The sequence below is a fragment of the Lagenorhynchus albirostris genome, chromosome 21, assembly GCF_949774975.1.
Source record: "Lagenorhynchus albirostris chromosome 21, mLagAlb1.1, whole genome shotgun sequence".
NCBI classification, from domain to species: Eukaryota; Metazoa; Chordata; class Mammalia; order Artiodactyla; family Delphinidae; genus Lagenorhynchus; species Lagenorhynchus albirostris.
Window position 1 is genome coordinate 20,817,906 of NC_083115.1, and position 144,179 is coordinate 20,962,084.

The 144,179-nt window shown below is 39.8% G+C and overlaps 1 protein-coding gene across 3 annotated transcripts; it reads left to right on the top strand.

Moving 5' to 3' along the window:
• The first annotated feature begins 7,407 nt into the window (after positions 1 to 7,407).
• Positions 7,408 to 112,074, top strand: FAT1 (FAT atypical cadherin 1). 3 transcript variants are annotated; one of them, XM_060136674.1, is made up of 28 exons: positions 7,408 to 10,676; positions 46,721 to 47,035; positions 65,694 to 65,755; positions 67,520 to 67,849; positions 68,210 to 68,420; positions 70,644 to 70,783; positions 75,278 to 75,553; positions 75,681 to 75,891; positions 81,573 to 85,640; positions 86,204 to 86,400; positions 88,892 to 89,045; positions 89,845 to 90,078; positions 91,153 to 91,542; positions 92,812 to 93,026; positions 93,286 to 93,423; positions 95,657 to 95,800; positions 96,331 to 96,528; positions 96,948 to 97,749; positions 97,892 to 98,023; positions 99,434 to 99,591; positions 100,221 to 100,683; positions 101,372 to 101,525; positions 101,658 to 101,768; positions 103,231 to 103,862; positions 104,567 to 104,704; positions 107,186 to 107,245; positions 109,598 to 109,633; positions 110,644 to 112,074. In XM_060136674.1, the coding sequence occupies exons 1-28, from the start codon at positions 7,415 to 7,417 to the stop codon at positions 111,270 to 111,272; spliced, it is 13,860 nt and encodes a 4,619-aa protein (XP_059992657.1). In that variant the 5' UTR covers positions 7,408 to 7,414; the 3' UTR covers positions 111,273 to 112,074. The 3 variants fall into 3 exon arrangements, with proteins under 3 accessions (XP_059992657.1, XP_059992659.1, XP_059992658.1); XM_060136676.1 differs by lacking the exons at positions 107,186 to 107,245; positions 109,598 to 109,633 and adding an exon at positions 76,695 to 76,703; XM_060136675.1 differs by lacking the exons at positions 107,186 to 107,245; positions 109,598 to 109,633.
• Positions 112,075 to 144,179: the final 32,105 nt, after the last annotated feature.

Here is a 144,179-nt window from a genome sequence, read left to right on the forward strand (position 1 = left end):
AGGTCACGTGGAACAGTTGAGGGTAGAAACAACAATGTCTTTAGTGGAGGGAGTTCTAAGGAAGTCAAGGTAGCACTGAGAAACTACTCTTTGCAAACATAAGAAGGTGAGAAATAGGCTGTTGGCGTAAAGGAAGTGCAGGTTTGAATGAAAGCTATTTTCAGTGGGAAAGAACCTGTGTGTATTTGTGGACTGCTGAAGGCAGCTGCAGCGGCGGCAGTGGCGGGGCACTTGAGTGTGAGGGACAATTTAGGGAAGAGCTGCAGGAGAGGCACAGTTTTATGGCATCAAGGATGTGTTTATTTGTAGCTTGGGTGGTTCGCATCTCCTCGGAGATGTGGGAGGAAGAGAGAGGAGGGGAAGAGAACATTTTAAGGAGAGGAAGTGGGGGGAGTCTCTACCACGACTTCCACGTACTTACTATACATGGAACGTTCACTTTCCTGATCCCGTATTTAGTGAAAGGCCGAGGTTTGTACCTAAATACAAAAGGGAGCATCATAATTTGATCCGTAATGAAAACTGTACTACTTTGGGAGTGGAAGAGTGGCCAGTATTAATGACTGCCAAAACATCATTTAAATGATTTCTGTTTGCAGAGAAAAATATATTAGGTGAAATGCTCTTATATCACAAGAGGGTAAACAGTCTGTTTATTGAGCTTCTCTGTGGGCAAAGTTTGCCCTGGAGTGTGGGTGAGGAGAAAGTGGTTGGCGGGATGGGTAATAACGGAGAGTGGTCATGTTTTGGAGCGCTGAAAGAGGAGAGACTAGCACAGGGATGCCTAGTCTAGCCAGAAATGTACACATAGCCCTTGTTTGTTGGTCTTGTCTTTTATGTCACAATAAAACAACAACTAGAAACAGTCCTCTTCAGACTACCCACAGGCAAGTTTTATAGGTTCATTGAGTAGGTAAATTACATACTAGAGTTTATACGGAGGCTATTTAAAAATTAGGAAGTCTGTTTAACTTAAGGGCAAGAAAACTTCCAAAAAATTATTTCGAATTGATTAAATCATGTTAATGCTGAAGCTTTTAGGTTCTGGAAAAGAATTATGTGCCGAGGAGAGGGATTTGCAGTGTGTACTGTCAGTATGAATAGCTTGAAGACTGTTCTCAGTTAAATTGGAATCAGTTGTTGATCATTTGAAGGCAGTATTTAAATTAAGTCATTGCTGGAGTAATCAGACTTACTGCAGCTCCAGTCAAAGCTAACAACATACAGAGTTAGCAGAAGCAGTTAAGTGATAGATACCAAGCCTGAGCCTGCTGTTCAATTCTGGGTTCATAGTGCCACCCACCCCCATTTTTACTGAGAAAATGTATTAAGATGGCTTAAAGAGATTTAGTATGTACCCAGAAATAAACAAGATCTACCCATTAATTTTTCAGTGTTAAGAATGAACGCTTTTAAAAGTACTGTCTATGGCTATTATAATTTATTAGAAAAATGCAGGGGTTTTTTCTGTTGTAAATGTCACCTGGAAGCTGTGAATTGGTTATAGCTGAGTAACAAGCAGGCTTTCTAAGACAGACACAGTACTCTTTTTTGACTCCTGTTAAGTGATTTTAGAGGTCATTAAACGTTTATTTAATATACAATATTTTTAAAAAGCAGGAGCCATTTACATTTCATATTGTCTTTTAACAACTTTGTGACAATTCTCTTTGGAAACATAGTCATCTCCCTCACGATTTAGACATCTCTAGAAAGTACTTTTAAAATGTGACGCTATTCAAACCGAACATTAAGCTCTAAATTTCAGTAATAAGTTCAATTCTAGTGACGCTCTCACTGATGTGGATACAAAATGGGAGTATGGTGAGGGAAAATACAAAATACTTGAATATTTTTGTGTATTTTTATTATCATATGTGGCATGGAGAGTCTGATACTGTTTCCCTCTTGGGTAGAGAGCTGGAATGACTAATGGCGTGTGTAAGAGTTGCGACTCTAAATAATAAACATACATTTTACAGAATGTATGCATTGTGTAACGCAGTGTCCCACCTAACGCCCTGTCTCAAGCATCTGAAACATCCGAACCTTCAGCTTTAGATCTAAATGTTTGAACTTATGCAGCTGTGTTCTCAGCACGGGGCTGTGTTCTGTTGTGTGAAGCCTGTGCGGTCACAGATTGGAACACTTTACATGAAAGTCTCGCAAATGAAGAAACATGAGCATATTAATATCTGACTTCTACCAGAAAAATGATCTTTCTCTCTTATTTATGGAGTTTCAGAAATCTGTACTAAAGATATTTAAGCTTTGGACCTGAGGCCCTTTTCCCTAAAGATTGAACTAAGTAAACATTCTTTGTTTTCACTTTGGAAAATGCACAGAAGAAATCGTGGATTACTGTAAGTTCAAGTAGTGTGATCACCCTCTAAATATCAAAGTGTAGCCTTTGGGTAAAATGATTTTTAGAGTTTAATTTTCATAAGCGTGAGCACTAGGTAATAATGTACTTTTTTAGATGAAATGGTATTAGTACCTTTTTAGGATTTGTGTGTGTGTGTGTGTGTTTCCCCTGCTTTACTGTTTGTTTTGCATAGAGTAACAGCCATAATTTTTCTGGCATTCTAAGGTGAAACGTGAGTTCACAGTTCTCGGGTAAATTACTGTAAAGTTAACAGGATCTCCTAGAAAGTGGAATTTTTTTCTGATCAAAAGACTTGCATTTAATAATTTAATTACAACGGCATTCTGTTAGCCAAGTTTGCAGAGTAAATTCAGGGTTTTAAGAGGTCTCAGTTATGAATGTGGTCGAAAAAGTTTATTCCAGCTGTGATGTGTCCCGTGAGAAGCACCATGCGTGGTGGGTGAGTTGTGAAGGGTGAGCCAGGTGTTTGGGAATCCAGCTGTGAGAGAGAAGTGGGTGGTGACAAAGGCTGCAGGTGCTGCTGAGGGATCCTCGAGATGCCGTGGGGAGGGAACAGCTGCAGTGGTTTGGCATGTTGAGCCTTCTCCTTGTGCCCTGGGGGTGAAGGGCATGCCCAGGGCACCAGCGGTGGTGGGAGTAGCATGGCACCAGCCAGTATTAATGGGTCATTTTCAAGGTCTCATGTTAGGCTTCAAATGTTCAGAAAGATTGGTTTGCTTACCATTGTCATTGTCACACCACTGTTACTTGCTTCTGCTCCAGTGGCTGCTTTGTCTCCCTTGCTGGTTCCTCTCGTCTTCTGTCTTCTAGATCTTGGGGAGTAGCACGTCTCTGTCCTTGGTTTTTGTTTCTTGTCTCTGTGCTCTCTCTGTGGGTGATCATTTAGTTCTGTGGTTTTAAATGTAGCGTCTTCCATATTCTCACAACTCTCAAGTTTCTCACTCCACGGTGAACCTTTCCCACACATCTAACTGCTCGCTTGAAGTCATTACTTGGCATTTCTACCTTAACATGTCTAAAGCTGAACCCTCGATCATACTCCCTAAAATCCGTTCCTCCCTCAGTGCAGGCTTCCCTCTCTTGTACCTGACCGCTCAGTTCTTGCTCAGCACGTGACCTCTGGAATCTTCTTTGATGCCTCTCTCTTTCTCTCCTTCCGCCTCTGCCCTCCAGTTCATCAGCTGGTCCTGGAGTAGATCCAAAATGTCACCCTTCTCCCCACCCCCACGAGGACCATTGAGGCTGAGCCACCGCAGTCTCCCACCTGTGCTGTTGCAGTACCTTCTAACTGGTCTCCCTCCAGCTTTTGCCCTGGCTGCCCTCCCTTCTCTTGTCCACCCAGGTACCAGAGCAGCTCTTTCACTTTAGGTTCGAGCATGTCACTCCCCTGTTCTTGTTTTATTTGTAGGAACATCCGACGTCCTGCACCCTTCATCCATGAGGCCATACTGATGAAAACAAATGATAAAGACATTAGGAGAGAATAGACAAATCTCCCTTACAGAAGAACTCTAAACGATTTATGTAACATAACTCTCCACCCCTAAGTGTGGACTGCACGTAGCGACTTCCTTCCAAAGGGCACAGTAGGGGAAGGGGGCAGCAAGTACCCCGCTGCAGAGAAACCCGGCAAGCGCTGCTTCAACCCAGTGAACAGGGTCAGCATCAGCATCGATGTGATGTGATGAAAATGGCACTTTACCCTGTTCTCTTCCTCCCCTCAACGCATAGCCCCAGTCTAATCATGCGGAAAAACATCAGACAAATTCCAGTGGAGGGACATTCTGCAAAATACCTGATCATTACTTCTCAAAACTGTCAGGGTTATTGAAAACAAGACAAATCAGAGAAACTGTTACAGTCCAGAGGAGCCTAAGAGAATATGATGACTGAATGTAATGCGGTTGTCTTGGCTGGTATCCTGGGACGGGAAAAGGGCATTGGGACTTAGTGAATTACAGTGTATCTATATTATTTCATTAGTTGTGACAAATGTACCATAGTAAGGTGAGATGTTAACAGTAGGGGAAACTGTCTTTGTAATTTTTCTGAAACTCTAGAATAATTTTAAAATGAAAAGCTTATCTAAAAAAGGATCTCCTTTATTGCTCTCCGCTCACCCACAGTGCCAGGCCACCACGGTCTTTCTCCTTGTGGCGCCTCTAACTAGTACTTCTCTGCTGGAGATGACTGAGCTTCAGGGGCCATTTGTACTGTCTGGAGACATTTTTAGTTGGGGTTGGAGGGAAGAGAGGCTGCAGGCCTTTAGTTGGGTGGAGACCAGGAATAATTCTAAATGATGCCTAGGACAGCTCTCCAGCCTACACACCCCGTCCCCCGGCCAAGAATCATCTGCCCCAAATGTCAATAGTTTTGACGTTGAGAAACTCTTGTCCTTTTTCGGGGCCTCTCTTTCCCTCCATGTTTCTGGCTGCAGTCTTCATTTCTTTCTGCTTTATTTTTCTCCTTAGCACTAATCATCAGCATCTGATAGACTCTTTGTTTCCTTGTCTCTTACCAGGAAATGTATCTTCCGTGAGGATTTGTTAGTAGTTTGGTTCACTTTCGTATTCCCAGCATGTAGAACTGTTCCTGACCTGTGGTAAGCTCTCATTAAATGGGTGATGAATGAATCAAATGACCAAAGAAGTGAATTAATGATAAAGATAACATATATATATATATATATATACTAAAAATTCAAATAGTAGAGAAAAGTGAAAATGTGAACATTCCCCCAGCTGCCTGTCCTTCAGAAGTTACCACCATTAACAGTTTACTTCTTATCTGTCCAGAATTTTTTGGTTCATTTTTAAGCACATCCATGAACTATGCATATAATTTATCTCCCCTCCCTTTTTGCAAACATAAATGGGATCAGTTTAGTTTTTCCACTTAATGTATCTGGACATCTTTACATGTCAGTGTATAGAGTGCTGTCTTATTTTTTTTAATTACTGCATAATATTTTATATGTAGAATTAAGCAAAAATATTTTAATTGCTTGCAATAGAATCCTGGTTTAATACTTTGTTGTAAACTGGATACTAGTAACATTATGTTTCCTAAAACAGAAAGTGCTTGTGCAACATCATCTTTTCAATGCTTCTTTAAGACATTTTCTTTACGTTTTATCCCTGGTTTGTAAATGCTTCAGTACCAGGATCTTTGCCTTTTAAAATAGTCTTTAACTCCATGTACCTAGCACAGTCTGTCTGCTAGCAGGTTCTTAATACCTGTAGGTTGAATTCAGTCATGAATCAGAGTTTTCACTTGTTTTGATAAAATTATCGGTTTGTTACATAATCTTCAAATTTCCCTGAGTATTAAAACTGTTGACCAAATTAAGAGATAGTTTTGGGAGAAGATTGTCTTCTTATTCTGTTTAAATCTTAATTGTTGTTCTAGAGGCCAAAAATTCTGTCTCATTTTCTGACTTTATCTGCTGAGAAATCATGGTTGCTAAAGCACAAGTTAGGGTGCCCGACTTGGACAGGATTCAGTACCAATTAAGCTTCTCATTGCCTTCAGCATATCAGGTTTTTTCTTTTTTTCCTTAATGAAATGATTAATGGGGCAAAGTTGGCAGTTGGCTGAGTTAAGATACTGTAAATTAAAGTTGCCATGCTAATTTCCCCTGGCTGTTTGGCCAGCCCTTCAGTCTGCTGTTTCTCTTACCTTGGGGAGCAGTCCCATTTCCCGAATATTCATCTGAGGGGTCCTTTGCCAGGGCTGCAGCGCTGTCCTCTTCTGACCATTCTTGGACGTTTGTGAAGCTCCGTTCATTTACGAGGTGAATTACGTTGGCATTTAGGGGAACAGCTGCTCTGAAAGCGATTGTCCTCCCCCGCCAGGCCTCAGCCCAGTGAACTGCCTGCCTTCCCACTGGTTCAGGGTACCCCTTTCTCACATGTCCTCTTTCCGCCCACCTCACCCTTGGACCTCCCTGCAGTGCCTTCCACCTTGCTGCGTTGATTGGGCCCCTCTACGCATGTTTGCTTAGATGATTTAGCTTTGTGCCGACCCTCTGTGCACTGGCTGTTGCCAAGATTTGTGTCCCTGGTTTAGGGAGGGCAAGTTCTGTTTGACATCAAGCTCTTGCCTTTTGTAAACTGACTGTTTGGGGCTCAGATTGTTGGTTCAGAAATGACTTCAGTATTAAACTTGGTGATACATTTATTTTAATACCTTTAAATAGTTAATACAGTGCTAAATGAGACAGTAAACCCTTATATTATGTAGGGAGTCAACTTAATCATTCTTATAAAGAAATAATATAATTTCAGGATAAATTTCTAGATGAGATTACAAGCTATCATTATGGGAGGTTATATAAAACCACTGTTGAGAGTTTTTTTGGTTGTTAGCTGTCCGAAGCGTCCCATGCTCAGGATACTGTAGTAGCATCAAGTCTGTGAGCTTTTGAGCACTTCATTTATTATATACAAGTAAATGGAAACAATGTTCACTCCCTTTTTTAGCAGTGGCTTATACTTGCCTTGAAGATTGAAGTGCAGGAATACAGTGTAGTTTTTGCAGCTGGAAGACCTTCATCTGATGCTCTTTAGGATTCTTTGAGTCATTAAAATTTAAAAAATTGTTCTTAAACTTAGTAATTCTAGAAATATTAGCAGTATTGATACTTATATTGGAAAACTATTGCATTTATTCATATTCTGTATAGATGGAAAATACTTTATTAAAATGTGAGGTCTGGGCTTCCCTGGTGGCACAGTGGTTGAGAGGCCGCGTGCTGATGCAGGGGACACAGGTTCGTGCCCCGGTCCGGGAAGATCCCACATGCCGTGGATCGGCTGGGCCCATGAGCCATGGCCGCTGAGCCTGTGCGTCCGGAGCCTGTGCTCCGCAATGGGAGAGGCCACAGCAGTGAGAGGCCCGCGTACCGCAAAAAAAAAAAAAAAAAAAAGGTCTAAAACCTTAAAAAAAAAAGTACACTTTTTGTTTGTTTTATTTCCCTGAAGCAATGATTCTTATTTTCTTCCGTTGCAGGTTCCTGGGAGTTAAGCGATGGGGAGGCATTTGGCCTCGCTTCTGCTTTTGCTCCTCCTCCAGCATTTTGGAGACAGTGATGGAAGCCAAGCACTTGAACAAACTCCTGTACAGTTCACACATTTCCAGTACAATGTCACAGTGCATGAAAATTCTGCAGCGAAGACCTATGTTGGGCATCCCGTAAAGATGGGTATTTACATTACAAATCCATTGTGGGAGTTAAGGTACAAAATTGTCTCAGGAGACAATGAAAACCTATTCAAAGCTGAAGAGTACATTCTTGGAGACTTTTGCTTTCTGAGAATAAGGACCAAAGGAGGAAATACAGCTATTCTTAATAGAGAAGTGAAAGACCATTACACATTGATAGTCAAAGCAGTTGAAAAAAATACTAATGTGGAAGCACGAACAAAGGTCAGGGTACAAGTGCTGGATACAAATGACTTGAGGCCATTATTCTCACCCACCTCGTACAGTGTTTCTTTACCTGAAAACACAGCCCTGAGGACCAGTATTGCAAGAGTCAGTGCCACGGATGCAGACATAGGCACCAATGGAGAATTTTACTACAGTTTTAAAGATCGAACAGACATGTTTGCTATCCACCCCACCAGTGGCACCATAGTTTTAACTGGTAGACTTGACTACACAGAGACCAAGTTCTATGAGATGGAAATTCTTGCTGTGGACCGTGGCATGAAATTGTACGGGAGCAGTGGTATCAGCAGCATGGCTAAGCTGACGGTTCACGTAGAGCAGGCCAACGAGTGTGCTCCTGTGATAACAGCAGTGACGTTATCACCATCGGAATTGGAGAAGGACCCAACGTATGCCATCATAACCGTGGATGACTGCGATCAGGGTGCCAATGGGGAAGTCGCTTCTTTAAGCATTGTGGCAGGAGACCTCCTTCAGCAGTTTAGAACAGTGAGGACCTCTCCAGGGAGCAAAGAGTATAAACTCAAAGCAGTCGGTGACATTGATTGGGACAGTCATCCTTTCGGCTACAACCTGACACTACAGGCGAAAGATAAAGGAAGTCCTCCCCAGTTCTCTTCTGTAAAAGTAATTCAGGTGACTTCACCACGGTTCAAAGCTGGGCCAGTCAAGTTTGAAAAGGAGGTTTACAGAGCAGAAATAAGTGAATTTGCTCCTTCCAGCACACCCGTGGTCATGGTGAAAGCCACACCTAGCTATTCTCATTTGAAGTATGTTTTTAAAAGTACACCTGGAAAAGCTAAATTCAGTTTAAATCACAACACTGGTCTCATTTCCATTTTAGAACCAATTAAAAGACAGCAAGCCTCCCATTTTGAACTTGAAGTAACAACAAGTGACAGAAAAGCCTCGACCAAAGTCTTGGTTAAAGTCTTGAGTGCAAATAGCCATCCCCCTGAATTTACCCAGACAGCCTACAAAGCATCTTTTGACGAGAACGTGCCCATTGGTACTACGGTGATGAGTGTGAGTGCTGTGGACCCTGATGAGGGTGAGAACGGGTATGTGACTTACAGCATTGCAAATTTGAATCACGTGCCGTTTGTGATTAACCATTTCACCGGTGCTGTGAGTACTTCAGAGAACTTGGACTACGAGCTGATGCCACGGGTTTATACTCTGAGGATTCGGGCATCAGACTGGGGCTTGCCGTACCGCCGGGAGGTTGAAATCCTTGCTACCCTCACTCTCAATAACTTGAATGACAACACACCCCTGTTTGAGAAGATAAACTGTGAAGGAACAATTCCCAGGGACCTAGGTGTAGGGGAGCAGATAACCACTGTTTCTGCCATTGACGCGGATGAACTGCAGTTGGTGCGGTATCAGACTGAAGCTGGGAATGAACTGGATTTGTTCAGCTTAAACCCCAGCTCCGGGGTATTGTCATTAAAGCAGTCGCTCATGAATGGTTTAGGGGCAAAGGTGTCATTTCACAGTCTGAGAATTACAGCTACAGATGGAGAGAATTTTGCCACACCATTATATATCAACATAACTGTGGCTGCCCTTCACAAGCCAGTAAACTTGCACTGCGAGGAGACTGGTGTGGCCAGGATGCTGGCAGAGAAACTCCTGCAGGCCAATAAGTTACACAGTCAGGGAGAGGTTGAGGATGTCTTCTTTGATTCTCACTCTGTCAATGCTCACACACCACAGTTTAGAAGTACTCTTCCAGCTGGTATTGAGGTGAAGGAAAATCATCCTGTGGGTTCCAGCATAATTTTCATGAATGCTACTGACCTGGACACTGGCTTCAACGGAAAACTGGTCTATGCTATTTCTGGAGGAAATGAGGATAGTTGCTTCATTATTGACATGGAAACAGGAATGCTCAAAATTTTATCTCCGCTTGACCGTGAAACAACAGACAGATATACCCTGAATGTTACGGTGTCTGACCTCGGTCTGCCACAGAAGGCTGCTTGGCGTCTTCTGGAGATCAGAGTTCTGGATGCCAATGATAACCCACCTGAGTTTTTACAGGAGAACTATTTCGTTGAAGTGAGTGAAGACAAAGAGATAAATAGTGAAATCATCCAGGTTGAAGCCACAGATAAAGATCTGGGGCCCAATGGACATGTGACGTACTCTATTCTTACAGACACAGATAAATTTTCAATTGACAGCATGACTGGAGTGGTTAAAATCGTGAACCCCTTGGATCGTGAAGAACAGCACGTGCATTACGTAAAGATTGAAGCCAGGGATCAAGCCAGAGAAGAACTGCAGCTGCTTTCCACGGTGCTTCTGAAGGTGTCATTAGAGGATGTTAATGACAACCCACCCAAGTTTATTCCCCCTAATTACCGTGTGAAAGTTCGAGAGGACCTTCCAGAAGGAACCATAATCATGTGGTTAGAGACCTATGATCCTGATTTAAGTCAGTCTAGTCAGGTGAGATACAGTCTTATGGACCACGGAGAAGGAAACTTTGATGTGGATAAGCTCAGTGGAGCAGTTAGAATCGTACAGCAGTTGGACTTTGAGAAGAAGCAAGTGTATAATCTCACTGTGAGGGCCAAAGACAAAGGGAAGCCCATTTCTCTGTCTTCCACTTGCTACATTGAAGTTGAAGTCATCGATGTGAATGAGAACTTACACCCACCAGTGTTTCCTAGCTTTGTGGAAAAGGGTGTAGTGAAAGAAAATGTCCCTGTTGGTTCATCAGTGATGAAGGTATCAGCTCATGATGAGGACACAGGAAGAGATGGGGAGATCCACTATTCCATTCGAGATGGTTCTGGTGTTGGTGTTTTCAAAATAGATGAAGAAACAGGTAGGTGTGTTTTTATTACTGTGGTTTGCTCTTCCCTTTCATTTTTTTCTAAAGTAAATATGCCCTGTGCTGGCTCCTTCACAATTCCCCGTTGGCTTCTGGTAGGGCACAGTGCATGTCCATACTTTTTGTCCTGTTGCACATGTCTTTGTATAGTAAGCCATGAGGATGGAACTAGAGGAACCTGAATGAGTTGGCATAAAATGAGTAGGAAAAAAATCAGAAAAATTGAAATCATTACCACTGATAATATACAGGTTTGTTCTGTATATTATCAGAAGCATGCTTATGGTTTTGCTGTAACTTTCAGAGGCCCTTCCAGAGTTTTTCCAGCTAGTAAGGTTGCAGACTTAAAAGACTACTCCACTACCTAGCATGCTATTCAGACATTCGTGCACACCTGCAAATTAGGCAGTGCACAGAGAGAAGACTCTGTTCTAAAACTTCATGCTGTGATCTGCTTGACTTAGTACCTTCTTGGGGTTTTGTTTGAAAGGCAGATGTAGGCTGTAGAATGTCAAACTGAGGGGACCTGGCTTTGAATTGTGGCTTTTTCAGTTGTTAATTTGGTGGTCTGGACAAGTTGATTACCTTTTTAAAACTGACTTTCTCCATCTTTAAGATGGGGACACTCAAAATTACTGTAAGATTTATGTGGGCATAAAGTGAAATAACATGTGTTAGAGTCTATTTAATGTCTCTTGGAAATGGTAACAATGCTCTGTTACGATATTCTTTCCCCTAGAATAAGGTCCTAAAAACCAGAACATCCAGAATAGCCAATTTATGCTAGAGTGTGTATTTTTTTTTTTACATTTTGTACGTATCTCAAAGTTAGCTGCCTTTCACAGAGTTTATAGTTATATATCAGTCTCCTTTGATGGGGCGTGAGCTGTGGTATTAGTTTGCTGGGGCAGCTGTAACAAAGGTCTGCCACAGACTGGGTGGCTTAAACAAGAGAAATTTATTTTCTCCCAATTCTGGAGGTTAGAAGTCAAAGATCAAGGCAGAGCAGGTTTCTTCTGAGTCCTCTCTCCTTGGCTTGTAGTTGGCCATCTTCCCCCTGTGACATCACATGATCTTCCCTCTGTATGTTTGTGTCCTCATCTCTTCTTATAAGGATACCAGTCATAGGGGACCACTCCCTAATGACCTCATTTTAACTGCTTTCTCTCTTTTAAGGCCCTGTCTCCAAGTACGGTCATGTTTTGAGGTACTGGGAATTTAGAACTTCAGCACATGAATCTTGGGGGGACACAGTTCAGCCCAGAACCACCTTTAAGGATGGGCTTTTAGCTCATGTATTTTCTGTTCTCAGCACCTAGCAAAAAGTGCCTGGCGTGTAGAAGCTGCTCATTAAATGGTTAAAGACTGAATGAGTAAATTAATGATTATTTTCGCTTTGAATGTTCTGCTTTCTGAGAATGCTAGTGGAAATAGAAGGAAACTGGGTAATCGCAGCAGTAATCAGCCATAGGTGGGGTTCCGTTTGTTTATTAATCTCATTGATGTTTCCTTTATGAATATGTGCATTCTAAAAGGGGTATTTTTCTAATTACATTAAACCTTTAAGTTTTTATTCAGTAATAACCACAAATAAGTTCTTCAGTCAATACTCCCATATCTAATAGGTGTATAGCACATGAAAAATAATTATTGTCCTAGAAATAAGTGATTTTAGAGACTATACAATTTTTAATGTGTTTTTGTTTATTCAGGGGGTTCTTTTTCTAGCGAATTATATACCACTAGCATGTGGTACAGATCTGCAGGTTACATGCTACTAATCTGAAATACCTGTAATGGTTCAGTTCAAGAGAAAATAGCATCACCAGCAGCAGTTAGTAATCACCCATCTGAAGAGTAGAATGGATCTTTTTTCTTTTCATACTCTCTGATATGAATTAGTTTTCAGGTACAATGGCAACATAGAAAAATACCCAGGATTTAGTAACTGAAGCTGAAACTATGAAGTGTTTTTGTGAATTTCATAAGGACAATTTTTCCTATTTTTTTCTTTTCCAAGGTGGGTTTGAAAGCCTGTGAAGAGAACTGTTGGAAGTTAAAGTTCAGACAGAAAATAGAAACAAAATTTTAATTTACATTTCCTTGATGTCTTAAATTATATGAGCACAGCCTTTTGGATTTTTTTCTTTCAAGTGAGAAGAGTATTTTTTATTGTTGCTTTTTAAAGACCTATTTAGAAACTAATACTTTTCGTCTATAAATTTAAGAGACTGGGATATTCTTACTATCAAGGGAGGTGGGGTAACCAACCAACTGAACAAGGCAGTATTTATTCTGAAATATATAATTTATAGTAGTTTTCAAGCTGAACGGCAGTGCCAGACTTTTCCAGTGGTAACTTAGAGGCCAGGGGATGAGTTGGGATTATGGGCAGTGGGGTAGGAACTGTTACGCATTGGTATAAAGATTGAGATTTAGAGGTGAGAGAAAAATTGGCAATTTCTAGGTATCATCTATTGCGCAGTCCTTGCTTTACAGAGGAAAATACATAGCACGCGGCAGATTTATGTTTGTGTGCTTTTTGAAATTGAATGAAGGTGATGTAATAATATTTATACATTGCAAGATATTTTCTTTTTGGCAGCAGAATTATCAGCCCAAGTTATTTTCCAGAGACCCCCGGCAAGGCACTTGGTATCATAGTATAGAATTCTTTCATGAGAAGTCGGTATGTTTGTGCAGCAGAAATACTAAAATTAGATGTGCTAATTTTTCATGTGGGGTTTGTCTCACTGATTTTGAAGGCAGGTGGGAAGTGTGGAGAGGTTCCTGTCAGATGAAGAAACGTAGGGGCAGTTCAGGGACACCATTGGGCACCCCGTAGGACACAGCAGTAAAACTCCGGTGTGATTTGGAGTTGGCCTGGCCCAGTTTGGGTTCATTAGCACCTTTCAAGAACTTCAGTCTCTGCTCCTTGCCCGTTTCTGCTGAGCCTCCTTTCTCCTCTAGGGATACGTTTTGTATGGGGTTGATGTCTGTGGGCCTGTACAGAGCTGCTGTGGGTGTGGAGCCCACGAACCTGCCCATCTCATGGTCTGTTTGCTTCCTGCCTTTGACTTAACTTTAAACTCTGTAGTGTTGGTTGAATAATATAACCGAGTTTTTGTGGTGTTTTACCTATTTCAACATTGTCACATACGCATATCATTTGTATGCTTCTCATAGAACAGAGGATATATTCAGCTATCTGAATTTAGTTCTTATTATTTTTAAGATCCTCCTTTTTCTTTAAAAAAAAAAAAAGCCTACTTAAATTTGAAACATCCCCTGACAAGTTGTTTTCTTTGGAAATGGAAATTCTATGGACTACCTAAAATATGTAGTTGGATGAACAGCCCTGTCAACTGAATTTTGTGCATCTTTTGCTAATTGGCTTTGCAGGGAGGCCACACGTACTTGCAGTATGGGGGTGACAGTCATTTGACTCATCAGATAATCTCTCACTGGGTCATATGCTTTTCCTGGAGAGGCTGCTGGCTGTTAGTTAACTGTTCTGATAAATCCAAGCCCACACGATTGCTTGTCCATTTGAGGTTTGGAAAGGTTGAGTGTTAGGTGAAACACTATTTGGAAAGTCAGTCTTGTTAGAGAGTCAATCTCCAGTGCTCTAATTAAGATTCTTCCCTTTTTGTCTCCTTAAAATCTACAGTGAGGGTTGTAAAGCAGGTTTAACAGAAATGTTAGTGGAGTACGTATCTTGGAAGCATGTGTAATTTCACATTTAGGTTTTTATTTTCCTGACTTTATACTGCTCAGCGTTCACCCCATTCTCACTTCCAGTACATTCCTGGTTGCCTTGTTGTAAGCTTCAGAGTTGAGCACAGTGGAATCTTGGGGCTTCCTCCTGGAGATCTGTGGAATAATGATGAGGACCCATCCAAGTTAATTACTACTTGAGCACCAAGTAAAACGTTGCGGGTTTTTGCTAATTTTTAAAACTAAGGATAATTTTTAAAACTAGCAAAATGCTGGGCTTCCCTGGTGGCGCAGTGGTTGAGAGTCCGCCTGCCGATGCAGGGGACACGGGTTCGTGCCCCGGTCCGGGAAGATCCCACATGCCGCGGAGCGGCGGCGCCCGTGAGCCATGGCCGCTGAGCCTGCGCTCCACAACGGGAGAGGCCACAGCAGTGAGAGGCCCGTGTACCGCAAAAAAAAAAAAAAAAAAAAAAAACCCAGCAAAATGCTTGGCCAAAAGTTTCTTTTCATTTGTTAATAGGACCTTGTATTGAAGCAGTGTTTATTAGTTCAGCTCTGTTGCACCTGTGTCTGTATTGTAATGGGATGTCTTTTAGGTATGTTTTCCCTTCTGCGTGGAGTACTTTGGTTCAGTTTGGCTGTTGTAGTGTAGTGCAGCCAAGCTGGAGTGTTTTCCCGTTGTGACTACATATTCGGGGAGACCAAGTATTTCACTAAGATAAAAGCTAATTTCTGAACTTATTAGTGGTGTGTTACTCTTAGACTCCCAATCCTGCTTTCAGGATTGAAATTTACATTTTGATGAAAAGACTTGGAATGAATTAATATGGAAGTACAGCTGTTGCAACAAGATAAATCACTGTTCATGAAATATGGGAGGGAGAATAAGGACTACATTTTTCTTGAGAGAACCTGGCTACATTCTCATTACAGGGGAGTGTTATTGCACCATTCCTGGATCACCCATTTGGAGACTGGCTCCTGGCCTGCCTTATGGGATGCAGGAGGAATGAGTCTGTTTAATGGGAACAGAAGGGAATTCCAGTCCAGACTAACCTTATTGTTGACTTCAGTGAGAGGGAAAATGTTTCTGGGGATTCTGTCTGGTTTGGCAGAACTCTGAGTATTTAATTATTATTTTAGTTATTCACTCAAGTTTAAAAAACCTTTTCCCAACTTAAAGTAGGATATTCTGCATACAGTCAGGGACCTATGTTTTTTCCTAGGGCCACTTCACTCATGACAGAAAGTGGAATGTAGAGAAAGGCTCTTAATGGGCTCAAGCATCATGACCCAAAAGTCTGTAAGAGTGGCTGAGAGCTGGGTGGCCGCTAGAAGTGTGGTCTAGTGTGGTGGGACCAGGAACTGGGTCTAGAATTCCGGGCAGCAGGAACTTAACTAGATACTGGTGGGAGGCCCGTTAGGGAGTGAAGAAATTTGCTGATGAAAGAGCTTTTGTGTTGCCATCCCCTCCCTTAAGCGGCCACAGCTGCTGTCCTGTCGTTCTTTTTGTTCTCCTCCTCAGAAAGTTGAAGAGAAAAGAAACTGATTTCCTAGCCAACAGTGAGATTGAAAAATCAGGCTTTGGCAGAAATTATGTGATGACAGTGTGCTGTTGCTGTGTCTGAAAGTACAGAATCTGTGAATCTGAGTCAGGGCAGGGAGGGCGTGGTAATAATCCCACTGGGGAAGGGACCCTCCTTTGAAGCAGGAGGATTTTAAGGTGAAAATAGGATCTTATTAGAAATCCTAAGGAAATTTCATTTTGTTTTAAGAGGAAACAGAGGATCAGCTTCTCTTTAGTTATTTGTATGATATTTAATGAGTTGATGCTTAAAGTACCGAGTGAGTGTGGCTGGAAGAGGGGTGGGGATATAAAGCCCTGTGATTCCAGGTGGTGTTACGTTGTTTAGCAGCATGTGGTGAAGGCATGCAGTGCCCCGATACAATCCTAAATGATGTGTGAGGGCCAGAACCTGGGGGGGGATGCGGTGGAAACAACTTGAAGTATGCTCTCTGGCTGCATGCTTTCGGCGATAATGACAGTAACGATGAGGGGCGTCACTGTAATAACAAACCACAGAGACTTATTGAGTGTCACAACCAGTGCTGGTCTAAGCACTCTATATGTATTAGTTTATTTAATCCTCACAAGTACCAGATAGTTACTGTTGTCCCTATGTTACCGATGAGGAAACGTTCACAGGTTAAATAAGTTGCCTAAAACCACTTGAGTACTAAGTGGCAGAACTAGGGAGCGTGTGCATGCAAACACTGCATGGGACTGCCTCTTACTCAAGAGTGAGTGGTCTTGAGATGCCCCAAGGGAGCCCATTTAAAGTTGAGTGGGATTCTGGGCTGAATGGGGGTGGACTGGGCTGGGCTGGGCTGGACCCTTCAATCCTAAATTTGAGGCTTGGTCTTGAAGGAGTATTGACTCTAAGAATCTTCCTCCTTCATTTTTTCCTCAGAACGATGGATTGCTCTTTGGCACATTTAGTAGAACAGGATTTTAGCGTTACAGAGTGGTAGCACTTAAACAATTTAAGATTATTGCACTGAACTGATTAGTAGCGGGTGAATCATGTTGAGTAATATGGTGAGCTTCCATGTCTAGTGGAGATGGACAGGTGTCTCACCTGTGTTTTCAGTTGTGAAAGTATGACCTTCTCATGAATAAAAATACTGCCTGTGTGAACTGTACTGGATGTTAGTTGAAGCCTCTTTTCATGGAAACCTTGTTTTAGGTGGTTGTTAGGGTCCTGGCTAACCTTTGAAACCAATTTAATGCACACAGTAGCTGAAGCCGGCTTAACCCGCACTTCTTTGCATGGAGTTCCTCGTAGCTGTTGTCTTGCATTGTCGTCCTCGATGCCTTGGCCTCAGCCATTGTCCTCGCCACCATGTGGTGTGTGGCATGAAAGCCTTAGTGAACCTGTTCTCCTTCTCAACCCTCTTGGCAGGGAACCATCTTTATGTTCTAAGAGTGTCGAAGAGTTGAGTGTTCATACCTTGATGAGAGGCGTATGTGTATAGAGATTTAATACCCCATTAACCTCTAGTCTGTTCTTTCTGTATTGCCTGCCTTGCCCAATTATGAAAATTGAGTAGATCTTAAACTTTAGTTGTTTGTCCATGTTGGATTTTTTTCTTAACCATTTAGTTCCTGTTGTTTTGACTCTGGATTGTTTTAGTTCATAAGTCTGGGTTTGTCAAGTATTTATTATCTGTTAGTTTGTATTTTGTGTACTCCTTTATTTGCAGCTACCTTCATGGTACGTAGTTTTTAAAAAACCAAACCATGTTGCTGTAAATAGTGCATTCTCACCGTACAGGACACAGTGCCACAAAGCACGGTCTTTCATGTCTTCGTTCGTTACTGGGAATAAATGGACTTGGGAAGATTGCTGTTCAAGGGCACATGGCTGAACGTGTTGAATTGGCAGTCATCCAGTTTAACGGCAGTGATAAAAGTCAAAACTATTCACATATATACTTCAAGGGCCAGTCTTATCAACTAACTTGCCTTGGCAATTGAAGTACTCTTTTCTCCCCTCAGAATATCTGCTATCATATTGAACCTGTTTCATTGCTAGTCCTCCAAGTAGCTGAGTAAACTGACCTGTTGAAAGAGAACCTTTAGACGTGTCTATTTATTTTATGCTGGAGAAAGTCTACCAAATATGGTCTTTTTAATTTAGTCCAGTTGATTTTTCCTTTTTTTTGTTAAAAGTTACCCAGCTATTTCTGTAGTTTCTTAAGACTTCTTTCTAATTTGTGCTGGTTTAGCCATATTGTGCGCTTATCTTACTTTCTTCATATTTATCACCATCAGTATATAATTATAGTTAACATTTATTGAATGCTTACTGTGTACTAACCCTATTTTAAGCTCTTTTGTTGTCTCATTAGATCATCACAGTAATTCTTGAGTAGAATTAGATGGTAATATACTCTGTTCATTGAATTTTGAAATACTTGTATGCGTATATATTTTAATATTTATTTACTTGGCTGCATGGGCTCTTCATTGCAGCGCGTGGGCTTAGTTGCCCCGCAGCATGTGGGATCTTAGTTCCCCTGGTCGGGGAACCTGCGTCCCCTGGAGCTAAGGCGGAGTCTTAACCAGTGCACCACCAGGGAAGTCCCCATACATACATATTTTTAAATTAAGTAGTGTCATAGGAATTGATGTGGTTTAAGGTGTGACACACTGAGGGTGTTCTGGTAATACAGAGATGGTTCTTAAGCAGGGGTGTTCCATCTCCACGGACTCCTCCTTAAAGCTTTTTAGTGTCCCTATTACATGAAGTCCCAGCTCTTCAGCATAGCCTGTGATGCCCTAGTAAACTTGCCTCCCTTTTCCCATGTCCTTTGCCTGTGCTGCCCTCATCAGCTCCTGTTCATCCAGGTGCTTTAGCCAGTTGGGGCCAGTCCCTTCCCTGTCACCCTCTCACGCCTCTGGGCCCCATTGTTTCCTATCTCCCTGCCTTTGGGTAACACACTGACCACTTGATCGGCTCTTATTTTCTCTAACTCTGCTTTAATAAATCTTTCTTGACAAGCTTTCTCCTTCATATGGAGCTAATTCTTTTCTTGTATGTATTTTTTTTTCACTTCAAGTATCACTCTAGTGTAATTGTTTATTTACAGTCCTTTTCTCAACTGTCAGCTCCTTGTGTGGGTAGATTCTAAATCTTTTACTACTGGGTTCATGTAATAGGCACTCTGTAAATATTTGTTAGGTTGGCCTAATGAGCCAGTGTTGCCTCTTCTGAGAAGCCTTTCCTGAGACCAGGTCGTTAGCCTGCTTCTCTTTGTTCCCCTTTCTGTATATGTCTGACTCAGAGTCTTTTGGTTTATTGGTCTTTTTCATGTGTGTCACCCAGAACTCAAAGACAGAGCACAGTCTTGCTTATTTTTCTGCCCGCTCCTAAGCACGGTGGCTGACATAGCGCTGCATAGCCTTTGTTCCACAAACAGATTGCAACGTATAATAATGGTAGTCATGAAAGGGGTGTCAGGCCTTTCTTCTACTGCCCTCCCAGATACCTGTATCCAGATCTTCAAAACAGTGGTTCTTCATGTTTTCAGAACCACAGAAACTTTTGAGAATCTGTTGAAAGCTGTATATTCTCTCTTCAGAGATTCAGCAGTTTGGTTACAATACCAGGGGCTCATGAAATGCTAACTCTGTTCATGGACCCTCAGTGTCCTTGGACCTCTGGTTTTAAGTCCCTCTGTTCTAGAGGTTTCAGGGTGGCCAATCCTCAGAAGCTCTCATAAGGGAGGACCAGAGGGCAAGGAGAACAGTGATAACGATGGTGACAGTGGTTGATGACAGGCATTTTTATAATGCTCCACAGCCTGCAAGTATTTCTACATACATTACATGGCACTTAGTCTAATATGTGCTTATACAGTGGGTTTTATTTCTACTTTATAAATGAAGAAGGTAAACCTTTACAATGGACAAATAGAAGTCACTTTTCTATATATTTGTACATGTGGGTAAAATGTACAGATTCAAGAGAATCTGTCATCCAAGGCTATTTCCAAGTGAAGTAATAACCTATAGTTCTTTGCAAACCTGTATCTTCAGATAAACCTGTCTCCCCATTAAGGTGTAAAAGACAAACAATTATAATAAAATAATAAAAAATATATCCGTTTTTAAGGTAGGCAGCTGTCTGGGCCAGGATTTGATCTTTAGTATTGCCAGCTTACCGTGGAAATCCTCCATAGCTCAAACTACTAGTATGCCTTTATTAAGGTAAAATAATGTGAGATAACGCAGACTTCTAATACTGAACTTAACTTTCTTGACAGACTGGATTTTTATTTAAATGGTCTTAAAAATCAGAGCATTTGGGATTTAATGTACTGTTTTAGTTCTGTAAATAGTCCCTTATTCAGTACAAAAGAAAAAATTTGATGAGTAATGCTTATTTTTAAGGCTACTGTTTATTATAAAAGGAGCATTAAATAATTTTACAGTGAAAGATGAAATTAATCTGTGTGTGGCAACATTTTCTGATTTGTGATTTACAGGTATTGATATTCATATCAGTTGCAGTCAGTGTGTTATGTCAGTTTTTGTAAACAGTGATTTTGGACTCTTTCGTGAAGTAATATGTTTTCTTTATCACAAGTTGAAGACATTTTGTTAGTTTAAAACAGCTTTTTGGAAAAGGACTTTACATTTGAATTAACTTTTAAAGTGTTTTAAAACAGTTCAACCATAAATTCTTAGTTAAAAGATTCTCTAAGATCCATTTATTTTTAGTTTTTGTTTGTTTGTTTGTTTGTTTTTTAAATCTTGGCCACACCTCTCATGGCTAGTTTCCCTGAGCAGCGATTGAACCTGGCACTGAGCCTGGCACTGGCAGCGCAGTGAAAGCACCGAATCCTAATCACTAGGCCACCAGGGAGCTCCCTGCTTTTAGCTTGTCATCGTTAACTGTTTTACTTGCCTGTTTAGTCTTAAAACTGGTTGACATCAAGCTGTCTCAAAAATCTTTATCTTGTTGCAGTTCTTGGCACACAGCTGGTAGTCAGTAAATACTTGTTCAGTGATGGTCATCTTTTGATAAAGCCAATAAATGTTTGTCACATGACGCTATTCTTCTTTTGATTTTTTCCTCAGCTGAAGGTGTGTACATTTTTAAATGAAAAAAGACGAGTTTGCCATGTAAAAACCAAGTTAGTTCGCTGGTTGAGGCATCAGAGTGGAAACCCGTTACTTTTAAAGGATAGATCTAAAACAATTTTTTAAAGTATTTTTTTCTTAACAGCGTGATGACTTCATGTAGAAGATGAAAGCTGATTAGGAAAGCATGAACATGAATAATATCCATGTTTGTTTTTAATTAGCTCAGTGTTGTTGGTTTTAGAAAGAAGTCAAACTAAGTATCACATCTACAGAATATAAAGCTTTATAATTTAAGGCCCATGATTTTTCAAATACTGTGTTTTGCATAGTGTATATTAAGAACTATTCTAACATTTAAAAAAATCTGCTTTTGTCATTTTATGTCTCACAATAGGAGCTGTATGAGGGCAGGGACCTTTGTGTTGTTCCTGCCTGTATTGCTGGTGCCTAGAACTATGCCTGGAACGTAGTAGGCACACAGCAAACACTTGGTGGATCGGTACAGTTTGAACTTGAAATAGATTGTTACCAAATAATAAAGGGAAACACATATCTAAGTAACCATCATTGGGAAAGACCTTTTAAATTTATTCTACTGGGAATATATAGAGAAAATGATAAAGGGGTAGAAAGGTGTCATATGTGCTATAGGTCCACCTATTCTTTTAATGCAGTTAAAACTGATCTTCCATTTAAAATGCCCTTTTTCCCATACTTCTGAAATAGCTCAAAACAAAAGAATTAGAGTAATAGCCACAACAAAACTTCAGTGGCACTGCCGATTCCTTTTGTTTATACTTTGCCGGCTCGAGAAGCAACTTCAGTTGTCAGATTGGGTTTACCAACACCTAGAATGAGAAATCCTAAATTCTGTGGCTTTCTAGGTGAGTATACCTGCCTTAGGGATTGTTGTTTTCTTGGGCTGTAGAATAGCCTGTGTCATTCTCTGGGAAACATATTTCTTCTGTTTTAAGTACTAAAAGATGAACATCCATTTATATTGTATGTTATTTTGCAAACATTTAACTCTTGAAAGACTTTCAGATTAGTAGAGCCTGTTTTTACTTGCTAGTATCATTATTGATGAATTTCCTAAAGCTTAAAAGAAGTAATTATTTCTAGAGTCCTAGAGTATTTTTGAAACTGTCAGTTTTCTGCGATAAATTGAGCACATATAGATGTACTCTTCTAAAAAGCCATTTGTTGTTTATTGTAAATCTCTTGGTTATTTCTGTTAATGGGGTGCTATTTACTTATAGCAAACCCTTCTTTTAAAGCCTAGTAGAATTAAGGAGAAATTCAATGAGCAGACTGACTATGTTAAGGAGAGTAATATATGTAAAAACTAAAAATATTTTCCTCATCTAAGTTACTGCATCTAAATTTTAAAAACAATTCTTATTTGCTCTTTGTCTACTTTTCTTGCTTAGGGCATCTAATTCTAAACCTTTCATACATATGAATAGACGGTTAGCAGTAGCTAATTCAGTTCACTTCGTTTTTCTAATTTATACCTAACGCTTTAGGATGATTAAAGGAAGGGCAGGAAACCTTTGTGGAAGTTATTCTCTGTGTATTTGGGTAGAGATCTGTTCGGAGAGGCACATTTTGGTGCCTGAGAACCAGTTGAGAGTTACGAGAAATGGAGAGATGATGTCTAGCTTAAGTTAGGTTTAATGAGAACGATTAGAAGATTTAGTGGAGTAAATGCAGAGAAATCCAAAGCCAAATTGAAACTTTCATTATATCTTTGGCCGACGTGAAATACCGTGAAGCAAGTCACAGAGAACCATGTTATTTAGCCTTTTGTTGGGAAATAAACCACCTTAAACTTAGTGGCTTCAAACAACCACCTAAGTTTATTTAGGTTACAATCCTGTGGGTTGGTAGTTGTGGCTGGATTCAGCTGGGTTTTTCCTTTGCTAGTTTCAGCTGGGCTCGCTCATGTGTTGGGTCATTTGCTGTCAGCATGATGGCTCAGCCTCTGGGAGTTGGCTAGATTTTGGTTGCGGGCCGGGAGTACAGCCCCTACATGTGTCATCATCCAGCAGACCAGCTTGAATTTGTTCACATAATAGTCTCAGGGTTCTAAGAGCTAGAGAACAGAAGCAGCAAGACTTCTTGAGGCCTGTACTCAGAACTCTTATGTTGTCACTTCTCCCACATTCCTGGCTGAGCAGGGTGACTCAGTGGGTAGAAAAATAGACTCCACCTCTCGGGAGGCGTTGCAAAGTATTGTGTTCATTTTTCAGTCTATCACAGCCACTTTAGCTGGTTTTTTCCCTTCGAGGAAATTCCGTTTGAATAGTAAATGTACATAAGAATTTAAAGGCATTTGAAAATTGTCTGTAAAAAATATCTATAGTTTCTTGAAAAATTTCTACCTTACATATTCAGCTATACATAAGGTTTTTAATGCTGTTAAAACATTTCATGGTTTTAAAATACTTCTTCAAGTTATTTAAAATATATTTCCGTGTAAGCTAGAACTTGATCAAAGATACCAGGAGTATGCATGAAGAGTAAAGACACCAAAATCATAGTCTTTACTCCTTCTCAGTTTTTATCACAAAGATTTCTGAAGTGGCTTGTCCCCAGGGAACTTGAGGATCCCAATTTTTGAACAGCATTTTAATGCCAAAGGCAGAGATACTGAGTGTCTGGTAAAGGTAGCCAGGAGGTCTTCACAACAGCCTTTGGTTTCTGGATGGTGTTTTTTACACCACTTTTCTTGCTAATTAATTTGTCACAAAGTATTTCATTTATTGCTTTTTCTTAGAGGAAGACTTGGGGGAAATGGAATGGGAAGTACAGGGACAATTTAGGGGACATCGAAAGAGGGAGGGAACATAGGAGGGTGCTTTGCTATCTCTTGGCTTCGTACACGTTCCTTATACCTCTGCTCACGTTTCAGCTTAAATGGAAACATATTAAAAATAGTTTAAAGATGTATTTTAATGCCACTTAGTATTGTATTAAAGTTAGCTTGTATTAGAGTTACGTGACAAATATGCAACAGAATACATAGGAAAATGCCCTATGACATTTCAAATCTCAGAATTTGAAACAAACTCATAAATGTACTGACTGACTAAGCCTTGTGATGTTTCTGTAATTTGGGGGAGTTAATGGAAATTTGGGGAGTTAATGTCTTTGAACACATTGACTTATCTGTGGAAAAGGAAACTTGTGGCTATCTTTTTTTTTTTTTAAAGAAAATATAATTAAACCCTGGTAAGTATTATTTTCCTCAAAGAGATTAGAAAAACAAGCAATGAAAAATAATCCTCCTTAGAGAAGAAAAGAATAAGTGACCTTAGTAAAGAATAAATGTTTGTTCATTGTTTATTGCTGTACAGTGATCATTAAATATCAAAATGAATGTTCTTGTTTCTAATAAAATTCTTTCATAGGATGAAATTAAGATTCTATAACAGAAGTTTAATTTAGGTTTCATTAGAAACCTAGTCTAGAGATGCTGACCTAAAATTTGATATTTTAATAGATAATGAATCTTGAATAGAGTATATGGACGATCATTTTATCTAAGAGAATAGCAGTCTTAAATTCTCTATTTTGGGATTAGAGGTGAATCTGCATTATGATAGACACCTAATCAGTACAATCTGTGTAACCAAAACAAAGCACAACAAAACAATTTGTGCCCCAGAGTAAACTATAAAACCATTTATTAGAAGTACCCTATTGTTTAAGCATTTTATTCTGATGCAATTGCCCATATGAAAAAAGTGAGCCTATATTCACAACTTATATTTGCAGAATTGTATAAATTCTGCCAGTGTTTACTTTTATTTTTTATTCTTCAAATCTTCAAAGAAGAGTTTGTTTACAGATTAAGGCAGCATTACTCAGTAGGACCGTCCATGTATATAATTTTAAATATTCTAAATGCCACACACACACACACACACACACACACACACACATTAAATAAGTGAAATTAGTTTTGACAATATATTTAACATACATTTCAGCATGTAATCAACATAAAAGAGTGTTAATGAGACCTTTTATGTTTTTGGGTTCACATGAAGTCTTGAATTGATGTGTATTTTGCACTTACAGCACATCTCTGTGTGGACTAGCCCCACTTCCAGCGCAGCACAGGTTGAGAGAATTGTGTGGAGCTCAACGACTCTGAGGAATATTTGTCAATTCAAAGCAAGGCTCAGTCACCCAGTGAGGTGATGGCCCCATGTCTGTTCTTCCATGATTGGTTGGTGCACCCTTGCTGGGAAGGGGTGGTGGGAAGAGTTAAGTAGTTCTGCGTGACGAGTTTAGTATTGTTAGGAGCAGATACCTTCTTGGGATGGTATTCGGTGAGGATGTTAAAAACTCACTATGCTGGTGTTGCAGAAAATTTCTTTGTCAAAGGTGCTGCTGGCTTAGATCCTGGTGTGTAAAAATATTACAGTGAAGCAATTCTTGTGATGTTAAGCTAGTGTTAAAGCTGGATGGAGACTCATTTTGCAGTCATTTGACCTGGGCTGTCTCTTGCTTTGTGTTAGTGGATGTAGGAAAGCAACCTAATAGTTAATTTCAAATTAGAGCTTTGTTTTCAATTAAAAATTGTCTAGTGATAGCTTTTGTAAAATTCTGAGTGAATCAAGTGTCTTTTTTTTCAGGATAAACATCTCTTTTTAAACTAGTCCCATTCACATTGCCTTTTGGGTATGTATTTGGGGTTGGTAGCATAATTCTAATTTGATTTGACCTTCGAGGGCTAAATCTTCTTTATGTAAATGTATCTGTTGTCTTAAGACAGTTTTTACCAAGTGATTTTTCCAAAAGATGTGATTAGACCAGGTCTTCCATTTCCAAATGAAGCAAAATCTGTAGTAATTAAAAGACAAGTTCCTATGGGCTTGGGAAATTGTTAACCTTTGTAACCCAAAACCTATATTTTTCATACTTCTCTTTGGGATTAAGGGCAATGATGAAAAGTAGTCCTTCTGTAAACTTGCCGTTGTGTTGCTTCAGTTTTAATTCTTTTCAGAGTTAAAAAGTTCATATTTTGGGACTCTTCTGTGTAAATTTTGGGATGTGCATACTGGGATGATTTTTTTCCTGTCATGTTCTAGTAATGACACTCTTCATGGCATTTGAATGGACAGGCGGTTAAAACTTGCTATACCATGCAAGCTGCCACTGCTGCCCTGGTATCTCACAGATCTACCTGCTTTGGGGCTTTAACAGTTTTACATCAGAACTTGTGAATGAAGCTTAAGTAAATATGTTTATTTTGTGCTGGCTGCTGGCCGGGAGTCTGCTAAAGCAGCTGGAGATTTTTTTTTTTAACCCCTGCCGGGTGAACCATCACGGTGACAGGTAAATAGCATTCCTCAATAAAGCTTGAACTCTCCTCCCGCCCCCCCTCCCCCCTTCAGGACTGCAGAATGTAGGGATTGTCTTGCTCTGAGCCCTATTGATTAGGTCACAGCCTGGTCTTCGGAAAACAGAGTTGCCTTGGGGCCACCTCACTGCAGGGAATTTGCTAAAGCCGGTGTGAAAGGGCCACATGGGGTCTCCAGATTACCTTATGAACAGGAATCAGTTCTGGGAGCAGAGTCCTTATTAAGGACCTATTAACTTTTTCAGGCTTCTTGGATTGAAAAGCACTTGGAATCGAAGGAATAATAAAAGGAAATTGTTGCCAAAGCCACCGAAGGTGCATCGCACCCCTCTCTGGGAGTGCATCTGTTCAGTTGCAAATTTATTTCCTGCTTGGGGCTTCTGTTAGCTTTAGAAGTCCCCTTTTAAGGTCTTAAAAGGGGAGTTTGAAAATGATTACATAATATTGATTCTTTTCTTTGAAGAGTTGACTCTCCATAGCATTTGGGCAAAGTTGGCAGGGAACCACTTGCATTTGTAAAATGAACTTTATTTTCCAATTAAAAAAAACACTATATAACCATTGTAGAGCTCTGGGAAAATGTAGACTATTATGAAGAAGGAAAAAAAAAACTTCTTAAAGTTCTACTGCCTAGAGCACCACTGAAATTTTTTCCTAACTTGTGTACACACAACACACACACCCACACCCACCCACCCACCCACCCACACACACACACACACACACACACACACACACCCATACAGCTCCAAGTGCTGGATTTTTTAAAAAGTAAACTTAACACTGTGCGTATTGCTTTGTTGACTTCCTTTCAATATACACATCCAGGACCTTTTGTGATTTTTAAAATATTCTTAGAGAACGTGATTCTTGGTAATATAGTATGCCATCACAGAGATTAATTGTAATATGTATAACAATACCAAGTTTTTGAACACTTAAATTATTTCCTTGTACGTGTACTGCTTCTCTGTTGCCCTAGCATAAATTCCAGGAAGTGGAATTACTAGGTCAGAGGAAATAAAAATTTTTAAAGTTTTTGCTACAAAACAAATTGCCGCATTTTTACCCATAAATAAAAGCCTCATCAGCAGTTTAAGAAAGTTCATCTCTCTGCATTCTTGCTGCCACTGACTATCTGGATTTAAAAACAAAACCCAAAAAGGTACCAATATTGTTAGTGAAAAAACTTCAATCAGGGAACTATCATAATTGAAATGGTGATTGTTAATTTTGTGGCTGTACTTCTGGTTATGTGTTTGAAAATTCTAATTTTTGTAAACAAACTTTTTGAGACTGTACTCTTTGATTTAATTTAGCTTTTTTAATCTTTGTCCCCAGTGGCATCTTAATGCTTCTTTGTTTTTTTTTTAATGTATGATATCTCTTATGTGCTAAAGGTCCTGTGGAAAAAAATAACTCTAAAATGGGAGTTTACTTTTTATTTCACTTGGTTAAATACTGTTTACTCTATAAAAGCATATGTTTAGTATGAATTTCTAAGGTTAGCTGCTGTGAGGCTTTTCAAATAGTGTGATATTACTGTTAAAACCAAGAATACAAATTCTTCTCTCTTCCTTCCCTAAGTGGTCCTTGTAAATTAATTCACTATCCCACATCCATAGTCCCACGTCCATAGTTTATATATACTGAGGGGCATAGTGATTGAATTAAAACAAATTATCTTATTCATGGGATGATTTGAGAACAGATTATGCAAGATCTGTTATCAGGCAATAAGCAATTCCTTCACAGCTATTAACTCAAATTAAGTACCTGGGAGAGACTGTGAAGCTGATAAAAGACATAGGTTTCTATTCAAAGAGAATTGCGTGAAGAACAGTTTTTTAAAAATCCGAAGTTTTAAGATAATGACTTAGGCAGTAGATCTAGGAATTAAATATTAAAATTAGATTTGCAATTGAGACAGAGTGCTGTGCTGCATTTAAACAGATTAGACCCAGATGTTAGGAGATTAATATTGATTTAAATGTGCTGAGGTGATTTTATTGAGCCCTTGGAAAAAAGAACACTCATTTGGAAATCCACAAGTATTTTATTTTTTGTTAGCTTCCTATTGCATACTTATAATTGCATTAACTGAAAAAGTGCATTTTAAAGTCTAATTTACCAATAAAATGATAAAGATGGGAGGAGGCATGCAAGAAAGAAAATCTCTACATGGCTTCTTTAGAATTCGGGTGGAGAAGAAAATTCACAAATAATTATAGTACACAAACTTTCTGCCATATGCACCGTGGGGGACTCATTCTAAAGGCGACAGTACTGAATGGATGCATCTTTGATCACCTGGAAGTAAAAATTCCATTATTTTTCTAAACCAGACAGTAGTCTGTTTTAGTGGAATAGTTGGTTGATTACAGCTCTTTGGGGCTTTATTTCCCAACGCTAACTTCCCGTACACATTTGAATTCTAGCTTCAGGGATTGTCATAAGTGAGTCAGAAAGTCAAAGAATTTAGAATAGTGGGTTTTTTTTAACATTAAAATTTGGCTGTTTCACTAGGGGAAGTAGATTTCCTTATAGCAGATTCCCACAATCTGGGTGCTTCGAAATGGACCCTTATTTACAAATACAGAAGCAAAACTTGGATGTTACCAAGAAACCTACCAAATGGACCAGAGAATTCAGGGTCTGCCAGTGTTTTCTTTTTTTTATTAGAGAGAATGTTTCTTACCTAATTTAAAGGAAATAAAATAGTCTGTGGTAAAAGTTAACAAAGAAGTCTTCACTGCTTTTTAAGTAACCAAATATGTGTTGGCTTTATGAAAAGCAGACTTCTGTTACAATCGCAGAATCCAGTGTTATACAGGCTAACGTTACTGGCTTGAAAGTTGAAAGTTGCTAGCTAAATGCTAGCTAAACGCCTCAAAAAGTTAAAGAAAGGAACACCTGAGTTGTGTTCAAATGAAAAGTTAACTGGAGTGAAAAAAAAATGTTGACTGCGTAATCCTTACCTAAGGAATAGCTGAAGGCACTAAAGCAATCCCAGGCCACTATTTGCTGGTTGCAAAATCTGCTGTGATTTTAAGAAAATCTTTGAATGAAGATTTTTCCTTTGAAATAGGAAATTGTAGGCCTTCATGCATCTCATGTTCTTACTAAAAAATATGGATGTTTGGCTTCGCGGTTGATTCCCTCTCTTGCAGTGGTTAACGCTCTCTATTGCAGTCCCATATTCTAGCAGCTTTTTGAAATTTTATTTAAGGACACAGAATGAAATGCTTCATTACAGCTTATTCATTCATGAAATGTCAGGCTTGTTCATCTTTTCCCTGTGAGAAGAGTTCATGTGTCTGCCTCTGCCTGTTTGGATTGCTTTGTTTGATCTGAGAGTAATGCCCTTGGACTGTCCTTCCTGTGATGAAAGTAAGGTGAGGTGAATCAAAGTCAAGCCAGATAAGACAGGAATGTGCTTCTTGGTGATTTCTCCATCATTTCTGGCTTTGAGACTCCGGGTCTATACTTACCTTTCTTGCCCAAGGGATTAGGGCACTGGTTGACTTTCATCCTCTTAGATACAGTGTTTCACGCACAAATGGGGCTCGCCTGCTGATTTCCCAAAATTCATGACTTGACTTTGGACATAAAAGAAGTTGCCAAAAATACTAAGAGATTGACGTTTTCAGTTTAGTCAAAACTGAACTCAGAATAGTAAATGAAAACCACGCCTCTTTTATTAAATATGGTACTCTATCCAAAGGTTACCCTTTTTAATTTGTTAAGTTTTTGTTTAGCTTTATTACCGTGTACACATTATTTGTCTGAAAGTGTTTCACTCTGCTGCCATTAATACTAGTGGGGTGAAGGGACCTGTGATTTTTTTTTTTTCTTTTCCAGTTTCACCCCCCCACACACCCAAGTTAATGATTAACATATGGTCATTCACTTGTGAAAGAATGTTGATTGCTTTGGAAAATGCTTGGTAATTATTTAAAGTTTCCTACAGAAGTTTCTTAGTGATTTCATTCTATTGAAAGTGGGCCAAGCGTCAGTTCCACTTTCTGTGCCTCAGAATGTTCAGGTGTGGAAGGCAGGCACATTCTTCTAGGTGGGAAGCACAGTTTGCAGTAGCTCCTGAGTCCTGTATGGGAGCCAACGGGAGATTTACAAAAGCACTTTTTCTCCCTCTCACAGCCACAGGCCTGGCCTTCCTAAAGCACTCATTTCACGGTGTTAAGCACAGAAGCACTAACTGCGCTGTGCAGTGGATCCTCGGTCTGGGATTGGATATAGTACGTCTGCAAGGAAGGTTCAGTCTAGCTCTTTAAAAAAAATGTATAATCTTAAAACTCTTTGAAAAGTTTATTATCGCCAGATACACATAATTCATAATGACCTAATTGGGTAGATGAGGCTCCTGTGGAATAAAGAATTTCTTACAGATTAATACATTCTTAAATATGGTAAACATTAGAAGTTCTAGCTTATTTTCTTAAGTAGGTAAGCATCTATTAAAGTTCCATGTAAACTGTTAATTTGCATATTCAGTTAGTTGCATAAGTCACATAAGTATATGATATGTGTTGGCTCAGTGGAGTTAATCAAGTAGTAATCTTACTGTGCTGTAACCCTTGAAAACAACTGGAAAACTCAGTTTTATTAAATTTTATATGCAATATCTTGTGATTTTATTTTTTAAATTTTCTGTGAAGGCTTTGGAAGTCCCTGTGGGAATTGCACCATTTTCATATTTTCAGAGGGATCTCTGATCCCTAGAAGGTTAAGTCCAGAAGATGAGTGAAGGGAATAAAAATCGAACAGTAAGCCCTGCTGACCCTTGAAGGATCTTTGACCTTAAGGAGAAGAACCAGTTGATTGGACCATCCTAGAAAGAACCCTTCAAGGAGGTTGTGGAGAAATGAGAATGTGGGGAGGGGGAAGGAGGTGGAAAGCACTTCAGCGCTCTCAAATCCTGCGTGGGTCCCTGAAGGATGAGGACTTTGGAGAAATCATCCGTGTCCTTTGAAGGTGAATCCTTGGGAGAATTTCTCTGAGGCACGATTCAGAAGATGAAAAAAGGCCTCCATGGAGAGTTCCTTCCTTCCTTCCTTCCTTCCTTCCTTCTTTGATTCGCTAATTACTATTTATTGACAGCCCCCTACCTACCGGAACCCATTCCTGGTGCTCTGGATTCTGCATTGTATGAGATACACAGTGCTGTGGTCTTCCCGGAGCTCTCTTTCTGAAGAGAGAAGACCGTTGACAAATCGAGAAGAAGATAAACACATACTTTCTGCTTAGCAGTGCTGTAGAGAAAATAAACAGTGCAGTGCGTCGGTGGTTTTCTGCAGGGTGTAGATGGTCTTCTTTAGATGGAGTGGGCAGGGGAGGACTTCTGAGGAGATGTGAGCGGGGACTTGAATGACAGGAAAGCAGAGCCAGCCATTTGAAGGCAACTTTTGGTCAGAGGGAATAGCAGCTCCGAAATACAAACAGGCTTTGTGGCTGGACGTCTGCGATGAAGGGGGTAGAGAGCAGGGGCCAGGTCACCTGGAGGCTTGTGGTCGGTGACCAGAAGCGACTGGTGGGGATGCAGGACAGTCAGACCCAGGGAAGGGTGTAGCCCTGTCTTACCCAAGGAGAGGTCTAGCTTGCCTGCCCTCCCAGTTCCGTGCAGGTGCTCCTTTTTCCCTGCTGCTGACTGCCCTACTCTCCCGAAAGTCCCACTGTGAATTTTTATCCCAGTCCAGGCTTTATGCCCAGCTCCTTGGGGACCTCTGTGATAGCAGGTCATCACTGGTGACAAGGAGAAAAAGAAGGAAAATGCTCTTTCTGTTTTGATGGTTTGCCACCCCAATTTTCCTCTTTGGTAATAGACTTTCTTTTAGATATAAACCCTTGAAATAAGGTTGCTGTTTTAACTGCTTTTAAAAAATCATTAAAAGTAAGTTGTTTTCTCTGAGAAGCAAGTTTTTTATTTCAAAAAAGTTTTTCTTTGTACTTGCACATCATAAAAAGTCTTGAATTAGAGACAGTTACAATTTTTAGCAGTTTAGAAGGTAAATTAATGATATTTTGAAAAGAATCTTGGGAGGTATATGCTTCATTTTCCTGTACCCAGGTCTAAGATAAGGAAATCTCTAATGTTCCTTATTTCCATATGATACTGATAATTTTGTACCTTTGGAGACAAAGGGATTAACTGTAATATAGGTATACAGTTTAGTCTTTAAATTTTTTTTAGTAAGTATGGTATATTCTAGGAATGACTTTGATTGAACTTGGTTAGCTTTAACTTGTAAATCTGTAATGACTCTTGGAAATTTGATGAAACTTGATCAAAATTTGATGCACATAAATGGGGAAGGAGATAATATCAGGGGCAGCGATGGACATAATGTTTTCTGTCTTTGCTCCAGACATTTCTAATTTGATTTTTTCCTAGTTTTGATTATCATGTCATATTTGAAATGAGACTTTATAGCTTAGACCTCAGTGACCACTTCAGCAGTCTGGATGCATGCTGTGCACATTTTAACATATTTTTTATACTGTTAGTCGAAACAGCTTATTTATGTGCCCCTTTGGAAAGTGTGGCCACAGTGGAAAATGTCTACGTTTCTTTTGCTCTGCAGCATTCCATTCAGAGCACTTAGGTTAGTTTAGTCAGTCACCTGGTCTTTAAGTGATTCTAATAATTCTGCTTCAAACACTACTTCATCATAATGTGGTTTCTGTTAGCTAGTTTTCTCTTTGGAGTAGTAGTAACTTCCTTGTAAAGTACAAGGTTAAGGATTAAGGTGTCATACCTCTTTTTTTTTTTTTTTTCCTTTTTTGCGGTTCGCGGGCCTCTCACTGTTGTGGCCTCTCCCGTTGCGGAGCACAGGCTCCGGACACGCAGGCCCAGCGGCCATGGCTCACGGGCCCAGCCGCTCCGCGGCATGTGGGATCTTCTCGGACCGGGGCAGGAACCCACATCCCCTGCATCAGCAGGCGGACTCTCAACCACTGCACCACCAGGGAAGCCCAGGTGTCATACCTCTTTAAGAATCTTTCTAAATCTTGGCTTTGCTTTAGCTTCTCAAGCATCAAAATAGACTTAGTAGTAGTAATTACCTTTATTTTTAATACTAATCACTTAATCCTTACGACACATCTATCCTCCCCATTTTATACAGAAGGAAACTGAGGCATTGACAATAATAAATCACCAGCAGTTACACATTTATTAAAATGCAGACTTGGGACAGTTAACAAAAACACTGTAAGAATGATGGATTATATTGCTTGAAGACTAGTACTTATAAGTGACAGATTTGGAGAATAGAACCTACATTGTCTGGAAATCCTGTTTCCCTCTCTAATTCTGAAATGAGTAGTATTCTTCATCAGTGATTGGGATGTGTGATTAAGTCAGAGTCATGGAGAGCAAGGTAAGGTAGGGCCAGGAGTACTTTTTAAGCTTTCTTAGAATTTATGGCAAATGGTTAACTCTGAGGTTGTATCACTGACTCTTGCTATTCCTGGTATCAGTCATCTCTCCCACAAATCAGAAACCATATTTCACTCCTACTGGAATTTGGTTTAAGGCAGCCTCTTCACTTTCCTTCCAGGTACTGCACTTGAAGGTAGGTTGGGGTTTCAGGGGATGCGTGGGGTTCCTTTTATGACTTTGACTCCAGCTCTGTGGCCTAATGACAAGTCTTTACTGTCTAGACCTTGGCTTCCTCATCTGTAAAGTTAGAGGCTGGACTAGATGATTTTTATCACTCTTTTCATTCTTAATTTTATCTATTTCTTTGGTTTGATCATTTAAAATAACTAAGTCTCATGCTTTACTTCTCTTGAGTTTGGAACCTCATAAAATGCTGTTTGCGGAGGAGGTCAGCTGCCTCCCTGTGTCTTGGTAAAGGTATTTGGGAGAGTGGATCCCCATTATGTTTTCTTCCAGAGGGTTGGGGGTTGAGGGGCGGGTGGGGGGAAAGTGGTGGATAAGGAGAGAAACATTGCAGAAATGACAGTGCATTATAGAAGCATGTTAAGTGTTTTATGGTGGTATCAATAATCACAAATACAAGTCCAGTCATTTTCAGATTTCATGTATTCCAGATTTTATGTATTCTCGTCTTTGAATTTTTGAATTAGTTAGTTTTCCCTATTAGAAAACATCAGTTCTGCTAAAGGTATCTCAGTCTTTTCCTCTTATTACTTCTGACCCCTTGCAAATTTCTTTTGAATAGATTGGGTTAGTCTGTTGGGTTAAATTTCTCTTTTAAAGACAATAATTAAAGCCATGGCTGTGCCAGCATTATTTCAAAATATGCTAGTAAAGGGAACATTTTTAAAATTCATTCAATATTTGGTTAAATTGAGACTAAATTTACAAACATAATTGTTTCGTTTTCCTGATTTGGTACTGAGATCGTTTGGGAAATATGTATGTATTATTTCCATCAATGGGTAGATTTAGCAGTAAATGGATTAGCTTACTGGATCTGTAAGTTACGGTTGAGAAGTTACCAGATTATAAAGTGATCATTTAGATGACTTTTTTCAGATTTTAACAAATAGCCTGTTACAGCAAACCAACCAAAGTAAAATAACTAGAAAAAATATGATTGCTTCACCATCTCTTTCATAAATGGTTGGATGAAGAGGCAGATCTATCCAGGAGTTTAGGATTGAATCGTTTCTTAAAAATCATTTTTAAAAAGACAGTAAGAGTTGATAAGAGAACATCTGGCCTCTTTCCTTTGACCTTATCTATCTAATAGCCTGTCATGAGCTAGAAATATTTGAGCTTCTTTAGAAATGCCAGTAATGTTTAAGTCTCATGCTTTTTTTTTTCTTTGTATTTAGCTTTATGAAAAAAAAGTATTTTGGAAAGTACAGATAATTTCCAAAACTTCCGTTTTATTAAATTGCCATTTACTTAACTATTAAGGAAGATACATTTTTAGTGTTTTGTACTTTTGGTCAGTTATACCTTTAATTAAGAAGGTTTTATTTTTATTTATATTTTTATATCATCTCTGAGACATTTCAGTAACTGTTTTACTAGTTAATTACAACTAGTATCCTGTAATTAACTGTTATGCACTTTTGAATATATTTCTTCTAATGATCAATTTTGATTATATACACTTTTCTAATATCTGTGGCTTCATGATGTCTCTATTTTCATAGTCTGTGTCTTCTGTTATCACTTCATCTTATTAATGGTTAGGAGAATTAGAGAAGAAAATATTTCACTTTTTAATGAAGTGTTTATTACTTTTTTAAAGAACAACTTTGACCTCAGAGGGAATTAAGAATCAGGATGATATAAGAACTACTGTGGTTATTTATTCTGTACAGTTAATTTTTCTCAAATTCAGTTCTCTGCTTTAGTTTTTTAAATGTAGACACATGACAGCTATTTGAGACCCACCAATCTACTCTTATATAGTCTCTTATTGTCTCAATTAAGAATTATGTCTCCACCATCTCTGAGATGATGAATTAACGTTCACTCGGTATTTTGGAGTACTTCATGAAGTTTGCTTCCTGTTTGCTTAGCATAGGGCAGATTGTATAATTCCTCTATGCCTCACGGTTACCACTGAGAGATCTTGGTCACAGTTGTTCCCTTTGTGAGTGTGTACTACGTATTCTAGATTTGTTGAGTCTTGGTTGTTCCCCTCCAGTTTTAGAAACCACTGGTAAAGACAGGTGTGCCCTGTCTTGGTGATTTTTAAAAATATATCAAATTAGGAATCTTCTGGTACATTCAAGTCTGTCCCTCATACCTTTCTTCATAAAAAAAAAAAAATCTGAATTTAGAAAACAGGTGAAGCTAGGGGATTATATGTATTTACAAGTTGATGTTTTGTCCTAATAAAGATTTTAGTAAGGTTTAATTAAGTCTTGCAATACATTTAGATCACTATTTATAGGTGTTTGATTTAATTTGAAGTATTTGTTAGCATAAAACATGGTTTACCCAAAGTTTATCCTAAGTTATCAGTGTCAGTGGGTCAGGTCATAACTAGGTTAGCTTCACCTGAGTTACTGAGTTCTTTTAGAGACTGGGCTTTGGCAGCAAATTGGATATTAAAAGTAGCTGAATATTGCCTCTAAATTATACCAATTTGTAAACTAATATGAATTTTTTTAAGTTAAAAACTGCTTTATGGTTAAAATAGAATTTAATAGAGAAACAGGTTTGCTTCATTCATTTGATCAAAAGTAAAGAAAAATGCTGCTTGGGAGTAGATAGGAAAGGGGGGAATTTATACAGGGATTTTTATTTGCTTCAACTGGTGTTCAGTTCATGTAAACCAAACCTTCCTTCTGCATAGCTGAATTGCATGTGGGTCTTAGGTTTTAAGAAAAATAAATAGTTGCACTTTTCTATGTTTAGAATCTGTTTTACAGAAGCTTGAACAGACCTTAGAAAAAGGAAAACTTGCTCTTTTCCCAGCCTGGTGCCTTCTAGGACTCTGGAGACAACTGTCTCTTTCGGAAAGAGCTGTGTTTATACAGTGACCAGTGTAATACTTGACTGTAGCAGAGGAATCTCATTCCATTCCTTCTTTAGCAAGGGAGTGCGTTAAGGAGTTTGGCTTGAGGCATAGTTGTTTCAACTGACATTTGAATCGTTGAATAGTGCCTTGTCTTCTCTGTGCTGGAGCACACTTTGCAATACAAGTGTTTCAGGCAGTTGTTACTCGGCTTATGGAAACCTAGAAGTCACTCTTAACTTTTAAAGGTTGTTTGTACATTTCTGAAATTTCTCAAGTTCTGTTGATATACTTTGGATTAATCCTTTATACATGAGGGTTTAAAGAAATATTTTTATGCAACACATATGTACTTCTTGTGGAAAAATTAGAAAATGTGAACACAAAGAAGAAAAAATTCACTTATCCCTATAATCCACCATTTTTAGTGTATATACACATCTTCCCTCTATCTTTTCTCACAAAATAGAATTAATGTTATAATAGTTTTAAAAATCTCATAATTACATGTTGCATCCTAAAATTCAGTCAGGGACTCATAACCTATAAAAGGATTTCTTTGACCTTTGTGCAAGAAATAAAATAATGGAAAATAATATTCAAGTAACTAGTCATTAAAATACTATGTTGCCCTTCTCAAAAAGCAGTTCGAGGGAATAAATTACTATTTTATTTAACTGTCTTTCCTGTAATATGTTGTTTTACTTTTCTTGGTTTCTTTAGCACTTCATACCAGGCCTGGCAAATAGTGGGAACCACGTGTTTGTTGAGTGAATGAAAGAAAGTATAAATCAATAATACCAGGTTCCAGATTAATTTCTAGCAAGATCCAGGCCACTATAAACATTAACTCCTTTTTGATGAAGCAGATACTGTAGGGTACAGTTTTTTTAAATCTGTATTTATTATCTTTATTTAAGTATTGGAGACTAGATTAAAGTTACCAAGATTTCTTTTCCAAAGGGGGGTTTTCCTTAAAACATCAGTTTTTATCTGACACAAAACTTTTACAACTGATTTTTTAAGACTGAGAACTCTGGATCCTACCACTCAATATTTTAAAGTTAGTAACGGGAAGCACATTCACAACTTGGTTATGATATTCTCACAGTGATATTCAGTATTCTATAATGCCTTATAACTGTTATGCTTCATTTAATATAAACTTAGTCTGCATTTTTACCTAACAAGATGATAGGATAAATATACTAGCTTCCTGAATATAGAACAGTGTGGCTTCTTTTTTATATCCTTTTTTCCTTTTTTTTATCCTAAACTTAGTCACATGGGATTCTTGAACTTTATATAGAGATCTGTTTGGCCCACATTTAGTTGGGCTTATACTTGAATTTATGTCATTCCTCCCACCAGGGCAAGTGCTGGTAAACTTGTTAATGTGTTGATTTCCCCCCCCCCATCAATAGTGATAGATTTATGAAGATCGCCTACCCAGGCTTATAAGGAAAGAGCCAGGGCTTGAGTTAGATGTGTCTTTTGAATCACAACTCTGCCACCCCATAAGAACAGGAAAAGCAGAAGAGAACACCCTGGTGGTTATGAGTTTTGCCTGTGGACTAGTCAGCCAGGTTTGGATTCTTGCTTCTCTGCAACTAGTTGGGTAACTTAAGGCAACTTACTTAACTTTTGAGGCTTACACAAGTTAGTAAATGTAAGTGCTTAGATGGCTAACTGGTAAGGGAATTCATTAATTAATTCATTGATTAATTTGTTCCTATGATGATGATGAATAAATGACCTTAGACCAGTGACTTTTCAACTCTAAACCTCTACATCCGCATATGGAAATTGAGGAGAGACCATCGAGCTTACAGAATAATTGTGAGGATTCAAAAAAATGGCATATATAAAGCATATGCTGAGTTGCATCCAGTAAACGTAAGGTGGGAAAAGTAATCTACATTGAATTTGAATAGCTTTTAAAATATGAAACAAACTGCTAGAAGCATTGCCATTGTATGTGAAATGTATCCTTTGGATTTTAATGCCTCCACAGGCTGTCTGGTGTACATAGTTTTATCCAATTAATATGTGTTCAGATGATATTTTTGATACCCAAGGATGATCCTTTTTAAGAGAGCTTATCCATGAAAGCCCTCATTAACAGTATTAATGATTCTGACATGGAAATCTGAACTTGGAATCGTTCTCCACAAAGCGTAAAAACATGGTTTAGCAGAGCTTGACGTGGGAATGGCTCTTTGCAAAGCTAAAGAAATCCCTGGACTTGAAACATGATGCTTAAAATCTGATTATGAACTTAATTAATATGTTTTGGTAAGTTTGCAAGTCAGAAAGCTTCCTCAGCTGATTTTAAAGTCATTGCAGCAATTTTAATTGAAAGAGTTGATAGATATACATTTTAATTAAAGTGATTTAAATAGACAGTCTAAATAATGAAAAAACAGATTGACAGTTACTACATAAGAAGCTTTCCCTTTAATTATTAACTTATGACCTAACTCTATACAATATAATTATAGAATTTCCTAGACCTAAAACTTTGTAAGTAGTTTCTTTATTCTTTTTTTTAAGCTCTCATTGTAATTTATTTCATAAAGGTGAACTTTGGTCTGGCACTATAAGTAGTTTCATATATAAATAATTTTGAATATTAAATTGTTGAAGCTGTCAGGCTATCCATTGTTATCCATTGACTCAGATTAAATGAAACAGATGAAAGTGTTATCTAAGATATAACGGGAAAATGAGGCAAGGAGGTTATACTAGCAAAACTTTTAAAAGACTGTTGGTACTTAAATTTCATTTGGCTTTTTACTTATGCATTTTAAATATGACTTAAAATTCATGGTTATAGAAATTTACAGTTAAAAAATATTTTAGGGCTTCCCTGGTGGCGCAGTGGTTGAGAGTCCGCCTGCCGATGCAGGGGACACGGGTTCGTGCCCCGGTCCGGGAAGATCCCACATGCCGCGGAGCGGCTGGGCCCGTGAGCCATGGCTGCTGAGCCTGCGCGTCCGGAGCCTGTGTTCCTCAACGGGAGAGGCCACGACAGTGAGAGGCCCGCGTACCGCAAAAAAAAAAAAAAAATTTAGTTCACTAGGTTGGTTGATTTTCTTTATTGTCCCTCCATCACTTTGTTTATTCTAGACCTTTCTTTTTCCCCCCTGGGCATGTAATTGTGTGTTTGTGTGGTTTTTAATTTTGAAACAGAACTAAACAAAACCAAGGCTGTACTCTGTACAGTTTTATAAAGATTTATATTTTTGATCAATTTGTATATTGTTGACATTGTTCCTTGTAATTAATAAACATATCATTTTTTTTTAATCCCCTGCATCGGCAGGCGGACTCTCAACCACTGCGCCACCAGGGAAGCCCTAAACATATCATTTTTTTAAAGCTGTGTCATATGTACCATTATAAATTAACCAAGTCCCCCTTTTATCCTGACGCTGTGGAATGTGCTTAATGTTTTAATGGCACAGAACAGCAAGGTTTTTGCATCATCAGATTCTTTACCCAGATCCCCAAATGTTGGGAAAACAACAAAACCAATTTTTCCCATCTGGTCACTCCATTTTTACATTCTTTTGAAGCCAGGACTTTCTCTGGAAACTGCAGGCTGTGTTCAGTTGCTCTCATGCTTCTCTCCAATCAGAGGACACAGCCAGAGACTCAGAAGTGTTACAGCATGACTGTCTGGAGCCAGTCTCTTTGGGATTGAATCCAAGTTCCACCAGTAATGAACTAACTGTGTGACTTTGGGCAGGTTGTTGCCATCGTTTCCTCATCTGAAATAGGGATGATCATATTACCCATTTCTTAGGATTTCTGTAAAGATTAAAAGATTTGAGACATATTTAAAATAGCAGCTGGTGTATCATGAGCTCTATATATGTATCTCTTGTTTTATATTATCACCATCATCATTACCATTTCACTTGAGTTTGCCGTGTTCCCAACCACAAATGGCTTCTCACAAAATAACACTCATGGCAAGTTATTGCTTTTGAAAGATTGGATGTTGGTGACATCAGTACCATGTCTTTAACCTGGAGGGATAGTTTTACAATATGACTTACTCTGTGTTTAGCTGTGAGAGGGCAGAGAGGTACGTGTTGAACTGTGCAATATGCTAGTTTTTCTTATGATTGACTAAGAAGCTTTTCATACAGTTGCTGCCTTAAGCTTGGTTCCAGAAAAGTAAAAAGTGTATGTGACATGGTATATCAGAAAGGAGGGTAGGGTTTGCAAATTTATGGTGCCAGATTGTTGCTGATTATAAGTATTTTTGAGTTGGAGTAGCTGAAGAATCTGAAAGAGCAAGGTTTTGTTGAAAGCTTTGGTACCAGGACTTGATAGAGGGCCAAGACCTGTTAAACAAAGAAAACAGGAAAATTCCAGGAAGAAAGGTGTTCTGTGACCATGGAAATTTGAGTCAGTTAAATTATTTTTGGCAGTATAGTGACTACACTGGCAGTATAGTGGCTACATAAAACTTTTATTTCTGCCTTAAAGATTACTCTGTTGAAAGCATCTTGCCCCGCCAGTGGCCGTTGGAGGGACTGCTGGCTGTTCCTGTCCAAGGCCAGTGTTCAAGTTAACAGGCCATTAGTGAGCAGGGATACATAGTAGAAATTAGTTATTCTTGGAAACCTTTATTTACTTTTGGACGGTCTACTTGAGCAACTAATACTGTATCCTACAACCTTTGAATAATCAGCGTGTACAGGAAGACACCATCAGTACCTGTTTAATTATACGGACAGTAATGAATCCTTCTAGAAAGAAATTTTGCTGTGAGCTGTATTTTCAGCCACATTGGTCAAGCTCTTTTAACAATTACATTGCATTATTTTTTTCAGTCCAGTTTTTCCACAGTATGCACATTTAAAATCAGTTTCCATAGTGACATCTGGTGGTAGTTTTGAAATCCTAGAGAGTATGTTTGGAATGATAAATATTTTTATTTAATAGCTCCAGATTTCTAGCTTCTTTCAAATTTTTCAGCTCTATTAACAACTTTTCCTGAAAATGTCTTCATTGTATGCCTGAGATTGGAAAGCTAGGCATTTTTCGCTTCCGTCATGTTTCATTAAAGCCAAGAAATGATCTCTTATAACATTGCTGTGTGGTACATATATAACAGACTTGTCTAAACTTGTCTTCTGTGTTCAAAATATACAGCGTAGAATCACACAGCAGCATTCTTACCTTGTCTGCTGCTTGTGCGCTAAAACCTCTTGACAAGAAAGGTGTTATTTCTGCTTTAGCCATCTCACTGGCTTTTTCTTGTACAGCATTGATTGAGACTCTTTTCATCTGGCTGGAGGGAACCGTGGTAGCCCTGGGCTATCACTTGTTTCTCCCTCACAGCCTGGGCTTACGGATCATCTAGTTGCTTGCATGCTATTGTTGCTCTCCCAGAAAGTGGAAGAGGAAATAAAAAATGGGAGCAGAGATGGCAGAGAAAGAAAGGGAGCTGAGAGAGGGGGAGCTATTTGAAGACAGGAGGAGAACCACAGGAAGTTAGCGTATGGATGTGTATATGTGCCGAATAAGATGCAGTATTATTGTGGGTATGTATTAAAGAGAAATAGCTTTAAAACTGGAGTTTAAGTATTTATAGTTTTGTTTGGTTCCTTAGAGAATTGTTTCAGGAAAAGTGAATTTATAACAAGTGTGCAAAAAAGTCGGAGTTACTGAAAGTTGGTTGGTAGAAGATCATGGATTGAGAGAAATGGGAGTGGGATGCAGTTTTGCGAGTGAACACAGTAGGTCGATTCACTTCCAGTGATGCCTAGGGGTCCTTAGTTGTTGTTTTCCTGTGTTAAAGGTACTAGTTAGAAGTCTTCATAATGGAATTTTGAAAATTTGTTTCTTTTTAATGAATTAAGGTAACGGAACGTACAGAAGAAATCCATCTGTACATGCTAGTTGTGGCTCTAGGAAGGACTGGGAAAAGAAGAGTGACAGGTGTAGGAATAAGGACTGAAAGAATAGACACTGCTTTGGCCAGGCTTCTAGGTAGTTGGTATGTTGGCCATCTCAGAAACTGGGACCCCCCGTAAGGAACGATCGGGATTCTGATGAGCCCTTGGTTAAGGAGGTGCCTTGCTCTAGATTCTCAACGTTCTGCCTGTTTAGCTTCTTAAAGTTGAGCAAATCATTTCAGCTCTTCTTAAAAACAAGTGAGTTGTACTTGAGGATTTCTAAAGGGTTGTCAGTCTCCAATTCTTGGTTTTGAAATGGCTAAGGCTTAGATCTACTAGTCTGTCTTCCCAGATTATCTAGACTGTTTCTAGCTGTTCCTGGACCTGTGGTCAGTTCTTCCTAGATTCAAAATGGGAGCTCAGTTCTGCCTGTTGCAAAAGTTTCTGCCTGGGGGTCTCGCAGGGATGTATCTTGTGACTGAGCAGACAGATTAAAAAGCAGAACACAAAATCCCTTTGCATAAGTATGGTCTTTTCCCACCTACTTTATGCTTTTAGAATAGTGCTTAGAATTAGAATCCGCAATTAAAATAGTGCTTAGGCACTAGCCCCTGAACCACTATGAAGTAGAGCCCTGGAATCGTTTCTTCTTTATTGTCCTTTAAATGTGGGGAAGACCCTTATCTCAGTAGTGGAAAACTGCTTGTAGCCTCTCATCATGGCAGCCCCCCACCCCGCTCCTTGGTCTCCAGCATCCTTGCTGCTGTGGAGTGTGTGACGATGATTCTGTGGCTAATGATGACAGTGTAGCCTGATGGTGAAGAGCCTAAGTTCTGGAGTCAGACTGTCTGATTCAAATCTCGATTCTACCACTTTATTGTTGACTGACCATGGCTGTGCTTCCTCATCACTGTAAGGCTTGGGCCGTTCGCTGACTTTATCTAAGCTTCTGTCTCCTCATTTGTGAAGCCACGATGAAAATCATGTGATTCCAGTGTTCTTTAAACGATTTAATGCATGTAAAGCACCTAGTGAAGTCCTTGACATACAGTAAGTCCTTGTATTATTAAATTATTATATATAAATACAGTAAATTTATTTGTATTATTATTTGAGCATTTTGATTAGAAGAAGTTATTCAGTATGTCCTCCTTTCCCTTTGGCAGTTAAAAATTCACTTTATTTCTTAGTTATCTATAAGCTGTAGTAATTTTGTTCTTTTTATAAGAACGTAATAATTAAAGTACATCAAAACAAGAACATCTTAGCAATCACTATATGAAATATATATAAAAATATACAGTTTAAGAATTCATGAAATATGAACATCACTTATGTATATTTAATTACTAATTAATACAATTCTAGTTTCTTCCATATTTGAGTAGAGCTACTTTGGAGTCTCACTTTGAACTGTTGGTAGTATCTGGAGATTACCTGGGACTTGGAAACTTTCCCTCCTGACTGTGGCTCAGAGGTCATGCACAGAAGGGTGTGGCTACCCCCTCAGTTGCTAGGTTGATTGGGGGAGAGGGGCTCTTCCCAGCAGAAACATCCAGCCCATAACTGTACACTAGTCAGGACACAGACCAGACTCCAAGTGGAACTTGATGTAAAATAAATAACTGTTTTTGTCTGTGATTTAATTCTTATTATGTATTTGCATTTTCTACCTCTTTCTTTCCTTCCATCCTGACACTAAAAGAAGCTATTGTATGTGAATGTTCACTTAATAAACTCCTTCTGAATACTGACATGCAAAAAAATGGACAAAGTATGAGCTTTGACTTGTCTTTTCAGAGTTTTCATGTTAAATTTTGTTGACTGAACTTTTGTCATACTAACAGTAAGACAGATGGAATTTTGGTGGCCCTGCAGTCAGAGATTCCTAGTGTTTGAGCTCCAGCTCTGCCATTTACTATGACCCTGGGAAAGTTCTTCATGACTCTTAATCTGAGTTTTTCATTCATGAAATGGGGATAATAACACCACATATATGGGCAGGTTGGATATAAGGAATGAATAAAATAATGCATGTAAGACAGTTATAGTACCTGATGTATCATAAAGACTGACAAAATTTTTCCTAATTATTGTTATTAAATGCCCACAAGTGATGTTGAGAGGGACACAGTTTTTAAAAGTGGATAGCAGCATGAACTGTTGGAGGATTAGAACTCAAAAGAGGTGAATACAAGTACCACGTACCTGTCTTTAAATTTTCTAATAATACTTCACCTGCCAGATGAATTATGTTACATTTTAATGACATGGCAGAAACAAGAGAAGCATATGTACATTCATTTATTAATATATAATCCTCTTAGAACTGTTCCCTGGCGTCCTTTGTATCGGTTGATGGGAGTGAGACAAAGAAAAACTGGAAAAGATTATTTTCACTTGGTTACTAAGGGCACACTCTTCTTTCAGGCTAAAACAAATATAATTTGGTGGACAGATTGAGTATGCATAGACTTATGTTCGGACCAGAGAAAAAGGAAAACGTGTTTGAGTTGTCTGCTGCATAGAGAGACCAGCTAGCTCCTTTTTTATTTAAGAGTTCTGAGGCTTTGTTCCATATTTCTAGGAGGAGATCCATTTTGAGGGTTTGCAAAGAAATAGTGAAGCAGTAGTTATAATGCTTCTGAATAGCAATACACATTCATTTTATGATAATCTATTTCACATTATAATATTTAGGTTTGCTGTTTGTAAGTTGTAAACCTTTTGGGGAGTGTTAGATATAATTATCTAACATTCAAAATAAATGAGGTTTTTCTGTGATATTAACCTCAAATAAGCAAATATTTAAATTTACATGATCAAGAAATATAGATGTATATATTTAGTTGAGATAAATACTGTTTCATTTTTGAGCACAGGTTAAATTGATATTTGTTATTTTTCCCATAGTATTTTGCGTTAAATGGGAAGCTTCAGTGATTTTAAAGTTGTAGGATTTCCATAGTTCAACCTGGATCATGTTGAACCCTAAAAATAGCGTTAATTCAGAATGATTATTGCACAAGAAAAAAATCCAGTGATGTATTTTGGGAAAGCCAAAGGACAGGTTTACACCATTGAATAAAAAGGTGGGATTTGCCCAAGAGAAATGGATATTTCCACTGTTAATCATCCTGAGAATACGTTAATCTTGAGATTAAATAAGATTTCGCGTGGTTTCAGTGGCTGGGCCAAAACATTACAGACATTCTAACTTTTTTTGTAATTTTATAATTCCATCTCTTAGTAGTTGACTTAATGAGAAAGGTGTCCTAGTTTGGATCCCATTTGAGGACTTTTCTGTATCAACTCCAGTTAATATATCCATTCATTTTGGTTCATTTAATAAATAATTATTGGGCTTTGGGTAATGTGCTGGGTAAACGGGCATTTAGAAGGATGTGGTCTCTGCTCCTGTGGAGCTTATAATGTGGTAGGAAAATTTATATTTTTTGCATCCTGGTTGTCTTGCCATTAGCTTAAGGTGATTAAAAGAAACTGACGGGTTTCAGGACACAAGAGACCATATTTGCCCATTCATTTCTTTGGGTTGTTTTGAAACTTAAATAAGATAATAGTTGTAAAGTGCCCCACATAGTGCCTGGCACCTAATACTAATAATGACAAATATTTTATAACCAATATTACGTGCCAAGTGCTATATTCTAATCATTATATGTGTTCATTTCATCAACCTAGGAACACACTACTCTTATTATTCCATTTTATAGGAAAGGAAACTGAGGCACAGAGAGATTAGACAATTGGCTTAAGATCGCACCGCTGTGACACAGAAGCCTTCCATAAGGCTTAAGGCATAAGAGTTGTCATTTAGGCTGATGCTTTCTCAGAGTGACTGTTGGCGGTGATGGTTGACAGTCTACTTCATGCTTCTCTTCTTCCTCCTCTAGGTGTTATAGAGACTTCAGGTCGACTGGACCGCGAATCCACCTCCCATTACTGGCTGACGGTCTACGCATCTGATCAGGGCGTCGTGCCCCTTTCCTCCTTTGTAGAGGTCTATATAGAGCTGGAGGATGTGAACGACAATGCGCCGCAGACTTCAGAGCCTGTTTATTATCCGGAAATAATGGAAAACTCTCCCAAGGATATGTCTGTGGTCCAGATTGAGGCATTTGATCCAGATTCTAGCTCTGATGACAAGCTGACATACAAAATTACAAGCGGAAATCCACAAGGATTTTTTTCAATAAATCCTAAGACAGGTATGTGTTAATATTATGTATGAAATATTCATGCTTATATGCTCTTGATATGGGGAAATTTAAGAATTGTTTCTTTATTTGCCACTTTTACTTAGTTTTTGATAAATCGTTTCCCTTTTGAGTTACTCAAGACAAGCCTTTATTCCCTTATGAAAATTTTATCCCCAGTTTTTTTTTCCTTTGAATTTGCTTTTATAAAACTATTTTTCTCATTAGTAGAGTTTCACTTGCAGGTTAAAAAGCAAATATTGTAGTTTCATTAATAGTTCCTAAATTAGTGATACATTTTAAACTTAACCGCAAATTCTACTGCTGCTAAATTTTCCAAACTCTACTTTTTATGAAAAACATCAAGAGTTTATTTCACAATTCACAGTAGTTTTTTTTTTTTTTTTTTAATGTTGTTTTGGAATTTTTCCTTAGAGCAGTGCTATGTCTCTTTAGGCAGTAGAGGATCCGGATTAAATAATTTTCAGTTTGGGAGCAGTTACTTTCTTGAACTCATACCTCAAGTTTTCCTTCTAACTGTTTTCTCCTCTCAGTGTCTGAACCCTTTTTCTAAGTAGGTAGCTCCTTGACTCCAAAATCCTCTTCCAAAATCCTTATAAACTTCAAATATTTATTTTTTTACATTTGATAATGCATCAACTTTTTTCTGAAGTCTTGGTTCTCTTTTTTACTATTTCACACACACACACACACACACACACACACACACACACACAAAGGTTCAACATAGCTATCATTTGTGTAGTGAAAAGTTAGCTATCATTTATACATGAAAACTTTACAAGTGGAGGGTTGCACTCTGATTTCTTGATCAGAGTTAAACCAAGAACCACCGCATGACACTGAGAGGACAATTTATTTGTAGGAACATAAAACTTCTCATGAAGTAGATCACTGGCCTTTGAACCCAGATTTTCGGTGATTCAGTACTTTTTCATAGGATCCAGTTACAGATTCTAAAGTGGTAGATTTATAATTTGCATGCCTCTATCATGTCTTTGCTCATTATGTCTTATTCTGAGGGAGCTGGCCTGTTCAGTTACTGGGTTGTCTTTTTGATATGTCAAAGAAATAATATACAAAAACCAAAGTTAAGGAGGCATTCTCAGTTTCCTTGCCAGTTTTTTTTTTTTTTGGTGCAATTCTTATTTCATAATTTCCTTTGTTGAACTTAAGAGGAAGCAGTTCTTGAGGTGGAAGGAAGCTTGAGTTCAATATCTGTACCAAAATGCCTGTAGAAAGATAACCTGATAAGGGAACATGTGTGTATGTAATATTTTGTGTCTTAAAAAGTACATTAAAATGTTAGTTTTTAAACCTCTTGTCACCATATTCCAACCTATCATATAGACTGTCTTTCTTGATTGCTACAAGTCAACAAGATTTATTTTGACTGTATTAGGATTTACTTTTTCCTTGAGATAATTATGCCATTATAATTATATAAGTTAGAGCTACTGTGGGGAGCCTTGATACCCTGGTCATCTCAGGCCTCTGAAATGATGATGACACTGCTGTTGTGTTATGTCTTGTAGAAATGGGATTAATGTGTCATTGCTACTCTCTTTATGTCTATTCTGACAACTCTTTTTTTTTTTTTTTTTTTTTTTTGCGGTACGTGGGCCTCTCACTGTTGTGGCCTCTCCCATTGCGGAGCACAGGCTCCGGACGCGCAGGCTCAGCGGCCATAGCTCACGGGCCCAGCTGTTCCGCAGCATGTGGGATCTTCCCGGACCGGGGCACGAACCTGTGTCCCCTGCATCGGCAGGTGGACTCTCAACCACTGCGCCACCAGGGAAGCCCTATTCTGACAACTCTTTAAAAGAGATGTCTGCCGAGACTTCTAAGCTCTTCCTTATCTTCAGGGAGTAGAAATCCCTTTCAGGAGTCCATAGCTAGCTCCCAGACCCCTGGGTGGGTAGCATATGCATCCTGCTGATAGGATAGCAGGGGAAAAGCCATGAGACTACAGAGAGGTTTTATTTTTATATGAGTTGAAGGCAGATAGTAGTGGAAAATAACCATAGTTAGCACTCAGGAATATTTGTTATGAAGTATGTAATAAACTGTGTGTTTAATAGAGAAATTTGATCATTCCACAAGTCACCTGAAGTCTCTAAAGACTGAGAAATAACCATATTTTAGCATGGGCATTATAAAAGAATATAGTAAATACAGCCTCAGTGTTATTGGGGGCCAGACTGTGAAAGCTGGTGAAAGACAGCCTGGTGGAAGAAAGTTCCTGTGATGCGCTGACCCATCAGACCACCTGCGGACCCTAAATCATGTTACTTGATTATTAATGGCGGAGCGAGAAAATCACTGGGCTGGAAATCAGGAGATGTGGACAGTAGTGAGGCTTTACCTCTGGGATCTTGGAGAAAACTGGCTTCCAGGTCCTCACATCTTGTGACTAGCGCTGAGCATTTCTGCAGGCCTGTTAAGGCGAGTGCGTGCATGCGTGCTCAGCGTCACTTCCAGGAAGGATGCCACGGCCTCTCCCACTTGCAGGTGTTAGTTACCTTTGCTCTGTTAACTCTACATGAGATAACCAAGGTCTTAGTAGATTGACAAATCTGTGCCTCTCCTCTGGATAAACAAATTTGACAAGGTAAAATGCGTCTGCTTGCCCCTTAGTGGTAAAGAGAAATTTAGGACCCTGGTGATGATCACAACATCCAGCAGACTGGAGAAAGCCGGAATTCATTGCCATTCAAATTGTTTGTTTACACTCGAGTGTTTATTGAGCTTCTCCTGTGTATCCAGCATGTTAAGAGATGCTTTGAGAGTATGTAGTCTACGTAAGTGAAATAGCAAAGAGAGACAGGTGGGTGTGAGATGTGTGCCCAGGTGCTAGTCAGTGCCTCTGGAGGAACTGTGGAACTGATGATGACTCATGTGGTGGTGTAGTTAGGAGGATGAGGCCCCCTGGAAAAGTTAGTGTGCTGATTGTGAAAGTAGTAAAGTGGATGGGTGGACAAGAGGGTAGGGGATGTTCTTCAAGTTGGGGCAGTTTGAAGGAGTGGTGAGGCCAAGAGATCGAGTTAGATGAGTGTGTGAGAGAAGGGCTATGCTTGGTGGAAAAGCATAAATACCAGAAGAAGGGTTAAAGGATAATATTTACGCTATTTTTATAAATAATGACCTAATTTGGAGAGTCTGCATACAGTCCCTTGGCATGTTTTGTATAAACTTAAATCAGATGACCTCACTAAGTCCTTTTGGAGAGGAGGAAACATCCCTCCTGACCTTTCTCTCCTTTTGTCATAGTATGACGCGTAATTTAAAAAACAGAACAGAAAACCTTGCTAGGACTGGGTTTGATAATCTGAATGGGGGATTCTCAACGACAAGTTTGGATGAACATTTTTAAATGTATTTTGTGTTCTGATCAAAGTTTTTGTGCCTGGAACTGCCTTTCTGTCTGCATCTCAGATGGTTCCTCCGGTGTTGTTTCTAAGGGGTGGTGGGTGGCAGGGTGTTTCCTTTTACAGAGGGTACAAGCAAAAGAGACTTGATTCATTTTCCTTTCCTGACACACACACTTTTGTTGACATCAGAAATTCTTATAACATCGTTTGTTTGATTATGTTCAGTATCAGGGTAAATTTGCTTCTTTTAACAAAAATTGTGCGGTTGCTCGAGGTGGGAGAGAGACAAGAGCCTAGAGTGTTGGGCTGTCCGAGCCCTGACTGCCCAGCTCCTGCAGACACATACGTCGCAGCTTCCTTTGCAGAGTGTCAAGGACAGAGAAGAAGGAGGGCCCCAAACAATGGGGACCAGTGTGCACTCACAGGCTTCATTCTCCACGAGTAACCTCAGCAAAGTGGAGCAACCTCAGCAAAGTGTCTTTTTAGTCATTGTTATCAATTTGAACTTTTGAGGCCTGATATGTAACTTAAAACTGGCATATAATTTTCAAGTGTTCACTTGGGGCTTGTATGTGCTTTAGAAAAGACCACACTTTTATTCCCTTACCTCTGTGTTGGTATTTTCCAGGTTTTGGACACGAAGCAAGTATTGCTCTTTATTTTAAAAGTTTTATTGAAGTGTAATTGACATATAATAAATTGCACATAGTTAAAGGCTGCAATTTAATGAGTTTTCACATAGCTATCCAACACTGAAACCATCACCACAGTCAAGCAGTGAACCTACCTGTTGCTCCCCAAAGTTTTGCCATGCCTCTCTGTATCCCCTCCCCGATACTGCTCTCTGCTCCCACCCCCAGGCAACCACTCATCTGCTTTCGGTCACTGTGTATTAGTTTGTGCTCCCTAAAATTTTCTACAATTAGACTCACAGAGTGTATACTATTTTTTTTTTTTTGGTAAAGATTCTTACACTCAGCATATTTACTCTGAGATTCATGTACGAAGTGAGTACCAGAGCCCATTGAAATAATTCATACCAGCCAATTCTAAACCTGCTCGTGCTGAGTCACCTTGTCCTTTCTGTGGAAACCACAGGAAAGGCTCTGGTGCATGCTTTCTCCTTGCTCCTTCAGCCTCCTGACCGACCCCAGTGCAGGCTCGTGTGGCCCTGTGCGGTGCGCGTGGCATGCCCTCTTATCTCGGGTGTTGTGAATAAGAAACTGTCTTTTCAGTGACAGTGGTCTCCTGATCTGGTGGCCTCACCATTCTTTAATAATAAAACCTACATTTTAAAACACTTTGGGGAAACTACTATTTGTCATTTCTTTTACTCATATCCAAACAAGAATACATTATTTTTTCTTTTTACATGGGTAGTAGCATACTGTATACAGTGATAAACATCTTGGGTTTTTCCCTTAACAGTATTATTAGTATTAGAGGCTGTGCCTTAGAAAAATTACCACATTATTATAAGAATATAGGTACATATCCATGTACCTGTCACCACCCATTTCACCGATACACTGATTTTATATTGTCTAGTAAATTTTTTTTTTTATCTTCTCATTCATTGAGGTAGATCTTCCTGTGTGGGAACAAATACTCTGAGAAATTTTTATGGGTAAAAATAAATTCATCAGAAATGTGTTTTAAGTAGAGGCATGCTTTTTGAATATATGAGTATGTTTGTGGATGTGATTTCCGTGTGTCTGCGTGAGCATCTTCAAAGGGTTTAGCTTCTTTCGACAACTGTTGAATCTGTTTCCATCTACTTGAAATTTTAAATGGTTTAAAAACTTTATTGAGGCTGTTTCAGCTTACTGTTTTCTTAGCTTTTCCTTTATCAATTCTGTAGAGTTAAAATTTCATATATTTTGGAGGCTGATCTTTACTCTAAATCTCTTCTCATTATCGGATCTGGAGCATGTTGCACTGTTGGAATCTTGTAAGCCACACTGGTTCTCTCTCTTTGGGCTGATTTCCAAAGGCTGTCTCATGCCTGTCACCTTTGAGAGTTGAGTTTGAAGGAGACAGCCAAAGAGGGAACCAGCAAACCTTGGCTTTCCCTCTTCTGCTACTCTTCTGTGCTATTTCTGGTCTTTCTTTTACCACTCTTCCAGTCTTGACCTCACTTTTAGATCAGGTTGGAATAAAACTTTCTCTCAGAGCCAGAAGGGCAGTGACACATGTAGCTTATTATGCACATTGCACTTTATGTATTAAAGCAACCTCACATACTTAATCTTTACAAGAAACCCTGTGAGACGAGTAGAGATTACAAATGCCAAGAGTCTGCTGTCTTCCCCATTTTTCAAGTAATTATATGACTTCAGAGAGAGGTGAAGGCCACCCGAGGTCAGAGCCAGAAGGACGCGGGTTTCATAACTGCTACTTCTGGGTGCAGGATCCCACATTCACTTGATTTGCTTTCGGGTTTGTGATGTAAATGTGGTTTGGGATCTGGTTTTTCTTACCTTCTCTGTTTTTTGTGTTAAGGAATTTCTGAATTATATGATGGTTGCTTTTTAGGCTAATCTTATTTCTAGTGATATTTTCAGACCAAAAAGCACGAAGCTTGTAAGTAACACTAAGTGTTTAAACTTAGTCTTATTAACCGTGTACTGCAAGGATCATTAAACGTTTTCTGTGAAGGGCCAGGTATGAAATATTTTAGCCTTTGCAGGTCATACAGCCTCTGTCACAGCCACTCAGCTCTGTCACTGTAGAGCGAAAGCAGCCCTAGACAACATGGAAATGAATGAGTATGGCTGTGTGCCAATAAAACTTTATTTATGGACGTTGTAATTTGAATTTCATACACTTTTCATGTGTCACAATATATTCTTTTGTTTTTTTTCTGGTCATTTAAGAATATAAAAGCTGTTCTTAGCTTGTAAGCCATACAAAATCAGGTTGGCAGTAGTTTTCTCACCCCTGATATAGTGATGTATTTACTAGTTGGGCTGGTTAAATTGTTGATTTATTTCTGAGGTGGTAGACTATTTAATATTCCTGAAGTAAAAATTAAATTTATTTCCCATTGCTCTAAGCAGTGAATACTTAAAAAAGATGAGAGCTGTGTTTTGCTTCTCCAGGTTATTAAAATTATTCTTTAAAGAATAGTAGTAGAACATTAGTTACCAAGGTTGAAATATGAGAAAAGATTTATTTTCTTTCATTTGTTTACATGTAGGATTATTTTATGTTAAGCATAAGAAATGTTTTTTAATTGCAGATAGAGTGATATATATGTATATATATATAAAATATATACATACATACATACATATACATATATATGTAGTAATCCCTAAAGCATGGGAAAGTCATAAAATGCTGTAGTAGCTAATAGGTATACTGGGTAACCATCCATCTTCTAGTCCACTATCACATTACAACTACTTTTTTCTCAATCAAAGTAAATGGCATTTTATTGTGGCTGGAACGGAGGCTGAACAAAGTGCAATAGGAAATAGCTATAGCTGCAAACAACTTCCAAGGGTTTCCGGTAACATTTGATAGCTGCACAGGAAGGAAATGAAGGGCCAGTCGCTTTACAATGGCAGGAATTCATTTTAAAAAAAAAAAGTTTACTCATTTGTAGTCTTTTCCCAAATATATGCAAATATTAAGGAATACTCTATAGATCTTTCTACCTGTTCCTCCTGCTTATTTTTTATTTTACCGTGAAGTATGTTATCCTTAAAGTCTAAAAGAAGTCAAGTTTTATGCACTGCTTTTTCTGCACAGGTTAAAATAGATGATATGCTTTTTCTCCGAAAATCTGTTAACCTTGAATCCTTAGGTTAAATTCTTTCAAGGGGTATTCTGTTTTTTTTAATGTCGCTGAATATCATTTGCTAAAATTATTTTAAGTACCAGTATTTTAAGATTTTGCATTTAAGTGCCGAAGTGAGATTAGCCTTTTTTGTCAACATGATGTTACCTTTATAAAATGGGTTGGGTTTCTTCCCCTCCCTATCTCTGCTATATCTGACATTTATAGGAATGTTGAAGGCAATTCCTGGTAAATTGCATTTGGCTTTTGATCTTATGTTCATCTTATGTTTCAGTGCCATCCATTTTCAATGAGAAACAGCTAGTTAAGATAGAATTAAAACCAGAAGAGAAGTCTGAAGATTTCAGGGTGCAGATTCTTTCTCAGCCACTGCTTGTGTGACTTTAGACTGGTCGTTTGATTCATTCTTTTAGGATTTTCCGTGGGACTCTGAAAGTTTGAACTAAATGAGTTCTGAGCGCCCTTCCAGCCTTGACAGTGTATGAATAGAATTCCATTTTTGGCTCCAAGCCTAATCCTGCCGGCACCAGGACTGCAGTGACAAACAATAGCTGTTCAAATGGCGGCAGCTGCCCAGAGAACTCCAGACAGGCTGTAGTTAAATGCAGTCTTGGAACACCACCTAAATAAAGACAGCGCAGTACTGCAGAGGATCACTGAGCTCATGGTCTAAAGCTCCAAGGGGATGGCCGTTGAGTGATAACTACAGGAAAAATTGGAAGTTTGCTCTTGGCCTACAAGGCAATCTGTATTTTTAGATGCGAGCCGGTGGGTAGCAGGGCCCACCTCCCTGCCTGTCTTTCCAGGTCTGCTCTGCCTTTTCACTGCGGCGCTCGTCTTGCCTGTTCTGTGGACATTCAGTCCTGGCTCAATCCTGGCTCAGGTCCTGGAGGGTCAGGACAGAACCAAGCATGATACAGAGTATGTGATTACTGCTTAATATGTATTCTCCAGTTGACTGATTTTAAAAATCAGCGAAATTCATATGATTTCCGTTTCACCTGTTGGAAGAGGAGTCTTAGAAGTTTGAACAGGAAAACAATGTCCTTGGTTTAGTTTCTGTCCCTCCTCCTCCTGTGGTATCCTCTATCTAGCCACTGTCCAGCCCTCAGGACTTCAGCTGTGCTCTTTGTAAATTACAGTAAACAGGCTTGTTCTGAGAACATTTTCACTTTATTAAAGCTGGTTAGGTACAGATCTGTAGAATAGAATGTCCCATGAAAAAGTATTTGTCATGTGCTACATGGAATTCAACAGTTAATGTCTCCTGCTTTCCTGTCTCACTGTCTTTTGCTTGCTTTAATACTTTATTTTAAAAATTAGAATAATTAACAGTTACTACTAATAATTACTAATATATTGCCTCCTTTATTTTCCATACATTTGATGAGTCTCTGTAGTTCTGTGATAGCTTCACCAACTCAAAGCAGGCTGTATTTCAATAGTGCATCATGGAAATTTTTAAAAAAATTACTCAGGAGTCTGAAGTTTAGAATACATATCCCATAAATTTCTAAAACTTTTTTTTTTTTTTGCGGTACGCGGGCCTCTCTCTGTTGTGGCCTCTCCCGTTGTGGAGCACAGGCTCCGGACACGCAGGCTCAGCGGCCATGGCTCACGGGCCCAGCCGCTCCGCGGCATGTGGGATCTTCCCGGACCCGGGGCACGAACCCGTGTCCCCTGCATCGGTAGGCAGACTCTCAACCACTGCGCCATCAGGGAAGCCCTCTAAAACATTTTTAACTTCTGACCTCTTACAGCTTTTATATTTATTTTATATAGTTTATGTTAATTTTTGATAGTAGGCATTTTGCTTTTTTTTGGTTTATTTTTTGTTTTAAGCTTGTATGTAAGAGGAATGAGAGGTTATCATGGCTAAAATAGAAAGGATTGTTTTGGCCAGTGTAGGGTGAACACAGGTAAATTATTCTGACTAAAGAGAATATTTTATTGAGTAAATTATTTCTTGAAAACTATTTTTTTAATTATTGTTATTGTACCCTGAGGCCCATGTTGCTTGTTGAATAAACTCTTAAAAGAACAGAGAGAAATTGTTTAGGTTTGTTGAGAATAGAAGGGTCTTTTCTATCTTGGTCATTAGTTGAAACAACTTGTGACTAATTGTGACTTTGTATTTTATAGGTATTAAACTAGTATTTATACTTATTGTTCATCAGATTACTAAAAAATATTTTTTTCTTACTTCATTCTGTTATGGAAACAACTTGTGACTAATTGTGACTTTGTATTTTATAGGCATTAAACTAGTATTTATACTTATTCATCAGATTACTAAAAATATTTTTTTTTCATTCTATTATGGAAGAGGAAAGAGTATGAGAGATAATATATTTAAAAATACAACTGAGGTACAATTTGGGGCATATTTTATGTATTATATAAAAATAAGATTTAGTTCATTTGTGGTTCTCAGCCAGAGATGTTCAAGAGGTCCTCCCAGAGGTGAGACAGCCTGTTTCTCCTTCCTTTTGAGGAAAAGCATTTAATGAACTTGGATAATCTGGAGCATTTGGCACTTTCCTACCCCAAATTATCTTTGGGCAGACATTTTTTTAATCCTCTGCCTTTTAATTTGTCTTGTATATAGAATGATACCCTATATAAAGTCATAAGACATTTCAAATGAAGACAGTAATAAAACATAGAAAATAAGATGAGTGGTTATCTTTAGATTATGCAATTATTTGCCATTCTTACCTAATTCTTCTTTTTTTGGTATTTTTTCAGTACTTTTGTTTGCTATTCAAATAAAAAGGTGTATTAATTTTCTAAGGCTATTGTAACAAATTTCCACACATTGGGTGGCTTAAAAAAAAAAGAAAAGAAATTTATTCTCTCACTGTTCTAGAAGCCGTACGATCAAAATCAAAGTGTCGGCAGGGCCACAATCCCTTTAGAGTCTCTAATGAAGAATTCTTCTGGTGCCTCCTGGCATTTCTTGGCTTGTGGCAGCATTGCTCCAGTCTCTGCCTCCACCTTCCCTACTTCTGGGTATTTCAAACCTCTCTCTGTGTTTTTCTCTTAAAAGGATACTTACTGATTTTAGGGCCCATCATAAATTTAGGGTGATCTCATCTTGAGATCTTGAGAGGCTGTTTTTCCAAATAAGATCCTAGTCACAGGTTTCAGGTTGGACGTATCTTTTGGAGAGAGGCCACCATTCAACATACTACAAAAGGCATTTCCAAAAAGAAGGGAAATATGCTGTTAAATGGAAACTGCCGTTTAGATCATTTTGTTTTACGTTGGAAAGGCTACATTTCACTTCCGGTCTAGGGGGATTTAATGATTTGGGTCAGTAGTTGCAGATTTGTCAGGAAAATTCTGGGAGATGTTTTAGGCTTAAGTAACTTCAGAGCAGTTGGAATCTTCACGTGGACTCTCATGGCCATTTCTTTGAAGTAGCATTTCTGCAACGTTAATTATGGTTCTTAAGTACTGTTTCTCTCTCCTAAATCCCTAGTCTTGTTAACGTTTTTCTGTATCTCAAGTGGTGTTTTTGAGAAATGAATAATATACTTTGTTCCAGAATATGGCCAGTGGTGATAATTACAGTGACTAAAAGCAATTCTGTGTTTAGGAAATTATTAAAATATTTAGTAATTTAAATTAAATTAAAATTTAATTAATTAATTGGGCATGGATTTTTTTTTTTTCTATTTTTGTGAGCTCTTGGCCCAAGGTGGTTGGCGTGGGATGGATTGCCACATCACCTGGAAACCTCTGAAATTGTGTGAGCTGGGTCCTCACGGATGGAGGTCCTGATGCAGTGGCTCTGATGTGGGGGTGGGAACGTGGGTTTAGCTGTCATTCCTCGTGATTCTGGTGCTCACTTCTGGTTGTAAATGGCTGCAGCCACAGAGACTTCTGAACACTTTCTTTGGTAAGAATTCAACTCTAGTTCCAATTGTGCGGCTGACTCTGACCTTCAGGAATTAATTTAACATTCCTGGACCATATTTCCTTGTTTTTAAAAAAATATTTATGTATGTATGTATGTATGGCTGCGCTGGGTCTTCGTTGCTGCATGCAGGCTTTCTCTAGTTGTGGCAAGAGGGACTACTCTTCGTTGTGGTGCGTGGGCTTCTCTTGTTGCGGAGCATGGGCTCTAGGCATGTGGGCTTCAGTAGTTGTGGCATGTGGGCTCAGTAGTTGTGGCTCATGGGCTCTAGAGCACAGGCTCAGTAGTTGTGGTGCACGGGCTTAGTTGCTTCGTGGCATATGGGATCTTCCCAGACCAATTGACCCCGTGTCCCCTGCACTGGCAGGTGGATTCTTAACCACTGCACCACCAAGGAAACCCCCCTTGTTTTTTAAAGTTCAGGTTTTGGGCTAGAAGATTTTAAAAGACCTTCTGGCTCTAGCAAACTTAGTTTTTACAGTGAGAGGACACTTCAGAATGTATGGTACATTTCATTAAAATTTAGTTTCAAAAACATTTTAGAAAAAATTATAAGAGATATGCCACTGTAATGTTTCTAAGAAGTTTTATTTTTTACATACACGGCCGGATGCTTCAGAGTTTTTAGAAAATCATTTGAGACTTTCCAGCTTGAGATTAGTATTCAACCAGTAAATGTTTCTGTATCCTTTCACGCTGACCTTTAAAATATTTTAATGTTTAAATTTTTTTAAATAATATACTTGTTAATATAGAAGTGTATGACATAAGAAGTGAAGGTGCCCTCCTCTTTACCTTTCTTCTTTGGCCCACCTGTTTCCAGGAGTAACTACAGGTAATAATTTGGGGTTTAACCTTTTATGAAGGTGTGTACGCATATTACACATCATATATATGTATGTATGTATAGTCTTTGGGGGTTTTATAGTACTTGTCTAAAAGTTGCTTGAGCAATATGTTTCACAGTGTCCTCACTGGGATGTTAACAGGTGTTTTGTAATGGTCTTTGGTGTTGCTGATTACTAAAGCACACTCAATGTCCTGGGGACAAGCCCTGCTAAAGTAAGGCTTGAACGTAGAAAGATGGAAATGGAATTTCCAGATCACGGTAGTAACAACTATTGAAGAAATTACGCTGTCCACACTGAAGACACCTAAGACTTTAAATACTCCCTTTACCACCAACTGTGCCACCATGAAAGTTCTTAAACTTAGTGAAGAACAGAATAGATTCAAGTGTTTCAGAAAAATCAGTGGGGAAAACAGTTGAAAATAATACACCCAAAGTGCATGCTTACAGTCAAGGCTTAGTCAGAATAGGGCTGTGATTAATAAAACATTGTGAAAAAGATACAGAGGTACAAGGGCTGTTTCCTTAAGGAAATTGTATGCTTTTGAGGACAAGGGCCTTGTCTTGGCTTTTATATGTGTGTCTCAGAAGGACATATTTGGGGAAGACATTCTATAAAATAAGTTGAATAGCATAGTACAGACTGAACAAGTGGGTGATTTTGAGCTAGCGAACTTTATGACATCATTATTGCTTATAAACATACATTTCATTAATTTTTGGTTTTAGCGAGAGTTCACCAAAAGCAAAAATGTACATTGGTAAAATCATGATTCTTGAAAAGTCATTGTTAAACACAGAGACTCTTGATTTTTAGGTGTTCACATGCATCTGTAAACTGATAAAAGCAAACCAGGCTTCCTCGTCACCAGCTGAGCCCAGTGAGGAGACTAGTAAGAGGGAGGGGGCAGGAGGAAGGGGGCTTTGTTGGAGCAGTATCAGTGTGTCAAAATCTTGGAAATTTTTGCTTTTTTCATTGTTAGATGCTTACAAAATTTGGATTTTGGTAACAAATACATTTGCTGTTGAAATACTGCTTCAAATTTTAACCACAGGAAAAGATTCTGACTATTGTAGATGTTAAAGTTTGGGGTTTTGACATATATAATTTGAAATTGGAGACTCTCCAAAGGAGTAGAGATGATTTGTGACAATTTGAATTATTTAAATTAATTTTAAAATTCAGCCTTTCGGACACACTAGCTACATTTCCAGTGCTCGGTGGCCACGTATGCTGGGGGCTACCATATCAGACAGTGCCAATTGTAGAACTTGTCCATCATTGCGGAAAGTTCTGTGGGATGGTGCTTCTCTGGCACATATGATGCTGTAGTTCATGCATTACTATAAAATAAGCAAAAGGATAAGAAGGCCAAACGTGTTGCAGGGGTTAGACAAAAATAATCAGAGTAATGGGAAATGTTAATTAGGTGAGCAAACTTTTGTTTTCTTCCTTGATCTTTCCCCTTCCTCTGCTTATTTTCAAGTAGAATAGTTGGAAAATGATTCAAAGTAAATTTCCTGCCAAGCAAGGTGAACACATGACCACGCAACTTTTTTTTTTTTAGAGCCAGGACCTTTTCTTTCACAGTTTTGGTTCTTCAAAAACTGCAGATTGCAAGTTATTTTCTCTCTCAGTGCAGTTGGACCTTAATCCTACTCAGAAATCCTTTTTTTTTTTTCTTCTCCAGCTGCCATCTAGTTTCATTCATAGTGCTGACGTTTCAAACCCTTTCTTCCAGAACCAAAGCCTTCCGTCCCTCCTTGGCTTCTCTCATTCTTCATGTGGCTTTCAGGCTCCGGTGCTCTGTGTTTACTGAACTCCCGTCTCACCCCTTTGCTCGATGACGTTGAGTAAGCAACTTAATCTCTGAGCCTGTAAAAATATTAATTCATTTATTATGGTACAGATATTGCCATATATATATACATGTGGATTGAATGAGATAATACATTTAAATCTCATAGCACAATACCTGAGCATTTAGTAAGCCAAATAACAATTAGAGATGAGCTCATTTGAGGTATTAGTTGACTTTTGCTTTAGAGCAAACCATCCTAATACTCAGCGGCTTAAAGCAACCACCATGATTTAGTTGAAGGTTCTGCTGGGCAGTTCTGATCTTGGCCAGCCTTGGCTGCTCTTTCATGTAGTGCTGGTCTCACTTGGCTGGTTGGCTTGAGGTTGGCTGGTCCCGGGTGGCCCCACTCACATATTGGCTGGTGGGTTGGTTGTCTCTTGGAACAACAGAGATGACCAGACATCATCCAAGCAAGTTCAAACTTCCTTGGAATCCAGAGCCCTCAGCAAGGACCTGTGCTCTTTTCTATATGTGCCCTACATTCTCATCTACCTCACTGTTTCTTGAATGTAGTCTTTGCCTTCTGGACCTTGTTTCTTGAAAACAAGAGTCTGTCTTAATCATCTCTGCGTTCTGAGTGGACAGCACAAAATAGTTGAATGAATGCATAAATACAGTTTTGCCGATGTGGACTATTTCGTTATCTTCACCTACTAATCCTGTAAGTTCACCTTTACGTGCCGCCTGCCTCGTGAAGTCCATTTGATCTCTTGAACTTTGGGAAGTTTGGAGGTGGTTTTTGGTATTGATTTATAAGAAATGTCGAATATTAAAATCTTACATTAAAGCATTATAGTTAATCTAACATTCTGTCTTAAATGGAGTCTTCTCTAAGCGCGATAGTGGCATTGAAAAGCTGTAAATAGTTTTTTAATGATGTTCATAAAAACAGGAAAGTTTGGTTTCTTAGTTCTACATACATTTATGGGGCAAACTTGTCATTGTGAATTGGTGAGAAGATGCCGTATTTGCTCACTCAGTCCACTTACATTTATAATGGTATTGGTCTACAGAAAGGATTGTTTTTTTAGGGCAAGGAAGTTTTTTGTCTTCATTTCTGTTTTTAATTTAACAGAGCTCAGGAGAAAAGAAAGATAAAGTTGTTACAAGAGGCAGCACTTGCATATGCTCTTTTCTGCCTTCGCCCACTCTATTTTACTCTCTAACTTGCTTTTTTGGACCTATTAAATGACTGATGATGAACATTGCCAGCTTTCTTTTTTCTTAAACTTCGTGTAAGTCACAGTTGAGAGTTTTTGGAGAGTTGAAATACCATGATGCAGTAAATTATGCAGTGTGGTGTGATGGGGAGTGGGGAAGAATTCCCCAGTCCTCTCATCTGGGCCTCAGGAAAGCTAAATTCGAATCCTGGCTCGGACAGTGACTTACTGGTGAATTGGAACAAGTTAATTTATCTTTGGCTCAGGTAGCTGAGTTTGGTAATCTTAAAGGTTTCTCTCCATTTCTGAAATACTGTGCTGTTTCAGTTAAGTATAGCTCCTTCTGGAACTTAGTAATAAACATTACAGGTGAGCACCAGCGTTTAAAATGAAAGAAGTGGATACACTAATTAGATATTCAGTACCTACAGGGTCAAAAACATGTATATAGAAAAGGTACCCTTTGGATTCATTTTTGAAAATAGGTGTTTGTGAGGCAGGCACGGTGGAAGGATTAGCAGGATGGGGATGTGCAGAAATTACAGAGGTGAAAGTGGCTGTGAAATGCATCATGAATTCTAGAGCTAAGTTGGTGTGGCTGGAGCGTGCGGTACTTGGGTAGCATTTCCACTGTGTTCCCCTCCCGGTGCAGTTGACTGTACCTCCAGAGCACATCCACGGTTTTCCTGGTATGTGCCTGCTTCATTAGGACATGTTGTTTTCTCTTTGGGGTTCATTTTGTATGGAAATTCCACAGGAAGCACTTGTTTTCCCCTTCTCTTAGGAGCTGTACCACCTCACGCCATCCCCATAGGACATACATGCACTGCCCCTCCCTGGTGATGGTGTTCAGGACCAGAAAACTGTGACACTTGTGACAGGATTCCTTTTGGTACAAGTGTGCGAATCTAGGAAGAAAGGTCTTTTTCCCAGTCTGAAATATCGTTCGTGTCCGTGAGATCTTACCTGTAACTTAAGTTGCAGCAGCCACGCGAGGCTCGCGGCTGCTGTACTGGTTAGTTCACATCTGGATCTTTATCTTCCCTCGTGGTTACAGCCACTCATTACATACACCCTGTTAGCCTGCGGAATGGTCTCCTCCTCGTAAAAGAAATTCCTTTCCTGGTCTGCTTCCTGCCTCCCTGGCTCTCACTTGATCTTCTCTTCCAAGCTTCTCTGAAGTACTTGGAGGAGAGACTTTCTCCTTAAATTTCTCTGCCTGTGGCCTCTGGGACACCTGCTTCCCTTCCAGCCTTTGCTCCTTAGGCTTCCTCATGGCTTTCTAAACACTCATGGCCCCTACTTTGATAAGACTGGCCCACCCTTTATTTTTTGGTAGGCCCACCATTCACCATTCTTCATACTCTCTTCTGTACTTGGGGTATAACTAAGTCTGTCTCTGCCTCTGTTGACTTCCCTGCACGTCACATCTGTGCCTCTAAATGTCTGTTGGACGTCACCATCACCTGGACCATCTGTCACAGTGCTTGACACATCTTACCTGTAAATATATGTTAAATGGTTTTCTGTTAGCTCCTATATAAGCTATAAATTTGTATCATTTCCAAGTTCAGTGTAGTTTACGTGCCTCTCTTCCTCCAATGCATATTTAAAATTCTGTTCTTTTATGGTTTTAAGAAATTCATGTGTTCACACATTTAAGTGTTTCTTTAGGATAACAGAGATATAACAATATAACCAAGATATACAGGAAAGGCAGAGTCTCATGGACTTTGAAGGATACAAAAAAAGACTTTTAAAGGAGTGCTGTGGGGTGATGTTATGATAAAGCAAATGAAAGAGCTTGGGAGGCCCCGCAGCAGAACCCCAGGCTAGGCCTGTCATGGGAACCCTCAGAAGTGATGTTTAAGCTGAGAGGTGGAGGAGTGTGTAGGAGTAGCTGGGCACAAAAAAAAAATGGATAAAAAGGAACATTAGGATTCATTGCATTTGAATGGAATTAATATTCCATTTGAGTTAAGAGAGAATTAATTTTAAGTATAGAGAGCATGCAAATAACTCCAAACCTAGGAGATGGTCAGGTTTGCTTTTTGTCTTTATATTGAATTGATAATACAGATGTAAGTCCATCCTTTTTAGCAGTCTGGTGTGCTATAAGGAAACTGTAAAGTGAGGATATTGTATTTGCTAACGGGTATTTATTTATTTGCTACAGATACTTATTTGCTAACAGATATCCCTGCAATGAATGATTATGTTCTGCAGAGCAGAACCCTATCTTGCTGTGAACATGCCAAACTGTGGCCTAACAGCAAGTTTTTGATGGGTACATGAGGACAATTAGATGGGACTAATCACAGCAATTTCCTGTCATTCTTGAACTGCTTAAAACGACTATCAGAAAGGGTGGTAAACTTTTGACAGGAAAAAAAAAAAGGGATTAACTTTAAAAGGTTTTCGACTAATGAAAATCAAGCTTGTGCCACAGTAAGCCACATTTTCACACCATTAAGCATTGTGAAGCATTTTCCTTGAACCTCTTTTAATCTATAAGTACGGTTTTGGAAAAACCCCAGATTCTAGCTTACAATATAGTCTTCTGTTGTCCTTATTACAAAGAGAGTGTTGCTTCATTGAATGGTGGGGAAGATAATGTTAATGTAGATTCTTAGTGACTATTTAAGAAAAGAAAAACTTTGAATTAAATGAAAACATAAGTCTTTCATGTCCAAATTTAGGGAAACATTTTGAATAGCCTTTAATTGGTAGTTTTGTGAAATTAGTTAGGCTAATAGAAAATCAATTAGAATGATAAAATCTGTTCTTAAATATGAGTTATTTGAGGTATTTCTCTGTGGAAAACCACAGAAAGCTCGGCAGGAGAAGGATTAGTCCTAGCGGTGATTTGCCACATAAAGGCCTCAGAATCACTCAGTTTGCACCTGTCCGTTATCAACACAGGTTGCAGAGGTTATTTTAGTGGTTGGGGGAATTTTGTTTTTAATTTCTGTGAAGTACAAGAATATATTTCATCAGTTTTAATGGCCTTCTACGTTCCAACATATGTTGGCAGTTTAGCAGTTGTTGAAGCTCTAGAGAGAGATTTAAACTATAGCTATTCTAGTTTGATAGAAAAATCAAGGAAATAAAGAATATGGGGTTTCTTTGAGGATCATTTCTTCCTTTTTGGGGAAATTAAATGATTGTTATTTGAGCAGTATTACCTGGAAAATCACAATACTTTTTATAACAGTTCTTTATTTTTGAGGGTAGACGACCCAAAGATAATAAATCATAGTCAACATTATATTTTCCAGTGGTCCTTTTTAATACAGTTACAGAAGTTTTTTCTGAAAATTCTTAATCATCTCTGCAGCAGTCACAGCAGATATGGATGAGGTTGAAATCTTGGATAACTTCATCCCACTTTTTAAAAATCTTTTCTGACAAAATGTATGTTGAAACTACTAAACAAATTTTTTAAATGTAACTGATTTGAGTTTTTCCGTTTTCTTAATACTTCTGTCATTTATCTAATGTTTTTAAGCATCATTAAAATGAGAAGGTATAATTAACCCTACCTGGATTAATAATTTTTTCCTCTTCAGAATAAGTTAGGCATTTGCTCAAACTTCTACACTCAGTGTGTGGTTTCAGTTACAGTAGTTTGTAATTACCTTTATTTTTTGAGGATTCATGAACTGCTATCATTTTATAGGTCTCATCACGACTACATCCAGGAAACTAGACCGCGAGCAGCAAGGTGAACACATATTAGAAGTAAGCATTTCTTAATTTTTGATAATTTTAAAAATCTCGTAATCATAAATAATTTGGGAAAGAGCAATCTTACTCATATTATCTAGTAATTCAGAGCTGCTGCTATTTTGTTATATCACCTTTGGTCATTAATAAAAAGGAAAATAAAGAAAACGTTGTGACTGTAGTTCAGGTCTGCTTTACACCCCTGTCAACCCCCAGAAGATAAACAGATGCCAAAATATCCAAGGCAGCAGGTTACGAACAGTGGCGTCCTGCTGCGGCCCCCTCACCCTGATTAGAACTGCACTACACACCTGCTAATTGTCCGCCTCACTCCGGAGCCCTCTCTTCTCAATGAATATCAAAGGCTGGGTGGGAGCAGGTATAAGATACTTAGGACTTGGAAGATGATATTAAGATATTGATAGGAAATAAGATTCGTTTACATATCATGTATGTTTCTCTGTAGCCCTTTTGTGGTAATTTATTTGAGGGCCAGTGTTGGCATTGATTTGACTGTCTTAAAGAAGAGAGTATTTTTAGTAACATGTTAAAAGCTCTGTCGCCTGGCTGCTAGTTATGGAACCCAAACGGAGGAAACGATTTGACGAATGCTACAAAGCGTAGTACTTGGTTGTATTTCTCTTTAATTTTTCTTTTTTCCTAACGATCACATGAAAACTGATCAAAAGGAAATGTTTTGAGAGGTTAAAATTAAAATAGTAATTATAATTTTGTTTCATTTTGAGAGTTTGGGAAGGCAAATCATGTGCTTTAATTAAAGCAGCTACTTTACTTAAGTACTCTTGACAAGTACCATGAAGATACATTCATTCCCACTTTTATAAACAACAGAATTTGAACCTGCCAAGCTTCAGAAAGAACATAGTTCCACAGAAAACTTAAGTCTACTTTAATGTTTTTAGCATTTCATTAATTCACTTGGGATGACGTGGTGAGGGGAGTAACTACGGCCATCCCTTTTAATGTGCACACTGAACTGAAAATGAACATTGGATCTGAGGGTGAAATGGTTTCTCATGCATTCAGAAGCATTCACCAGCGTAACCCTCAAGAATCTCAGATCTTCATTCCTAAAATGAATACATGAATAATCTACTTAGAATAAAAGTTACTTTACGTTTCTTTTACTGAAAATCTCATTTAATAAGTTGGTCTTAAATTTAAATGCTTATGTTCACCTTACAAAACATGGAAATCTTCTGTACAAGAAAAGAGAGAGCCAGGCAAAATAAAACGATGATTGCTAGTATTAAAAGGCCTGCTACTTAGCATGTATTTTAATCGGATGATTTAACTTATTTTATTGACGAAGCTTAAAAATGACAGTTTTTAAATGCAGTATGTGAAGATTTTATTTTTAAGCATGTACAAGAGGACTCTAACTATTTAAAAGCAAAATCTTCATGTATCTCTTCCTTCGCTTAAAAATACTGAGTTTTTGAGAGCTTAACGTTTACAGTTAGGGCGTGTGAGGAAGAGGGGTGACGGGTAAGGAGAGAGCGAGGGCTCAGAGCCCGTGCTTTCCTAGCCCCTGGCCTCCCCCCGGGCTGCCCCCAGTCCCTTTGTGAAAATGGAGAGGTTGCCCTGCCCCCTCACAGGGCTGTGGTCGGAGTGAGGAATCGGTACGTGTCCATAGTGCTGTGTGAATTGCAGAGGTTTATAGAAAAGGTGATTGTCATTAAGAAGAAGACATTCACTTTTTATACAGTATATTTTAAAAACATTTCTTGATGTTATTTTTTTTTAAAAAAAAAACAGGTTACAGTGACAGACAATGGTAGTCCCCCCAAGTCAACCATTGCAAGAGTAATTGTGAAGATCCTTGATGAAAATGACAACAAGCCTCAGTTCCTGCAGAAGTTCTACAAAATCAGACTCCCAGAGCGGGAAAAACCAGAACGAGAAAGAAACACCAAGCGCGAGCCTTTATATCGTGTTATAGCTACAGACAAAGATGAAGGTCCCAATGCAGAAATCTCCTATAGCATTGAAGAGGGAAATGAACATGGCAAATTTTTTATTGAGCCAAAAACTGGAGTGGTTTTGTCCAAGAAGTTTTCTGGAGCTGGAGAATATGATATTCTTTCAGTGAGTGAAGATCTAGTCTTTGAATTTCTTCCATAATTTGACCGTTAATCTAGTCTTATGTCTCTCATAACTTTCTCTCTATTCAGTAAAATGGCCTCAGTGCTGTACCTAACAATGGGAAGTATGGGTTTGCTTTTCCCTTTTTTAGTTGTCATTCTCGTTATCTATGTTGAGTATGGCATAAAAAGGTTGCCCTTTTTATCAGGCATTAAATGGAATATGGAATTAACATGGAATATATACCGCACAGATATTAAATGTTTGAAATTGGTTCAGTTTCAGACCAAACCAATCAATGCTTCAGTTATGGGATGCAACTTTTCATTTGCTGTTTTTATCCCCTCTGCCCATATTTTATAGATTAAGGCAGTTGATAATGGTCGCCCCCAAAAGTCATCAACCACTCGACTCCATATTGAATGGATCTCCAAACCCAAACCGTCCCCGGAGCCAATTTCATTTGAAGAATCATTTTTTACCTTTACTGTAATGGAAAGCGATCCAGTTGCTCACATGATTGGAGTAATAGCTGTTGAGCCTCCAGGCATACCTCTTTGGTTTGACATCATTGGTAAGCTGCATGACGGTTTTCATCATCCTTGTATAGATCACACTGAGGGGAACCTGCCTCTGGTTTTCTGATTTGGGGGCATATCTCAGAATTTAAAATTGGGAGTAAGACCTATAAGTGGAGAATTTGTTTTAAACTGCAGTATTTTGCTTGCATAATTTTTCACTGTATCCAACATATATTAAACTTGTTTAAAATAGGTGCTCTGTATGTACCTTATTAATATAAAAATAAAGTTTTTAAAAGTGTACCAAAGAGATACAGAGAAATCTGAATGTTTGGTCTAAAAGCACAGCTTCTTAATTTTTCCTCTTGATACATAACATATAGCACATAACTATTTTTAGTGATTATGATTTGAATGTTTAAAATAACTATGCCTACGTGATTGTCGCATGTCAGTATTTTATAGGGAATATGCTTAAAATTTATAAGTTATAAAGGATAGTGTCAACTGTGGCTTTTTAAGTTTGATTTACCTCATTTTCAGTAGAAAGCAGGCTTCACTAGATTAAATCACCCTGTGATAAAAATTATATGCCTAAGCCAATTCTTTTTTTTCTGTCATTGAATTTAGCTAGATATTGAATGTAATACAACGTACTTAAAACAATTTCACATTAGACTTTGCGGTCTTAGTTTTTTAATTCTTATTTCTTCACAGTATTTTAATTACAAGTATATTTAAAGTCAAAAGTACGTGTTCGGGTTATCTTTGGTTGGAACCCAATATCCCTTTTTCCTCTTCACCCCGGAGCCCTCCTGCCCCAGTTGCTGTCTCAGCGGGTTGAAGCCGCAGGGACCACAGGGCGCAGGGGTTCGGGCTCTACCTCTTGAACTTTCTAGACAGCTGGGCTGTTTTCCTTACTTTGGTCTTTGTATGAAATTGTTTATGTTATAAACTCCTACGAAACCATTATAGTTTAGTTTTAAATGAACAAAAAAAGATTCTTTTCATAGTTAACTGCAGTCAGAATAGTTTGCTTGCTGTCCAGTAACTCCTATCGCATTTCCAGATGGGCAGACTGCGGCTGCGCAGCATCTAACCTCACGTGTAAACTGACTGCCTTTGGAACCACTTTGATTGATTGCTCTCCTTGTTCTGTGCTTGCCTTCCATGCTTGCTTCTTTTTGGCTGTGCCAGGAGACACATTTGCTAGAGAAGTGTTTTACGTCTTTCAGATGACTTGTGACCTGAACTGTACAGCAGAAGGTATCTGCTGAGATCACATAATTTGCCTCAGATTATGAGATCTAAAGAAAAGCATCCATTTTTCAAACTTTTTTCTTTCCAGTGACCATCTTTCATTGCTTTTTCTTTTCATAGTGGGCCCATGGTCGTCTGTTCCAATTGCAAACATTCTGACTTTCCATATATCCCTAGATCCTTATTTTTAGATTTAACTGAAGACTGTTTTGTGTGTGTGCTGTTTTGCTTTTTGGTTGGATTTAGTAATAGAACTTCATCATGATGTTTAGACTTTATTTTCATTCCATTCCATTTCATTGATATAAGTATCTCACGTTCAGTGGCTTTGAAGAGAGTTTATCTGGAATATGATGGGGAATGCATTTGGATAATGTTAGTAGCACAGAAACCTTTTTTCATTAAGCTTTGTGTATGACAGCAATGGGAAAAATTTTCAAATAGTGAAAATTCTCAACTAGTAAGAGTCCGGACTAACCAGTGATAACTACCACAATTTTTTTTTTCCAGAGTTAACATTTGTTTTTAATAGTTATTTCATTAGAGCAATACGCTCAAATCGTCACAAAATTTTTTTTTTAGTAAATTTTTAAATGGCCAACTTTTTGGTTACTAAATGATATGAAATGTAGCTACTGAGATATAAGTTAAAGAGGTATTCAGAACCCTTGAAAAAACAAACTGAAAGTAATTCATTGGTCGTATTAGAAACGTTTTTGTTGTTGTTTTCAGAGTTGCTCTCTTGCTTCCTCTCATTTAGTAGCTTCCTCGGCAGTTATGGCTCAGCTTTTTTTTTTTCCTAGTAAGCCAGCATTGTCTTTCCAGTTGGTCCTTCTTTTCTGGTCTTTCAAAATGAAAGCTCTTTGGAATCACTTTGACCAATATATCAGAAATTTTTCTTTCTTTCTTCGTTTATTTTTAAAACTGCCATTAAAAATTAGAAAGCCACAAAATAAATGACAAATTTTCATCCCGTGACCTGTTTTTACTTTAACGTTTGTCCTAACTTAAACTAGGTGGCAACTATGATAGTCACTTTGATGTGGACAAGGGCACTGGAACCATCATTATTGCCAAACCTCTTGATGCAGAACAAAAATCAAACTACAATCTCACAGTCGAGGCTACAGATGGAACCACCACTATACTGACTCAGGTAGGCAAATTGCTGATGATACGGTGTTCTGATCTAAGTGTCCACAGGCAATATGAGCAATTGATTCTGCCCTCTGAGGTTCTCAAATCAGAAGTTACTATTTTGATATAGTTTATGCACATGTACACAGCAAGGATTTTTATTTAGGGAATGAAATATCACTGCAAATCCTGTTTTAGGTTTTGAATGTAATTAACCAGTTTTGAAAACTTTGAAAGAAGACTTAAAAAAAAAAACATGTTATGCCATCAAAATCTTTTATTTTTACACTCATTTTGAATTGTACTAGTATAAAGTATATCACTGTCAAGGATGACTTGTTCAAGTCATTTGCATTAAAACTGGTTAAAGTGATTAATTATCTTTTAAAACACTTTTTTGGGTTTTTTCCCCCCCTTGACTACCTTAGGCTGTGTAAAATAACTGATAAAACTGTTCTATTCCTTTAAATATCTTTATTCCTATCTGATGATTAAGACATGGTCCGATTACTGGCATTTCAAATTGAAATGTCAGAACCCTATAAATTACATTTAAGTTCTGTTCTTTCTTATCAGTTTCTCTGATTCACAGTGGGGGCTGTTTGAGAACTTCTTAAATACTTGCTGTGTGCCAGGTATTGTTCTAGAAACTGAGTAGTAGGAAACAAAATCCTGCCCTCTTGGAGTTTACATTACAATGATAAAGCCAAAGCCTTGTGTTTAATGTGCTGTGTGTGAAAAGTAAAAGGAAGAAATTAAATGTTAGAGGATAAAATGCTTCTGAATTCCAATTTCCTATCTTTAGATTATACTATTTTAAATCTTAAGACAGATCATTTACTAAATCATTTAGTTGCATTGAAGAATAAAAATTAGTCTGTGATGTCTTTTCAATTAATAAATGAATAGATAATTTAAAGTCAGTTGTGAAATGACCTTATTTCTTTGTCCAAATGCTTGTGATTTTTAATGTATTTAAAATTGATAATATGAATCATGCTTTGGGGTCATTTTGAGGTTGTCATGTAAAAGTACCAGCACAGTATTAAAATTTCAGCCTTGTCAGTAACTGTTCTCTTTGTAGAAACTAGACTTTAGAGCATGAAAATGAGAAGAAAGGCATCAAGAATTGTAATAAATTGAACAGGGTAATTCTGAAAGGTTAAAGAGTATAACTGTTCAAGTTCAAGTAATTGACTAACCAGAAGTCTAGCAAAGGAAACTTAATAACGAGTAGAAATGACCCTCTGTGCCAAGCCTTCTCATTACTAAAGATGATATATCTACCTGTAGCATTTATCACTTACTACATAACTCACAGTAAGTGTAGTTTTCATTAGTATAGTTAAGAGCTTAGTATGAAATACGGTGCCTAAAATTCCCATAAAACCCAGTAAATATATTCTCTCAGGGACACAGAATTTCTTCAATTTCAATGCTTCGGGCATACTTCTGTAACTTATTTTGAGTCATTTTCAGAGGGTCTTGATAATATCCTAGTGAATTGCTGGCAGGGAGAGGTAGAGTATCAGAGAGCGGTCCAGATCCCAGGCTGACCTGTCCAGGTGTGGGTCATTAGGGAACAATGACCAGTAATTAGGTTTTGATTTCCAGTCTGGGGCTGAGAACAGGGAGATAGGAATCTGAGTGGGAGGAGAGCAGCAAATACCAGCTGAAGAGGGACACAGAGATCAGAACCCAGCTGACAAGGCACTGGAACACAGCAGGTAGATTCCTGTTTGTAGGTGAAACTCAGGAACCAACGGAACAGGTTTTGCCGCATCACGGTTGGTAGCAGCAGGTGTCAGATCTGAGGTTTGGAGAGTGTTTTCCATTAAGCCAGAGAGCATCCTCGCAGAGGGGAGTAGCGGAGGATCGTGATGTAACTGCCAGTGCTCTGTTGAAGCAGCTTTCCTTGCTTTGTTGTCCTGCTGTTTCCGCTGAGGATGTTGCCCAATATTAAATCACGTCACTTTGCTTTATCTGTTATTTCAAGGTAACTTACCAAATCCAGTTCACATTTTTTCCCTTTCTTTGAAACAGCTTTGCTTTCCTGTTTTCTTTCAGTTTCTCTGGAACATCAGCATTGCATACTCTGGAGCAGGCCACTTTGTTTGAATCGGGGCTCTGCCTCTTACTCCTATGCATGGGCAGGTGGCTATGACCCTCTGTGCTTCCATTTCTCCTCTGGAAAATGGGCACAGCGACTTTGCCCTCATAGGACAAAGTGAGACGACACTCGGGTGCTGGCCCCTCAAGCCCTCAGGCCTGTCCCCAGTGAGCACTCCCTGCGTGTTCCCTGTCGCACATCAGCACTGGTTTGGGCTCCTGTCCCCCTGCTTGGCACTGAGTCACCTTCCTGTCTCCATTCTCTGTCTCTGCGATTCATCCTGCACTGCCTGCTAACCAGCACGGTCTTCCTGACTGGGAGGAGGACGGAAGGTGATTTGCTCCCATCAGACAGTTCAGAGCACACAGGCCACACAGTTCTCAGCCTCTGCTCGGGAGCCAGGCTCTGCTCTCGGACCCCACCTTCTCCCTGTTCCTTTTCTTTGTCACCCCCGGTTCAGGGTCCTCCTGAGGTGTCTGAGAGACAGGATGTTCCCTTCCACCCTCGCCTTCACATCTCTGACTGAGCTTTTCCTCCTACCCCAGTATACGTTCATCTGCCAACCTAAAACCTGTGCAAGCAGAGCTTGTCTCCTCCTCGAAAGCTTCCTAAATGGCCTGCACCACCTCTGGACTCCTGAAAACTTCCTTGATAACATAGGAAACCTGTATGTACAAGGCATTGCCCAGTGAGGTTGAAAGCTTCAGGGGGCAGGGGTGCTCCATACTTCTTTACACCCTCCTTAAATGCAGCAGGTGCCGAGCATGGACGTGCCCGGGAAATATGTCAGTTGAACTGCTTTATCAAAGAGGGTTGTTCTTACTTCAGCTGTTCATATTTAGGTGGGGTCAGTTGATCTTGGAGCAGGATTAAACTGTGTTTGCCCAACACTCCTTCCATGAGAAAATAAATTTTAAATGTGTAGTGGAGGGACTTCCCTGGTGGCACAGTGGTTGGGAGTCCGCCTGCCAACGCAGGGGACGTGTGTTCGAGCCCTGGTCTGGGAAGATCCCACATGCTGCGGAGCAACTGAGCCTGTGCACCACAACTGCGAAGCCCACGTGCCACAACTGCTGGAGCCCGTGCTCTGCAGCAGGGGAGGCCGCTGCAATGAGAAGCCCATGCACCTCAATGGAGACCAAACGCAGACAAAAATTTAAAAAAAACAAAATTGTGTAGTGGAAATGAATATGTAGTGATTTAATTTATAGAAATTATCTTTATAGCCTTTGCTTCTGGATCATCATTGACCTTTCAAAGTGAGGCATCTGTAGTTTTAAATGTTTACATAACTTTCACATAAACCCTTTCTGTGGTTTGGTGGATACATTTAGTGTTCATATAGTTTAATGTTACAGATCCACCGCTGAGGTCTCAGTGTTCTAGGAGAACGGTGGTATTGTCTTCATGGAAAGGCCTCTAGTCCGTGTTCTTGGCCCCGTGTGGTTAACACGCCACCCTCCCCCATGCGGTACTAGGACTTTGGCCTTCTGTGCCATTCGGACTAGTGAGGTTTGTTCCGTATGAGCTAGTGAAGCTCATGTTTCTTGTTTATAACTGTGACCATCTTTTACAATTGTAGTGATTTCCATTATGCCTTATCCACATGTGTCTTTTCAATCTGAAAATTAATCTTCTTACTGTCAAGTTAAATTTTTTTTTTAATTTAACTTGGGACTGAGTTTTTAAATATCTTTTTTTTTCCTTTAAGGTTTTTATTTAATATTTATTTTATGACCTACTTAAGAGAATTCTCTCTCTTGAGTGTATTTAAATTGCTTTTAAGAAATAAATGTATTTACTATCTGTGTAGTTTTGTGATCACAAAAATATAAGGATTTTAAAGCACATTTCTCATTTTCCTTTTTATTCATAATATTGGTAGGGATTTGGAATCTCAAAGATTAGAACAAGAACTTCAGATACTGTGACCATTAAGCAGCACACTCACCTCAGTAGCTTGGTAGTTACAGGTGCAAATCTGATATAGGAAATCAGTCTTCTGTGAATCCTGGTAAAGTAAATTCTTTATCTTTACATGAGCAATCTAGAAATTTCTGTGGAGACCCAAGAGAAATTAAGCCTGCATTTCAGAAAGAAATGTGTGTTACATTTGTGTGTGTGTTACATTTTTCTCTCAAAAATTAGTCTCAGGAATTTAGAAACGTTTTTATTATCTTACTCATATTTATATAGGTAATATGTCAATGAAAAATTTGAAAGATGTTTTTTATTCTGGATTTTGGTTGCTTTTATTTCTCATGTTTGAATTTCATTTTGCTCAAAAATTAGGGTTTTTTTTTTTTTTTCAGTGTGCATTTGATTTTTTTCCCCTGATTCTTTAAATACTAAAACATCATGATTAGGAATATTATTGTTATGTGAGTAATTTTGTCATCACAGGTATTCATCAAAGTAATAGACACAAATGACCATCGTCCTCAGTTTTCTACATCAAAATATGAAGTTGTTATTCCTGAAGACACAGCACCAGAAACAGAAATTTTGCAAATCAGTGCTGTGGATAAAGATGAAAAAAACAAACTAATCTACAGTCTGCAGAGCAGTATCGATCCATTGAGTCTCAAGAAATTTCGCCTTGATCCTGCAACTGGCTCTCTCTATACGGCAGAAAAACTTGATCATGAAGCCATTCAGCAGCATGTTCTCACAGTCATGGTAGGGCTTTCTGCTCATACTTCTGACACACTGTTTGGTTCCTGCAGGGTTCCATGTGATTGAGAGTGATCTTTAATCAGTTTTAAGGAAAGCTTTAACAGGATCAATAATATGCTGATTCTTTTAGGTACGAGATCAAGATGTCCCTGTAAAGCGCAACTTTGCACGGATTGTTGTCAATGTCAGCGACACCAATGACCACGCCCCCTGGTTCACGAGCTCCTCCTACAAAGGGCGGGTTTATGAATCAGCAGCTGTCGGCTCAGTTGTGTTGCAGGTTACAGCTCTGGACAAGGACAAAGGGAAAAATGCTGAAGTGCTGTACTCTATCGAATCAGGTATTTTTGGAGCACTGCTTTTATAACTGCTTTTTTTTATAACTGCACTTTTTTTTATAGGTTTATAACTTTGCACTTGTTAGAAAGTATGTTTTTTCTAAAATTAGTTCTAGATGTTGAAACATTTCTGTGTATCAAAACTGCTTAAATTGATAGCTACCATTTTACATGTTAGGAGAAAGAAAAAAAAATTAACTTCTAATTCATTGGAAAGCAAAGCTAGAGAGTCCTAACTATATTTGGGTAATGTTCTTGGAGATTCATAATATTAGCATAATTCAAGGCTCTGAGAAGTCCTGCAGTAAAGAAAACTTTATTTGACCAATTCAGGATTTCCAAAATGGTTTTAACCACACGATCGTTTTCCTCCATAAACTATGAAGTACTCTTAGGGTAAGGCTGGCCTAGTGATTTAACATTTTTCTTTTAGTCAGAGCATATCTTCTCTTGGGCAGAGCAGGAAACTCTGTGACAGAGTGCCAACTCATCCAGTTCTAATTGGGTCACATCTCATAAAGGGTGTCCATGCCTCTCCTACCCCTTCCAGGCTTTGCTTTTCTGCTTTTCACCCCCATGCATCTTTCACAGTTGCATTTCGTTCATGGAATTGGGTTGGTACAGTAGGTCCCAGGGTTGGGACGAGGGCTTGAAGAAATGTTGAAAAGGCTAAGGGGCTTGCTGGAGTTGGGCGGGAGACAGCAAAGCAGGGAGACCAGCTGGAACTGTGGGCCTGGACAGCTCTGGGTGTGATAGGGCAAGAGGTCCAGAGCCTTGCTGGTGATTCCAAGAAGGAGGATCACCAGGAAATGGTGGTGACAAAGTGAAATGTTGTTCTGTTTTCTGTTTGATGCTGCTATTCACTCATTCATTTCTTTATTCCGTGGACTCTCATTTTATATGCCCGGTGCCCTGCTAGGAGCATTTGTACTTGTGCTTGATAGGTAGGGGTTACCATCGGTCCACAAATGTATGTGCTTGCAAAAGAATTCTGTCCCTGATTGAAACAGGGATCTGCTTTAGAGCATGTGATTTATTCAGTCAGAAATCATCTAGCTTTGGGACTTGCCCGACTCGTGCCAAATACTATGAGTAAGTGATTAAATATCAAGAAGGCAGCTTCCAGTTTTCCATCTTTCTCAGTGCCATTGTCAGTACAAAGGTTAGACTCTTTCATTCTTTCTCTATAGTGATTTTAGAATATTGAGATCATCCACTTAACTTTTTTTCTGTAAGTCCATACCTCTGCATATTTAGAAATTATGTATCTTTTCTAGGCATTAGAATTGATAGAGGTACAATTAACTGAAGATCATATAATCCAAAGCTGAGCAAATGGAGAGTACTTCTTTGCTTTATCAATGTGTTTTATGTGGTTAAACTATTTTCATCTTAATATATTTGAAGTTTCATTTATTTCCCTGAAAATGACCAAGCTTAAGCCATCCCTCACAAATAAGACCTCATATACTGCCCGAGGTTGCAGTGTTAAAATGTGTTATAGTGTAGTTAGTGCCCTGAATAAAACTGATTTTTCCACTGGTTCAGAAATTTAACCATTAAAAAAGCGCATTCCATTTGTACGTGCCTGAGCACTTCAGTAAAATAGTTTTCCCCCCTGAGACAAACTTACTGGATTTGTGTAGGAGAAAATGTTAAACTTTCCCTTAGCTTTCACATAGTTTTCAGCAATTGGGCGTTTAAAATATGATTGTTGGTGCCTGACTGAAGGCATGCACATTCTTTAAATGCTTGTAATGACTGATGGGATTAGTAATTCGGTATTCCAAGAATGGAACTGTGTCTCCACTCAAAGAATAGATAATACCAAGGGCCTATTCTGATATAAACTCTGGGCTTCAAAGAAGATAATTGGATAGATTTGGTAATGTAAAAATCATGCTATAAAGGTTACTTTATAGGAAACAACTACCATTAAAATGCAGTAGAATTGTATGTGTGTAAATCTGTTGAATAGTAGGCACTATAAAATGGTCACACAGCCTTCATTCAACAGTGTATTCATAGTCACCTGCTTCTGACTTGTGTCAGATTGCATTTAATAAAGTTCAAAAGAGTAGTTACAAATTCAGGCTATAACACTGCATGATTAATTAGCAGCAATTTATGGAGCAAAAGGTTTGGTCTGATGAGGAGTCTTTAGGGAAAAAAGGAAGTAATTAAAGAATATTTTCAGTAATAATTGAGTTAGGGGTTAAGAGACACATCGGTGCCATACTCTGGGCTGTAGCGTTTTATTTATTTTTTTAAAGTAGATGATTGTTAATTCAAAACTGTCATAACCTCTGGAAATAGAAGACACTCCGTAAATATACTTATTGATTAGAATTGGTTTTCTTCCCCAAACTTATGTAAAATGTAATTGCAGTTGAAGCTTTACAGAGGTTGCCATTCTGTGGGGCAGTCAGCATCCACGGCATGTCCACCGTGGGAAGAGGCAGGTCCTGCGCACAGCTTTCTGACGTGCCCTTTGGGGTGTACGTGTGTAATATAGTCATAGCTGACGAGCACACATTTGCATGTTTGTCCATATGGAAAGAACAACTGCCTTGTTCATATGGAAAGAACAATTTAAAACTATTTAGAAATAACCAGTATCTCTCTTACAGTGAATGACTAAGGCCCCAACCTAGTACAGACTTCTGTCACTGCCCTATTAATTTGTTCACAAATGCCATATGTATATTTCAGTATTTGGTGAATGTGGCTATTACTAGATCAGACAAGGACACATTCAAGCCACTCAGCAGCCCTCAGTGTTGCCACATAAATATGGTGTTGCTTTCCATCTGCAAATCTGATGGTTTCTGCCGTAGTATATGTATTGATACAGGTAGGATCCATATACTGATTAACTAGCTGTGTTCCTGTGTAACCTTCTTGTTATCGTTGACAAGCTCAGAGCTGTCTTTATCAAAGTCGAGATACTGCAAGTAGTAAAGAATGTTTTGAATGTCACATTGCTAATAAAAATTTTTTATCAGAGATTTCCAAATAGTCATGACATGTTCCTTTTGCTAATACTTTTAAATGAAGTGCCGCATCTAACAAGTGGTTGTTGGTAGTGATTGAAGTATAGCATAAATGCAGGGAAACAAAACCAAGTAGAAATATAAATATGGTACTTTAATGAATGTATTTTTTTCAAGCTGCTGATCACCCTGTTTGGTATTTAATTTGTTTTCTTTCCATACATGTGTAAAAGTTGTTTCATTCAACAAACATTTGCTGAGTGTCTCCTATGTGTCAGACATTTTTCTAGGCAGAGATGATAAAATAATGAATCAAACAAGCCATGCTTAAGTGGAGCTTACATCCTAGTGGGAGAACAGATAAGAACAAGTGACAATACGTGCTGTAAAAAAAAAACAGCGTAATGGGACAGAAACAGCCATGCTGAATGGGGAGGTCAAGGAAGGCCTCACCACCACATTCTCTAAGAAGGAGGCATTTGGGCAAAACCTGAATGAATGAACGCGTGCATGGAGAGGCAGTGAGAATAGCTGGCGGAAGACTGTTCCAGGCAGGGACCCACCAAGCCCAGTGGTTCCGAGATGAGGATGTGCTCACTTGATTGAGGAGCCTTCTCATTGCAGATAAAATCCATTTATTCCTCCATGTGAGGCCTTGTGTATTTGAAGCTTTAAGATTTTCACTGTACAAAGTAAAAGAGAAATGCATCTAGATGACTGAATATAAAATATGGTAGGTCAGCTACTTTATTAGTACAGACATAGGGTAGTAAAGAGTGGGGATGAAGACAGTTGTCCAGAGGTTTTCACAGCCCCCCAAGCAGTCAACCAGTCACAGCTTTGGAAGTGGGGATGATGCAAAGGTAGCTGAGAAAGGACCTTGGAATCCCAATAACCAACTAAAACACAGTGGGGGAGAACTGGGGTCACTGGCGCTCGTAGGTACACACAGGCCGGAAATTAGTGTCTGCGAGGCCTGGCAGAGGCAGCCAGGGTTCGGCTCAGAGCTTCGTGGCCTGGAGACATTCTGGACCTCTGTCCTGTTGCAGGTTGAGGCATGGCCTTGGGGCCTGGACGCAGAGCCAGGCAGACTTAATGAAAACCAGACTGGGTCTGGCCTCAGAAAGAACTATCATGGATTTTTGGAAAATGTATTAAAGGAAGGAAATGAAAGCTGTAGAGGAAATGTTTACTAGCAATGATGTGGAGGAAGGAGTGCTTGGTTGAGCCCCTGGTTTGCAAGTCACAGGAAGTAATTCTGGTCTATGAAGGGCCGTGCTCGACTGCAGACCTCGAGGAACACAGAATTTGAGAAGGCGGTTAAGTGGCAAGTGGACTTTGTTTTGGTAAAGTGTAATAGTTCAAATTTTCCAAGATTTAAAGAAAAGTATATTTTATAAAAGGGATTCTTTTTAATCACTGAATACATCATTTTTATTACTAAGAAACAAGTTATACGTTTTTCCACTATAAATTCCCTCTGATGAAAGAAAGAATTTTTAACTCCTAACAAATGCTACATTTTCAAGATTAAAGGAATTATCAGTAGGCATTCTTTCTTCTTGTTCGAAGTTGTTTTCCCCTAAAATATGTCAAGTAAGCTTTTAAAGACTCAGGCATGGGGAGCTTCATGATCTTCTGCCTCAGCAAGTTCTGCGGCAGCTCCTCAGACTAGATCAATTCAGTTCTATGACTAGAATAAATGATTCTGGACTCTCTGTTTATAAAACAGAAAAGGGAGGAAGGGTTCGTGGTTGGATCGAATCTGAGGACCCTCACACTGCCTTGATCTACCCAGAAAGAGAGTAAACTGCAGAACTGTAGTAAACTCCTGGTTTCAGGAGGAGCTCAAGTGGCACAAAACTATGGAATATTGTGGAGTTGCATTTGCAGCTAAATACATGTACATAACGTAGCTGGAAAATGTCTAAAGAAAAGCAAGTAAAACAATCTTAAGAGTTTTCAGCCTCAGCAATGTTGACATTTTGCACCAGAAAGTTCTTTGCTGTGGGGCTGTCCTGTGCATTGTAGTATGTTTAGCAGCATCCCTGGCCTCTACTCACTAGAGGTTAGGAGCACCCTCTCCTCACAAGTAGTGGTCACCAAAAAGGGGTCCAGACACGGTTGAATGTCCCTCTGGGTGAAAGCACCTCCAGTTGAGAACCACTCACCTAGAAATTAAATTGACCTGAAAAAATTCAGGGGATATTACTGAAATCTTGGGAAAAAACCCATAAAGTGGGGCAGAGTACACACAGGCTTACTCATCAAGTCCCCGAATGCATAAAATAAGGGCCAACTCTATTTAAGTTTGTTAAATTTAATTGAAGTCTTCCCTTTTCATAGTGGGTAAGATTCTTGAGAGTTTGCAAGTGATAAATAAATATATTCCAAAGGGGTTTTGAGGGACTCTTGGAGATGATTAACTAAACTCTTTTATGGAAGGATAACCAGATCCTTCCACAACACATTCCTGATTCAACCAGAGAGAGTGACTTTTGGCTTTAGGTACAGAGTGATATTACTTCTGTTTCTTTTCATAATCTATAGACAAAACAGAAAAGTTTGCCCTTAGAGTAGATAAAAATGAAACAAATTGAAAAAATGAGACAAATTGAATAAAACAAGTTCCATTCGAATATTGATAGGTCCTTGTATTTTTCTCTAACATGCTTTTTTCTCTCCTCCCAGGAAACATTGGAAATTCTTTTACAATTGATCCCATCTTGGGCTCTATAAAAACTGCCAAAGAATTAGATCGAAGTAACCAAGTGGAATATGACTTAATGGTAAAAGCTATAGATAAAGGCAACCCACCAATGAGTGAAATCACTTCTGTGTGTATCTTTGTCACCATGGCTGACAACGCCTCTCCCAAGTTTACATCAAAAGAGTATTCTGTTGAAATTAGTGAAACTATCAGCATTGGGAGTTTTGTCGGAATGGTTACAGCCCATAGTCAGTCATCAGTGGTATATGAAATAAAAGATGGAAATACAGCTGATGCCTTTGATATTAATCCACATTCTGGAAGTATCATCACTCAGAAAGCTTTGGATTTTGAAACTTTGCCCATTTATACATTGACAATACAAGGAACTAACATGGCTGGTTTGTCTACAAATACAACCGTTCTAGTGCATCTGCAGGATGAAAATGACAACTTGCCAGTTTTTACGCAGGCAGAATATACGGGGCTCATTAGCGAATCAGCTTCAATTCACAGTGTGGTCCTAACAGACAGGAATGTCCCATTAGTTATTCGAGCCACTGATGCTGATAAAGAATCAAATGCTTTGCTTGTCTATCACATTGTTGAACCAGCTATACACAAATATTTTACTGTTGATTCCAGCACTGGTGCTATTCACACAGTACTAAGTTTGGACTATGAACAAACAAGTACTTTTCACTTCACTGTACAAGTTCATGACATGGGAACACCATGTTTATTTGCTGAATACGCAGCCAACGTGACTATCCATGTTATTGACATTAATGACTGCCCTCCTGTGTTCTCCACATCATTGTATGAAGCATCTCTTTTGTTGCCAACATACAAAGGAGTCAAGGTCATTACAGTAAATGCTACAGATGCTGATTCAAGTGCACTGTCACAGTTAATGTACTCCATCACCGAAGGCAACATCGGGGAGAAGTTCTTAATGGACCACAAGACTGGTACTATAACTGTACAAAACACAACTCAGTTGAGGAGCCGCTATGAGTTAACTGTCAGGGCCTCTGATGGCAGATTTGCAAGCTTAACCTCTGTGAAAATTAACGTGAAAGAAAGCAAAGAAAGTCAGCTGAAGTTTACCCAAGATTTCTACTCTGTGGTAGTGAAAGAGAATTCTACTGAAGCCAGAAGATTAGCTGTCATAACTGCTATCGGGAATCCAATCAACGAGCCCCTGTTTTATCACATCCTCAACCCAGATCGCAGATTCAAAATCAGCCGCACGTCCGGAGTTCTGTCGACCACTGGCATACCGTTTGATCGTGAACAGCAGGAGACCTTTGATGTGGTAGTGGAAGTGACACAAGAACGCAGGCCTTCAGCGGTGGCCCGTGTCATTGTAAAGGTCATCGTCGAAGACCAGAATGATAATGCACCGGTGTTTGTCAACCTGCCTTACTACGCCGTCGTTAAAGTGGATACCGCCGTGGGCCATGTTATTCGCTACGTGACAGCCATCGACAGAGATGGCGGCAGGAACGGGGAAGTGCACTACTACCTCAAGGAACACCACGAACACTTCCAAATTGGAGCCTCAGGGGAGATTTCACTGAAAAAACAGTTTGAACCTGACACCTTAAATAAAGAATATCTTGTCACAGTGGTTGCAAAAGATGGAGGAAACCCAGCTTTTTCGGCTGAAGTCATGGTTCCCATCACCGTTATGAACAAAGCCATGCCTGTGTTTGAAAAGCCTTTCTACAGCGCCGAGATTCCAGAGAACGTCCAGATGCACAGCCCCGTTGTCCACGTACAAGCCAACAGTCCAGAGGGCTTGAAAGTGTTCTATAGCATCACAGATGGCGATCCTTTCAGCCAGTTTACTATTAACTTCAACACCGGAGTTATCAATGTCATAGCGCCTCTGGACTTTGAGTCCCACCCAGCATATAAACTGAGCATCCGAGCGACTGACTCCTTGACCGGTGCTCACGCCGAGGTCTTTGTGGACGTAATCGTGGAAGACGTCAACGACAACCCTCCCGTGTTTGCCCAGCAGTCCTATGCCACCACCCTGTCCGAGGCATCTGTAATTGGCACATCCGTGGTTCAAGTCAGAGCAACAGATTCTGACTCAGAACCAAACAGAGGGATTTCATACCATATGTTTGGGAATCATAGCAAGAGTCATGATCATTTTCACATAGACAGCAGCGCTGGCCTCATTTCCCTGGTTAGGACTTTGGATTTTGAGCAGTTCCAGCAGCACAAGATTTTTGTAAGGGCTGTTGATGGCGGCATGCCTCCTCTGAGCAGCGAAGTGGTTGTCACAGTGGATGTCACCGACCTCAACGATCACCCACCACTATTTGACCAACAGATTTATGAAGCCAGAATTAGCGAGCACGCTGCCCATGGGCATTTTGTGACCTGTGTCAAAGCCTATGATGCGGACAGTTCAGACATAGACAAGTTGGAATATTCCATTCTGTCTGGCAATGATCATAAGAATTTTGTCATTGACAGCAGGACGGGGATCATCACGCTCTCCAACCTGCGCCGGCACGCCCTGAAGCCATCGTACACCCTTCAGGTTTCTGTGTCTGACGGAGTTTTTAGGAGTTCAGCTCAGGTTCATGTGAGCGTGATTGGAGGCAATTTGCACAGTCCCATTTTTCTTCAGAACGAATATGAAGTGGAGCTTGCTGAAAATGCTCCCTTGCACACCCTGGTGACCGAGGTTAAAGCAACTGATGGGGATTCGGGTATTTACGGTCACGTTACCTACCATATTGTAAATGACTTTGCCAAAGACAGGTTTTACACAAATGAGAGAGGACAGATCTTTACTTTAGAAAAACTTGATCGAGAAACCCCAGTGGAAAAAGTAATCCCAGTTCGTTTCATGGCCAAGGACACTGGTGGAAAAGTTGCTTTCTGCACCATTAACGTCATCCTTACAGATGACAACGATAATGCACCGCAGTTTCGAGCAACCAAGTTTGAGGTGAATGTTGGATCCAATGCTCCCAAAGGGACGTCGGTCATCAAAGTCCTTGCCAGTGACGCTGATGAGGGATCCAATGCCGACATCACCTATGCCATTGAAGCAGATTCTGAAGGCGTTAAAGAGAATTTGGAAATTAACAGACTGTCTGGCATAATAACTACAAAAGAAAGCTTAATTGGCTTAGAAAACGAGGTCTTCACTTTCTTTGTCAGAGCTGTGGATAATGGGTCTCCACCCAAAGAATCTGTTGTTCCCGTCTACGTTAAAGTACTTCCACCAGAAATGCGGCTTCCAAGATTTTCAGAACCATTTTACACCTATACAGTTTCGGAAGACGTTCCTATTGGAACAGAAATAGATCTCATTCGAGCAGAGCATAGCGAGACTGTCCTTTACAGCCTAGTCAAAGGGAATACTCCAGAGAGCAACAGAGATGAGTTCTTTGTGATCGACAGACAGAGTGGGAGACTGAAACTGGAGAAGGGTCTGGACCATGAGACAACTAAGTGGTACCAGTTTTCCGTACTTGCCAGGTGCACTCACGATGACTATGAGGTGGTGGCTTCTGTAGATGTTAGTATCCAAGTGAAAGATGCAAATGATAACAGCCCTGTCTTGGAGTCTAGTCCATATGAGGCATTTACTGTTGAAAACCTGCCAGGGGGAAGCAGAGTCATCCAGATCAGGGCGTCTGATCTAGATTCAGGAACCAATGGCCAAGTTATGTATAGTCTAGATCAGTCACAAAGTGTAGAAGTCATCGAATCTTTCACCATTAACATGGAAACAGGATGGATTACAACCCTAAAGGAACTTGACCACGAAGAGAGAGACAGTTATCAGATTAAGGTGGTTGCATCAGATCATGGTGAAAAGGTTCAGCTCTCCTCCACAGCCATTGTGGATGTTACTGTCGCCGATGTCAACGATAGTCCCCCACGGTTCACAGCAGAGATTTATAAAGGGACTGTGAGTGAAGATGATCCACCAGGGGGCGTAATTGCCATCCTGAGTACCACGGACGCTGATTCTGAAGAGATCAACAGACAAGTTACATATTACATAACAGGTAACGTGTTTAAAGTGAATGGTTTAATTTAAAATTAAGTTGTATTAGAAGTATAAATTCTGAGATATGTATTTTATGGAAATTGAGAGTTGAAGGGACGATTTTAGTATATCTAAAATAAGTAGAAATAACATCTATTAAGCTATGTTTCAAGTTCTTTGCCTGAGCAAAGCCAGTAGTTGTTTCATTAGGCTGATTTTGATGATTCATTCTGTTGATCTTTATACACTGTATAAAAAAGATATTATAATTTAAAAAATCTATAGTTTCAGTATAGGCTAAAATGTTTACTGATCGTCTTGAAATTTTATTCGGCTTAATGCTGCGTTTAAATACACATTTTAGTGCTGCTTTCTTTGTTTTTTGGGGTTTTTGAGGGTTTTGGGTGGGAGGGGTTAGTGAATGGGAAAGCTAATAAAATAAATTTAAGTGTAATTACTTTCTTTAAAACTTAATTCTTTTGAATCATAATATTATATATCTTCTGTACAATTTATTTCTCCTGTTATTCCTTTTTTTATTTCAACAAATTTGACTGTCATCTCCTTCCATTGATTTAATAGGAGGGGATCCTTTGGGGCAGTTTGCTATTGAAAATATACAGAATGAATGGAAGGTCTATGTGAAGAAACCTCTAGATAGGGAAAAAAGGGACAATTATCTTCTGACTATCACAGCAACTGATGGGACCTTCTCATCAAAAGCTATAGTTGAAGTCAAAGTCCTTGATGCAAATGACAACAGTCCCATTTGTGAAAAGGTAGGATACTCTTTAAGTCTGTATATTATGAATTCAGATTTCTTTCTTAAACCTTTCAGAAGGACTGTCACATGGTGCTGTAGAGTAATTCAAATGTGTTTCATGTTGTAATGTCTTAATGTTTAAGTCGAGGTGAGGGTTAAATGGGGCAAGAGTTGCATTAGCTTCAGAACTACTTTTGGGGGATGCTAAATAGCTTAAAAACCTAGTTCAAAATACTGTGGATTGCTGACAGGATTACAGTTGTATATAAGCATTGCTCTGTTACGTTTTCATGAAAAGATTCCCTTCATTTGGGGGTGAGGTAGCTCTGTTCTGCACCAAGAGACCGTATTTTGGGCCCTTGCTCTTGTACACGCTAGGGGAACCCAGAGGTGAAGCGTGTGGCTTCTGCCCCTGTGGAGCCCACCGTTTAACATGAGGACAAAATGCACACCAAGGAAGAGCTGCGCCACCTGAGGTTGCTCAGTGAGGGCGGGAGTTGTCCCCGGAACTGGAGGATGAGGAAAAGCTCAGCCTTTGGGAGGTGGTGATGAGATCACCAAGAGTGGAAACGGAAGGGCATTGGGGCTGGAGGGTAAACTGGGTGAGAGGGGCTATGGAGGGCGTTCCAGGGAGCTGGGACTCCACGAATCCTTCCTTACGTGAAAGGTGGAGATGGCGTACTCTAGGAGTTCCTGAGAGAAGCTGAGTCTGGTAGCATTGTTTCCGTTTAGCTGAGGAAGTGTGAAAGTGGGGATAACAGGCAGTGGACTGAGGCACAGGGAACGGAACGATGAAAGATGCTGTAACAGGAAAACCAGTGGCACTTGGTCCTGCCTGGCCGTGACATCGCGACAAGCATGTTAGTTAAGTCAAGGTTGACTTTAGGTTTCCTACAGGAGTGTTTGGGAGAAAGACCACAGATGAGCCTGGAGCGGGAATTGGTTTTAGAGGAAGCATGCTGAATTCCACTTCAGATTTGTTGAGTTTAAGATCATGGGACGTTCAGTTGAATGTGTTTTTATAGTCGTTTAGAGTTAGCGAGATGGAGGATGGGTGTGTGAACTTGGCAGCTTGGGTGGATAACTGCTAACTGCATTCGCTTGAGAGGATAATAGCAAGGAGGGAAAGAGTAGAGACAGGTATCCCCCAGAGACAAAGAAGACGGAAGGAAGAGAGCGCAGATACCAGCACAGTGTAGTTGAGAGCAAAGGAGGGGAGAACTTTTAGGAGGCGGGATGGCCAGCAGAGGTGTGACAGAGATAAAAAGCGGACTGAGTGAAACAGACCATTGGGTTCTGTGACTGGCTTGGAGATGGTGGTCCCAGTGCGGTGATGTGGGTGGACGCCTGGTTTCAGGAGATTAAAGGGTGTGTGTTAACAAGGAGATAGATCTGGCCAGTGATGAAAGTTGGGAGTAAAAAGAAGGAAGAAGAGTGTGGTAGGTAAAGGGAAGGCTGGGTCAGGGAGCAGGTGACTTGGAACGGGGTGGGGAGGTGGAGAGCGCCGCAGTGGGCATGAGCTGTGTGTAGCTGGACGGGCAGAGGGGCAGAGCTCTCCGGGAAATGGATACGAATAATTCAGCTGGGGGGAGAGCGGGACTTCTGAGGGGTGAGGAGTTCATTCCAATCCATGGTTTTGGTGACAGCGGTTTATGGAAGGAGGATTCTGTGTGTGCGTGCGTGTGTATGTATCTTATAGAAACTAAATGTGTGTTTTGCTGTTTTTCAACACTTTTCCTTTCACCTTTGGTATTAATTAGGACAGTAGATCATTCGGAATCATCAGTATTACAAAATATCCTGTTTCATGAGTCATAGTTCACCTAAAATTGAGCTCATATTAAGAAAATAAATTTAACAACGTCTTATCTGTTTACTTTATGTTTTGGTTTACGACATGGATTTCTAAATATTTGGAACTGGAAAACAACCGTTCCCTGTGTTTGAGAATCAGGTCAGATTTGAAGAGAGACGGGGTGGAGCAGGGCAGAAGACAGCCCTGGCCTGAGCATCACTTGCCCCCCTCCCAGGTGGCCTTGGATAACCTTTGTTTTCTCCCGTGTCATGAGGCTCACTTCTCTCCCAAATGCAGTTACTTGGTGGTGTTTTAACAGTGATTGCAAACAATAAATTCCTGTGTTGGAAATTAGACGTAATGTATCAGGCTTGTATTCTCTCTAATTTTTAGGTAAAAATGGAGTGTTATGTGTATTTTCTCATAAGAATTTAAATTAAATATGAAACCAAATCAAAGACAAAGTATTCAGAATTCTGTAGGTTAAATGTCAGGTCAGACTCTTTCAGCGTATGGGGTTGTTAACTGTTATATGAATCCTCTCTGTTTTAAATGTTTTGTAAGAAAAATAGTTTTGAAAGCTCCTTGGATTTTAGTTTTAGTCATTTCCCATGTGTTCTGTGACCAAAGTTAAATGATTTCTGTTACTCCCTTGGCAGTCATGTTACCTTTTAATGTTTTATGTTAACAGTATTGTTTAAAATCTTTGTAGACTTTATATTCCGACACGATTCCAGAAGATGCCTTTCCTGGGAAATTGATCATGCAGGTCTCTGCTACAGATGCAGATATCCGTTCCAATGCCGAAATTACTTACACATTATTTGGTCCAGGTGCAGAAAAATTCAAACTAAATCCAGACACAGGTAAAGGTAGAGTTTGGGGCAAAACTAATTGTGTTCCAGCAAAGTCACACGTGGGTGGTTTTGGATCACACGGAAAATTTGAAATGACAGTTTGTTCTTGTAAAATTTACTGTCCTGCTACAAAAATGGCATCTTTTAGAAATGCAAACAGCAATTCAATGTGTAAAATTTGGGGTGAGATAAAAAACAGCAACAATCACCTACTTGAACCGAGGATTTAAAATTTATGTTTTTTTATATCACCTTTTAAAAAAAAAAACTCAGAAGTTAAAGTATATCTCAAACTTTCTGCTTTATCCATTTTACATATAGTTTGTTTTCTTGAATTTGTGACCATAAATTTATAATTTAGTGTATTCATTAAAATGATGAGTGGTGTTTTACTTTAAACCTCTAGGACTTTCTCTTTCAATTTGTATTTTGTTAAAATTGGGGGTCAAGTAACAGTTTTCTATTAAGCTCCCCCCAAATTAATGATAAACATGTGAATCTAATTTTTGAGTCAATTTAAAAATGTTTTCAATTTGGTAAATTGGCAGCTCTTTTGCTTTAGGGCATCGTATATAATGCGAGAGGTCCTGACCTGGAGAGCTTTAAGGCTTAGAGCTAGCACCTGGCAGGGTTTGAAACCCTCCAGCTCTGAGGGCTCCCACAGCTGCTGACTCTGTCACTAATAAAATTGTTCTCCAGAGGAAGGCTGTTATTCAGATTTTCTAAATGTAAGAGAAAAGGGGAAGAAAGATATGCTCTTGCAGTCACATTTTAAATTTCAAGTGAGCCCGTTTATTTTTGTTTTTAGGTGAACTGAAAACATTAGCCCCCCTTGACCGCGAGGACCAGGCAACCTATAATCTGCTGGTCAAGGCCACGGATGGAGGGGGAAGATTCTGTCAAGCTGATATTGTGCTCACGTTAGAGGATGTGAATGATAACGCCCCCGAATTCTCTGCCGATCCTTACACCATCACCGTGTTTGAAAACACAGAGCCTGGCACGCTCCTGACAAGGGTACAGGCCACGGATGTGGATGCAGGTATCGCCCAAGTGATGCTTTTGCCTTCAAACTATGCACTGTTACCTGAGGAGGAGCCTATTTTAGAGCACTGTGCCACATTCAGCCCCTCTGATGACCCCTACCTCATGCATGTTGAATAACTCACCATTGTCATGCTACCATTAAAAATCGTGTTAGCATTAAAAATGGAATGAAATCTTCAGAATAATAAACTCTTTTTTTTTTTTTTTTTTTTTGCGATACGCGGGCCTCTCACTGATGTGGCCTCTCCTGTTGCGGAGCGCAGGCCCAGCGGCCATGGCTCACGGGCCCAGCCGCTCCGCGGCATGTGGGATCCTCCCGGACCGGGACACGAACCCGTGTCCCCTGCATTGGCAGGCGGACTCTGAACCACCGCGCCACCAGGGAAGCCCAATGAACTCATTTTTAATGAATATTTGAAGTCTCAAAATTGTACCCAGTGAACTTACTGTTGTAAAGTATCTGTGGTACCCCTAAAATTCTGCTTAGTGATGAGATAAACTGATCTTTATGTCCCATTGAATTAATTAGTGAAGTGTTATTTTTTGTGAATAAAGCATTAGTGACAAAGAGATTTAGTATCATAGGAACATAACAGAAGAAAACGATATATTGTTATAGTTTTACAGACCTTTCCAATTTTTTATAGAGAAAATAAGACTCTAAGGTATATATTCATAGCATTTTGATAGCAGAGAATAAAAATAACTTCTTCAGTCATTCTAACACTGAAGAATCAGAAGAATACCAAAAATGTTACTTTTCAAATAAATTTTTGTTACTGAAGCTAAATAACAAATAGACTTTATTTTTAAAGATCTGCTGGCTGTTAGAGCATAAGTTCCTGTATAACGTAGTCTGAAAAAGCCAGATGACTATGAAATTATATTTGTTTTAACTCAACAAATTGCTCATTTTAAAGTTTACATTTTTAAGGTCATAGTCATAAGAATTTTAAAAATAATGTATATTGGCATTTTCCCTTTTTCATATGTATGCTGGATTTAAAAATAATAATTTGTTTACGTTTCTTGAAATAAAACATTTTGACATGATGTCATGTCTTGACAGGACTGAATCGGAAGGTATCCTACTCACTGATTAACTCTGCTGATGGACAGTTCTCCATTAATGAATTATCTGGAATCATTCAGTTAGAAAAGCCTTTGGATAGAGAACTACAGGCAGTATACACTCTAACTTTGAAAGCTGTAGATCATGGTTTGCCAAGAAGGTTGACAGCTACCGGCACTGTTGTTGTATCCGTTTTGGATATAAATGACAACCCACCCGTGTTTGAATACCGTGAATATGGTGCCACAGTGTCTGAGGATGTTCTCATTGGAACAGAAGTTCTTCAAGTGTATGCAGCAAGTAGGGACATTGAAGCAAATGCAGAAATCACCTACTCGATAATAAGTGGAAACGAACATGGGAAATTCAGCATAGATTCTAAAACAGGTAACCTACCATGCAAACGAGAGGAAGCCCTTTATTCTGCAAACGGCTAGATTGCTCAGCACTTCACCTGGTACAAAAACAGGTCATACATTGTCAATAGATACTCTAAAAGAGAAGACCCAAGTTTTCTTTGTGTTGTTATCATAAGTGGGATTCAGAGTGGTTTAGAAGACTTTAAACTATACTTCTACATAATAAAATACATTTCTGGCTTATCCATTATAACTATAAGCAAATTAACTTTAAATAGAAAATTAAAGCATCATACGCTAGTAATTTAGTAAAGATATAAGGTGTCATAAATCAGTAAAGGTAAAGAATTGAAGATGGTAGAAGATTTTGCAGAACGACTCCTTTTGATGGCCCACGTGGATCTCATGTGAAGTAGCTTCCCAGGTGAAACAGCAGTTTCGACCTCTTTGATCTTAGCTTCAGTAGGGGACATCTGATAATTCATTAAATTGATCTCTTCATTACGCTAGTTATAGACAACCGTCGAAGTACTTGGACTGAGTCACTTACTGAGTGACCGCCAACAAGGTCAGAAGTCATTGGCGCTATTGACTCTGGCTGCATAAATACTTTTTGTAGTCTTGTTAATCTGTCATCTAAAATAGGTGTAAGTAAATTGCTCTGTAAAAAATTGCTCCATTCCAACTGTATTTAATTGTATGTGGCTTTCAGCTGAAGGGTAGGTGTGTGATGATGCTGTTTTAAAATGTATTTTTAGCACATATCATAAAATAGTTATTTTTAGGGCTCTTTATGTAGGGTAGACTATAAGGAAGTTAAAAGGAAAGACGTTAAAGGAATTATTAAATCAAAAAGGGATTTTTAAAAAATGACGGGATATAAGTAGTTATTCTGGAGATTTTTTAAAAGGATGTACATTTCTGTAAAAGAAAAAGTATGAGAAGGAAAAGGAAACGAAAAGCCAAAGAACAGAATTTTTGTGTTTTCTATTTCATTAAAGTCTGTAGTAAACTATCATTGAAAAGAGATAAGAAATGTTATCATTTTTATAGCAGGGAGACATAAGGAGTACTGACTAGGAAAGCAATTCACATATCACAAAAAGTATCAGGAAAGTAATTAAGAGAAATAAATAAGGTTCCAAGGATGGGCAAATTCATGTTTTAATTGTTGAATTAAGAAATTAGAACCCATACATAAATGGTAAGTAAACTACTGAACTGAAAATTTTAGTCATAGGAGGAGAATGTGGTGGCATTTTAAAGCACTGGAAAGTAATTTTGATTTTCTGTTCAGGGGCCATATTTATCATTGAGAATCTGGACTATGAAAGCTCTCATGAGTATTACCTGACGGTAGAAGCCACTGATGGGGGCACACCTTCACTGAGTGATGTTGCAACTGTGAACATCAACGTAACAGACATCAATGACAACACCCCAGTGTTCAGCCAAGACACCTACACGGCAGTGATCAGTGAAGATGCTGTTCTTGAACAGTCTGTCATTACAGTGCGTACCTCTTCCCCTACAGCCTTCTTCTGGGTCTGTGCAAGAATTTTTAGTGAGATTGATCCAGTTTTTGTAGTGGCCTTACTTGAAAATATTGATAATTTGAAGATAGGGAAATGTCTTTTGCTAGCCTCTTTAGTTACTGACTCTATTATAAGTGATTGCCTTAACACAAACTAGCTGTTGATATCAGAAATTTGCTTAGTCGACTTCTGTCCCTCCCTCATCTGTCTCCTAAACTGGAGTGTGATTTTTCTAGGTTATGGCAGATGATGCCGATGGACCTTCAAACAGCCACATCCGCTATTCAATTATAGACGGCAATCAGGGAAGTCCATTTACAATCGACCCTGCCAGGGGAGAAGTGAAAGTGACCAAACTTCTAGACCGGGAAACAGTAAGTGGAAAAATCTGACGTAGATTGTTTACAGATTGTCAGATCAGTAGATGGAAGTGCCTTGTGTTCGCCTCTGCCGACAGTTTGGGAAGTGTTAAAAGGGTAGAACCAGCCTTGTTCTCAGTAAGTGACAAGCAAGATATAAATACTTGAAAAGCAGTTGTAGTATGAAGATCTCCAGAATATGTGATGTGTTTCATAGTAATGTGAAGGTTGGATAATAAGAGTTTGTATTCAGGACCAAGTTACTGTTGGCACCAGTGTTTTGAGACGCTGCATGGAGCTAGAAGCTGGGTTTTAAATAATAGCAGAGATTCAGGAAAACATAGTGTTGAGAGGAGGGACTTCCCTGTGAGGAGCTGGGGGAACAAGGATAGAGGAAGGAAGAGACGTGGGGTGTCTTTAGGTGATTCTGTTCAGTTGTGTTGGAGTAGAGTGATCGTACAAACAGGTGAGGGAGGAGAGATAGATGAAGAGTTTTAGGAACAGATGACAGGCCACAGACAAAACCAGGCTGGCACTGCAGGCATTAGGTGGTTACCGATGCTGTGAGCCCAGGTGTAACAGCACAGGAGGTGGTTGCTGAAGACCAGTCCTACAGCAGGTCTAAGTGTTATCCCAGAGGTGGGAGGGACAGTGACAGTTCATCAGTTATGAAACAGCAAGAGCCCAAACTGGGAAAGTAGCAATGACGAGACAAGTGCGGAAACTTTGTAGAGGAAAAATTAGGTCCACGGAGCTCAGCTATGGCCCTCCAGAGAAAGCAGAGGTGGCAGAGGACTCGATGCATTTCAGTCTTGCTGTGACTGGGTGGTGCCATTAAAGGCGAGTAGGAGGTCACAGGGCGTAAACTCAGCACTGGGAGAGGTGCTTGAACGTGATTTTTCAAGATGCTGATTTGTAGAGGAAAGTGGCGTATTCAAGTAAAATTATTCAGCCAGCATTTAGAGATTTTAGTCAAACTTAAGAGACTTGAAAGCTGGAAATACAGCTATGGTACATGCCTCTGAAGATGATTATGGAAGTGATCTGAGGTATTGAGATAAAAGTGAGTGAATAAGGAGAGAGGCAAGCCCTCCCTCCCTTTGTCCATCCATCCGTCCATCCATCCATCCATCCATCCATCCACTTAGTCATGTGCTCTCACAGACAGGAGGGGAGCTGCCTCAGAGGTAATGAAGTGAAGGAGAAGTGAAAGAGCCTTGGTTTGGGGAATTGGAAGGGCATCGATGATAATAAAGACTGCAATTTCAGAAGAGTAGTGGGTAAATCCAAGATTAGAGGAATTTGGGGAGATAGTGCTGAGGTATTTCATCAAAGTCCATTCTTTAATTCCTTTTCTGACCTGTTATTTTGAGCGGGGACTTTCCCAGAGTTTAGGAAGCATGACTGTTATGCTTAGGATTGCAGTACTGCTGGGCAGAACAAAACTTAGTATTTTTGACTGAAACACTTCTCAGATCCTTTAGTGTACTCATGTCCATTGGGAGATGGCAAAAGGGAGTCTCCCAAGCTACGTTGTCCTCTTTTTGTTGGAGCGTCTTTCAGGACTGACATTCTGCAGCACGTCCTCTGGGGTTAGCCAGCTTCTTGGCCTCTTAACTGCTCATTCTGGAAGAGAGAGCTTTAAAGAAACTGTCCTGGAAGAGAGGCCACCTCACTTAACTCACCTTCTTTTGTAGGAAGTTCCCAAAGCGAGGATCTTGGGAGATTTAGACAGTTGACTACAATCCAAGAGTGACATGGATGCGGGGAGGGTGAGCGGAGTGTTGAGAACGAGTGAGCCCTCGAGGGTGGGAGGCAGCTTGCTGTCTGCCTGCTTCTGGCTCAGAGTCACACTGGGGCCGGAGGGAAAGTTGCCTTCCCCGCCACTAGTAAAGCAACAGCCTTCAACATATGTGATGTTTTCTCTCATCATTTGTATTACTTTTCTGTCTTAATTTCTGTTAATAGATCTGCAGGTTTTCAAAGTTAGAACAGTTTAATGGAACAAGTACGTTTCTGAGACGCATTGGAGATTCTCATCCCTATTAGTAACTTTTTCTGTCGAGCAGATACATTACATTTTTCAGATCAGTTATTTGTAAGCTAGGGAATTGCCCGCCTGCAGGACACGGGGAATGGCAGGCCCTCGGATCCGCCCCTCCAGTAATCAGAAGTACGCTTCAGGCTGAACCCTGCGCTTGGGCCTTGTGGAAATGGACATGATTCTCTTTATCTTTTCCCCGAAAAGATTTCGGGTTACACGCTCACCGTGCAGGCCTCGGACAACGGCAGTCCACCCAGAGTCACCACGACCACTGTGAACATAGACGTGTCTGATGTCAACGACAACGCTCCCGTCTTCTCCAGGGGAAACTACAGCCTGATCATCCAGGTGATCCTGGGCCCAAGCCTCACTGAATGCACCCCTGTTGAAATAAACTCGTTTTTGGCCTCAGTGATTCGTTTGAAATATCTTTCTTTTCCAAAGACTACTTTTGAGAAAAATGGGAACAGTGAGATTACAGGGGTCTCCACCAATACTAAAAGATGAGCATTTCCAAGATGCTGTCATCTCTTCCTGTGCTTTGATTTTTAAGATATTCTCGCTAGCTTGATTGTTAACCTTACCTTCTGCCCTTGCATTTCCTCCTTGCCCCTTACCCTCCCTCCTCCCTGCCACTCCTCCTCCAAACGCCTCCCCTCCCTCACCCCTCCCGGCACCCCTCCCTCACTCCCCCCACACCTTTCTCCTCACGTGCCCCCTCCCCTCCAGCCCCCCCCTTCCCATCACCACCACCCCTCCTCTCTCCTCCTTCCAAATGGAGCGGCAGTGTCTCTCTTTTCTGTAAATTTCGTATTATAGAAAACGTGCATATGATACGGGATTTTGTTGAAAGTTGTGTGGTTCTCTTACTCTTGCAGGAAAATAAGCCCGTGGGGTTCAGTGTGCTGCAGCTGGCAGTGACGGACAGGGACTCCTCCCACAATGGCCCGCCCTTCTTCTTCAGCATTGTGAGTGGAAACAAGGAGGGGGCATTTGAAGTCAACCAGCAGGGAGCCCTCCTGACGGCAGCTGCCATAAATAGGAAAGTGAACGATCATTACTTGCTGCACATTAAGGTATTGAAGTCTGTCTTTCTGATTTTGTTGTGGACTCATATGGAGAAGAGTTGCTTTGGTGGTTATCTTGTCCTGTGTAAACAGCTTACATTGCATGAGAAGACAAAACTGAATTAGAATTATAGTCTTTTTCTGGTGTTTTAGTCAGACCTTCATTTTTATCCCATGGCACTTCGTGGGGGCTTATTTATTCATTTGGTTACTTTGTCATAGATGTTGGTAGAGCTAAATTTCAACGTAAATTAGTGAAAGGGCTAGAAAGAAGTATTTATCCTGTCCCTTGATAATACTTCTCATGTGGAGAACTAATATCTAACAATTGGTAATATTTTAGAACTTGAACAATGTAAATATATTTTTATTAAGTTGTAAACGATGACATAGATGAAGGTGATTTTTTTTTTTCCCTTTTCTCGTAGGTGGCAGATAACGGAAAGCCTCAGTTGTCATCTTTGACATACATTGACATCAGAGTCATTGAAGAGAGCATCTATCCTCCTGCAATTTTGCCACTAGAGATTTTCATTACTGCTTTTGGAGAGGAGTACTCAGGTGGTGTCATCGGGAAGATCCACGCGACGGACCAAGACGTGTATGACACGTTAACCTACAGCCTCGATCCCCAAATGGGCAGCCTCTTCTCTGTCTCCAGCACGGGGGGCAAGCTAATAGCCCACAAGAAGCTGGACGTAGGGCAGTACCTCCTCAACGTCAGCGTAACGGATGGGAAATTTACCACCGTGGCTGATGTCACGGTGCACATCAGACAAGTGACGCAGGAGATGTTGAACCAGACCGTGGCCGTCCGCTTTGCCAACCTCACCCCGGAAGAGTTCGTTGGGGACTATTGGCGCAACTTCCAGCGAGCTTTGCGGAACATCCTGGGTGTGAGGAGGAGTGACATTCAGATCGTTAGCTTGCAGCCCTCCGAGCCTCATCCGCACCTGGACATCTTGCTTTTTGTAGAGAGATCAGGTAGCGCCCAGGTCTCACCAAAACAACTTCTGCACAAGATTAATTCTTCCGTGACGGATATTGAGGAGATCAGTGGTGTGAGGATATTGGATGTGTTCCAGAAGCTCTGTGCAGGGCTGGATTGCCCCTGGAGATTCTGCGATGAAAAGGTGTCCGTGGATGAAAGTGCGATGTCAACGCATAGCACGGCCAGACTGAGCTTTGTGACCCCGCGCCACCGTAGGACAGCTGTGTGTCTCTGCACAGGTAACACACATACGCACGTGGAAGTAGGCAGTGCAGGTCATTTCATGTACGACCTTTGAAGGCTATATGTTAAAGATCGTTCTCTTGAAATTCCTATTAATTAGCTTTCCCCCCTGCCCTTTTTTTTTTTTTTTAAACAAAGGGGGAAAATGCCCACTTGTCCATCATGGATGTGAAGACAGTCCGTGCCCTGAAGGATCTGAATGTGTCACTGATCCCAGAGAGGAGACATACAGCTGCGTCTGTCCAGGTGGCAAGTTTGGCCAGTGCCCAGGTGAGAGGTTCAATAATTAAGAGTACTTGTATTTAAAAAAGTAACTTTCAGAGTTTCTTATTTTCTTCTTTGTTGGAGTTGAAAAGTATTGTAAAGTATGTTTATTATAACAGGTCAGACATAGAGGCGAATAAAGTAGTAGCTTTTCCTTCCTCTTGAACTCCTCCTGAGGAGGAAGGATGCTCTTCCTCTCTCATCAGAGCTCATATGAACATACAGTCCCATACGTACAGATTTATTTTCCTTTTCCTTTCACATCTTTTTTTTTTAAAGAAACTGAGGAGTGGTTACATCTAACACAGTCCTCTTTTCCTCTGTGATGAGCATCTTGCCAAGTCCTAATGCTTGTTAATAGTTGTACAGCATTTTGTAGCACGGCTGTACCATCATTTATTCAACATGGTGCTTACGTGTAGAGATTCAGTTTATGTTCTCCTGTGTTACAAGAAGAATCCTTAAACGTGTATCCTTACATATTGGTGCTTTCATTTCTGTACAGTAGATTGTAAAACTGGGACTTACCTGTGTCAAAGGTGAACTACACGTTTAATTTTTAGGTATACCATTATGTTAGTTTCCCAAAAGCTGTGCCAGTGCCTATTTCTTCCAGTCATGTGTGAAGGTCTCATTCCCCGTTCTTTTGCTAATATTGAAGGTTTTCAATTAAAAAACAGATCCCCCCATCTAATAAGCATGAAATGGTATCTAATTATTTTAACTGCCATTTCTCTGGCTACTTGTGAAAGCAGTCTTTTCATTTGTTCATTGCCTGTTAGCGCTTCCTCTTCTGTGACTGGCCCGTTCCTGTTATGTGCGTGATTATCTGGATTATTTGTTTCTTTTTTATTTATTATTATTTTTTTTGGATTATTTGTTTCTTATCTTTAATGTCTGGAGCTCTGGAGCTCTTTGTGTATTTTGATCAGAAAACATCTGCATAACGCTGTCTGTATGTTATTGATCTTTTGATTTGTCTAATTTTTATTTTGTCACTTCTGCCTAATTTTACAAAACAATTTTCATCTCTGGATTGATACTATTTTCTTCATTTTTGTAGAATGGGAATTGTTTTATGTCTTGCTTGAGAAGGTTTCCCAAACCACCTTCAGGCTATGTATTTTCCTAAACTGCTTTCTAATAATTTTATAATGGACATTTCATATTTAGGTCTTTTATTATCTTAGAATTCATTTCTCTGTGATACAGTAGTCTAACTTATTCTCTCCAAATAGAAATCCACTTATGCTGTGCTGTTTATTAAACAAGTAGACATTTCCCATTGCATTGCATTTTATAATGTTATAATCTTAGATCCAAAACTTGAATTAGTCAGGGCGGGAGTGTGGGGACACACTTATAAAAATATTTAAACTTGATTCTCATTTATTTTTTCCTCTTTGTGATTCACAGGGAGTTCATCCGTAACATTTACTGGAAACAGCTTTGTGAAATATCGTCTAATGGAAAATGAAAACAAGTTAGAGATGAAACTGACCATGAGGCTGCGAACATACTCTACCCACGCGGTTGTCATGTACGCTCGCGGGACTGACTACAGCATCTTGGAGGTGAGCGTTTTTGCATATTTGTACCTCAGATTGTGGGAGACTTTAAAAATAGAAATTCCATATTATGTTCAGATTGTCCATTTTTTTAAAAGAATAAGATAAGCAAAATGAAATGGTTGAGTTATTCATTTAAATGGTTCATTGATACTTACACATAAGTTTTGTAGAATGAAAAGCTCTTTTTGCTCTGCGGTGACATAGACATTTACTTCTGTTTTTTACAAACATTTTTAGGTACCTGTGACTGTTAACATTCAAACTCTAAGTGATATTACACCTTAGTAATATTATAGGGAGTTTATAGAAAGGTCGCACATATGCTTGAAGTGATAATTAGCTTGCCTACTTTTTTTTTTTAGCATGATTCATTTTTGACTTCTGATAAAACCTGATGCTATTTTTGGTTGTTGTTTGGTACAGCTCATTATTACACGACGCCTTTAGGATACGCGGTTGAAATTTGATATCCTTGAAAGGTCCATTTTTATTATCTGTACGATGAATGAGCGTGTGTTCTGTAGTACTTAAACGCGAGGGCTTACTTTCTTCCTTCAGTCACCAAACATGATCTGAGACTGTGCATGAAGACTCCATGAGAGTAACGTGAACAGTGATTGTTTCTGTCATAGATCCACAACGGAAGGCTGCAGTACAAATTCGACTGTGGAAGCGGCCCAGGCATCGTCTCTGTCCAGAGCATCCAGGTCAACGATGGGCTGTGGCACGCGGTGTCTCTTGAAGTGAATGGAAACTATGCCAGGTTGGTTCTAGACCAAGTCCACACCGCATCAGGCACAGCCCCGGGGACACTGAAAACCCTCAACCTGGATAGCCATGTGTTTTTTGGTGGCCACATCCGTCAGCAGGGCTCACGGCATGGAAGAAGCCCCCAGATTGGCAGTGGTTTCAGGGGTTGTATGGACTCCATTTATCTGAATGGGCAGGAACTCCCTTTAAATAACAAACCAAGGAGCTACGCACACATTGAAGAATCGGTGGACGTGTCTCCTGGGTGCTTGTTAACAGCTACGGAAGACTGCTCGAGCAGCCCATGCCAGAACGGAGGCGCCTGCCACCCCTCACCCACTGGAGGTAAGCTTCACACGTGAGCCTTCTTTAAACGTTACACGCATATGCGCTTGAGGGGAAGTTCCCCCTGTATTTCTGCTCTTTCTCTTCTTATTCAATCAGTTTTGTCAGATCCTGCAGCCAGCATGGGATCTGAGTAGCATACATGATGCTCTAGCGGAGTGAGATTTTGAATGCATCCCAGCAGCGGCTGGAGGGGACAGTTTCTCTCCCGCTGAGCTGCGGCCGCGCTGCTTCGTGTTTCCAAACACGTCTCGTTCTGCACCAGCAGCCACAGGAAGCCGCAGCTGACCCTGAACTCCTCTCCGGCCACACGGACACTGACCTGGGGGTTAGAACTGGTTCCACGTAGCTCTTCTTGAGGCCTCCTTTTATCCAGTGGCCCAGCAAGGGGACTGCTAGCCTTGCTCGCTCTAGGTGGGAGTAGAAGTGGTTTTCCAGAAGGCCTTGGACCCCTCGTAAATTATGGTGAACTAGAGCTGGTTATGAGTTTTCTCTTCAGTTCTTTGTGTTTTGGTGATACCAGCACTAGACAACTTTTTACTCCGAGGGAATGGGAATTTTACTAGGTTTTTTACAGGTCTTGGAGAGCTAAATCTTCACCTGAACTTAAAAGTAAAAACGAATATACTGAGACTTATTTTTTGAGCTACTGAATGGTAGGACTTTTTGTTCCCTTTTGCTGATACAGGTTATTACTGCAAATGCAGTGCCTTGTACATAGGGACCTATTGTGAGGTGGGCATCAATCCGTGTTCCTCCAGCCCCTGCCTGTACGGTGGCACCTGCATGGTGGACAATGGAGGCTTCCTTTGTCAATGTAGAGGATTATATACTGGCCAGAGGTACGCAGAGTTTTCTTAGCTTTCATAGTTAATTTTAACATTAGCGTTTCTAATGTCATCATGTTTGTAAAATACATTCACTTGTTACCATTTAAGTATTCGGTTTATGTTTATTTTTTCCCTGTTCTCTAGGTGCCAGCTTAGTCCCTACTGCAAAGATGAACCCTGTAAAAATGGTGGAACATGTTTTGACAGTTTGGATGGTGCTGTCTGTCAGTGTGACTTGGGTTTTAGGGGAGAAAGGTAACTGGCTTCTTTCAAGATTTGTATCTGCACCTCTCTATAGTTTCACAGTGATCAGCAGATGCAACAAAACTTCATTAATTTGGACTGTGTTGCTTCAGGATTGGAATTCCGAGCTCATAATGGCTCCTTGCATAATTTATCTTTTCATTCTTTAAAATAAAAAAACACTGAGCCAAATGAATGTAATATTATAATGCTTGAAATATTATATGCTTTCAATATATAATGCTTCTATACTTTAAAAACATTATTTATGAACAAAGACTGTATGGGTGCTTGCAGGAAGTAACTGTTAAAGGAGTGAGTAAGATTGTGTTTTTTAAAGCAGACTCCCAAGGAGTTGTTACCTGTCTGTGAGAGTGATGACATTTTTTCATCATTTATGTAGCATCTAAAATCTTTTTCCACTCTCTCAGTATCTTCTGTGAGCCTTCCATAATCCTGAGAGGTGAGAATTATTTTCCAGGTGAAGAAAATGAGGCACTAAGGTGCCTGTTGTTGACCTTGAAAGAAGTGGCTTTTAGTTCCAGATGCCATTTCACCTTAGTTTTTAAACCAAATAGGTGAAGTCTTACTCGGTGCTTGTTACTTGTAAGTGCCTAGTGCTGTACATCTAGAAAAGCCTTCACCGTCATATCAGTCTTGTTAGAAGGCTTGAAGCGCGACCTGCCTACAGAGATTCACATAAGGTTTTGCTCTAGTAGTGGTTGTGGTCTTGAACTTTGTCATCAGTCACATGGTTTTCATTTGTGAGTCTACTTTAATTCTAGACAATACTCAATGTATTTAACAAAAATGTCTCAGTAATCAAAATTGTAATGCTAGGTGAGTGTAGGGGATGTTAAGCAGATACATTTTGTTAAAGGAGGAAGGGTTCCAAGTGGCAGGTGGATCTGCGCAGGTGCAAAATACGCGCATTTGGGAAGGCGGGAGGCTGGGCGGCGGGGGTGAGGGGATCGCGAGCGGACGAGTCCGTAAGGGTGAGGGTCTGAGGGAGATTTTCAACAGGGAGAAGCATATAAAAATGGAAGACAGAGTTTTCTAGCCTTTTTACATGCTTTATGGAACTGTCATTTTTCCAAACAGGAACATTTTCTGAGAAATTTAACCTAGTCTCTTGAAGTACATTTATCATGCACATTCTAAATTTCTGGATCAGAAATCAAGACAAACTGAGGTTTAGCCTATGAGTTTGATTTAGTAATCTGTTGAATCCTTAGAAAACTGGCAGTTAAAGATTGACTTGGCATAATGTTTATCTCCCAAATGTACAGAGTATGGAATCAAATGATTCATTACTCCACGGAAGGTTTTTTGTGTAGTTATTGTTGTCAGTAGTGTATTTTTGGGTGGATCTTATTCAGGAGGACTTAGCCGTTAGTCTCTAAGAGTCATAGGCCTGGCACGTTCTGGCTCATGTTGCAAAGGCCTCTCTCCTCAATCTGGGCTGTCTTGGCAGGTGTCAGAGTGACATTGACGAATGTGCTGGCAACCCCTGCCGAAATGGAGCCCTTTGCGAGAACACACACGGCTCCTACCACTGTAACTGCAGCCGTGAGTACAGAGGAAGACACTGTGAGGACGTCACCCCAAACCAATACGTGTCGACCCCCTGGGACATCGGCCTGGCTGAGGGCATCGGCATCGTGGTTTTCATAACGGGCATTTTTCTACTGGTGCTGCTGTTCATCTTCTGCCGCAAGATGATTAGTCGAAAGAAGAAACACCAGCCCAAAGCTGAGGACAAACACTTGGGACCCAGCGCAGCTTTCTTGCAAAGACCGTATTTTGACTCAAAGCTAAATAAGAACATGTACTCCGACATACCACCCCAGGTGCCTGTCCGTCCTATCTCCTACACTCCAAGCATTCCAAGCGACTCTAGAAACAACCTTGACCGAAACTCCTTCGAAGGATCGGCTATACCCGAGCACCCCGAATTCAGCACCTTTAACCCCGAGTCTGTGCACGGACACCGGAAGGCCGTGGCCGTCTGCAGCGTGGCCCCAAACCTGCCTCCGCCGCCTCCTTCAAACTCTCCTTCTGACAGTGATTCAATCCAGAAGCCGAACTGGGACTTCGACTATGATAGTAAGAACAACTTTCTAAATCTTGATACAATGTCGCTGAGCAATGGACAGTGAGGTGACAAGTTCTGCCAGAGCTTCTGGTGGTTCAGATCAAACTGTGGAGTCTTTGTGAGTGGTGAATGTGCTCAGACCCTGTAGAGCTCTGGGAGGACTGGAAAGCTTTTCCTGATGCCCCAGCCCTGGCTGAGCACTGTGGGTGCGATGTTATTTTAATTTAGGAATTGAATCCAGTCATGTTCCAGTTAATCTGGAAAGATCATTTTATCTTTGTAATTGATGTGGGTTCTCAACTATAATGTGGAGGGACTTTTATGACAAAACAGTTGGGAGGGCATTTGCGTAATAGGATTTTTTTCCTAACGTGCCCAGAGAAAGTGACGGTATTTAAGTGGCCTGACATATATTTGATGCTTTGAAAAAAGCTATAGGTACCATTTTCAAATTAATTCCCCAGGTTGTCTAATGGTGTCCACAGGCAGGTTTATTGCGAATTTCTATTCTGTGTGAGTCTGCAAGCCATATTTGTAGGTTTTTGGTTTTGTTTTTCAGGTGTTTCTGGTTTTTTTCTTTTGATGTTCTTTCACTAAGCAAAAGCCAGGCAGTCTGTGGGTCACGCTTGCCCTGCGTCAGGATACAGCAGGGAAGAAAACAGAGTCTCTGCCTTCATAGAGTGTAACTGGTTTGTCTGTCATCTCCTCCTTTTAGCTAAAGTAGTGGATCTTGATCCTTGTCTCTCCAAAAAGCCACTGGAGGAAAAGCCTTCTCAGCCGTACAGTGCCCGGGAGAGCCTGTGTGAAGTGCAGTCCCTGAGCTCCTTCCAGTCGGAGCCGTGTGACGACAACGGTGAGTAAACGCACACCTGAAATGCCCTGGTCCCCTGCTGGCTGTCCACAGCCCTGCGCACGTGATGCAGCGCAGTCAGGTAGACGCGCCCGGTGCCCCTGGTTTGGTTTCACACGGTCTTCACGTTTCACTTCGGACCACAGTTAGACAATACCTTGGACAGCCTTGCATGAACTTCCAACTAGGGAAAATGTTTAAAATGTTCTTAGTGCTTAGGTATTGGAACTGTAGCAACTGGTCAGTAATAAGGAAGAAAATATAATTAATTGAAAGGTAATGTCTGTCTGATTGGTTAATTTCACTTTGACCTTTTTTCCACAACAGTGAATATTATAGAAGTTATGTGGAATTTTAAAAAACCCTTGTAACAACTTCCTTGAGCATACCCCACGCACACACACTTACACCCTCACAGCCCTAAGAGGAGAAGCCATAGTCTGAAACATGCAACCTCAGCGGCACCTGTGGTATTACAAGGTTTTATTTGTCTCTTCCCCCAACTCCCCTGCGGCCTCAGCTCCCATTTGGATCAGAGCATACTGACTGAGAGCACACTTTAAGAGATTGCTAGTAAGTTTGATTATATTTCTAATGAAGAAGGTTTGACGGTGGGATCATTGATGCCAGTTTTGTTTATCTGAGGGTAAATCGCATTGATAACCAGCTTTACCATATTAGCACATACCAGTAGAGAAAACTGTCAATATTCAGAAATACAAAAAAGTGAGTTTTTAATGGAAATTTTTGAGTGTCAGAATTAGTAATTTTTTTGCATAAAAATGCCATGTGTAAACTGAATTGTTTGTGAATCCAGAGTAAATTGCCCATAATACACTGAAGAGACCTTTCTAAACTAAGGATGGCCATAAGTACGTGCCATTCATTCCTGAATCACTTTAAGCATGTTTTGTATGACATCAAGGTACACCTGTGTTTATTATCTAGTGATGAAGTATATGGACATAACTGCTTATTAAACCAACAACAAAGTAGAATTCTTTCTTTCAGTAGGTTTAATTCTAAAACATTAGAGTTGCTGATTTATGTAATAATTTATATCTTTGTCCTTAAATGCTCTTCGTAAACCTCAGAATTTTGTCAGCATTTTCTTTCTTTTCCTAGTTTTTTTCACTGAAACATCATTCGTAATACTCTTAAATAGCTTTAATAAGCTATGGTCAAATTAGTTAAGAAAATTAATTGCCAGATAATACAATGTGAGAAAAAATACATTTTCCAGGAGTGTCTGTATTTTAATCTTTATCATAATTTTAATCATTATCAGTCATAAAGTCTGTATTAAGAGAGTATTTAAATTATATTTTTTAGTTTTCTAAGGCTGTTATAATAGATTACATAGTGGCTTGAGACAAGATAAATTTGTGACAGTTCTGTAGTTTAGAAATTTGATGCTTGTCTCAGGAGGCTAAATTTAAGATGTCAGTAAGGTTGTTTCTGGAGACTCCAGGGGAGAATCCCTTTCCTGTACCTTTTCCAGCTTCTAGAGGCTGCCCCGCTCCTTGGCTCATGGCTTACTCTTCCATCCCTCAAAGACAGCAACAGTGCACCTCCTGGCCGTTCTGCTCTAGTCACAGCTCCCTCCAGCCAAGGCTGGGAAAGTTGCTCCCCGTTTAAGAACCCTTGTGATTACATTGGGCCTGCACAGATAATAGCGGAAAATCCCTTCATCTCAGGACCTTTAACCTAATCATATTAGCAAAGTCCCTTTTGCCGAGGATAGTAACATATTCACAGGTTCCCAGGATTAGGTTGTGTACATCTTTGAGGGCCATCCTTCTGCCTATTACATGCATACTTATTTATTTTGGCATAGATGCTTTAAAACAAATGAAAGGGAAAACAAATGAAAGGGAATTTACACAGGAAACAGCCAGGCAGACAGTCTGCATTTCTCTGCTGGATGTTAGCTCACCAGCTGTTAACTCATCTGCAGAAAGACAAGAAAATTGGGGTGGGAGTACATAGAACAGCGACAAAGCCATTTTTATTTTTATGTTGCATAGTTTACCTTATTATATAGCTCTTAATTTTTTTTTCCTGGGAAGAATGAGTTTATTAAATGGTCCCAGAAAATTGGCTTAGCAAGTATTTGACTCTTTGAATATGAAATCTTTTGCCCATGGGATGTTAAAATAAGGATTGTTTTGTCATGACTTGATTCATAATTGTCATTGTGACACAAATTTATGGCTAAAAATTTTTTTCCTAAATTACAGTATCATGTGGTTACTCTGTTCCTTTGATTAATAATACAAATATATAGCTTGATTAGAAAAATCTCTGAGACATGTAAGGAAGAGAGTGCAAGGGTCATACATAATTATATAGCTATGTTAAAGTAGTCACATTTTTAAAACTATGAGGTAGAAGTTATATAATATAAAGAAATGCTGTTTAATGCACTGTCTCCTGACTAACTGAAGATTTTCCTAATTTACTCCTTTTGTACCTTTTTACAAGCTTCCATAGTGACTGTAATACACCATGTCAATGCTGTAGTTGACACGGTGACTAAAGAAGGTATAGTCATGCCTGTGCTCTGTGTTTGTGTTTACAGTGACTGTCCCTGGAGTTGTGTGCTTTTGCCTATTGTAGTGTTGTACAAAGTCCTTATGTTATGGTTCTGAGGAGGTTGAATACTTTTATTTTGTGCAGGCGTGTACATTAATAATCCAGATACATCGCAAAATACTGTTATATATGTGTGTCTGTAGTCTTTGTTACTTTTTGCCGTTCACAGTGAATTTACACAGACGCCAGAAGTCACCTATAGGGTCTTGACAGCTGCCTTTACATGGCACAATAGTAAGAAGTTAGAAGTAATTCTATCTAAAAAAATTTTAATATAAAAAATTATCTTCATATGAATAGGAGTAAAACTAAATAACACACAGCTTTTATAATTAACTGTAACTGACTCTTCCTTTTTGGATTTTCCCTGAGGTATGGTCAAGGAAAATTATAGAACATGATAAGGTATATTTTTATATTTGGTTGAGTGGAAATCATTGAATAGGAAGGTATATCTGGTCAAAATTATAGGAAATACCTGCCTTAAATTAAATTAGCCCTTTATTATACACTGAAATTGAAGTAATCACATGCAGACTGCACAGGCATTTTCAAACTGTAAGTCAGATGACCGTAGAGCTTGTGAACACCCTAATTGTTAGGCCCCAGCACCAAGGTTTCAAGGATTGAGGAGGTCTGGATGGGGCCCTGAGAATTTGCATTCCCAACCAGCCCCCAGTTAATTCTGGTGTTACTGGTCTAAGGATCGCACTTTCAGAACTACTGGCGTAGACCACCAAGAGTACATAAAGCTTAGGGGATCCTTTTTGCTAGGACATATGTGTCACCAAGATTTAGGTGCGAGAAGGATGGTTTCAGGCCAAGTTTGATGGGATGGGGCAGGGGTGAGGTTTCCGTGTTTACTAATTACGGTTACCAATGAGCCTTACACTTACTTTCCTAAGAAGTACCATGTCTTTGCTTAGTGAGTCAGAAGGTGATCTATATTTTGCCGACTGAATTTTAGTTTTCCCGTGATGAAATTCTAATATTTTAAATACTGACAGAGTTTAAAGAAGCAAAATTTGAGTGGTTCTTTCATTGCAGTCTCTTTCATTGAAAAATATTTTCGGCATATTAAATATTAATTGAGTTTAAAATTGAAAGCTAGTTTAAATTTAAGAATTATTGAGTGCCTACTTAGTAACAAAAATTGTCAATCCTCTTTTTAAAAAGAAACTACCACATTTTTAGCAGGCTTTTTAGAATAATTCTATAGATACAGTTAGCTAAATACTGGCTTATTCATGTTTTAGAATCACCACAGTTTTTGATTTAAATTCCTAGAAGAGAACCATCAAATCTTCTTTGTTCCAAATTATTTTATCACAAGGATTTTCAAGAACATCATTGAATGCACAGAAGGCATTGGCCTTGTTGAGAAAGTCACTAATCACCATGGTTCTTACTTCCACAATAATAAGAACCATGATGGTCGCCAACAGTTAGTGCTTGACCTACATTATCTGATTTAATCCTCCAAAAAACTAAGGGATTTCCACCCCCATTTCAAAGATAAGAGCCTTAAGCTTAGCCAGGGTAAGCAACCTGCCCAGGGTCATGTGATTCACACTGACTGTCTCTGCTCCATGCTGGAGTTCCACATGCAAAACGAGGACCCTGAAAGCGCAAGTGGATGGGTGGGCTCTGGGCTACAGGCAGCTAATGGTGTCTCCAAGGAAAGGTGGACAATGTAGGTATAAAATCGTATTCAAACTGGGCAAGGTTTGGAGAGATTTCCTCTTGGCTGTTCATAAGTGTCTAAGTGCATTCATGGTTTCTCTGAATTTAATGGCCATGTGCAGGCCTTGCTGTGCTGGAAAGTATGTGCCTCTTGTGTCACTGTGGCTTTTGTATTTGGGTTATCACCTAAGGGACCTGATGTGACCGAGCCTTTCATAATATTTCTCAGTAACATGAGGGTGTCATTTAAATTCCGTACCAGTTTACATTTTATTAGAGCCTATAGACTTTCAGTTACTCCTAACAAAATTTTGTGTTTTCAGGATTAGCTTGCCAGAAACAAGGGAAAGAAAGTAAAATCCTGAGTTTCCAGGCACAGTCCCTACTTCATCATCACTCATCTTTTCCCTGCACTCCCACGTCCCATTTTACTTGTGCTACACAAATTTCTCACCATTTGGAATTTTCATAGATAATGGCTTAGAGGCATAGTACATGGCTGGCTGGGCCTTTATAAACAGTTTATATTGTGTTATGTACTTATCTTTATTGCCTTTTCAGCCGTCCTTCTCTTTTAATTACAAATGTTTTCTTTTCTCTCTACTCTGCAACCAAAAGAATCTTTTGCTGCTCCTGACCTCAGCAAATCAAGAGGTGACTTATGCATGCCAGTTGTTCACTGATAATTCACTAAAACAAATTGGTGGAGGTTCGACCCAGTGCTGACTTGCTTCATGTGTTTGCGCAGTAACTAGTGCATAGTTGTTCGTGCCCTGCATTCTAAACGCGACTGCCTCACCTTCGCCCGTCTGCCAAAGGGTTTCAAAAATCCCGGGGTGGGCGGAGGGTTTTTTTTAATAATTATACTTTTATAATATATAGTTGAAAATGATCCTTAGTCCTTTCTAAAGTAACAAAAATTGTAGTTTATCAAAGATTACGTTACAGTTTTCAATGTTTAATTGCATTTTTGATTTGGAGGCATGCTTTGATATGTCACTGTATTAATACAGTTCATTGTTTTTCTTAGGGCTAATGAAAAGTAGTACAATTTTTAATATTAAACTTGTAATGTTATAAAGGAAATTTATTTTTTAAATTTTAGCATGCTAAAGATTGCTTTTATTTAAAGACTCACATTAATTACTGTTTTTTTTTTTAACGACAAGTAGTGCAGATCAAGTGACATTTAATATTTTACTAAATAGAGACTTCTTTCTGAAAGGACAAAATTTCTTTACCAATGTCCTAAGACTGAACTAATACTCTTCTTTCTAAAGAGCAGTGGGTTCTAAATTACAAGAGGAAAGCTGAAAGGATGATTGGAATCATTTGAAGAAAAGTGCATGTGTCTAGATGCTAGCATACTGCTCCTGTTAAAACTTCCATTTCTTTATGTAAGCACCTAACACTTGAGTGTTAGGTGCTTACATAAAACTGTAAGTCCACATTTTAGGAGCCAGAGCCTAATCCATAGAGGTTCTCAAAAGTGGTTCGGGATGGGAGGACGTCTTCAAAGCAGAGACCAAGGGTTTCCAGAATGTTGATCCTCTGTGCGTGGGAATGCCTTTGCACCTGTGTGTGTTGCATACACTGAGCCCTTTTTCCGTGGTACGCACTCTTGGGAGGAAAACACGTTGAAGTCTGTTTTCTTTTCTACCAAGGGTATCACTGGGATACATCAGATTGGATGCCAAGTGTTCCTCTGCCAGATATACAAGAGTTCCCCAATTATGAGGTGATTGATGAGCAGACGCCCCTGTACTCAGCAGATCCAAACGCCATCGATACAGACTATTACCCTGGAGGCTACGACATTGAGAGTGACTTTCCACCCCCGCCAGAGGACTTCCCCGTGCCTGACGAGCTGCCACCCTTACCTCCAGAATTCAGTGACCAGTTTGAATCCATACACCCTCCCAGAGACATGCCCGCTGCAGGGAGCCTGGGCTCTTCATCGAGAAGCCGGCAGAGGTTCAACTTGAATCAGTATCTGCCCAATTTCTATCCTACCGATATGTCTGAACCTCAGAAAGCAGGCCCTGGTGAGAACAGTGCTCGCAGAGAACCCTACGCCCCTTACCCTCCAGGGTATCAAAGGAGCTTTGAAGCCTCCACTGTAGAGAACATGCCCGTGTCCATGTACGCCTCCACAGCTTCCTGCTCTGACGTGTCTGCGTGCTGTGAAGTCGAGTCTGAGGTCATGATGAGTGACTACGAGAGTGGAGATGATGGCCACTTCGAAGAGGTGACGATCCCTCCACTCGATTCTCAACAGCATACGGAGGTCTGACGCTCAGACTCCCCGCAAAGTGCCTGAACCATAATGAACCTAGAGATTCTGTCAGTGATCTCCTGCATTGATCTTTGCAGCAGTGCTTAAGCGCTTTTTTCGGTGAGCTGAAACGGGCATGGCTGCACTGAATCCCGCACCTTGTGACCTGTTAGCCATTTCCAGCGTCCTAACCTTCTGTCTTTGGGTGAGGTTTACGTCGGCTGTGCCATTTCTGAGCATCTTTTTTGTATTTACATTTGTCTGTGTTAAAATAATAAAATGAAAATCAGTCCTACTATCTTGTTAGCATGATTCATGTATTTATATAGATTTGATTATTTTAATTTTCCTGTCTTCTTTTGTAAATTTTATGTACAGATTTGATTTTTTTTAGTTTTAACTAGAATTTCAAGATACTTTGTGCATTTGTTTTTGACCGAATTTTGGTGGTGTTAGTGTCATTACCTAGCACCCTGATTTTTTAATATAACCAGGGTTTCACTCTGTATCCTTTTCAACTGAAGTATGACGTTTCGTTAATACATTTCAGTATAGTCATTCATTTCTATCTGTACATAGGATGAGGACAGATCCCATACATGGACATGTCTTAAATGGGTTGCTGTATTTTAGAATTATAAAGATTTTTCATTATTGGAAAGTGTAATGGGGACCTTCTGCAGACTGTTTAGAACCAAAACCACCATGACACAGTTTTTATAGTGTCTGTATATTTGTGATGCAATGGTCTTGTAAAGGTTTTTACTGAAAACTACCATTAGCCAGTCTTTCTTACTGACAATAAATTATTAATAAAATACTTTAGCTTTACTGCCTGTTATTCCTCCGTATTTATACTCCTGTTCAGGATTCAGTTAATGAATTGAGAAAGAAGGGCTGGACGGACGGATGGATAGAAGGATGGATATAGCTTTTTTTGGCTTAAATACGAAGAGTTTCTTTGCAGTTGCCAAAACCAGACTGTACTTACAGATGTTGCCACTAAGTGGCAGTATATAGCTACGTGCTACTGCACGTAGCTAAACTATAGGTATAGAGGCAAACGGCCCTCTTATGTAATAAGTATTTTCTAACTAAAACGTCAAGAAAAAAAAAAAAAAGTCAAGAAAACTTCTCTTATGCATTTTTTATTTTATTGCTATTTTTTGGCCATAATTGAAACGCATCTATGGTTTTATCCTATGATTTATATCAAAAACAAAGCATTTTATGAAGTATTTTATCTTTCTGTTGTCAAAGAACACATCATACTTCTATAGGATTTAACGTGAAACTCAGAAGCCATCTTCCATGTGTATTTATAGTCAAAATCATCTCTCCGTCCCACAAATATATGTTCAGTACAGACCATGTGCCAGCCACTGTGATACGAATTATACAGAATCAAGCGTTCTTAGAACTTTGCAAAGACACAGTTTCCCTTTAGGTAAAATGCCTTTGTTATTTTATTAAACGATATATATACAGAGTTTAAACATCAAAGAGAGCTAAAATACGTATAACCAAAACCAGCAAACTCAGGCACTCTGCTATAACCACTTACAACCCTTAAGCTGTTTTCTCATTTTTCCTTTCAAATTTTTAAGTGTATGTATTGTCACTTCTTGAGTCACTAATTTTAGGAATTGCAGATCATGTAGCCTGTAAACCTCCATTGCTCTTGTTATCCTCGCCTTAGTTACACCTTCCTTTTTGGTTTAATTCACACATAGTGTTTTCATTGTTTTGATGATGTAAACATTCACCACAGAGCTAAGTAACATGTGATGTTTATTTCCATTTACTTTGTAACGTTCTCATTTTCTTAATTGCCTTAATTTTTCTTTTACTTATTTTTTAGAATTTGTGACTATTTTATTAATTTATTCAAAAAAATCTTTTGTTCACTTACTGAGTATCGTTCTGTATGGACAAAAATTCTCTGTCTCCTTGGATTTTACATGGGGGGAGGGTAGGTGGCAAGGGGAGATGATGAATCAATAAGATATTTCATAGCAGAGTATGGAGTGATGACTGCTGAGGAGAAAAATTGCTATTGGGGAAGGAAAGTGGTGGGGGGGATGGGGGATGGGAGGTGAAAGCTGAAGACCTCAATGGCAAGCTGGCATTTGAATAAACACCTGCAGTTGATAAGGGAGAATGAGGCCACAGGGCCACCTGGTGCACCAGCATTCCTGGCAGAAGAGCTAGTATAAAGGCCCCAAGGTTAAGAAGGTCGAAGAAAAGAGGGGAAACAAGTGTGGCCTCTCATGGATTTATAAAGTGCCTCTTAGGACGTGGTCAAAACTAGTAGATGACCATTGCTGATATCTATAGGTCTTTTACTTCAAGGATCTATTTCTCCAGAGGAGGGACTTCGCACTTCCAGCTTGAGAAATACCGTTGCTCTTATTTTAAAGTTGGCTGGATGGGAAGACTGGCGGTTTTATCGTGCACGTAGTCCCCCAGCTGTCATTTCTGGGAACATTCCTCCTCCCTCCTCTTTGCCTCTTGTCACCGAGTCTGTTCAGGACGGAGCTGAAAGAGGTCTGTGTACAACTGAAACAGCCAACACCCCTGGTACCCCGTTGTCACCCACTTTCCAGTGAGAAGTCATTGTAGGCTGCACGAGCTCTCCAGGCTGTGAGGTCTGATTCCTTCTCTGCTAAGGCATGATTTATCGCTCCCCGCACCGTCCATCTTCATACACTGTAGTGTGGTTTATAGTTAATACCTTTTTACTTGCATTGAAAATGGGGCTGCTTTTTAACTTTTTCCCCCTTTCCCTGTTTTGGATTTTCAAGAGAAGAAATAGAATGTTCTGCCACCTTAAACTGGAAGTCTGGAATACGCTCTTAACCACTGATTCCCAGTGTCTAGAACGTTAGTATGTTAGTTTCATATTGTGCCACAAATAACCAGAAATGTGGTGGCTTAAAATAGCTCCCGTTTGTTACCCCAGTTCTGCAGGTCAAAAGCCCAGCATGGCATGGCCAGGTTCTCTGCTCAGATCTTGCTAGGCTGAAACCAAGTTTTCAGCTGGGCTGGGGTCTCTTATGAGGCCTGGAGTCCTCATCCAGGTTCACATGGTGTGGGCAGAATCCAGTTCCTTGGGGTCATCGAACTGAGGTCCCCATTTTCTTGCTGTACAGCCGAGTCTCCTGCTTTCTCACTGACAGTGCCCACTTTATTGGCAGCGTCTGACTCAGGTTCTAGCTCTGTGACCCTCTGATAACAGTAGCTTACATCTTCAAAGCCAACGGACCTCAGGAGGGGCCCAATCCCTCTTCTAAGGACTCGCCTGATTGGGTCAGGCCCACCCAGGATAATCTGCCATTTGATTAATTAAAAGTCAACTGATGAGTAACCTAATCATGGGAATTCCCACTGTATTCATGTCCACACTCAAGTCGGGAATTACACTATGTACTCCCCAGGGCAGGGTTCTTGTGGACCATCCTGGATGTCTGCTGGCCACCATTGGCACTCTTTGTTATTTTTTATTTTTACAATACTTTGGCCTTCTAAAATATTATACAGACCATATTTTAAACTGAAGACTATTTGCATTTTATTTTTTTTAAGAAAAGGCATCATCTTGGGCTCATTGGAAATGAATAAACAACTGACCCAAGATCTCAAATGAAAATGATTACTTTAACATAACACAAACTATATGAATTGAACACTTGTTACAGAAGAATCCAAGCAGCCACATAGTATAACTAGCATATGCTTGTCCATTTTTTTTTCCTAAAGACCCTTTACTTCCATAAATCTTGATAGGTAGAAGCCAGGGTCTGTCACTTTCCCCAACTAGCTTTCATTTTGACTGTTTGCTTGTTACTCATTTAAAATTCCCTTGCAAAATTCAGATGCCTTAGAAAATTCCACCACTTTTTCAGTATTTCTGGACACTGCTAAATGTCCTTTTCACCTGGATTCCGTGTTTTATATATTTTTTGGTAGTATATTTCTATTTGAAGGCCACTTGTTATTTGTCACATTCTTTATCTGCTACCCTTGGAAACTGGTTTAGTTTAAAAGGAAAGAGTTTTACAGGCTAAATATCCATTAGAAAAAAAATGCTAGTTAAAAACATTTGAACTTTTAAATTTTGATTTCGGACTTATTTTTTTCAATTCTATCTCTAAAATTTAGATTTGTGTGTATGTGTGGCAGGAAGAGTAAATTTACTTTAGGTAATTGTGCTTGTCACATTCATTTTGTTTGTCTGTTTGTTTGATTTTTGGCGGTACGCTGGCCTCTCACTGTTGTGGCCTTTCCCGTTGCGGAGCACAGGCTCCGGACGTGCAGGCTCAGCGGCCATGGCTCATGGGCCCAGCCGCTCCGCGGCATGTGGGATCTTCCCGGACCAGGGCACGAACCCGTGTCCCCTGCATCGGCAGGTGGACTCCCAACCACTGCGCCACCAGGGAAGCCCCACATTCGTTTTTATCATACAGTGTGTGGAGCTGTCATACTAATCTGCTACAAAGTGAGAGAGATGCTTTCCAGGTGCTGAGAAGCTGAGTTAAGCTTTTTGGATTGCTTTTAATTTGCGAAAGCAAAAAACTGGCCGCCTAAGTTCTCATGTACCTTGCCAAAGAAACTAAGCATGAGCCTAGGAAGTGGGGAATTGACTCTAAAAGCATGGTGATGGAAGAAGGAAAGGTACATCCAGGACACACTCATTGTTAATGAGTGATATGAATTCAAAAGCTGTTGTTTACTCTTTCTGATGAAAATACCAGATAAAGCTGTAGGAAATCAGTGCTTTGAGTTGCCAAAATGACCTGTTATAGAATTTTACCTAATGTTATTTATTGATAATTAAAACAAATTAGTAACCAGGTTATCAGCAGGGATTAGAAGCTTTGACTCTTTCAGTTCTCTTCCTTGAAGAACGTTGCTGCAAGAGAGTTCCTCTCATGGAACCTATTTGTGTGTAAACCGAGGGTTTCTGGATGTGTTCATCCACACTGCCATCTAACAGTCACTGAACTTTTGCCTCCTGCCAGACGCTGCCAGGCTCTAAAGATATTCCCTGGTGTCTCTTTTCTTGGTTTCCTCTAATGATTCTGGGATGATTTCTTACTAAGCAGAATCATTCAAAGTTTTTAATGTTTTAAAACATTTAAATATAAGAATTATAGGCGATTGAAACGTGCTTATTGCACTTGATTAATAAACTCCAAGACTAGGGAAAACACCTGCTTCCCTTCTCTGCTGCCTTTTAGCATTTCTGCTTTTGGGGATGACGCAGAACCAGCTCTACTCTACTAGTGGGCCATCCTAACAAGCACAGAATTTCAACACAGTGCCCTTTCTAGGTCTTTTCATGGGGACACTCTGGTTATGCACAGTTTATTTCTATTCAAATCATCACCAGACGACATTGGACGGGGCTGTTGTTCTCTTCATTTTGTCATTCGCCTGCATAAAAAGAGTATTTTGAAATGTTTTATATCTTTTAATTTAAAAAAAATTAAAAACATCTACATGGTGTTCCCAATCGTGTCGTTCATAGGCACATAGAGTAGAAATGCAATGATCACTCCAGACACATTTTCTTAAGATTTCTGGAATGCAATCAATCCAACATTTAAAATCTGCCATTCTATAAATCTTATGTATTTATTTATATTTTTTGGTTTAAAAAAAGTAAAAAGTTTTTGAAAAAAGTAGATAAGAATCTACTACTAGATTCCTGTCTCCCAGAAACAAATCCTATCTCGCAGAAGCAAATCCATTATCATTTTGTGTGTATAGTCTGATTTTATTTTCTGAGTGTGCTGCCTAAGATTGATTTACAAACTTGGTACTTTGTATCCAGTTTTGCCCCCTGCTTTTCCCACTTTACAGTGTAAATGATCCTTTTTAGAAAATGCCTTTCTAAAGAGTTGCATAATGTTTCATAGTATGGATTTATAACCTATCTATTTTGCTACTTTTAAGATGTTTATGATTTTTTCACAGCGATCCCAACAGTAATGTCTTTTTTAATCCAACATTAATGTCTTTGTATATTCATTTTTGTTCCTCTTCAGGACAGATTTTTAGATATGTGGATTACTTATTTTCCAAGTATTGCATATAACAAAACTCTAGACCTAAGACAACAAAAATGGTAGAACTTCTACGGGCATTCTTACATTTCCTTAACAATCAATCTAGTGCTCTGCTGTGATATTTCTGTGACACTGCTTTCCCCCTGCCTCTTCCATGTCATGGCACACGTAGAAGATGATGTTTTTATGACTCAGTGGTGTGAGGGACTAAGCTGCTCTAAACCAGGAGTTCCAGCTGTGTATTATGATGACCCGGGCTCCTCCCAATTGTCCAGAGGGCTGGAGGGTCAGCATCTTGGTACAAGAAAGCCCTGATCTAGGGAATTCTGGATAATCCTGCTGTTTTTTCTCTTCCTGTGAATTTATTTCTATGAAAAAGTCTAGATGAGAAGCAATCATCTTCATAGAATTAGCCTTGATTTCCATTCAGTTTTCAGGGACTCCATATAAATGTAACATTTAGGTTTATAAGCTATCAGATCTGGAAAAATAGCCTAACCCCCTACCCAGCGCCCCCAGCCTTTTTTCAGTTGATGGGTTCCCCTTTAGCTGTCATTCCCTACTTTCACCACCCTACTGAGTCTGGTCAGCAACTTTTTGAAGGTCAGTGTGGGCTGTTCTTTGTCTTTTGCAGACTCGCATTCATTCTGTGAAGTTTCTGATTGCTCTCCATCTAAGGCATGAGGTTCAATTTCAATTAGTGCACCAGATGAGAGACAGAGTTGTTTGGTTCAATTTCAGTTAGTGCACTAGATGAGAGACAGAGTTGTTTGTCAGAATTTAATTTCCTCACCAGCGTTTTACTGCCTCTACTGCAAACAGAATGAGACACTTGAAAAGAATGACAGTAATTTTTTTTTCCCCAAGAAAAACCTCTGCTTCTGTGAACACTTAGGAAATTAATGCACTTGTCACTGTGCTGTTGGAAAGTGTGACCATAGAAGGGCCTCCATTTTCAGATGAGGCTGGACATAAAGGAGAAAGAAAATGCATAGCATTTGAATGAAAATGTCATGGGACTAAATATATCTTGGACAGAGCTAAGACCTTGTGCAGGGTCTACAAGGAAGAGATGAGAAGTATGAACTCAAAGATTCTAAACCAGAGCCATTATCCAATGATCTTCAAGGGTAAAATGAAATTCTCAAAATGTCTCATAACTATTGTTTCCATTCATTTTGATGCTTATGGAAATTACCTAACAGTTTTAGGATGAGGGGAGAATATAAGAAAAGGAACGAATAGTCTACCCAGAGGACATGTTAACCCCCTCATGTCTGTCAAGACTTAGAAGCACGGCTCCATTTCTTTGCCAAGTTAGAAACGTTAACCCACCTGCAAATTAGGATTACAAACAGACATTTTTAAATGATGTGATTTAAATTTTTACCTTAAATGAGTATTTTCCCCTTCTTTCAAAAATAAGCATACTTTCAAATAGATGTTTTAAGTTAGGACAGACAAAATAAAGCTTTATTTGTAAATCTTATTAAAAACGTGAATTCCTTTAATTAAATTAAATGTTCAAAATGCAAAAAGGTTCTCTGACCAAAAGCACTTATTGGACTGAGATAGTTTTTATTAATAATAAATTCTGAGCTTTTATTTTAATAATAAAAATGCTGCATTTTTACTTCTAAGGGGGAGCTTAACAAAATTTAAAACTACCCCCAGGTCATGCTTCTCCCATATAATGCCTGTGCCGTGGTTTTCAATGATCCATGCTTCAGGAGACCCCCTCACACTGGATGACAAGGCTAGGTTTGTTCTTTACCAGAATAATAACAACAAACCGTGCTGAGTCTATGCACCAGGCTTTCTTCTATAAGCTTAGCGATATAAGCCTTACAACTCTGGTATGGGGAGTATCTATTATCATCCTCCCCCTTTTATATAAGAAAAGCGGAGACATTTGTCCATGATGACAAAGCTTGCACATGGGAATGCCCCCTTCAACCTTGGGAGCCCATCCTCCTTACCAAGACCTCCTGCTGCACCTGGCAGAAGCCCTCTTCACTCAGGCGGGACGTTCCATGACTGGATTGGACAGTCGTCCACACCCTTGCCTGGGGAGCTGTGCCACCTTCAGGATCAGCTACTTTCATAGCTCAAAGTTCAGTCCTTCTCACTCTGCTTTTTAAAGGAGGGCTGCTTTTTAAACCAAGGACCCTCGGGGCATATTCTCAAACACCCACACTTTCAAGGCATCAGTGGCTTTGAGCCACAGACCTGAGTTCAGAATCGTGCCCTGTCACTGGTGCTATAGGATGTTGAACCAACTACTTAACTTTTACTTAACTTAGTTTCCTCAGCTGAGAAGGAGCGGGGGGGGGGGGGGGGGGGGGTGTGGCTAATCCCCCACAGGTGTGGTATGGAATCCATACAAACAGCCTGAGAGAGAGCTTCTCACATCCCAAGGCTTCTGCACTTAGTAACTCTCTGAACCCATCCTGTGACCCTCTTTATTATCCACATTTCAGGAAACCAAGACACAGACAAGGTAACTTCCCAGAGGTCAGTGTTAAGGCTAAAGTTCAAAGCCCTTACTCTGGCCTCAAATCTTCCCACGGACCACCTTTCTGAACAGTATCTCCGGAAGTGAATCCAACAGCAAAAGGGCAAAGCCCCTCCTTCCAGCAGTTTTGGCACAAAATAGATGTTCAATAGATGCTTTATTATGGTTGTTACTGTTTCCTCCCTCACTCCCACCCCAATTTTCAAATACGCGTTTTAATAGTTTATTATTTTAAAAATGTATCTCTTACATTTTTAAACATGCCCTTATGGGATATGCTATAATTCAAAGAAGTTTCCTGAACCACTAGTTTAGATCATTGAACTGATTGACTAACGCAGAAGAGCTTTGGTCATTTGAATCCTTGTTGTTTTCCACCAACTCAGTGCATTGAACCCTGGAGGTTCTACAGGATGTGGGTGCAACGAAGTCTCAAGATGCCACTTTTGCTGTTCATTAGCCAAGTTGTTTCTGAGTATCTACTCCAGTCAATGCAGGCCAGAAGCATTATGTTTTCCATTTGGTGAAGAATGAACACGATCAAGTCCCTCCTCTTCAGGAAGAATAAGATGAGAATGTTCAAGGTCAAGTTCACAGCCTCCTATCCTGTGCCCTCTCATTCTCCCACCTGCTTCATTTAACAAAATAAAAATAATACTCTCCATTTAATCTTGGCCCAAGTACTGGTGCTTCCGAGGCTCAGGTGCCCCTTCTCACTCTGCCCCTTGTCTGATTTATTCATTCATTCTTTCATTCATACATCCATTCATTCTTTGATTCACTCAGCTCAATTTATCTTGTGGGTTTCATTAACATATATTAATTTAATCTCTACCCTTTGCCCATAAAAGTGAACAAAGCTTGCTTATGAGTAGTCATGGCCTTTTACCGAGAAACAAATATTTCAGGGTGGTCCAGGGTTGCATGCTATGAAGTAACATATTTAATAAAAACTGAATTGTGATGCTTTAGCGCTCTTTTCTCCCCACTCCTAAAAAGCTCTAGTACATGTTAATGCTGAAATAATAGTTATATGCTTGGAGTAACAGAGAGTAGATTAAAATCAGAACCGTCTCCTCATGACTTACGAGTTTCCTATATGTTAACTTGAAATTCAAGCAGCGCGATTCTGATTCAGTCCTGTGTATCTGGAGGACCTCGGCAGTAACCACGATGGGGCACAGGGATCATTTGTAAGTAATTTGCAATTAGATGTAATTGCAAACACAACTTCTCCCCTCGTGGGTTTCAGATGCTCTGATTCCTTCACAAAAGGAGATATGAACACAGAGTGAAACCACTTATCCGCTGTCAACATGTATAATGGGGACAAGGCTGATGCACCCCTGGCTTGGAACGTTAACGCAGCCAAAGAGGTGGGAAGGGAAATGGTTTACTTCGGGAACTCTGCCTGTGTCACTGTGAAAGCACTGTAATCTGTTATAGCGTTTGCATGGGGTGAGCCCCATTTAATGAGTGTCCTTCCCCAGAACACACACACACACACACACACACACACACATGCATGCACACACTGCTGTTGCATCTCTCTGTGTGTGGTAAAACCTCTTATTTGCACAAACGTACTTCCTGAGTTGTTAAGGTTCTGACTTAATGAAAAATTTCAGAAGTGCTTGGTAAATATTACCATGAAATCACTCTTGGAATGTAGGCCCGGGGGCCCAATACAAGCTGGTAGAGCCCCCCCTGGAGAAACATGATTCCTATTTGGATCAAATGGACTGAAATCTCTAAGTAGGGGTTTAAGATGAGGTCTTAGCCTTGCTAGAGCAGAACTCAGGGCTTGTATTGGCTTGTATTCAATATTACAATGAGGAAGACCAAGCTGACTGAATTCTTGACAACTGTCTGTTGCTTTAAGCTGTAGGAAAATTCTTGATGACTATCGGCCATGGGGATTTTTGCGTGTGTGCCTGTGTGTGTGTGTGTACGTACGTGTTTGCACTCCACTTTGTCACTGTATTCAAGTACATTAGGCGACATTCAAATTGATGTTGAAACAGAGCAGGACCCTATGGTCGGTCCTTCAGCCCCCGCCCCCACCCCCCAGGTCCTCAGCCTGCCTTTCGTCCATGGAAAAACTTTAGCCAAAGAATAAGTTTAATCAGATTTCAGTGAGAAAATACAGAAACAAAGGAAAACAGTCCAACAAGACAAAATAATCATAGTTTAGACATTAAGCAAAGTCAAGGACCTTTAGTTCCTCAAGGAACTCTATTCTTTGAGCTGTTTTGGAGATACTGAAACGCCCACCAGGCGGAAGGAGTTAACTCCATGATGACCAGGCTGTAGCCTTGACGTAAGCTGCCACAATTCTGAGAGCTGGCCTCAGAGAAATGGGAACAAACAGACCCTGGGACTGAACTGGAACTGAAGACTAAACTATACTTAAAGCAAGATGGCGCTGGTCAGACCACCAAGGACCAGTTTCAATATGACTGTGAGAGCCGGCTCTGCTGTTCCTGCACGTAGCCCCTCCCTCCGTCTCGATAAACTCTTGTCCGCTGATTGCTAGTGGGGGCAGCTGGCCTTTGGACGGGAGTTTGCCGCCCCGCCCCCGCCCCGGGTCGCTGGCCTCTGAGATAAAGCGGACTTCCCTTCCCATCAGCCTTCTCTCTTTATTGGCTTTTGCGCAGGGGGCAGCCAGACCCCACCTGTAGTCAGTTTTTGGCACCCACCGTGGGGCTGCGTTCTCGCGACATCTGGCTCCCGGGATTTCCAACCCCCAGCCCCAGCCGAGCGGCAGAGACCGTGCCGACACGCCACGACGGCTGCAGGGAGCCCGCTGCTTGTGGCTCGCGCTGGCCCTGAGAAGGGGATTTGAGGGGACGTTCCTAGCAGCTGCCAAAAACATTTGTTTCGGGGGATCCTCCCTGTTTCTCCCCTGCTGGGCACTGGCTGCCAATGTACGCTTTTCCTTGGTGGAACGGAGACATGCGTCTGGACAAGCTGATGAGCTCCAAGACCAAGTAAGTCCACTGGTGTGCACCCAGGCTAACTTCTGCTCTGAGCACGAAGCACCCTTTTTTTTTTTTTTTTTGGTGGGACGCGGGCCTCTCACTGTTGTGGCCTCTCCCGTTGCGGAGCACAGGCTCCGGACGCGCAGCCCCAGCGGCCATGGCTCACGGGCCCAGCCGCTCCGCGGCACGTGGAATCTTCCCGGACCGGGGCATGAACCCGGGTCCCCTGCATCGGCAGGCGGACTCTCAACCACTGCGCCACCAGGGAAGCCCACGAAGCACTCTTTGGGCATTGTGTCAGTTGGTTCTGATGTCGAGGACCGTTTGTGTCTGGGAGGTATTTGTTTGGGACTTCGTATGGATCTTCCTCTTCCTTTTCCTGAGATTTGTGACAGTTCTGTCTTCTGGTGGGTGAGTGTATATTCCATTTGTGTGATTGGTATCTTTGTTGTTTTTTGTAAAGTGGGAAATTCAGGTTAACTTCATTAGAAAAATTTTAGCTGTGAGATTATGACTAAAGAAAAAGAAAGATAATTTTTTTTAACAATATATGACGACAGTATTCTTTAGACTCCGGGAAAAATGGTTGAGATTAAACTCTTTTGAAATTCCAAAACTGGTTCTTTTTGCATATGCAGTTAAAGAGAGCTAGCTTGATAAAATACTGTTTTCAAAATTCTGACCCGAAGAGAACAAAAATATGCCTAAGAGAAAGCCTGAAGTTAATTCTTATCATGTCCTTAAAATACAAACACAGCCCACTTTGCCTTCGACTTTGGTCTTGGGTTAATTAGTAGAACTTCAAAAGATGTTTGGGTTTATTAAATACGCATCTTGTACCAACCACATTAAAGAGAAATTATGCTATGAGAAAAATGTAAGGTTTTAGAGGTTATGGAATATGTGCTTAAGTTTGCCAATAAGTAAATCCTGCTATAACAGTTCAATTACTTGCTTCTTGGTTTGGTTAAGGCTTTTAAGGGTTAAAATTTATAACATTTTAGTAATTAAAGCTACTAAAAATGATAAGGGAAGCATTTCAGTGTGTAAAGCAAGTAGGATATGTGTTGTCAGCAAGAGAAGGTATAAAGAATGGAAATACTTTTGTTGAGGAAAAATGTTGATAGTAATTTTGTCCTAGGGTTGGTTGCTTCTGGGGAAGGGACAAATCATATGGAAAACATATGATAACTTTCAGATCATACTGCTGAATTGGGTAAGAAATTTAAAGAATTCTAATGGAAAGCTATTCTTTGTTTTCAAACTATTTTTGACCCCAATGTTCAGGATGGAAAAAATTGTCTAGGGAAGTTATCACAGAGTATGATTACTTATGTTGTGTATCACTGCTGACTTTAAGTTTACTGCTAAAAGCACACGTACAGTTCTTGTGACAATTGGGCAGTTTTATTCACAATTGCCAAAACTTGTAAGCAACAAAGATGTCCTTCAGTAGGCGAATTGGATAACTAAACTGTGGTTGTGAATACAGTACAAGAAAATTTTTTCCTGAAGAGTTTGGGAGAAAATTGCTGACCTAATGCCCCTGAATACTTCAGTCTGTATTTCCTACAAACAAGGATATTCTCCTGTGTTACTGCAATAGGACCATGACAAGTGGGAAGTTGACTCTGAAACATTACTCTCATCTATGCCTCTCTTTTTTAGCCAAATGATCCAGTACAGAATTATGCTTCATGTCTCTTAAGTCTGTAAGTTTGGGATAATACCCCAGTCTTTCCTTGACTTCATAACTTAAACACTTTTGAAGATTTCAGTTATTTTGTTGTGTCCCTCATTTGGGGGGTTTCCATGATCTCTTCACGACTAGGTTCAGGGTATGCTTTCTGGCAGGATTATCCTGGATGTGATAATCCTATTTCGTTTCGTCCTATTAGGTGTCACAGGATTTCACTTTGTCCCAAAACTAATGATGTCCGTTTGAACACTTGATGAATTACTGTTTATAATTTGTATTTTTGTGAGGAAGTACTTTGAGATTATATAAATACCCTATTCCTCACCAAATTTTCAAAATATTCATGTATTTATATTTGGATGAACTCATGTTTTCCTATTTAGTTCAATGGATAGAGTTTGTTACTGCTGTTATTTATTTCAATGCTCCACTCGCCCCCAGTCTGGCATATAGGAGCCCATCAAAGTTGTCTTCTCTGTTTGTTTTGTTTTGGTTGGGTTTGTTTTTTTTTTTTTTTGATCTGTCCCATCGTTTTTGAGCACTTCTTCATCTTCTGGTACTAGATTCCAGCTTCATCTTGTACTTTCCTAAAATACACCTTGTACCTATTCTACAGCTATGTTTCCAATAACTAGTACATACTCAAAATGGGAATCTAAAATACCTTCTTTCTCACCTTAAATAACTTGGGCACATAAAATAAGGTACTTGAACCATATGATTTTCCACTGTAGTTATGAAAAATGGATAACTAAAAGATATAAAAGAAAATGTAGTGAAAGAGCAAAAATTGTTTTTGCAATTAGATGTTGTTTATGATAACTTGGTTCCTGTTATTGGTAAAGACCATCTGTCTGGGATAACCACTGAATTTAAGTAAGTGAAAGCGTAGTCTTGAGTGTTATAGATCAAATCAGCTATAGGAAACAGCTCTTAAGGAGACTGGTTTTTAGCAATGTTTATACATGTGCAGTGTTGAATCATTACATAATAGTCATAAGGACAATTTTTTGTATAGATAATATCTTGGTAAAGTGTGAGAAGTTTGACCCAGGGAAATAAAAATTGGAAAAAAATAAAGCTAGAATGAAGTGAACGATACAAAACACTCACGCGGGGAATAGATGCATAAAAGAAATGTGTGTCATTCATTCACATGTTTATTGATCACCCAGTGTATGCCAGGCACATATTGGTTCTATTTCTCTGGAGAACGCTGACTAAGGCATTGGCTGAGAGGAGAGAGCACTTTGTGCGGGGAGAGCTGAAGAGAGGAGCAGGGACGGGCAGGGGCAGCCGCAGCCCTTCAGAAGAACTGGTCAGAAGCATGGCCGGTGTCCAGCACTTCAAGACCTGAACAATAGGGATTCGATCATTTTTCACAAACTTTTTTGTTTTTTTACTTCAATGAAGTCGTTTCCCATCTACCTTGTTTCCCACTAACTCCATTTTTTTCATATAGAAATATTTATCTCAATTCACTAACAGTAATAAAAAAAAAAAAGCAACCCTGAATTCCTCCTATGAAGACACCCTCGTAGAAAGAACTCCTGTTCTTGCTGCAATAGTTTTTGGCTTTTAAAATTAGAATAGCCAACCACACAATTCGGGGTCATTAAACAAAGTCTACAAACTGCAGTGTTCTTGCAGTGATCAAGAATCACATAACATAAAAATGTCATAAGTAGAAGCACATTAGACATTCATTTGTTTCTTTAGACGTCATATTTTAATGGAACCGTAGTTTGTTAAAGATGAACTGACACTTTATTATTTGTTTAATCAAATGTTCTGTTTCCAAATAATGAGGACGATGGCAGGTGAGTGTACTATGTTCATTCCTTCTCTTTCAAACTACATTCTTTTATTCTCTGACTTGATTGAAGGACATTTTATTTTTTTAATTTTTTTTAATTTGGCTGCACCGTGCAGCATGTGGGATCTTAGTTCCCCGACCAGGGATCGAACCCACGCTTCCTGCAATGGAAATGCAGAGTCTTAACCACTGGACTACCAGAGAAGTCCCAAAGAAGGACATTTTATAACTATAAAGGGTCAGGATCCATCCAGAAGACATAACTATTATAAACACATACGCACCTAATAATGGTGCCACAAGATACATGAAGCAAAAACTGACAGAATTGAAGGGAAAATAGACAATTCAACAATAATAGTTAGTGACTTTAATACATACCCACTTTCAGTAATGGAAAGAACAACTATACCGAGTATCAACAAGGAAATAGGAGACTTGAGCAACGCTATAAACCAACTAGACCTAGAGATGTACAGAACACGCCACCCAATAAAACAGGATGTGCATTCTTCTTAAGTGTAGTAGAAACATTCCAGGATAGCTCATGTGTTAGGCTGTAATACAGGGCTCAATAGATTTAAAAAGACTAAAGTCATACAAAGTATGTTTTATAACCATGATGGAATGAAATTAGTAATCAATAACAGAAGGAAATTTGGGAAATTCACAAACATGTGGAAATTAAACAACATACTCCTAAAAAAACAATGGATCAAAGAAGTAATCACAAGGGAAATTAGAAAATGAAAACAAAATACAAGCTACCAAAATTTATAGGACGTATCTAAAGTTTAGAGGGAAACATATAGTAAATGCCTATATTTTAAATAGAAGAAAGATCTTAAATCACTATAAGATAGAGGGATATGCAGAGGCTTAGGGGAGCTGAGAGATGGGGTACTTACTTTTCCATAACGATGACGTTTTAAAGGATGAGAAAGGCTGGAGGAATGTGGGAAGGGAATTCCAAACAGAGAACAACTTGAGCGAAAGCACACAGGCATGAACTAGCATGGGGTGTGCAGGAAAGCTTTCCAGAATGTAAAGTGTGTGGCAAAGAAGACCGAGAAGGCTATAGGGGCAAGTGGGTCCCAACCCTGGGGGTTTTATATGCTCTGCTGAGAACCTTCGGCTTTATTCTTTGGGTCACTGAAAGGTTATAAGCAGGCAGATAATGTGGTTCAGATTTCCTTTTGGAAAGATCTTTCCAGCTGGAGTTGCCTATAAGGATATTCTGGAACGGATTCCAAGGAGTCAGGGTGGAAAGATTGGAGACAGAGAGGCTGGAGAAGGGATCACTGCCATAATCCAGGGGGAGAAAAGGGAGCCTGAACAGGAGCAGTGGTGGTAAGGCTGGAGGGAAGGAACTGGATTCGAGGAGTCTTCAGGAGCCAGGGGTGGTGGAAGTTGGTGCTGATTGGAGGGGGGTGAGGACAATGCGTCTAGGACACCCAGAGTTTCGGGTTTGGGTGAGTGCTCGCCACAGTGAATGAAAACCAGAATGCCAGAGGCGAAACAGGTCAGCGGGTGTCTGGGCATTGTCTTAAACTGTTTTTCTTTTCCCATGCATTGTCATGGAGGAAATGCTATCCTGGTAGTACCATTTCTGCCGGGGGATGTGCTAGCCTCTCTCAAAACGCTTGCACACCCCCTCATGGGTCCCCTGCACTCCCTTCCCCAAAGGGCCCCGTGCCAACGTGTCTTGCCTCCCTGTTTCTCTCACAGGGTCCCCCGGGGCACACCAGGCATGGCAGTGAGCTGTTAGCTGCTTTCTCCCTGGGCTCCTAGGCCCGCTGTGTCGAGTATCCTGTGTCCTCCCCTGTTCTGGGCCACCTCCCTCTTCCATAAACATCTACCTTTCAGGACAAGGTCACAAACTGCAGGCCTGAGCACCAGATTTCCCCCATCCATGTGTTTTATTCGGCCTGCCCTGTATTTAAAATATATATATTATTTTTTTTTTTTTGAAGATGTTGGGGGGTAGGAGTTTATTTATTTTTTGCTGTGTTGGGTCTTCGTTTCTGTGTGAGGGCTTTCTCTAGTTGCGGCAAGCGGGGGCCACTCTTCATTGCGGTGCGGGGGCCTCTCACCATCGCGGCCTCTCGTTGTGGAGCACAGGCTCCAGACCTGCAGGCTCAGTAGTTGTGGCTCATGGGCTTCGTTGCTCCGCAGCACGTGGGATCCTCCCAGACCAGGGCTCGAACCTGTGTCCCCTGCATTAGCAGGCAGATTCTCAACCACTGCGCCACCAGGGAAGCCTCTAAAATATATATATTCTTAAATGTAAATGCCTTTGAAGGAGGCACGAAGCTTCTCTCTTTGTCATGTTCCCTGGAAACCTCTGGTTGTCTCACCCTTGGCCTGCTTTGCTCATTTCCCCTCATGCCTGGCAGCTTCGGGCTTCTGAATGTTTAAGCTCCACTGGAAGGGGAGATGCAGGGGGTCTGGTCCATCAAGGGGCAGTGTCTTGACAGAATAGATCATTGGCTTCCCTGTCACCAGACGGGGGTTTTCTGTAGAATGACTTTGGAAGGACAATCTCACCTCCCCCTCAAAAATAAAAACCAGTTGCCCATAAATTAGACTGAATTATATGAAATTGCCAGTATTGAACTGGTTTTGCCCCCTGAAGACGGCAGCTTCACATGGTTCGACTGATTAACATGATCCTGACCTAGTCACTAGTAGAACAGTGGTTCTCAGCCTGGGTTGCAAATTAGAATAAGCTGAGAGCTTTTTAAAATGACCCTTGCTAGGACCTCCCCCTAAGACAATTAAATTCAAATGTGTGAGGATGGGGGCAGGCACAGGGATATTTTTAAAGTTCCTGTGCAGCCAGATTAAGGGCTGCAGTTTTAGCACATCACTGAGTCAGCCAGCGGGAGGCTCAGAGCCCTCAGCTTGACTCGGCAGCGTGTTGCCTGTGGGCCACGGGGTCTAAGCTTCAGGAGCCCAGAGCTTCCATGTGGCTGCGGTCACCTCACGCGGGAATTAATGTCATCACCCCACGCAGGAACTGATGTCACTCCTTCCTGCAGTAAATTGAGCTAATAAAAATTAAAGGGTTTCCGTCACGGCAAAAAGAAAATGTGTGTTAAATACACATGTGCATGTGGTGCCATCCCAAGCACATGAGAGAATGGCTGCCTTGTGGGAATTAGCGATCTGGAATTTGCTATATTATCTCTGCCAAGCCCACGGAAGAGCCCAGTGGCATTAGAGAAAGACACAACAAACTGGAAAACGTTCAAAGATGTGGCCATGGACGTGCACTCAAGAGAATACACCACAACAAAGTGTGCATTTTGGCCTGGCTAATTAAATGATTTCAGCCGTGCATGGCAGTTAAGTGAAACACTTTGTGGGTTATAACTTCTTGGCATGCTTAGTAATTCTAGGAATTTCACTTTCCCCTTAATGTCTTTTTTTTTTTTTGCTTTTAATGAGCAGATTAAAAAAACAAAACTAAATAAATAGATAAATATATTTTTAGAATAAAAGAGAAAACAGCATATATTACTTTTGGGGTGATGACAGTGTTCTAAAATTAGATTACATGATGGTTGCTCAACTCTAAATATAATAGAAACCATTGAATTGTACACTTTAAACAGGTGAATTTTACGGTATGTTTTGATAGCTTTTGTTTTCTCACTGAAATAAGAATCAAACATGAGAAGTAACATTTGAGAGATTTGAGGAAAATAAAGGTATAAAATAATTATCTTGGGCAATGAAAGATCAAATGGACTCAGGAAGTGCAGAAGAGTTGTCTGGCCCCCTGATGGTCCCCTTGAGGTACATGGACATGAATTTAATGTGTGACAGTCACGTTCAGTTGTCCAGGTACAAGGACAGAGAAGGCAGAGGATTAGATTTACCTTTAGATGGGGTTTAGTCAGGCACTTAAAGTGAAAAGATGAAAGGGCACTGGTACTGATAGGGCCTGTAGGGAGGTAGGATTCCTCCTCTTAAGGAGAGATACCAGAGGTCTCAAGGTGCACACACTAAGGAAAGTTCGTGGGAGGACACAGCAAGAAGGCCGCCATCTGCCATCCAGGAGTAGAAGTCTCTCTGGACACCAACGCTGATGGCATCTTGATCTTGGAATTCTAGCCCCCAGAACTGTGACAAAACAAATTTCTGTTGTTTAAGCCGCCCAGCCTGTGGTATTCTATTGTGGCAGTCCTAACATATTAATACAGTAATTATTTTAAAATTGAAAAAGAATTAGTAAGATGAAATCCTGATGTTTTCCACCAGCTATTTTTATGCAAAAGAATGAACTAATGAATAAATGGACTGATAACCAGGTAGGTTCCTCAGACCAGAAATAGCAAAGTAACGAGATGATCCACAAAAAGATGGAGCTTTGAAAGAAAATGAGTAAGTGGGTTGCTGCTGACTGCTGGAGAGGTTATAACAATGCAAGAAGATGGAGGCTGCGTTCAAATTACAGTGTGGAACAGTGTTTTGTAGATTATGTTTCACAAGCCTACCACAGGGAAGTAAAGCCAGTTTACACGTATTGATAGGACTGATGTGTTTGCTCTCTCTCTATGTCATTATTTTAAGTTATACTTACTGTATGAATTATGTTATAATGTGTCTTTCACCATACCGTCTATTTTCTTGGCTCATTTTGGGAGAATAGTGGGAAAGGTGGCTATTCATTTATTTATCCAGTAAGTTGACAAACATGCTTTTGTTATATTTTTAAATAAAAAATGAATCAATCAACTAAACAGTAACGTAGACATTTTCTCTCCGTAAATGTTAACACATGCATTGATTTGTATAACACCCACCACAGTCAAGATGCGTTAACAGTTCCATCAGCCCCAAACACTCCCTGTGCTAACCCTTTATATTTAAGTTCTCACCTCATCCATAACCTCTGGCAACCACTCCTTTGCTCATATTTTTTAAAAAATAAAATTATACTTGGGTTTTATATTTCTATGGGATTCTAGAAAGATTTCCTTTTTTTTCTCCTGGTGGTAACTTTCACATTAATATCTCTTATAAACCCCTTAGTTTCCTTTTTCCTGACTTAGGAGTTTACTGTTTGGTTCACTAGCTTCTATAATCTCTTCTCCATGCAGCAGTCAATGAGTTTAGTCTATTTTCTCCCTCCTTCTCTCATTTTAAAGTGGAATCGTTTTCACTTTCTTGGAGTGTTTAACGTCTGCACATTATTCTTCCATCTTTATCCTAATCCTGTTTTAATCTTAGATTTACATGTAAATACACTTAATGCTCAGTACTTTGTTCAAAGCTCCGCCTATAACCACATGTTCTGATGAAGCTTGTCTTGTAGTTCATTCCTCAGAAAAAAATTATGGTTGCAATATTCCAGATGCATATGTATGTTTTAAACTATTTTCCAAAGCCTTGGAAGTTGGGGGAAAAAAAAAAAACTTTGCTGGATAGAAAGTAATTGAGTCATACTTTCTTTCCTTGCGTTTCTTGAAAATGTTATTTCAGTGTTCTTTTGCTTTGTTTATGCCAGGGAGAAATCTGATGTGAATCAAGATTTCTTTCCGTTGTAAATGGCTTTGTTTTTGTGTTTGTTTTTTAGAGGCACAGAAATATGTTTTTCTTGATCTATAAACATTAATAATTTTACTGGCATATGTTTTAAGGTTGAGAATTATGGGTCCTTTTTTGCCCAGATCCTAGTGGGCTCTTTAAATGAGTATATATTCAGTAAGATGAAATTGCCATTGGTAAAGGTAAATTATTCTTGAATATTGGCAACTTAATGTGGTTCAACTTCATAGATTTTGGTCTTGTTTCTACTTCAGGAACATTTATTTTGAATTATTACTTAAATTTTAAGGTTCAGATCTTGATTGGGTTGAATCTCAAGAACAATGAAGTCTTTTCCTAGCTTTCTTCTGATGTAGTCCTAATGCTGGCAACTTGACCAGCTTGTTGACTTGGCTGTGAATGACTTTCATAACAATCAAGTGACTTAGGACTGCCCATTCCCCTCACTCCCAAAGGCCAATGACTTGTTATGCAGAGGGTGCAGAATTCACTTAGAATTTAGGTCAAGTTCAGCCTGAATTTGAGTTGCACTTTAATAAACCAGGACTATCAATACATCTCTATAAATAGATACTGTTTGGGGCCTCACTGATGAGTCCTATGATACCAAGGGTTAAAAAAAAAAGGCAGTTAACATCTTAGAACATTTAGTTTGAAATTATGTACCCTTGACCTTCCCAAAGAATCTGTCTGCATGTAAATACTACCGTGTTTTTGCCTGTCAAAGCTTTGAGGAAGCAGTTTACATCTCTGAGCAATCCAAATACCTCTGAAGTTCATGGATTTCTTTTTCTCGACAAACCTAAGAGTCCTTTTTAATTAATGCAAGTGTGCAGAGATTGTCAGAATAGTTGGTACAGGTAATGCCCTGAAAGGCGTGAATCACTACCTGAGGTAAAAACCTAAAAGCATAGCGCTCCCTGCCGTGAAACAACTGAGGTGCAGGAGGCCTTCATAGGACAATTGACCTCGCCTCTGCCATCACCTGGGTTCGTGCATGGCCTCATCAGCGCTTCCTGGTAACAATATGAAGTGTCAAGCTCAGCACGTACAGAAGGCGACCTGGACTAGAGCCTGGCTGAATGAGGGATCAATGGCTTGCAGGTTACCAGGCAAGATAATAAATAGAAGTGAGAAAGATGCAAGCAAAACTGGCAGGAGAAATGAGGGTAGTGAGTAGAGTGAGTAGCCAACAGCAGGGCACAGCTGCAGAAAGTTGTAGAACTAGCGCTAGAACCTGACCTGGGAGGTGCTGACTGGAAGGACCATGCTCTCTTTACAGAAAAGGCCGATTAACTTCCAATCCTTCCCTGTCCTCAGTGAAATGTGTGACTGAAGGCCAGCTACATCCCAGGAACTAGGCTTGCCCTGGAAACGCCATGAAGAGCAAAATCCACATAGTCTCCTGCTTTGTGAAGCTTGGAGTTTGGGACATGAGACAAATATCAACCATACAGATATGCGTAACTGGTATATGTCTTTTTAACATCACAGTTTTGGAGGGGAATTCCAGCTTTTTAATTTTTCCCCCTTTTACTTAAAACAAAACAGGAGAAATAATACAGGATTAAACCTGCAAAAGTATTTAACTGGTAGAACACATATACAACAAAAATGTCTGGGTAGGAAGGTAAGCTTATTTGCAGGAAGGTAGTTTGTATATGAAACATTAAAAAAATCAAACATATGCTACATGGATGCCACTGTTTACAGCAATATTGAAGGAGAGAAAACAACACTTTAAATAAGAGACAGACCACAACGTCTAGTTTTTACAGCATCAGTGCAGTGAGTTCACAAAACTATATTCCGTGTAGGTAAACAGAGTTTAAGAATTGTTCCCAAATATGTCGCATTTCGGCCCTCAGAGGTTCATTCCCACATATTTCAACTACTCTAAATTTCTAGCTACTGAAAGGGAGGATGATTGATTCTATTCTTTCCAAGGAGTTACAAAATCTCTGTAGAGCAGAGGCCAACGATCACCACCGCAAGTCTGCTCTCACCAGTAGCCCTTGCATTTTTCAGAGAAATATCTAGGAAAAAAGTCAGACTCCACCCTAGTCACTACCTTCTATGCCAGATCTCTGTGTGTGACATATATCTCTATGTGACACATGTACATATGAAATGTGATGAAAAGAGGTGCAGAGAAGTGGTACATCCCCAAGAAAGCCTGCACCAGGGATTATCACGTACTCTGAATGGTCAGCACAGGCTTCCTGGGGAAGTAACAGTTGAGCTACAACTAGAGAGAAGAACAGACTCCTGGGAGAGATGGGAAGGGGCTGTGGAGAGAGGTGACAGAAGGTGGTGGATGCTGAGAGCAGAAGGCAAGGGGCGAGGGCACGTGATATGAGTGGAGGCTGCAGGGACCATCAGAGGCCAGATGATGTTAGGCTCCAGAGGCTACAGGAGGGATTGGGATCTTTATCCTAGAAGCACTGAGGACCATTCAAAGTGTTTTCAGCAAGGTGATTACGTATTCAGGTTTTCTTTATGAAAAGACCATTCTGGAATGACTAAACACACTTAGCAACCGAAAGGTTTCCCACATACAAATACAGTGTGGGAAACAAGTTTGTCCCAGGAGAGCAGCGCCCCCTAGGATGACGCAGTTTGAGGAACCACGTGTGTTAGCTGCGGCAGTATAGCGAAAACGTAGGGAAGTGTTTAAGGCCAGAACAAGACTTTTTAACAATGTTTTATTTTCATCCGTCCAGTAGGGGTTAGCACTTGGCAGGCATCCTGCACCAGAGCTAATCCCTCCCTGGTTCTGTTTACTGAGACAGAAGCTGAGCTGAACCCCCAACTGAGTATGACTAATTACCTATATTATATAAAGAAGCTTTTTGTTACAGAAAAACAAAACATGCCAATAGTTGGTAGAATGTGTGCTCAGTGTGCCTGCAACTGGGAAGCCATCGCATCTCTTCCTAAAGTTTGGATTTTTCTTTTTGGTCACCGGTGCACAAAGCCTTTTTGTTTATTTCCATGTCAACAATTGCTTCAGAAAGTTCCCTCATCCTGCAGTGGTCAAAATTATACCCACTCGGGGTGGGGGGAATTCCATTTTCATAGAGGCCTTTTACAAGCATGCGTGGTTTTATGTAGGATATTTCAGAAGTGTAAAAAACCACACACTACTCTCATAGAGTTTGTACAGTAAAACATTGCCTAATTCACGCCTGTGTCTGTCTGTCATATTGACATTATTAAAGTAAATCTAAGCCTCAATAAAAGGGATACTAATGTTACAGTGTACGGAGAAGTGGGGGTACTGCTCTGATTATGGAATATCACTTGTCTAGCACTAAATACAGTCCAAAAAGCCTTTGTGCAACCAGGAAGTCCTTCAGGAGGAGAATGGATAAACTGCAGTACATGCAGACAATGGAATATTATTCAGCACCAAAAAGAAATGAGCTACGAAACCATGAAAAGACGTGCAGGAAACTAAAAGGCATGTTACTAAGTAAAAAAAGCCAATCTGAACTGGCGATATACTGTACGATTCCAACAGTGTGACATTCTGGAAAAGGCAAAACTGTGGAGTCAGTAAACAGTTCAGTGGTTGCCGAGGGTAGGAGGTGGAGGGAGGGATGAATAGGCAGAGCACAGAGGATTTTTAGGGCAGTGAAAACACTCTGTATGATACCATAATGGTGGATACACATCGTTATACATTTGTCCAAACCTAAAGAACGTACAACACCAAGCGCCAACCCTAATGTAAACTGTGGACTCTGGGTGATTATGATGCATCAGTGCAAGTTCATCCATTAAAACACATGTGCCACTTTGGTGGGGGGATGTTGACAATGGGGGAGGCGGTGCATATGTGGGGGCAGGTGGGTACACAGGAAATCACTGCATCTTCCTTCCCCTCAGCTTTGCAGTGAACCTAAAATTGCTCTGAAAATTGTCTCAATAGAAGTTTTTGTTTGTTTGTTTTGGCGGTACGCGGGCCTCTCACTGTTGTGGCCTCTCCCATTGCGGAGCACAGGCTCTGGACGCGCAGGCTCAGCAGCCATGGCTCACGGGCCCAGCCGCTCCGCAGCATGTGGGATCTTCCCGGACCGGGACACGAACCTGTGTCCCCTGCATCGGCAGGCGGACTCTCAACCACTGCGCCACCAGGGAAGCCCTCAATAGAAGTTTTTAGGGACTTCCCTGGTGGCGCAGTGGATAAGACTCCGCGCTCCCAATGCAGGGGGCTGGGGTTTGGTCCCTGGTCAGGGAACTAGATCCCACATGCATGCCGCAATTAAGAGTTTGCACGCCACAGCTAAGGAGCCCTCGAGCCGCAACTAAGATCTGACACAACCACAATAAATAAATAAATATTTTTAAAAGGTTTTTATGAGGCATAACACACAAAGAAGATGTTTATATGAGATATCATGTTTGGCTAGTTTCAATACAGTGCTATCTAAAAGATACAGCCAGTTATATATTTGTATCTTCTGCTAAAACAGTATTCGAATGCCTCCAAGGCTATAAGCTTGCATGACTAGGACAAAAATAAAACCTATTGAGAAACGAAGAATCTAGAGGATGAGTTGGTTGTGGGGGAAACATTATGATTTCTACTTAGAAGCACTTTTTTGATCTCAGAAAAACACCCAGAACTCCTTCTGCTAAAATAATGCTGAATATTATTAATGACACGTTATAGTGGTATTAAAATACAGTTTTTGCTATACTTTTCCTATACACTGAGAGAAATGGATAAGGATTTTGAGATACACCTCTATTTTTTTGAGATACACCTCTATTTTTGTATATCCACACTAGCACACCAATATAAGGTAGGATAAAACACAGGTTTGCATGGGATGCTATGCTGGTATTTATTAATAGAACTCTACCTATACAGAAATAGTAGTAAAATAATAATAGGTTTTGTGTCAGTTACTCAGGTATTTTTGGAGTAAATGATAAGATTGTGTTGAAAAGTGAATTGTAAGTTTCTTTGCTTAAGTTGCCATGGTTTTTTTCCTTTGCGTGTCCTTGTATATAAAATGCTCACACGTGTCGTGTGCCAGGATCTAAGCAGACGGAGAGGAGACCGAAGCTAAGCAAGGAGCCTGGGAAGCACAACCTAATCCAATTCATGCCGCCAACTGTAGCAAGTATAGCCCCCGAGTAACTCATTGTACAAAAGGCAGGCTTAGCCCTGGTGGAGGCTATTTTTGAGACCTAAGGATGTCCAGCTGTTTAGTAAGGCAGCGATAGAGAAGAAACTTACTATGTCAGCTCATACTAGAAAACCAGGCGGGCACTGGCATCATTTTGACTATTTACTCCGTGGCAGAAATACAGCCAGCCCGTGGGGGAGGGAGGAGGTATGTATGGTATTGGTGGGACAGGTATAAAGGAAGCGGGGTCTATTACGGAAGCTTAAGGCAGATGAATAGAGATTTGGGGCAAGGTTCCAGTCAAAGTTGGCAGGAAGGGTACTGAAATCTTAGGCAGAGGAAATTGAGGCCTAATATCACTGCCATGAACTGGCCCAAGTGGTCCTTGTTAACAATAACCATAAAAATAATAACAGCCACCACCTAGTGGACGCTTGGTGTGTCCCGGCACATTATGTATATCATCTCATTTGGATTCAAGTTTTACAACAACCCAATGTGGTAGTTACTAGTGTCTCCACTCTTAGAGGTGAGGAAAGTGAAATATTGAAAGATTTGATAAGTTAGGCAAAGTCACACAAGCAGAGGTGGGATTGGAGTGCAGGCTTTCTTTCTGACTGTCCACACCCGTGCTACCAGATTCCACTAGGGGTTAAATCCTCTGACCAACTCTGTCCTGCTTAGAATTTGATGAGAATTAGATGATCTGAATCAACCGCTGGGGTTGTTGGAGATTTTATTGAAGGACTCTGGAACTCTCTTTTTTCCATACCACCCAACTGTACAGCATTACACTTAGTCAGTGAATATTCATTGTTCATTTTGGATTGTTGAAATCCAAGTTAGGAAGATTAAGGATAAAAATGATTAGAGCAACAACAGAACCTTCTCCTTTACTACCCCAGGATGAAGACTTATGCTGCCTGGGAGAAAGCAGTTCTCTTCTCTATCGAGGCAGGATGCAATATGTATCTTCTCATAAATCATGATCCTTTGGGACCTGCCTGTACTTGCCATCTGCACAATTTTGAACAGTTGGTCAATTATGTCAATTGACCCAAATTAATAAATGTACACATAACTTGAGTTAGACATCCAGTAGCTAGCCAAATGAACTAATGCAGGATGTCTTTTCTGGGATTCTCTATTCCCATGTGTATCTGGCATATAGTAAGCTCTCAGTAAAAGTTGGCTGCTCTTATGTGTGTTACTATTATTATGTACAAAGTAATCGATGTTACAGCTAAAAAGGTTTTAGATTGAGAGCCCTCTACTAAAATGCTTCTGTATTTCTAGTGGCCATTAAACAGGACATCATTGGAGACTTTGGAGAAGATGAGCTAATGAGCGTCTCAACTCATTGAGACAACTCAGCTGTGCCTTTTCTTCTCTTAATGGCAGATCTTCTTACTCTCCAAGGCACTATTTAAACTATTTAAATAACTGATGAGATCATTACTGTTATCAGAAAAGTTCAGCCTGAGCAGCTATTTTTACTAGTAAATGTAAAGTATTTGTTTCAGTAGAACTTCTTACACGCTTCATAACACTACAGAAGAAGCAGGTAACAGCAGAGCAGAGACGCAGCTCCAGAACTTCTGGGTCCAAACAACAGTAAGAGTATATTAACCTAATGTTACATTTTTTTCAGTCTGAGGTGTGGTTAGAGTCAATCCTTTGTGTGAAGACAATTTCAGGTTGAATTTCTCTATGATTTTTTAAATCAAATGAACACGAAGCCCTTACCTGTCAATCAGACTCACACAAAATACATTTCATACCCAGCACAGACTGTTACTGATGATTAGTAAAATATATAACAAAAGTAATAGTATGTGCAACATCGGTACCCAGGAGTGCCCAGACCCATGACATAGAGCTTCCCGAGTCCCCATTTCTGCCAGGATGAGGTTTGGTGTCTGAGAGAGAAGTCTGTGGAGAATAGGTAATACAAAGCTGCGTGTAGGGGTCTCTCAGCTTACTTATCTTCCATATCATGTAGCTTCTTCTGGTTCCAGTGTTTATTCTTCAACACAGCTGCAGCCCACACATTACAAGTTTATTGACAGTATGTGATCTATTCTAGACAGACACGGCGTATCATGCTAAAAGCGTTACTAGATGAGTAATCCGTGTATGGCAACCCTGAGAGACCCCGATTTAACGGTTCTCCTTTGCACAGGGTTCTGCTCATGGCCAGGTTTGCTTCTGGTGTTCATTAGGAGGGAGAAATTGTTTACAGACCTGCTAATAACCCTTTCCTTCCTAAGAAGGAGGAGAAGTCAGCTGGAAGTTCAAAGACGTTTGAAATACAAAGCAGCCAGCTGTTATTATCAGAACATCAAGTGCTATCAAGTGTCAACCACTTACGTTCCAGTCTGTTTTAACCTGAATGCTGCAGAGTGTTAAAATCACCATTGCTTGATATCACAGTGAATCAGAACTAAGATAAATGTAAGTGTGGGGGAAGAAAAAACTCTCCTCTCTCCTCCTTTTTAGAATCTTTTTAGAATCAGATTAAAAAGCAGTGGTAAATTAGCAATGAGAGATGGGTCTCTGAACACTTTGGACTTCATTGGAAAATATTAAAAACAATGATTGACCTGCAGTTCCTTTCTTGACAATGATTTATCATGACTTATTTGTCTTTGTGAGTTAAAGCTACCACTTCTTGACTGATTTTTATAAACCAGTGTACTATGCTAAGCACTTTTTAATTTATCTCAATCAAACCTACAACAGCCTTGTGTGATAGGTAATTATGCCTAATTTGCAAAGAAGAAATTATTCTCTCAGAGGAAAATGATTTTCAACGGAAGCGCAAGGAGCAATGGGCCAGATGTGAGCTCATGCTTTTCTCTTTCCAATCCACTGTCCTCATAGCCACCACATCATAATTGTGCCTCCACCTGAGATGTTCCTCTTGTGCTCATCCCGGAAAATTTCTGCGTATTTTTTTTGCCATCTGACTCAAATATAATTTCTTCTGTTGAGCCTTTCTTGACTGTCAGGCAGAATTCATTACTCTCAGTGATTGTCCTGGGTATTGCGTATGTACCTCTTTCAAAGTACTTTTTACGCTCCTACAACTGTGTATCTGTCTCTTCCTGGAGACTCTGAGATCCCGTAGGGTCAGTACTTGGTCTCTCTCATTTTATTGTATTCCTAATGTCCAGCATAGTGTACACTTAGTAAAATCACTATATGTTTGTTATTTGAAAGAATAAATGGTGAAAACTATTTCACGAATTAGATAAGATAGAATCCAGACTGTATATGCATGTAGTGTAAAATCAGAGAGAACACAAGCATGAGTGCTAATTGGGCTGCATTGTGTAGGTGGAGCTCGCCTCTCAAATGAGGCTGATGAGTAATTTCCAGATAGGTTTCTGACATTTAGAATGAGCTGCAATTCATCTACTTGCCAAGTTTATATATTCCTGTGGGTGATGCTCCCAAAGATATTTGTGCTTCAACTTATTTGTTGTACTCAGTAAAAGGTTATATATAAACCAAGTTACAAATGAGTAGGTAGGATCATGTTGCATCTGATTTTAAACAGTATGTATAACCAAGACTATGTAGAAAGGGGACAAGTTGTACCCTTCACTCCCCCACTCTTTGAAGAGTTCAGTACACCAAATGTTTGCCAGCCTAGTGGTTGACATAGAGATGAATAAGGCATATTTGTTCATTTCAAGGGTGGTGGGTGACAGGAACTCTCAGAAAAAATGTTCGAGAGCAGTGCTCAAGTGCAGGTCCACATAAACAAAGGAGAGCAGAGGAAAGATTGGAGCCTAATCACAAATAATAGCATCGCTGCTCATTCCAAGGTCAAGGCTGTGACATGCAGACCTCACTGGAGTTCAATAACCATTTACAGGGTTATTCTTTCAGCAAAAGTGAGACATTGATCAGCAAAACTAGGAATCACGTGACTTTATATGGTGCCTAAATGCATTAAGCACTCCCACAAGCATCACTGTCGGGTTGAAATGGCCTCATTTCACCACTCCCCGATTCGTAGATGTGTGGAAAACCAGAGAGGGGAGCAGCAGTGTCAAGGGATGCCTTCATCAATGCCCACCTCAAATAAGCATACCCTCTAAATAGAAGAGAAGGCCCTTCAGCCACCTTCCATCAGGATCAACATTCCTACATTATTTTTTGTAGCAACTGGGAGCCATGAATGATGCTAAGTGGCCTCCTAAGAGTCAGCCTTGAGATGTTTGCTTTTGGCAGAATGTCGGACTAGATATTCTGAGGGGCCCTTTCACTGGAAAACACCTGCGTCCTACATTAAACATCTTTCAGAGCTGTAAGTACTAAGTTTTATTCACATAAAAGCAAAGTCCCTGTAAGGTACAGCAATCAGGACCAGAAAGGTGAGTGGTACCCCGGACTACACTCCCCTCCCACCCCCGCCTCCATGAAGCTGAAGTGCTTCTGAGTCAGAAGTGCTCCCTGGATCTTGGCAAAAGAAGATGCATTTCCTCTCTAGAGAAAAACATTGCGACCACTCAGGCTTTTCAAGTATTAAATTAAACCAAATATTTTTGCATTAAAGTGACTGACTCTGTAATCAATTTTTTTTGCACAGAGAAATTACAGGCCCAGATGGCTTTACAAGTAAAATCTTCAACAAAAGCCAGATGCTCAGAAATACATCTAGCGAGAGATGTTTAAAAATAGCATGGAGAACACTAGAAAACTGTGCCGAAAGACAATAACAAAGACAAAAGCCACGGAGAAAGTCTATGTTCCTGGGTAGGAAAACTCAGTATCATAAAGCTCCAAGCAGTGTACTCAATAGTATTCACTCTCCAAGTTAATCTAGATTCAACCCAATTCCAGTCAAACCCCTATAGTTTCTGTTTTTTCTTTCTCTTCTTTTTTTTTTTGACAAACTTGACAATATGGTTCTAAAATTAAGATGGAGTAGCAAACACCTAAGAATAGACAAGATGCTGAAGACAGAGAATTGGAGAAATCATTTTCTACCACAGAGGAAGACATATTGCAAAACATGGTCAATTAAGAAAATGTGGTGCTGACACTAAAATCAACAGACTGAGAAGAGGAATGCAATAAAGAGCCGAGTACTAGACTAACACGTATACGCAAAACCGAAGTAAGAAAGTGGTGGCATTGCAGATAACTGAAAAAAGGATCAAGCTTCCAAAACAGCCCTGGGACAGTTGGTTATCCATGTGGGGAAAATTGACCCCCTTCTACACACCGTATCCCAAAATAAGTTCCTGATGGATGAAAAACTTAAATGCAGTACAAAAAAACTTCAGATCTTCTAGAAGAAAATTAGGCAAATCATTTTATAAACTTAATAGTGAAGAAGGGCTTTCAATAAGACCTAAAACTACTACTAATAAAAGACTGATAACTATAATTATATCAGATTCTTAAAGTACATCAGAAGACTTTATAAAGAACATTAAAAGGACAACCCATTGGGAATTCCCTGGCGGTCCAGTGGTTAGGACTCACTTTCACTGCCATGAAAGCAAGTAGCACAGGTTCAATCCCTGGTTGGGGAACTGAGATCCCGCAAGCTGCGCAATACGGCCAAAAAATTAAAATAAAAAAGGACAACTTGTAAGCTGGGAGGAGATACATGCAATACATATAACTGAGAAAAGAATCATATTTAAGACTGCTACCTGTCAAAAAGAAAAACCCCCAAACAAGTAGAATAACAGGCAAAAGACATGAAGAGTTATTTCAAAGAGAAGGAAGCCAAATTACAAATAACTACAAGATATTTACCCTCACTAACTTTTCAGGAAATACGTCTTGAGATCTCAATGAAGCACAATTTTATAAACATTAGTTTGGAAAAATAAAGATCTGATTATTCAAATTGTTATAGCAACTTATATAATAAATTATTATAACAGTCAATATGGCAGTACCTCATAAATTTGAATACTTGCCTAGTAGACTAGCATAAAAGTGTCATGATATCATTGTTCACAATAGAAATTGTCAATGACCTGATATCCACTGATAAAAAAATGAATAAATGTATTTTGCCTGGTAGAACATGATTTGGCAGAAAATCAGTTAGCTCCTGTTACATGAAATAACTTGAAAAAATCTTGGAAACATAATATTGAATGAAATGGCAATTTTCTGAAAACTGCATACAGTCTAGGAAAAAAAATTTATGTAACTTAAAAACAAACGAAATTTAATATAATTTTTTCCATTTTGTGACTAAATTTTTTTAAAAGTTTTTAAAAGAGGTAATGCTAAGCATTATCTTGGGGGAAGAGGAAGTAATAAAATGAAGAAAATTCACACAGGTTGATTAAAGATATTTGGGGGAGGAGAGGAGTACACAGGTGTTCCTTTTGTTATTATGCTTCATTGTAGGTAACATATAGTTTTTGTCTTCAGCAAACATTTTACAATATCTTTGAAGAGTTAGTATTAAGACATTATTTCTTCAGCTAAACAAAGACACTGAAGCAAGTGTTTTCATTAAGTATTTACTGTAACATAGAAGGAACAGCAAATCTGAGCATCGTCTGCACAGAGTAACAGCTAGAAATGCTCTCCCATAAAAAGGTGATGATTTGAGGAGACGCTCCAAAAAGAAAGAACAGAGTTCTCTTTGTTTTAATGTTAAGTGTGTGGTCTTCAGGATTTTGAAAATCTTACCATAACTGGCGATTACGATGGCAGCATGTATAATAAAATGAGCTCCAAACTGAAGTTTAGATCCATTGTTTAAACTCAGATTTATCACTAATTAGCTTTGTGATTATGGGGAAATCACTTAATCTCTTGAGCCTCATATTCTGCATCTGTAAAATGTAGCTGATTTATGAGCGTTGATGTTTTCCCTAACTACTCTCTTAGCAACTTTCAAGGATACAATACAGTGGTTTTTTTTTTTTTTTTTTGCGGTATGTGGGCCTCTCACTGTTGTGGCCTCTCCCGTTGCGGAGCACAGGCTCTGGACGCGCAGGCTCAGCGGCCATGGCTCACAGGCCCAGCAGCTCCACGGCATGTGGGATCTTCCCGGACCGGGGCACGAACCCGTGTCCCCTGCATCAGCAGGCGGACTCTCAACCACTGTGCCACCAGGGAAGCCCCAATACAGTGTTCTTAACAATAATCACCATG

What these genes read in the sequence shown, in the direction of transcription:
- FAT1 (XM_060136674.1), top strand. Translation starts at nt 7,415, where the DNA reads ATGGGGAGGCATTTGGCCTCGCTTCTGCTTTTGCTCCTCCTCCAGCAT. An exon ending in TCTTTGGTTTGACATCATTG is followed by an intron (nt 68,421 to 70,643) that starts GTAAGCTGCATG and finishes AACTTAAACTAG; the next exon opens with GTGGCAACTATGATAGTCAC. An exon ending in ATTACTTGCTGCACATTAAG is followed by an intron (nt 96,529 to 96,947) that starts GTATTGAAGTCT and finishes CTTTTCTCGTAG; the next exon opens with GTGGCAGATAACGGAAAGCC.